The sequence below is a fragment of the Corythoichthys intestinalis genome, chromosome 11 (assembly GCF_030265065.1).
Source record: "Corythoichthys intestinalis isolate RoL2023-P3 chromosome 11, ASM3026506v1, whole genome shotgun sequence".
Taxonomy (NCBI): domain Eukaryota; kingdom Metazoa; phylum Chordata; class Actinopteri; order Syngnathiformes; family Syngnathidae; genus Corythoichthys; species Corythoichthys intestinalis.
The window spans coordinates 35404655-35509808 of record NC_080405.1 but is presented as its reverse complement, the minus strand read 5'-3'; the positions used below and the strand labels follow the sequence as shown (position 1 = coordinate 35509808).

The 105154-nt window shown below is 38.8% G+C and overlaps 5 protein-coding genes and 1 long non-coding RNA gene across 11 annotated transcripts; 3 read left to right on the top strand and 3 right to left on the bottom strand.

The window, feature by feature from the left end:
* The first annotated feature begins 949 nt into the window (after positions 1-949).
* On the top strand, positions 950-3374 carry gpr151 (G protein-coupled receptor 151). The gene has a single exon (XM_057850594.1). The coding sequence runs from the start codon at positions 1301-1303 to the stop codon at positions 2570-2572; it is 1272 nt and encodes a 423-aa protein (XP_057706577.1). The 5' UTR covers positions 950-1300; the 3' UTR covers positions 2573-3374.
* A 5907-nt stretch (positions 3375-9281) lies between these two features.
* Positions 9282-45055, bottom strand: adam19b (ADAM metallopeptidase domain 19b). 2 transcript variants are annotated; one of them, XM_057850592.1, is made up of 23 exons: positions 44824-45055; positions 38241-38326; positions 38085-38155; positions 26283-26361; positions 26012-26088; positions 22923-23109; positions 22772-22837; positions 22301-22372; positions 22047-22213; positions 19909-19993; positions 17461-17600; positions 17171-17348; positions 17011-17100; positions 16734-16929; positions 13970-14078; positions 13643-13859; positions 11393-11470; positions 11111-11219; positions 10775-10901; positions 10582-10684; positions 10163-10417; positions 9986-10077; positions 9282-9874 (listed from the first exon to the last, which is right to left on the bottom strand). In XM_057850592.1, the coding sequence occupies exons 1-23, from the start codon at positions 44927-44929 to the stop codon at positions 9868-9870; spliced, it is 2697 nt and encodes an 898-aa protein (XP_057706575.1). In that variant the 5' UTR covers positions 44930-45055; the 3' UTR covers positions 9282-9867. The 2 variants fall into 2 exon arrangements, with proteins under 2 accessions (XP_057706575.1, XP_057706576.1); XM_057850593.1 differs by lacking the exons at positions 26012-26088; positions 26283-26361 and having other exon boundaries at positions 44824-45054.
* Positions 45056-48393: 3338 nt separating this feature from the next.
* thg1l (tRNA-histidine guanylyltransferase 1-like) lies at positions 48394-53807 on the bottom strand. 4 transcript variants are annotated; one of them, XM_057850607.1, is made up of 7 exons: positions 53694-53807; positions 53174-53377; positions 52758-52934; positions 52520-52689; positions 52348-52436; positions 49418-49525; positions 48394-49245 (listed from the first exon to the last, which is right to left on the bottom strand). In XM_057850607.1, the coding sequence occupies exons 2-7, from the start codon at positions 53365-53367 to the stop codon at positions 49102-49104; spliced, it is 882 nt and encodes a 293-aa protein (XP_057706590.1). In that variant the 5' UTR covers positions 53368-53377; positions 53694-53807; the 3' UTR covers positions 48394-49101. The 4 variants fall into 4 exon arrangements, with proteins under 4 accessions (XP_057706590.1, XP_057706593.1, XP_057706591.1 ...); XM_057850610.1 differs by having other exon boundaries at positions 48394-49242; XM_057850608.1 differs by having other exon boundaries at positions 53724-53779.
* Positions 53808-54184: 377 nt separating this feature from the next.
* Positions 54185-67562, top strand: lsm11 (LSM11, U7 small nuclear RNA associated). Its single transcript, XM_057850315.1, has 4 exons — positions 54185-54680; positions 59377-59516; positions 59581-59664; positions 59729-67562. The coding sequence occupies exons 1-4, from the start codon at positions 54185-54187 to the stop codon at positions 60023-60025; spliced, it is 1017 nt and encodes a 338-aa protein (XP_057706298.1). The 3' UTR covers positions 60026-67562.
* A 1811-nt stretch (positions 67563-69373) lies between these two features.
* On the bottom strand, positions 69374-95428 carry clint1a (clathrin interactor 1a). Of its 2 annotated transcripts, none has more exons than XM_057850313.1 (12): positions 95124-95428; positions 91002-91106; positions 88033-88129; positions 87629-87737; positions 85879-86043; positions 85600-85792; positions 85249-85465; positions 85076-85163; positions 82550-82615; positions 81854-82146; positions 74323-74515; positions 69374-71598 (listed from the first exon to the last, which is right to left on the bottom strand). In XM_057850313.1, exons 1-12 carry the CDS (start codon positions 95162-95164, stop codon positions 71267-71269), a joined length of 1899 nt encoding a protein of 632 aa, XP_057706296.1. In that variant the 5' UTR covers positions 95165-95428; the 3' UTR covers positions 69374-71266. The 2 variants fall into 2 exon arrangements, with proteins under 2 accessions (XP_057706296.1, XP_057706297.1); XM_057850314.1 differs by having other exon boundaries at positions 69508-71598; positions 85609-85792; positions 95124-95425.
* On the top strand, positions 94582-104562 carry LOC130924023 (uncharacterized). Its single transcript, XR_009064818.1, has 4 exons — positions 94582-94660; positions 101969-102055; positions 103300-103402; positions 104436-104562. It is a non-coding gene; the product is annotated as an uncharacterized LOC130924023 (long non-coding RNA).
* The last annotated feature ends 592 nt before the right edge of the window (positions 104563-105154 follow it).

Genomic DNA, 105154 nt, shown 5'->3' with positions numbered 1-105154 from the left:
TTGCGCAGTGTTTGTAAACGGAGATCTCCAGGATAAAATGGACAAATTAAAAGTAGGCCAGGGCATAATGCGCCATGAAACTGCTATGGCAGCATATGGACATATTGTTTATCAAACACAACAGTTCTTTTGGTTTAAAATACAGCAGTTTATTTTAAAGATGGTTGCAAGAGCAGAAACTGCTTTTTCAGCCTTCTGTGTGTTTTCCGCCATATATACTGTATATATAAAACAAACACATATCTTATAAGTACTGTTAGTTTCTTTTTTTTTTTTTTTTTTTTTAATGAAAATGGGGATCTTTTAGTTCAAAAAGTTGATATCATAAAAACTGAATAGTTTATGATTCTACACCCAAATATTAGACTGCTGTTTCTAATTTTTGAAACAGATGTCAGACTAAACTCAACAAAATTTGTGTTCCCCAGTGTAGTGCATGGACATTCATTCCCATTTTTTTATTTATTTATTCATTCATTTATTATTATTATTTTTATCACAATGCCCTTCGAATGCAAATTGGTATATATACTTTTAACCATAGACTATGTTTTACCTTATTATGAACTCAATAATGTGACCATAAAACTTTGTTAGAAGTGCTGAAAGAAAAATAATGTCCTAGAGGTGGTGACAATTTGGGTAATATATAAATCTATATTAAAATATACTGTATATCTATAATACAAAAGTAATTGTGTAGAAAAAAATACTATTTGGCTAAGTAAGCATTAGCTGGAATTTTTCTGGTCACTCCATCTTCAACATTAACCTGCCATTGACAGTGACATCCAATCAGACTTGCAACCTGTGGTTCCAAAGCAGCATGTGGCTCTTTTCATCCTTCTGCTGTGAATTTTAATTTATCATGACACAAATGTCCAATCAATTTGAACTGTTAAGTCAAAAGGAATTGAACGTGTCTTGCCGTCAATGGCACATAATTAGATAAAGAATGAAGGCAACAATATATTGGTTAGGTAAGTCTTGCCTTTAGTGAAATAAGAATTGCGTTAGTGCAAAGGCTAATGATCACAGATGTGATAAAGCACCTCACTGTATGGTCTCCTTAATTGGCCCCACAAGATGGGATTCCACTAGTCAGCTGGGCACCCCGGCTGTCAATCAAACGTCATCTTTATAAGTCGCCACCCAAGCTGCTAAATCTGCAGACAGATAGAGGATCCCCTGTGATCACAGACTGAAGATCGATACAACATTTAATCATTTTCATACCCACCAAAACATCGGTGTGAAAGTTTTTACATTTTTTTTCCTTTTATACATTTTCTCTTTTTAAATGATGAACAATCACTCTGGACACAATTCAACGATTATGACCTGGTCATACGACGACGGCGGCTCCTTCCAGCATTTGGACCCTGGTGAGCTGAGGGTCCTCGTGCCGGCTATCCTAGGCCTAATTTGCGTCCTAGGTTCGGCTTGCAACTTTACCGCCGTGGCTATCTTGTTCTCCAGCGCACACAAGGGCAAACTATCCCTCATCAACTCCCTCATCTTCAACCTGATGTTCGCTGATGGCCTGGTGCTTCTCTTCAGCATTCCTTTACGGGCTGTCGCATACTCCAAAGCCTGCTGGACTCTTGGCTGGCCGGTGTGCAAGACCTCTGACTGGTTCCTCCATTCCTGCATGGCTGCCAAGAGCTTTACGGTGGCCGTAATGTCTCAAGCCTGCTACCGTTACGTGTCCAACCCCACCAAGCAGGTGAGCGTCCACCTGGGTTCCATCCTGGTGGTGCTCTTCTTCATCTGGCTGTCGGCTTGCTCTGCCACCGTCCCTCACTGGCTCTTCTCCACGCTGCGGCGAGGACTCCACGGTCTCGTGTGCATGCTGGAGGTCCCCCCTAAAGCATGGAAATTCATGTCTGTATACACAAAGGTGTACCCGCTGGCTGTCTATTGCGCCCCTTTGAGTTTCTCCCTCATATACTTCTGGAAGGCTTACGGTCAATGCCAGCGCCGCTCCACTAAGTCTCAGAATCTGCGCACACAAATCAAATCCAAGAAGCTTACCTTGATGCTCTTCAATCTCACGGTCGCCGCCGCCGTACTGTGGCTTCCACAGTGGACTGTGTGGGTTTGGCAGCGCCACTCAGCTGACAGAGAATCTCAAGGTTCGGTCTCATCTCCTCCTGCTCTGATCGCCGTCTCGGCTCAGCTGCTCGCCTTGTCTTTGTCGCTCGTCAACCCCCTCATCGTGCTCGCGCTCTCCGAGGAGTTCCGAGAGGGCTACCGCGGGCTGTGGAGGCGCCTCACCCTACGCAAGCAGCCTCCCCCCAAACCCGGACCTCACAACCCTACCTCGCTCCAGTCGCCTCGCCCCAGACCTGAGACATCTGGCCACCGGAGGCATGAGGAGGGCGCCGAGCCGGGAACCAGCAACGATCTTCGGGTGAAGCAAGGCGAGGCGATGGGAGGAGGGAACGTCGACAAAGATGGGCTCGTTTTGCCGGATGTGGAGCAATTCTGGCACGAGAGGGAGTCCGGATCGCACTTGGATGAAAACGACCCAGTGCCGTGGGAGCATCAGGACCACCAAGAGAGAAATTAACATCCTCGAGTCAAGATGATTCATCTATCGGTGAATTGGATTGAACAGTAAAATCAATGGTGTTATTATGTGTCTTTTTAGTGCAAAATACCAGTAAATATAGTGTGAAATGTAAATTGCTTGTTGAATGATTTTAAAGTAGTGGGGACAATTGAAGTAACACGTATAGAGAATATAAACTACATGGAATGTAGAAAGACTTGATTTTTAATAAGTGAATGTTTCCATTTGTGAAGAAAAAATGAATTATAAGTTTACCTTAAAAAAAGTAACATTACATTTACTCATTCAGTATGTGGTGGTTGCACAAAATAATTTTAAAGAAGAAAATTAGCTTTGTTATGTTGAATGAAGAATTTTGAAGGTTGAAGGTTAGAAAAACGTTTAGATTAACATTTATTTCAAACAATTGACATAAAAAGTAAATAATCACACAAATATTCTTCTGTGTTCTAACAATAACCAAAGTGGCAAAAAAACACACACACACACACAAAAAAAATATATAGAAAGAAAATATAGAAAAAAATATACTTTTTCTCCCCCCAGAGTCAAGTGTTGATAATCTGATTTATTTATAGAGAGGAAGAACGTAAGAACATGAAGGTGAAAATAGAATGTGGTTTTTTTTTTTTTAAATCGTGTCATTATCATTTTTAACGAAGTTATGAATTTTCCCAAATTATTCAAGTGCAAGTGTATAAATTGACTGTTGTATCTTATTCTAGAAGTTGCAAAATCTTGAAAACCTTTATAAGCCAAGTATATATGTGTTATTGATTGTGTGTGTGTTTTTTTTTTTTTTTTTTAATTTTCATTTAATTTCAGAGGATTTAACTCATGTCTTGGGATTGAAGACAATAGACATCCTATTCATTTAAACCGGGACGATGCCAACCCTCCCAGTGAAAGTGAATTTGACATGTAGCGCCATCAATGGAAGCCATGGAATTAATTAATTAAAAAAAAAAAAAACTTGTCTTATAAAACCTATGACACTTGCAGGGAATGATGTGGGAAACATGCCCCAGAAAAAAAAAATGTTAGCTTAATCTTTACTAACCTCAAACATCTATTAAATGTCTTTGTTTTGGAGTGTTTCGTAAATGTGGTAATTCTGTCTGTAATTCCTGTTATTTTTGCATTCCTGTATGAGCAAATTAGGAGTATTTACAATAAAGCCGTCTCTATGCGTGCCTAATATGTTCATATTTGTCAAACTAGATGATGCACTAGTAAATCACCGGATTATTCCCTGCTGACATCAGTTCATTAAGAATATATTTTCGTAAAGGCATCCAATCTAATTGGGCTTTTCCACTGAACTCAGATGGAGCCCATTCGATGGACTCCACTCACTGATCTGCACACAGTGGATAGGTCAAGTGCACTCACTTACATGAAAGATATCGGAAATGAAATCGGTCTTCAGTGACAATGATCTATTCTCAAAGGGAGCTGCCAGGAAAATGTTATCTTTTTTGTTTAAAAATGTTGGCTGTCCGAGTCCAACCAGAATTGCTCTTTCTGGCCTCGCCTACCTGTGACATTTTCTCGCTCATTAATGATTAATGTTGACCTTTCTTTGCCTGAAGCAAGCGCCTCAATAAGAGCAACACTTAACTATATAAGCCCAGTTCGGTCCCTTGGGTAGAGACCTGGTAATAAACACTGAGGTTTAGAAGAAATACATTTAATGGTGAATCCCTGAAGTCTAGAAAGCTACAATAAAACCATACATTAGGTCAGATGCATTGTTAGTATGTTAGCAACAATAAATCAACCTGTTTACCTACCGTAAATTTCGGACTATAAGCCGCTACTTTTTTCCTTCATTTTGATACCTGTGGCTTATAGTCCAGTGCGGCTCATATGTTAATTTATTTGAGTTAATAGGTAACACTTTATGTGACAGTGGCATCATAAGACTGGCATAAGACAGTCATACTTATGACATGATACTATCATGAGGATTACTGAATGCTAATGTCATTAAGTGTCATCCGGGAAATTATGTCACTAGCTCCATTTATTTCCAGCTTGAATTTTTACATCCATTCAAAAGTGAAATCTTTTGCCGGATTACACTAAATGACATCTGTTATAAGCATTCATTAATGCTCAGGACAGTGTCATGTCAATAATTATGATTGTCTAATGACAGTTTTATGTTGCCACTGTCAAATAAAGTGTTAGCAAATACCATAACTAACAATTGATGAAACAACTGGAACAGTAACTGAAGAAATAATTAGCACGGAACATGAAGTTTGATTAAAATTTACATCTGTTCAATGCAATGCATGCTAGGAGGCATGTTGGATGACAACAGTATTTACAGCAGGTGGCAGCAGAGGTTGCCTGTCTCCCCCAAGGGAGCAGTGATGGCCAAATGAAGCTTCTTGAAGGAATGAAGCTTTGCAGCCAATTGGTTCAAAGATTCATGGTGGTTCATTTGGTCTTATGACAGTCGTATGATGCCGCTGTCAAATTAAGTGTGACCGGTTACTATCTTTTGGTGTAAATATCCCATAAAACAGTGAGGATAGCTGTGGCTTATAGTCCAGTGCGGCTTATCTATGAACAAATGCGGTTTTTGGGCCAAATTTGGTGGGCTGCGGCTTATAGTCAGGTGCGCCTTATAATGCGAAAATTAGAGTATTTAGTTAGATTGAGAGAGTATATTACAAATCCTCACATATAGAGGTATTTCCGCATTTCTGCTCGCGACTTCCATTTGACACTTTCTCTAACCAAAACAACAGTGGCGCTTGAGTGGCATTACTCATCAAAATCCCTCAAAAAAGACAATTTGGAAATGTTGTATCCATTTGCCATTATCGCGACATACCTGTTGAAGGACAACATGAAGAAATGGCTGAGCGTCGCCACTACCAAAATAATTTCATATTTCATTGATTTAACGGCAGTGGCTGGAAACGCAATCAGGGACTTGAAAAGCTCCAAAGCATCCAGTCGAATGTGTCCTAATACATGAATATGGGAATTCTGTGTTCATGAAGGTAGATGTGGAACTAAGACAGTGCCACCACAAAGCAATAAGAGGTACAAATATCTTCAGTTTGACTAAAATTCTGCGTTGTGTCACAGCTGAGATATCATTAGCTTTGCATTAGCTTCAATGACAAAGAAATGGAAAACAAATACTAATCTACTACAAGTCATACACGGGCTTTTTACCCTAGCATAAATTCAAGTGTTACACGTTTTTGTTCGTGGTGGAAAAAGCTGTGATGGAAGGGAAGACAACTTGATGTGCCTCACAGCAACACTTATGTTGATGGACTATATCGAGACTACGTGCATTCTACCTTGATGATGGAAAGCCATATATATGTATGCTCCACCTTCGTTAATATTTTTCTCATAATTTTATAAATTTATTGACCTGTTTTGCACATGCACCAAATATTTTAAAATTAAACAAGAAATGAAATCATGTAGTCCAAAAGTTGTATTGCGATCAATATCTGCAACAAAAAAGAATGACATACCATTCGATTAGCTCATAATACCATAACTATAAACTACTCATACCTTCTGCATTCGGCAGCTATAGTATTTGTAATATCGCCTCATTTTGGTCACTGAAGCGTATCAATCTACACCTCATGTTAACAGAGACTGCACAGATTGTTAGAATTTTGTCAGCGAACAATAAACTTTTCATTTTTTACATCTTTTAGGTCAGCGAGCAACATCCTGTAGCTGGTCAAAACTTTTCACTTCCAACCATATATAGGCGCTTCCAGGAGTTAAGACAACCACACACAGCACAGAAAGTCGAGGAGCCTCATCTACGTCGTGCTGAATCCATTTTTGGAGATTCCGTGGGTTCCTCTGGTTTAATTTTGGAGTTTAACTACACTGTCTGCACAGCACTTGCTTCAACCGCACTTCATGTTGTTCTGTGTAAACCGGAAGTCCGTAGCAGAAAATGTCAAAAATGGCGCTGCCCATATTCCATTTTCCCCTGGTCCACTTTTACGGCAAGCTGCATAGCCCGTGCTTTCATTGATTCACACGTCTTCAAAACGTAACAAAAACTCACGACACGCAGGCTCGCTTTCGATTTCGCCTTCAACATTTGTGGATTTTGTTTTCCTTGTGACTAAAAAAGACCCATTCAGTTAAAGTAGTTAGGGCTAGGGTTACCCAATATCAATTTGATGACAGTTATATCTGTCCTTACCAATAACGGAAATATCTGTCAATTCCAATGATGGCTATGACCATTAATTCCAAAAACGCATATTCCCATCAATTCTAATGGAAATTGAGGAATAGTTGCCCAACAACAGAACAAATCATCCCCACACAATTTATCCACAAATTGCATTGTCTATAATATAAAATTGTTCATGTGAATCCGGTTGAGAGAGAATGTGTAGAAAACGGGAATATAATCAACACCATAAATGGCAAAAACCTAATTAGTCCTTTCGAGGGGCTGGGTCGTCTTTTCACTGCCTCCTGGCTGTGCACCACGGCGGGGATGTTTCATCCCTCAGCCAATCATTATCATCTTTTATAGATGAATCACTGCAGGAAGTGACATGCTAGTCAGACACTAATTGTGCTCAGCGGGACAGGACACTTGCAATTAAACCCGTCTGCTGATGCAGACAAGTGTCCCTCAAGTGTCACTTCTATTCAGGGTCCTGAATAATACTTGTATTTATGTGTGCTTGGTATTTGAGAGGCTTTTGATTTGAATAATCAGAGAGCAGCTCCGTGAAGAACGCCTAACAGATGCAAATGTATGAAAGCTAAAGGTTTGTACATCAACATCAATATGAAGGAGTTTAAATAACTCTTTCCTTTGTAGGCAACAAATGTGAAACATGAAACATTTTATTGAATTCTGGGTGAAAAATCAATGTTTTGCGTTTGCATAGATCTTTCGAGAGGAAGTATATGGCAGCTGTATTTCCATGTTATTTAGAACAATAATCTTCCCAAAGTCATTAATAGTACCTTATTATGACACTTCCCTGTTGCAATGCCTACAGTTGACCATATGTCATGAAAGACAAGCAATATTTAATTTTCATTTACACAGATTCCATACATTCGATTGAATTAAAATCACAGTACAAATTAAGAAGGCTTAATATGCATGAAAAATGAAATTATAAATATTGGTGTATGTACAGGGGACATAAAAAGACTACAAACCTCTGCTGAAACGTCATACAGTATATATACAGTCCTGTGAAAAAATTAGGACACCCCATGAAATATTCAGTTCTTTATTAAGAAATGTTCACATATCAATGTCTGATCTTGTTTTTCTTTATCTCTGGAAAAGAAGGTGATTTAATTGCAGGTAAACAACAAAAACTAACATAGTGTTACTCATTTAACCAAATATATCAACAAAAATGCATATTCTAACTGAGGAAAAAGTAAGGACACCCAACCACCTAATAGCGAGTGTTACCCCCTTTGGCTGAAATAACTGCAGTGAGATGCTTTTTTTTTTTAGCCATCTACTAGTTTTTGACTAGTCTGAAGAAAGTTTGCCCTACTCCTCAACGCAGAATAACCACTTTATTTTCCAGAGGGGGGAAAAAAAAAACAAACAAAAAAAACAAGATCAGACATTGATATTTGAATATAATATATATATATATATATATATATATATACACATATACTGTATATATTTATATATACTGTACACACAGAGGTACCTCTACATACGAATTTAATTCCTTCCGAGACCAGGTTTGTAAGTTGAAATGGTCTGTGTCAAGTGGGATTTTCCCATAAAAATAAATAATAATTCGATTAATTTGTTCCACAGCCCAAAACGTCGGATGTCATAAGGATTATATGTCGATGTACCACTGCATACATACATATGTGCATACATATACTGTATACATACATACAGTGGTACCTCTATTTAAGAACGTCTCTACATAGAGAATTTTCAAGTTAAGACACGCCTGAACGGGAAAATATTGCCTCTTGTTAAGAAAGAAATCTCAGGATTCAAAAGGCCAAAAATGGCTGGTACTCGCAGCTCCCAGAGTTTACTGAACGTAACATACTTACAGCTGCTCTGTCATTGGCTATTGCATAGCATTCCTGGCATCCAATTAGCTAAGGGGGACCTCTACTGTATGTGTGTATCACAGCGTCCTTTTAATTCGACCCTCATATTCCGACAGCTTTACATGAGTGTATTAAGTTTTATTCAATACTCTTTTCTTGTTTTTATTTCACATATGCACAACTCAGATTGTATGTTTGTTGTGCAATAATCTAATTGTAACATGTATTTGTTACATGTTTTGATGCATTTTGATGCATTATAAAACACTTATGTCTGAATTTTGGGGGGCTTAGAACGGATTAGGACATTTACATGGAAAATGCGTCTCTACTTACAGAATTTTAAAGTTGAGAAAATACTTCCAGAACCAATTCATTTCGTGAGTATATATATATATATATATATATATATATATATATATATATATATATATATATATATATATATATATATATATATATATATATATATATGTGTGTGTGTGTGTGTGTGTGTGTGTGTGTGTGTGTACATATAGTGTATATACAATTATTTATACAAATACATACACATCCCCACACATATATACATATATATATATATATATATATATATACACATTGTATATATGAAACATCTCAAACTTTTTCCGCCCAATGCATATTTATGCATCAAAAACAATTAACCCTACACAACCCTGTGGGGTGTGTATGCTTTTTATAGCCAGTGCATTTGTGCACCAAAAGCTTACTACAAGTAGAGTGAAGAGGTGACGATATTTTATATAATATTTATTGTAAGTACAAATAAAAAACTAGATGAAATAAAGTTATAAAAAATACAGAATGGCCTTTATTTTTTTTTTCAAAGAGATAATTTATGATATTTGCCTCTCATCATAATTACTGTATATGCATTGACTGTAGTCCAGTTAAAATGACCCACATAAGCATTTCAGCACCGGTGTATTTTCTTAATGTAAGATATCATTTACTGCCGATGCTCTTCCAGAGGCACCATGTTTAATTAATACAGTAAACATTCATTTTTTCTTTGCTTTAGGAATAAATATTCCATCAATTTTTACAACACTGCCGACATAAACTCATTCACATTTCTTTCCACACGGCTACCGCATCAGTAGAGAGCAGCCCACAGATCCAGAGTGTCAAGTATTTACCGTATATTCATTTAATCAAATTGGTCCTCAACGACTCCCTGAGCTTTTTGTTCAAGATCTGGAAGGAGAAATGAAAAACGGAGAAAGAATACATTAAAGAAAAAATAGCTACTTTTGTTCCCCTGCATCTTATGTGTCTGAAGCTCGATTGTGACACAAAAGCTTTTACCTGTTTGGCTTTTTCCGGTCAATAGATGTCACCAGAGCAGCCTTTCCCTTAAGCAGCGCGTCAATGGTTACAGGTTGGCCTATCGATTGGTGCTGAAAGTCACAAAAAAAATTGGTTTATAATCTACATAATGTTTTGTGTCAGGATTTCACCAAGTCGCCATAAAATCATATTCACCACTGCCGTTTTGCTGACAGGACAAGGCGGTGGAGGCCTGTTTGGCGGCTCTGGTCGTGGTGCGGCGGGTCCTGAGGGTGGCGGGGGAGCACGCTTTCGTCTCGGCTCAGGCCGAATGGGAGAGTGACTCTGAAGTGAGGATTGTCTCAGGATAGGACTCTGCTGTGCAGCGTGGATTGGGACAGGAGGGGGCTTCACAGCGGGGCGCATGGAAGCAAGTTTAGGCACCGGGCTCGGATGAGCAGGAGACTTTCCCTATGAAAAAAAACAACATTTACATTTGTCTGAAATTGGTGATAGGGTACAATATAACTCTAAAAGTCTCAAAAAATATTTTTGAGAGGTTAGGTCAACCCATTCAGACAAATCGTCATGATCTTCAACCTTGAAATGTAACTTTTGATGATGCCATTCTTCACCTGTTGGTCCAAGTCTTGCTTTTTCAGCAAGAATGTTGGGTTGGTGTGACCATTCACATCGCTGTCCCGCCGCAGAGGCTTGGCTTCCACCGAAACTGAACAACTGGAGGACCAAACACAAGCATGGATGCAAATATGTTTGGACAAGTCAAGCACATAACAAACTTAATACGATGATTTCAGCTCTAGATACCTCGGAACAGGTGCTGGAGAGGATGTTTTAAGTGGTTGGAGTTTATGTTTATAGCGGCACCACAGTCCAACAGCCAATAGAACCAAGAAAAGCAGAGGAAGGACCAGCAGGACTGGAAGGAGGTTGCCTGTGTAAATTGGAATAGCGTTCCAAATAAACAAAACTGATTAGTCGACTAATCGCAAAAATAGTTGGTGATTAACGGACTATTAAAATAATCTTTTATGGCAACCCTTGTGTCTGGTACACACTAACATTGCAGTACAAACCATCCAACAAGTCCAAACAGATTACACGTCTATCACCGTCAGTGGCAGTTAAAAGCCATTTTCTTACTTTGACTCACGACAGGTCCGCTGTCTACGCTCCCACCCAGCCCCCTCTGGTTACACAGAGGTGGAGCCCAACCGCTCTCGCAGTGGCAGTTGTGCTGGTTGTTACACAGCTGGTGGGAGGAGAGGAGACATGTTTTGGCATAACAATTTCCTGTCAGTATCTTTCAGCTGTGTAACATTCTAGGTCAACAGCAGTAAACTGTGCAGACAAAGAATTGAGTCACATGACAGTCACTGCTAGGAAGAATGTACTGTAATCTCACTTCGTTAACACTAAACTCACCCCATGTCCATTACATTTGGCATGACAGTCATCAGCTTTGAGGAAAGATGCATTACGGCATTCGCCATTGAAGCAAATCTATCGAGAGTAGAAAATGAGCATTACATCATGTACTCCAATGCGTGCGTAAAAAGACCCACTATATCGGGATCATTCCAGAATTGGCGGACATTTTATATCCCACTTTTCAAATTGTCAATAATCCACGTGCTAAATACTAAAACATGATGTAAACATGATCCAAAAAGTATGGAGTATACCCTAGGGCCGGGGTCAGCAACCCGTGGCTCTAGAGCCACATGCGGCTCTTTAGCGCTGCGCTAGTGGCTCACTGGAAATATATTTTTTACTTTAATATGGTTTCTGTAGGAAGAAAAACATGTCACAAAAATTCTACTAATTCATTAATATTGTAATGAAGTTAAACTTGAGGCGGCATCGTACAACAGAGTAGTACATGTAGAGTGGTGCGTCATTCTCTCGTATTCACTGCAGAGAAAATAAACATTTACCGTATTTTCCGCACTATAAGGTGCATCGGAGTATAAGGTGCACCTACAATGTGTGTGTTAGGGCCTCTGCTTCTCCCTCCTGAGTTCTCAACTGCCTCCGGCAGGTGTGCATGTTTTTATCCTAATTACAGGTTGGAGGTCAGATGGGTGGAGGGGCCACAGGTGCAGGCTATCACCATCAGCAGCCTTTAAAAGCCAGTGGACGCCTCACCTCGTCGCCAGATCAACTCGTCTAGTTCAGCTGTCAGTTGCATCACGCCTTGCTTATATTTTTGTCTTTGATTCTCGGCTCACGATATTCTGCTTTTCACCCCAGGACCTGTTTCTGTACGCCACTTGTCGGATTCCTACGCCTGCATCTCGCCGGTCTGAACTCCACGAGCTTTGTTCACAAATAAACTAAACATTTGTGGATCACAGTCAGTTGTACCGTTGTCTGCTCCGGGATCCCCTCCTATCCGCGCAACCCTAACAGTGTGCCCTAATTTAATACCGTTTTCATGTATAGAGCGCACTGCATTATAAGGAGCAGCAGTAGTAGTAGTGGTTAGCGTTGCGTTATGCATCCACAAGATGGAGCTGAGCTAAACGGAATGTCATGCCATGATTAACTAATATGGATCCATATATGAGGCACATCGGAATATAAGGTGCACTGTTGGCTTTTGAGAAAATTAAAGGCTTTCAGGTGCGCCTTATAATGCGGAGAATACGGCAATCACGAAGGCTGTATTTGTAGCCAGTTCAGTCATTTTGATAGTAGGCTAATATAGCTCAAATAGATACATACAGCATATGTTGCCCTATACAAGGCTTTAAATTTTTTGCGGCTCCAAACATGTTTTTTTCTGCTTTAATTTGGCTGTTTCAACATTTTGTGTTGCCGACCCCTACTACCCTAAAAAATTTCTGCAGCTATCAATAATTTAAGTAAAACGAAAAATCTATTATTTAGTTCAAGTAATCGTATTAGAGACATTTAATGCATTGTAGAATAAATTTTAGAAGATGCAATACAAAGAAACAAGCATTTATGCCTGCAATAACATTTATTTTGGCTTGCTAGGATTTTACTTTCAAAAGAGCATTAAATGTGAATACAAAATAAAATACCTGAGTGTTTCTTCAAACTATCCAGAATTGCACTTTCCCTTTAAAAGAGCAATAAATGAATTTTAAAGTACCGGTAAATTAAAATACCTGAGCCTAGCCTCAAATGGAGTAACAAAATGATTGAGGATCTAACTTCAACAAAAGAACAATTGGCTGACTTGCACAGCAAAAGTCCGGTAGCTTAAATGCTATAAAATGCTAATGTTTTGTTACAAAGCGCTTACCAAATCGTTCAAATGTATATTCCCAAAGAAAAATTCGAAATATACCTCTAAACTAAATTACCAATGCATAAACAAACATATTAACTCAAACAAAAACTTAAAACCTTATGTCAGCCTTAATAGGGGAGCAGTTGGATTCAGTCATTAGGCGAGTTACCGGTATGTCAAATTCACTGTTGCCACTAGAGGACAGTGTATTCACCCAAATCAATAAAACTCAATTCAAACACTTTCAAAACAAACCATTACAACGTGACTCTAATTAAACGGATCCTCGAAGCAGCAAAATTTCGAAGCTTTTTTCTAATCAAATTCCTCTAGTTAATCGTTGTAGCACTAATTTCTTGATTCGCCAATTCTGGAATAACACATAGAATGATGTTGTAGTAGTACAGACTCACTGAGTTGTCGCCACATTTGGTGCCGGTCATGACGAGGCCTGGGTCCAGAGTGTCCCCCGTTCCCTCTTCATCTCGCTGTCCCGGTTTGTACACATGTGTTCCCATGCACTTCATCCTCTTGTTGCCAACAGTCACAGTTGTCTCTATGCGCACTGCGTTGCTCTCTATTGGCTTGGCCGCCGAAGATAAACACTGGATCTTACCGCATTTAGCATCTCTGGCAAAACAAAACAAAAAAAGGCATCCATAAATCCTTCAGTTTGACTAATACAGAAATCCATTTCAAATGCAATCTTCAAAACGCAATATGTGTAATGTACCTCTCACCTGTCTGTACAGCTCCTGTATTTCCCAAGCAGATCTTTACCGCAGTTGCCATACATGTCACCAGCTTCATTGACTTTCTTGAAACACACGTCATGCGCCGCACGGCCATCTGTGAAGAGACACATGCACATCCATATACACAGTGTTATTCGACCACCTGATGGAGAGCAGATGGCATTCTCACTGTTCCGTGTGGGACTTGTGTGATACACGAAAGACGCCCCGGGGAAGTTGTGTCTCGGTGTGAACTTGGAAATCGGCCAACAACAATAAGTGAAGTTCTGCCAGTGAGGACTGATGCCTGTCCTCTGCTACAACCTTCAACAGCGTTTCATGTACGCTCAAATCATTTGTCTAAGAAAATTCGCATTGCATACATTTTTTGTGTCTTTTGCTAGACTGAGTAAAAAAAAAAAAAGAAAAAATAATAATTAACAGGAATTACCATTTTAAGTCATATGTAGCAGTGGAATTATCAACTTCACAATTTTGAACGATGTTTTAAAACGTAATTGTGTTTGACTCACATGATTTTGTTTTCCGATGCTATGAATGTGAACATTACAGTATTTGTCATTAAATGTGAAAGTTATATAAAATAATAAATATTATTAATATATATATGTGTGTAATTTAAAAAAAAAAAAAAAACTGTAAAACTAAATAAATAATTAAAGATACAGAAAATAAAATAAAATAAAATGAATTAAAGTATAGAACATAATCAGGACAAAAAATGATTTTTCACAAAAATTAACGTTGTGTAAAACAAAACATATCTTCTCCTCTACTATTTTAGATATTTTGTATTTGATTAAAAGGCCATATAAAAAAATTAATATATTATGCTTTTACTCCAACATCAATAATCACAACATTTTGGTTGTAAATGAAGCTTTAGCAAAAAGCCGCAATTCCTGGTCGTAAAGCCTTAAAAGTACGTAATCCTTAAATCAACCACAAGAGAGGGCTAATGTGACATTATCAGCAGTTTACACTGCTGGCCAAAAGCATTGGCACCCCTGAAATTCTCTCAGATAATGCTTAATTTCTTCCAGAAAATGATTACAATTACAAATACTTTGGTAGTTATATCTTCATTCATTTTGCTTGCAATGAAAAAACACAAAAGAGAATAGGGAAAAAAATAAATCATTATCATTACCAGACAAAAGTATTGGCCCCCTTTGAAAAATCACGTGATGCTATACTAATTTGTGTAATTAACAGCACCTGTTACTTACCGGTGGCACATAACACGTGGTGGCAATAACAAAATCACACTTGCAGCCAGTTAAAATGGATCAAAGTTGACTCAACCTCTGTCCTGTGTCCTTGTTTGTACCACATTGAGTATGGACAAAAGAAAGAAGACCAAAGAACTGTCTGAGGACTTAGAGACAAAACTGTGAGGAAGCATGGGCAATCTCAAGGCTACAAGTCCATCTCCAAAGACCTGAATGTTCCTGTGTCTACCGTGTACAGTGTCATCCATGAGTGTAAAGCCCATGGCACAGTGGTTAACCTCCCGAGATGTGGACGGAAAAAAAAAATTGACGAAAGATTTCAACGAAAGATTGGGCGGATGGTGGATAAAGAACCTCGACTAACATTCAAACAAGTTCAAGCTGTCCTGCAGTCCGAGGGTACAACAGTGTCAACCCGTACTATCCGCCAGCGTCTGAATGAAAAGGGGCTCTATGGTAGGATACCCATGAAAACCCCACTTCTAATCCAGAGACATAAAAAAGCCAGGCTGGAGTTTGCTAAAACTTACCTGAGAAAGTCAAAACCGTTTTGGAAGAATATTCTCTGGTCAGATGAGACAAAAGTAGAGCTTTTTGGGAAAAGGCATCAACATAAGAGTTTTTAAAAAATGAGGCTTTTAAAGAAAAGAACACAGTCCCCACAGTCAAACATGGTGGAGGTTCCCTGATGTTTTGGGGTTGCTTCGCTGCCTCTGGTACTGGACTGCTTGACCGTGTGCATGGCATTATGAAGTCTGAAGACTACCAACAAATTTTGCAGCATAAAGTAGGGCCCAGTGTGAGAAAGCTGGGTCTCCCTCAGAGGTCATGGGTCTTCCAGCAGGACAATGACCCAAAACACACTCCAAAAAGCACTGGAAAATGGTTTGAGAGAAAGCACTGGAGACATTAAAGTGGCCAGCAATGAGTCCAGATCTGAATCCCATAGAACACCTGCGGAGAGATCTGAAAATGGCCGTTTGGAGAAGGCACCCTTCAAATCTCAGAGACCTGGAGCAGTTGGCCAAAGAAGAATGATCTAAAATTCCAGCAGCATTGTAAGAATCTCATTGATGGATACCGGAAGCGGTTGTTCGCAGTTATTTTGTCTAAAGGTTGTATTAGGCTGAGGGTGCCAATACTTTTGTCCAGCCTATTTTTTGGAGTTTTGTGTAAATGATAATGATTTCATTTTCTTTTCATTTTCTTTTGTGTTTTTTGATTGCAACCAAAATAAATGAATATATTACTACCAAAGCATTTGTAATTGCAATCATTTTCTGGGAGAAATTCAGCATTATCTGACAGATTGGCAGGGGTGACAATACTTTTGGCCAGCAGTGTATGTGACCCGTTAGAATTGGGGAGTAAATTCTTAACCAAAGTACACTTACAATACATATAAATTAATTACGCAGTCGCTTCCAGTCTGATTCTTGTCTACTTTTCTGCTGTATTTTGTGTGGCGTGTTTGAGTAGATCTGCTTGCCCTTTTATTCTACAAAAAATTTACTCACCTCGTCCCCAGAGTGAGCGGCACTGCTGCTCCAATGTAAGGCACATGCCGGTGTAACAGTAGGCTTTCCCATCCGCGCACGACGTGCCATCCACCAAGTAGAAGTTAGCGGGGCAAGACTCAGCTTTGCCATCACAATACTCCGGCAGGTCGCACTGGCCTGAGGGAGCACGACATATCACCCCTGGGCTCTTCAGCTGCATGTAGCGACGAGAAGGGGAGCTTAGACGTGAAAGAAACCCTGGTCACATGACTCTCATTGTTTATACTATCCGTACCTTGCAGTTATGACAGCAGACACCATGGGCGCACTCGGCTCCAGCTTTTAAAGTACAGTTGTTTGCGTTACAGCAGGGACTGGTACATTCCTTTGAGGAAATTACCCCGTTAGGCCTTTCATCATACACGCAAATACTGCACTGACACCAAGATGCTGACCTCTTCTTCGCCACAGTCACATTCCTCGCCATCCTCCAGGTAGCCATTGCCGCAGCGTTGTCCTCCATACATGGCTCTGGTGTTGGGCTCATTGAAGAGACATTTTCCTCCTCCAGAGTTCAAGTAGCTCTTCAGCTCTCGCATGTTACAAGCATTAAACACACGTGGAAACGGATGCCTGCGAGAGGTACAAATGAAAGCAATTACAGTCTCACCGGTCACATACGGCATTAAAACGCAATGTTGGAGTGTGTAATCAACAATAACAAAAGAAAGTCATGTATAGCTACCCTGTTGCAGCTGCCATGATGCAACCCCCGTCCTCATCTTTGGCCTGGCAGCAGCCAGTGCTGTCATGACTCATGCCAAAGTTATGGCCCATTTCATGCGCCATGGTGGCAGCCACGCCAACAGCTGACTCCGAGTGGTCCTTTGCAATAATCACAGATGCAGACACTTGATCCAAAGTGGATGTTTTCAACATAGATTCACTGAATGCACACTTTTGGTAAAAATGCTTGGCAAGTTTGTTATTACGCAAACAAATTAGAGCAGTGTGTGAGCGAATTAAGGCAAAATGTTACCCGTATTTTATCTCAAGTATAATATGAAAAAATGAAAGACGGACTGTGATTGTTTGGGGAAGGGATAATAACTATGTTGCAAATACTAGTACGTATATAAAAAATTAAATTTGAACTCGTTTCAAAAAGTAATTAACTTGTTGAAGTGTTTATACTAGGAGTGGGAATTTCTTGTTACCTCACAATACGATCTGCGTTACAAAGCTCACGATAACGAAGATCTGACAATATGGCGATACAACGATTATCGATACAATGGTCAGGAAATCATTCTAGGATATTCCGCAAATAACTAATAAACAGAAATACAAGATTCTGCTGTGAATTGGAATGAGTTTATCAATAATAGACATCCAATCTACCTGGGAGGGTGGCAGCGAATGAATATGCGTTCATTCGCTGTCATCCCTCCCACTTCAAACGGGAGTAAGTGGGAGGGATGGCAGCGAATGAACATGCGTTCATTCGCTGCCATCCCTCCCACTTCAAACGGATTGAACGTCTATGGCCGTCATTGGCAGCAATGCCAGGCAAAGAGGTAATTTTGGGCCATTTAAGGTCACATACCTGTTGATTTTCAGTAACTTCCTGTTGATTTGGGGGTATTTTATGGGTGGCTTCCTGTTTATTTTGAGTTACAGAACAGGAAGTGACCTGGGACTCACCCAAATGATTAGGTTGTGACTCAAACTCAACACGAAATGACTTGTAACTTAACAGCAAGTGACCTGTAAATGCCCCGAAAAATCGGACAGAATGACTGCGAATGCTCTGGTGTCGAATTAGTGCTGCAAAGATTAATCGATTAACTCGTGTATTCGATTAGAAAAAAAAGATTCAAATTAAATTTTGCTGCTTCGAGTATTCGTTTAATCAAAGTGGCCTTGTAATGGTGTGTTTTGACTTGCTTTTTTTTTTTTTTTATTGATTTGGGTGAATACACGGCCCTCTTGTCTACCTCATTTCACATGGCTGAATTCATCTGCTCCCTGTTAAGACCAACATTAGCTAAGTTTTTGTTTGAGCTAATGATTTTTGAATGCATTCGTAATTTAGTTTAAAGGTATATTTAGCCATTTTTGTAGGAATATGTGTCTGAGCCATTTGTTAAAGAAATTGTAAAAAGCGTAAGTATTTTATAGCATTTAAGCTAGCGGACTTTTGCTATGTAAGTTAGCCAATTGTTCTTTTGTTGTACATAGATCCTCTTTTTTTATATACCGTGTGAGGTTCAGCTCAGGTATTTTAATTTTTCATGTTCCTTATCCGATTACTCGATTATTCGAAATAAATAGCTCATTGATTAATCGGCTACTAAAATAATCGATAGCTGCAGCCCTATTTTGAATGAACGAACGTTCTCAGTCTAAATGGATTGGGCGTCAAGCACCACCAATGGCAGCCTTAGAGTTACCTGAGACACTATTATGGTGGAAGATTTTGGTAGCAACTTATCGGTCCCCCCCCCCCCCCCCTTTTTTTTTTTTTTAAAACAATGACACCTTTTTAAAACGATATCTCGATTCTTGGCAGGAGCATATCGATAAACTTTTGGGATACAAAGTATCACGATATATCACCATTTCGATATTTTGTCACACCCTGGTTTATACTACTTACGCGATTTTCATTCTTTTCCAGCTTTAGCAACACACTCATAACCGTTAAGAAAATGTCACTAAGAGATTATGATATAAAGCTAAAGTTTTCAAGGGAAAAAATTGCTTCACCATTTATAGGGTACGCTACTATTTTTATTAATCTTTATTAGTTATTTTTTTCACTTATGTTCACTAACTCTCCGAAAAATACTTTGTTTTTCAATGGAGCTGTTCACAGTCAACCTCACATCAGTGGTAAGCCAAGTATGACGATCGGGCCACATATGGCATGCTCAGGTCATTAACTGGGCCCACTGAGTATTCACTTTATTAAGAGTCCAATGTTATTTGTTGCTACAATGTAGCTAATTTTCACATAGAACCTCCAAAATCTCTCCATTCCTCAAAATTTAGACCTGAAGCACAAACTGAAATTTTAAAGGAAATATCAAGACTTTTTAATATCAACTGTACAAACTCAACAATCAGAGAGAGGAAACGCGTACTTTGCATTTAGACTAAATTACCCGGTACGATATCTAGTATTTCTCACCGTGTTCACTCCACCAGACTGGTATTCCGAGCACATGGCTCTCAGAGGTGCCAATCCAATAGTCGTACCCTGGAATGACTTTCCCCTGATGACACAAAGTGTGCATTATTTCAACAACTGGATGTTACGAATTAAGATCAAATTTTCATCTAATGCAGTGATCCCCAACCACCGGACCGTGGCGCATTTGCTACCGGGTCGTAGAGAAACAACAAATCATTTGTAAAACACCGCAATCTGGCCTGTGGCTCTTGACACATCAATATGCCTGTCAACTCTATTGACTAATCAGAGTAGAGATTTGCGCAGAGGTGGGTAGTAAGGCTTTAAATGTACTCCGTTACATTTACTTGAGCAACTTTTTGAGAAAAATGTACTTCTAAGAATACTTTTACCAAGCCATACTTTTTTCCTTTTTTTTTTGAGTAGATTTGGGAAGTAAAAAAAAAAAAAAACACTACACGTACTCCGCTACTTTGGGCTACGCTAAAGTCGTTACATGTTCCCTCTTTATTCTATGTATTAGTTTTATTTATTTATTTTTTTGCTAGCGATGCCAAGAGTAGCTTTAGTAATTTCACCAATGAGACGTCGCAACAATAATCAAATGACTTCATTATGCAGTACCTATCAGACGCAAGTTTGCCGTTCTATGATCACGCCAGCCTGTTCAATCACGTGGCGTCTTTAAACCACCGTAAAAAATTAAGTATCTAAAATACAGGGCTGCTTTTAACATGACTCAAAAGTGCAGATGTAAACCTCCCGCCCAGTATTTATCTGGCACCGATTGACTGCGGAAAACCGGAGATACTATCCTTTTAATTTTATAATAGTAACTAGGGCTGCAGCTAGCGATTATTTTAAGAGTCGATTAATCGGTTAACTAGTTAGTTCAAATAATCGAGTAATCGGATAAGGAACATAGAAAATGAAAATACCTGAGCTAAGCCTCAAAAAGGTATCAAAAAAATAAAAGAGTATCTAAGTACAACAAAAAAACAATTGGCTAACATACATAGCAAAAGTCTTAGCCAAAGTCTGCTAGCTTAATTGCTATAAAACTTTTTTTTTATTTTTATTTTTTTAACAATGCTCTTAACAAATAGTTCAAACACATATTCCCACAAAAAAAAAAAAAAAAAAAAAGGGGCTAAATATACTGATAAACTAAATTACGAACACATTGAAAAATATTAGCTCAATCAAAAACTTAGCTTATGTTGGTCTTAACAGGGAGCAGCTGGATTCAGCCATGTGAAATGAGCTATGTCATATTCACTGTCACCACTAGAGGGCAGTGTAACCACCCAAATCACTAAAACCAAATGCAAACACTTTCAAAACAAACCATTACAACGCCACTTTAACTGAACGAATACTCGAAGCAGCAAAATTTCCGTCTAATTTTTTTCTAATCGAATTACTCGAGTTAAGCGATTAATCGTTGCAGCGCTAATAGTAACTGAAGGAACTATTCACTATTCAAACTAGGAACTATTTTCTCCACTAGGGGGCACTCATGATCTTTGGAGGAACATTGTTAGATTTCTGTCTTTTTTTTTTGTCTTGCCAGAATTCAATTTTTTTTTTTTTTTTTAACTTCTTTAGCTTAATGTAGTTATGTAATGGGTTATTATACAGTATCATTTTATAACAACAGGTCATATAGATATGTTTGTGCTGAGAGAAAAAAAATACCATTGTTTAGAAAAAAAAAAAATTACAATGTTATTCATTACTTCAGTATTCTTTTCACGGGATACTTTTCTACATGTACTTGAGTACATTTTTTGGATGACTACTTTTACTTGAGTAATATTTTTTTGAAATAATGCTACTCTTACTTGAGTAAATGCTTTGGCTACCCTACCCACCTCTGGATTTGTGTATGTCGTTATCTAGTGGTTGGCCGCCATTACTGGAGTGTTTGCACACCTATAGCAGCCCGGCGTCAGTTTTCCCTGCACTTAATGTGCTTTTTTAGCCCCCGTCGTGTTATTTTATATTTACTGTCATTTTCCGCCACAGATTGCCGGTCCGTGAAAAAAAAGGCCCTTATTACACTGGTCCATAGTGTTCTTCCTAAAATAAACAAAAACTGTTGGGGACCACTGATCTAATGGATTCATACTGACGTGATGAGCTGAGCGTTGTCATTGTGTAGCGTGTTAAGTTGTTTGCGTCTCCAGGACAGAAACGCCGCCAAGGTGCTGTGTGGGTTGTCGGACACGTCAATCATGTCCTGGTTGGTCCATACTTCCAAACCGATTAGCGCTATACGGATGCTTAAAGCCTTGTAGTACTGTGTGTGGATATGGTACAGAAGGAGACATGAATATAAAGATACTAACAGTACTTGTGGTGTCTACACTTTAAACAAATAGGTTACCTTGTCAACTAAATTGGCAGCTTCCAGCAATTTCAGTTTGGTCTTCTCGAGACTACTCCCATGTTTGTCAAACTGAAAACCACATGTACCACATACGGTTAAAAGCGGATAGGACACACCCATACACAAATGTTTTGTTCTCTATATTGAACAAGTGTGTGAATCAGTGCTTTTCTTCATTTCAATGATTGAGACCTGTATCTGAAGAAAAAAATCTGCTTTTAAAAGTATAATACTCAGTTTTATTTGACAGTGTAAAAAATATAACAACTTCCACACAATGTTTTACATCCATAACATTTAGTTTGTTTAGCACACTATACTCAACATTTTTTTTTTAATTTTTGAAATTGTGAATTTTGGGTTTATGTTAACTTTAACTCCTTCAATTTTTACTTTAAATATTTATTTAAAAAATATTACGTTCTTGAACAAAATGAAAAAAAAATAATGATATGATAGCATTCTTACCTCAGTCTTATCCGCCACCAACAGCAGTTCCACATATTTCATATTCTGACTTAGGTCTCTTCGTTCCTTTAATTGATGGGTATTTACATAATGAATATTCAAAGTTAGTACACTTTTTTCCCCACTCATGTATAGTCCAGTTTCCACTCACCCGTAACTTGTGTTCTGATGTCATCCCATGCAGGAAGGTGCCAAGCACTTCCTCGTTACTATGGCCCTGCAGACAGCTTGTAGGAGGTAGATGGAGACTCTTGGTTCGGAAAACAGCGTGCTGGAGTGTATCCGTGGAAACGGGCTCAATGAGGTAGCTGACGCTTGCGTTTAGAGAAATGAGTCCCCTAAGGGAAATTAAAAAAAAGAAAAGAAAGCTGCTCATGGTTCCGTTGCGGTGTAGCAAATAAATTTGGATTGGTAATACATTCTTTTACATAAAATATAGAAAACAATATTTGCTTAAGCATAATTTGGACCTGTAATTGGAAAATTGTGGGGACAGGGGGCATTAAATACATTTTTAATGGGTACTACGCTCAAACTAACATAGCAACCATGTTTGAATGTACGCTCTAGATTTATAATTCATCTGCATACAGAATGCCAATTTAATTTATTATCAATGAGACAGTGGGAATAATGCGGGATGGGATTTAATCCTTGATAAAACATTAACGTAATATTTAACCATTATTTACTTTTGTTTTGACTCTGTATCCTGATGCGACCCGAATGGAGTGAGGAGGGAAAAAAAACAGCATTTTAATGAGGTCAAGACATCATCGGCTTAAACAGCTGCATTAAACATCTGGAAAGTTCTGACACCCACCCAGTGGTCACACCATGCCTGAGAAGCTTTATTAGAATTCATCTATTCATCTAAATAGAGAGCAAAGGACACACTCACAAAAATACCCATGTAGTTAAGAGTCATGTGTCTTCTACTGCCTCGAGTATTGGATCCAAACCAAAAGCTGAGACCTCCTAACCTACTACACTGCGCTGGTTTGCTCGGGTGGAACGTGGGCATGTGCTTGGTGTGAGGAAATAACAAGAGGACCTCAAGGGCAGATCATATGAGGTTGGCTAGGGAGATCTGAACAGTCAAATCGGTACTTGGAGACTACGCATGGAGATTGTAACCTCTGTCAAAACCTGATGCTACTGTAGTATTGTAATAATCCACAGTAAAAAAAAAAAAATAACAACAAAAGAAAACCTCTTAAATCAACTGTAAAATCCAGGCAGCTGAGGTTGCTAGAGTACCATGTAACCTGTACGACACCATCAAGACAGGTTCGATTATGGCTAACACCATAAAGAAAGTACGAAATAAATTTTAATAAAGTCAAGATATCTACAAAATTCGACTGTATAATTTACAGTTACTGTAGCACTACATTTTTTACAGGCATGAAAATGGTTCAGGGGTTAAAAAGGTGGGAAGGGTGTGGAGGAAATACAGTATGTTCAGGTACACTGTACAACTAGGGCTGTCCCAAACCACTACTTTTCTCCCGATTACCGTATTTTTCGGACTATAAGTCTCATACTGTACACATATTCAGCATGTTGTTCTCTATTGTATTTTTATCTTAAATTTTCTTTCAAGATGACATACTGTATATGTTCTATGTGTTGGATTTTATCAAGTAAGTTTCCCCCCAAAAATGCGACTTATACTCTGGTGCGACATGTTTTTTTCCTCTTCGTTGACTTATAGTCCGAAAAATACAGTAGTCAGACGACTATTTTTACGATTAGTCGACTAATCTAATAACCCCCCCCCCCTTTTTTTTTTTTACTAATTTAGCAATGACATTTTTGATGACGCTTATTAATTCACGAAAACATTTTGGAACACTTAAATTCTTTATCAAAGTACAAATAAACACGTAAATAACAAAAATAAATCACAAATAAACAATGAGATCAAATGCTTACAGCATTAACTAGTGCGAAAGAATGGAATGTAAACAGATTCAGAACACTGACTTCGCCTTTCCAAGATGATTCAAAACAATTCTTAAAAAAAATATCTAGCATTAATATTATAGTATACTACTATATACAGTAGTAGTATAATAATTATTAATTGCTAATCAGATTTTTCATATAGGGTGTCATTTTACAGCTATTCTTAGTGTAGAGCCTGAATTCTGAAGTACTGTATGTGGGATTACCTCCAGAAATCGTTATTTATGTGACAAACATGATGTGCTTTTATTTTGAAATGTTCAGTTTCAGTTTCAGAAGTACGTTCGCTAAACCGCTAACCATAAGCTTTACACTCTGCAAAAAAAGCTCTTTTTGTCATTGCATGTGGTGTCAGTAATCTTTTTTTTTTTTTCGTTTGCAAATGCTGTTAACCAGTGATTTTTCATATTTGAAGTGTCACCTTTTAACCGCAAATTTGCGTTTTGGAGAAGACCGCCAATGGCTAAAGAAGGATGCCTTTTTTTCCCCATTAGCCGCAATGTAGCAATGCTAACGTTTACAGTGTTTAATCTTATTTTGTATGTCTGAACTTTAATTCTACGGTGTGTTGATGACCAATAAACATCTGTGAAAGGAACTGTTGTCCCATATGCCATCAGCATGCATGCACAAATGTATGCACGCACGCGCACGGCGATTAAACGCAGCCGTGAAAATTACTGCCCTCATTTTTATTTACCGTGCGATAAATGGACTCATTGCATATCGCGACAGGCTTAGCAACGTCAATAAAACATGTCGTTAGTTAGTTAGTTAGATGAATTTACGATCTGCCAGCTTGTAATTGTCTCTTGTCGTCTTCCAAAATTGTAACTCGGTAACGGCACTTTAGGTGTTCATTCACGGCCAACGCGCAGCCTAGCTTGGCATTGAAGAGACATTACACAACAGTGTACCCTCCTTTGTTTCGTTGAAATAAGTCAATTCTTTGGCCACTCTAGTGCGCTTTTTTGGCTTTGTGCCGCTTTCCCCGCTTGCATACCAAACGTCTGACATTAGAAAAAAATCTCCCGACATCTTCCCCTTAAAAATTTTCACCTCGATCTACACTATTCACGTAGGTCACCCTTTTTGACTTCAAAATGGCGAATTTTGCCGAAGGTGCAAGATTTTCATGCCTGTTTTTAAATGTGTATTCTAAGGTTCTCCTGTTTTATTTTTTCAACAGTAATTTTATGGCAAACTTATCTGCCAATATTTTACCATAAATGGATTTTTACTTTTTTATTTTTACAATGTATGTCTTACCTGAGTCCTGAGCATGTGCTGACAACCACACTGGAACCGTCTACACCCGCAACCTCTCCATGGTACAAACAGTGATTCTGGGTGAGAAAAAAATTAAATAATAAAATCCAATGTACAGTATGTACAGTACATGCAATTTATTACTGATATTAGTGCATAGAAAGGTGGATACATTTTACATCCATTACATGATTATTTACATGTTCATGCTTCCATGAAAGCAGTGGAATATGTTGCCTTAAGAGATTCCCAAAGTGTCTCGCACAATTACCATGTTGACAGGGGAGAAGGCCTTGCGACTTCCATCCGGAGTGTACCACATTTCCTGATATCCAGGTGTCAACAGCTGCCTGGAGAAGATAACATTTCACTTTTATTTCATGTATCAGATTAGACACATTTACAGTAATTTGCTTATTGAAGGAAGTTTTCTTATCTGCACTGACCTACATTTGCAACTTATTTTAAATTTCATTAACTGATTCCCAAAATTCCATTATCTTTTATTTAATGCTCCGCTTGGGAGTATAATTCAATTTATTAAAGATAAAAAATAAAACTGTACTTTTATAAGCAACAAGACTGCTGCCACACACCACATCAGCCCCATCCTCCGTCAACTTCACTGGCTTCCCGTCAAACAAAGCATCAATTACAAGATCCTCATCATCACCTTCAAAACACTCCATGGCTTGGCCCCTCCCTACCTTTGCAATCTAGTCTGTTTAAACAATCCACCCCGTCCACTTCGCTCTTTCACTATCCTCCCCCTTTCCGTCCCCCGTGTCCGCCTCTCTACCGTTGGTTCCAGAGCTTTTAGTCAGTAGGGATGGGAATAGATAAGATTTTTACGATTCCGATTCCATTATCGATATTGCTTAACGATTCGATTCTTTATCGATTCCCTTATCGATTCTAATTTGGACTGATGGACTGCATGAGGTTCTGGGTTCAATATGTTTATGGTTCATTCGCCTCGGAGTGTCGGTTAGAACACAAGTAGCGGAGAGTGGAGTTGGTCTTTGGCACTTTTAATCCAACTTGGCAACAGGCACAACTGTATACAGGCAATGGCACTTGATATGACAATCACTCAATGAGCAGATGAGAGCATGCGTGGAAAGATGTTGATGTATTTGTATGTGTGTAGAAGAAGACTGAAATGTGTGGGTATATGTGTGGTTCTGAAAGGGGAAAAAAATACATCATATTAGTGCTGATCAATGCAAATTGACTATAAAGCAGTCGATAACACACATACATGACTCGTAATGTTATAATGACACAAAGGTGGGGGGGCGCGAGCGCGGGCGCACAACTAGGAAGCACGCTGCGTGCACGTGCGGTCATCTTGGCCATAAAAGTGGCTAAAACTAAGCACTTTACACTCATATGGATGTACATCATTTTAAGATGTTAAACTAACACATTCCCGCTTAACACAAATGTGCAATGCGAATATAATGTAAACAACACTCTTCTCGATGCAGGGAGAACGAGCGGGAGCAACCAGCCGACGTAACAGTAAAAATACGAAACGGTCGCGCTGATAACGGGTCTAATTTATCATAGGAACTTTATGGCATGATTAACAGGTGGCCACCCTCTGCTCGAAATGCACGCATTACACCTATTGTCGGTCCAAGAATACGCAGCGCGCATGACATAGAACAATAACAGGAACTAACTGGTTGCTATGGGAACGAACGCATGCCCATGGAATCTTTCTAACAGGAGTAATAAAATTGCTAATAAAATCGTTTAGGATTATTTTAGATGTATATACTAGTATGTTATATTTTTCTTTAGAGTACTCGACGAGGAATACGATAGACCCATTAATAGACTTTTTTTTTGTAAAAAATCACCATTTCTTTAAGTAGTCTCACGCATAATGAGATGGCCAGTAAAAGCCTATGCTAATTTGTTCGGCAACGACTCTCTCCAGGTTACATTTGATGAGAAGTCCTGCCAATGGTAATTATATTGCCGTGCTTGCCGTTTCAAAAGTGTGTAACATGCGTAAATTTTAACACGTAAGTTGTAGTGAGTGGAACCAATTAGATAATCGTTAGATAAATTGCCAAACGATTCCATGGAATCGGACCATTTGGAACCGGTTCTCCTTAAGAACCAGTTATCGATTCCCATCCCTATTAGTCAGTGTGCCCCCCAGCTCTGGAACTCCTTACCCCCTTCGCAGTATATTTACCCTTTCACTTTTCAAATCTACACTCAAAACACACCTGCCCACTCTTTCTTACCCACCATGATCCCTAGCTCTGTTATATCTTTACTTCTCTTTATTTACTTTTAATCTGTTTTTTTAATGATTGTGTTGATCGTACTGTGATTCAATTTCTCTTGTGAAGCGTCATTGTGTGGCCTGAAAAGCGCTCTAGAAATAAAATGTATTATTATTATTATTATTAATGTTATGACCACATACCTAAATGACATAAAATAAAAAGGTTTACTAAACTCATGAATCTAGTCGGACTTTCCACAGAATGCAAACACTTTGCTGTATATGTCCTGTTTATGATGAGTCGTGTGCTTACTAAAACAGACCGTCCCAAAGATTTATACCAAAATCTTACTCGTCCAGATGTTTGTCGTGCAGTCCTCCTCCTTGTATTAATCAAGCCATCCTTCCTGTTTTCATTCATAAGTCTTGCCTGCTCGACAGCTGTTTTGTTATTTACTCCTAAAACTCCAGTTCTTATTCCTTCTGCTATATAATCTCAGTACTATCCAACGAACCATCTGTAGCTCTGACGCAATGAGAACAGACAAAAGAAAGTGATGCTGGATTATAGTGAGAACTCGAGCACATATGGAACACATCCCCATTGCTGCTCTTCCTTTTTATTATATATTTCTCTTCATGCATTTTCCGATGCAGGAAGCTTGGCAGAGCCACTTAAGGGTGATATATCTTTAAATATCATTATCTAACTTTTCCTGCTTTTTTCCAGATGAAATGTAGGTTGATGGGAGCACTCAGGAATTGCAGCTCTCATTCTGCATTCAGCTGGGATGTCAAACTCACTTTGGTCGCAGGCCACGTCGTAGTTATAGTTTTCTTTAGAGGGTTATTGTGTCTTTTGAGAGACTGACCGAAAGAAGTTTACAAATTATCTATTTATGAGCATCTCGATAGCAAAAATGTTGTTTTTATTTTTCTTATTTATAATATTTTAGTATTTACATGCGTTTCTTTAATTAAAAACTAATGCTGCGAAAGCAGGAAATAGTGTTTTCATCATTGTTGTAATCTTAATTTAAAAAAGTAATTAATTACAGTTACAAATTACTTACTGAATGTAAGAGTAATTAGTGACTTGGCAAAGTAACTGGTGGTAACTTTCACGTTTTTTCTTTCAACCCCCCCCCCCCCCCCCCCCCCAAAAAAAAAAAAGAAAAGAAAAAAAAAAACATAGTAACCTTTACTATGTTTGGAAGTCATTTAATGTTGTGAATCGCTCCCGTTATTGCATTAGTTCCCTTCGGTCTACTTTTGACGTGAAAGTTTTAAAACTGTGTCATCCTTTAAAGAAAGATTCAAGTAAAGATTTTTGCCGATTTAGGAGTATTTTAGATAAAAAGTTATTTAGGTTCGCTTGGAAGGTTCTCTACAACAGAGCCTTCCTGAGAAGTCTACTGCTGTAAGATGGCGGCTGTTTACTAACGCCGGCGAGTCTATCGTTCCGCATCTAGTTGTATATACATGTGATATCTACCGTAGCATCATGTGGGCGTAGTTTGAAGGCTATCGGCTACAGTCAGGTATCACGTTTGCAACAGCGTCACTCCCATCAAATCCCTTCCCTCCTCCCCACTCCAGCTCTGCTCGCTCGTCTCCATGAGTCCGTGTCTCTGACTTTTCTTGCGTCATTCAACCAACGTAGTAACGCTTAGTAACGGACGCCTTTACATCCTCAGTAACGGTAACGGCGTTGCCAAGATGAGAAAAGTAATTAATTAGATTACTCACTACTGAAAAAAATAATGCCGTTAGTAACGCCATTATACTTTAACGCCGTTGAATGAATAAATTAATGAATGTTTTATTTGGACATGAGAAAATAAAAATAATAGACAAACAAAACAAAAACACACAAAAAATCAGACAGAACCAATTATATTCTCGAGATAACAGCAACAATAGTTAAGACAATAATAATAATGATGATAATAATAAACAAGATCAGAATTTATTCATTGTGTCCAAAAAGGACGTTATTGACAACACTGGTTTTCATTTATTTATACTTAGTTTATATGTAAAAAAGAAACATCAAAACTAAAGCACATGATTTACTCGTTACTTTTTTGTTTGTATGCATTCATAAAAAAAAAATAAAAATAAAAAATTTACATTTTTTTAAACAAAAAACAAAAATAGAGTACAGTATTCACTCATTCATTTTCCATGCCGCTTTTCCTCACGAGGGCAGTAGGCGGGGTACACCCTGAATTGGTTGCCAGCCATGGTAAAAACAGTATTCTTTTTTAATATTTTGGTTTGTAAATGAAAACAACAAAGGAAAGTAGGAAAATATTCTCTTGATATTTTTTATCCTTTGAAAATGTGTTTTATTTATATTTATTTAAATTTTTTAAAAGGAAAAAAAGTGGTGGGCAACTACAAGTTGTCTGATTTCTTTGGTCCTCAACAGTACATTAAGGTATACAGAAAATATAAGTAAATGCACATGATTTACAAATTGATGTAGCGGGTCCGATCTGGCCCTCCTGAGCCTTGAGTTTCAGTGGTATATAATATATTCGATACTTAAAAGACCGAACATAATTTTTCCCTTTCCTCCCGTCAGAAGCTCCAAAGGCGACATGGCAATTGGAACAATGGCTGTCTGTTGATGTAATCACAAAGCAAGTAATAGACAGAAAGCAGACGTTCATAGATGATTGCCAGAGAACTTAAATGTGATTGTTCAGTGGTAATGAAGCTCAGTGATGTCACTGCCCTAGTGTATTCTCTTGCTCATTAGCGCTTCCTTCAGCTCCCTTCACGATTCCCAACATGCTCTCTGCTCATATTGCTTGTGGTGGCAGAATTACGCACAACATGGCCGATGATTGACTGTGTTCTTCTAGCCCGGTGCTGTTTTCATAATCACACAGGATGAATGATCACATGGTAACTCTTGCTCTTTACATTTATGATCCTATACTACTCCTTTGGGATGTCAGCGTGTGCACCAGAGTGCAGGTTGTTAAAGCTGCCAACGCATGACATATAGACACAACCTGCCTTTATTAAAATATATCTAATCACTGCTTCAGGGGTTAATTTAATTAACATTCTGATTAAAATGAGAATAACACTGAATTATCCCACTATCAACTACTCTCTGTATGTTTAAATAAGGTTTAGTTGCAATTTACATTATTTACTGCTCTAAGTAAAAATGCCAGTAAAAATATGGTAATGCTAGCATCTGTTTTTCCACATGGAGGCAAAAGTGCAAAGGAATATAAAAACAAATACTTCATGTAAATGCAATAAAATCAAACATCTGTGGCTGCTTAACAGATATTGTAATGACAGATTATCTTTGGGAAATTTTTACATCAGTTTTACTTGACTTCTTGCAGGCTGATGTATGTGCGTGCTATTTATACGATGATTTAAAATACTGCTATAATAAATAGGTGTGTTTTAGCTGGAAATAAAAGCTGGAATGGAAAATTTGCATATTTTTTTTTCTCTACATTTTGACATATGGTTCCATGTGCAAGATTATTACTACACTGCCACCGCATGCATTCGCAATGCAGAAATGTTTTAAATGTGCATTGTGTTCATTTGTAATCACTTTTAGAAAGTATGTGTATTAAAGTTTAGCTATTAGACAAGTGTTTATGTGCAGTTGTAATAATAAACTCAAACGTTATAAGAAATTTAACCAAGAATCAGTTGAATTAGGACATTAACAACAAAACTTAAGAAACTACATTTAATGTATAATGGCTGTTGAAATCCTGTTTGCCAACACTAAAAAGTAAGTAAACACCCACTTCTGCATTGGCCCAGAGCTTACAAAACTCCTTGAACTCATGCTCAACTTTTTCTATAAAACAGTACATTACATTACATATTGCAGCAAAGGCACTGCTGATCTTAAATTTGCACCGTATCTAGAAGCCTTTCAACTTAATTCTATGCTTCTACATGACGCAAGCCCTTCTCAATGAGCGCTATTAAAAATGGGTAAATAAATGTGCTGGCCTTAAGGGACTTTGCAGCAGTTGGAGGAGATCCAAGATGAGGACAGATGCTGTAATTGAGGAACGCATTTCTGGCTGAATCAGTGAGACAAAGACTTGCTTCAGCTTCTGTTGGGAGAGGGGCTAGCGATGCAAATGTACTTTGGAGCTAGTGAAGGGGGTGAGGAGAAGAGTCGGGGATGTGGGGTAATGCATTAGGGTCAGTGGGTCGTATTCTCTCATTGTATCAGATGACATCACCTCACGCAAGGAGAGGGAGGCGAGAGGCTGATGCTGGCAGCGGATGATTTACAGGCTTTTACTGCATGGCGAAACGGTGCGGTCTGTTAGCCTGCGTGTTTGTCACGAGCGAGTGCAGACGTCTGCAGGAAGGTGTTTGAGCAGTCTAAACATCATGTGAACCAGGGACAAGCAAAGACATCTCCTACTCTCTGATCTCTAACCCTAAAATCAATCAGGTCATGGTTTTAAGCCTTGTTTGTATATTCTAGGAGCATTATACTAGCATACTATGTGTCTGTGTGTGGCCATAAAGCATGACACCAGTCAAAAAGTGGGAAATGTATGTTTGTCTTCAAGATCTGGAGAATGTCAGACAAGGGGAAAATAATGGTCTGTCGTTTTTATAGGAGAGACTGTGGAGGAGACGTGAGGTGAGGTCACGAGGACACGAAAGGTGATGGCGGGAACATGTGTTTCAAGTTAGCTGCTGGATGCTATGTGCTAATGGAAAATAACTAACCTAACTGATTAAGTAACGAACCAATCACTGATCGACATCTTTTTTTTTTTTTTTTTTTTTTTACTTTGAGTCAGCACAGCAGTCCATACCTGGCCTTTGACCAAATCACAGTCATTTATTAGCTCAGGCAGACGCACAGAGCAAAATATGACATAAATTCAATTTGGATTCTGTACACCCGAAAGAGCTGTAGAAACAATTTAACCGCTCTCACATTAGACTGCAGCTAATGCAACAGCAACAGCTCTTCAAATGATGCAAATGACAGACATAATGAAAACCACAGTGTTAAACAAATACCTGTCAGATGGTGCCATTTTTGTATTGGTTCCTCTATTAAGCAGGAATCAGCTTCTGTTTCTTTGCCCACGTCAAATTTCGGTTTCTATTCCTATCACTGTTTAAAGCAGTACTTCTCAAATAGTGGGGCGGGCCCCCCCAGGGGGGTGCAGAGCTATGCTGGGGGTGGCGCATGTGATCTTTGGGAACATACTTTTTTTTACTGTACTAGAATAAAGTGTAATTGCACATCCATTCAGTGGGTAGCAGTGCCGCTGCTAGCGTGTGCGCAATATTTTTTAACCAAACAAGAGCACACAGCAAAGAGCACTGGAGATATGAAAAGCTAAGACAAGGAAATATGACGAAGCGTTTGTAGCATTTGGCTTATGGCTTTTGGCTTTGACTTTTAGTACAGTGGGAGATGAGGAAAGGCCAGTCTGTTTACTTTGTCTAAAAACGTTTGCAGCAATATGCAATATTTTTGAACCAAACAGGAGCACACAGCAAAGAGCACTGGAGATATGAAAAGCTAAGACAAGGAAATATGACGAAGCGTATGTAGCATTTGGATTTTGGCTTTGACTTTTAGTACAGTGGGAGATGAGGAAAGGCCAGTCTGTTTACTTTGTCTAAAAAAGTTTGCAGCGGACAGCAGGAAATATTTTTTTTTCAGCCAAAACGTGCCGAATATTGCCAACAATCCTCCTGCTTTGTCAGCGTTACGTCACTAAACCAGTGAGCACTGTCACCATCATATAAGGTGGCATAGCAAGTTGCTCAGTGCAAAATAACCTCACACCATTAGAAAGGAGCTGATACTGCCTGCAGCAAAAATAAAAACTGTCCCTCTGTCCAATGACATTGTCGTTTTTGTTTGATTTTTTTTTTTCTTTTTTTTTTTTCTCGGTCTAATTGTTTGGCATATTGTCCTCGTGAGTTAATGTTGCTAATCAATTTGAATTTATTATTATTTATTGATTTTATTAAATTTTATTTTTCAGTTCAGTTTTTTGTTTTTTTTACACTTTTGTAAGTTGATCTATATTACTTTTTTCTTTAATATTAAAAAGACGTTGTTATGCAGAGGTGTACTTATAATAATAAGAATTTTATATACAAATGATACTATAGTATATTTACAGTGGTGGCATAGAGTTGGGGGGGCGCGGAACGTTTACGTCTTCCTGGGGGGGGCATAACAGATAATAATAGAGAAGCACTGGTTTAAAGGAACCGTTACGAGTACTTCAGAAGTTTGGCACGTGTTCTAAAAAAGGAGGTGATCCTGAAAGTGTCAAGTTGAGTGTTTATGGTTTTGTTCAGGTTGATATACAGTGTATCACAAAAGTGAGTACATCCCTCGCATTTTTGCATATATTTAAGTATATCTTTTCATGTGACAACACTGACAAAATGACACTTTGACACAATGAAAAGTAGTCAGTGTGCAGCTTATATAATAGAGTTGATTTATTTTCCCCTCAAAATAATTCAAAATACAGCCATTAATATCTAAACCCCGGCAACAAAAGTGAGTACACCCTTTGAAAAAAAACGCACATCCATAAGTGTCCAAATTGAGTACTGCTTGTCATTTCCCCTCCAAAATGTCATGTGACTCATTACAGGAGTGGTGTCAGCATTGCTGTGGAGATTGAAGAGGTGGGGGGTCATTCCCACAACCATGCTTGACTGTAGGCATGACACACTTATCTTTGTACTCCTCACCTGGTCGCCGCCACACTGCTTGAGATCATCGGAACCAAACAAATTAATCTTCGTCTCATCAGACAATAGGACATGGTTCCATTATTCCATGTGCTTTATTGACATGTCTTCAGCAAACTTTTTGCGGGCTTTCTTGTGTACAGTCTTCAAAAGAGGCTTCCTCCTGAGGTGACAGCTATGCACACCAATTTGATGTAGAGTATTGTCTGAGCACTAATAGGCTGACCCCCCACCTCTTCAATCCCTGCAGCAATGCTGACAGCACTCCTGTAACGAATCACATGACATTTTGGAGGGAAAATGACAAGCAGTACTCAATTTGGACATCTAGTGATGTACGTAGTTTCTATGGGGTGTACTCACTTTTGTTGCCAAGGGTTTAAAAAATGGTTTAAATAATTAATGGCTATATTTTGAGTTATTTTAAGGGGAAAATAAATTAACTCTATTATATAAGCTGCACACAGACTACTTTTCATTGTGTCAACGTGTCATTTTGTCAGTGTTGTCCTATGAAAAGATATACTTAAATATCTGCAGAAATGCAAGGGTGTGCTCACTTTTCTGTAATTGGTAAACACACACAGACGACATTTACTATTATAGTGTTGGCAAAATGATTCATGTCCGGGAAACTGTTAAAGGTTGCTCAAAATGGTTTCAAAATGTCCATGCGGTAAGTGAGTATTGAAACAAATTGAGACACGCTTTTATCGGCGACCAAATTTTCTTTGTTTTTCCGCTCCACATCCAGTACAAGCAAGTGATTGATGAAAAGTCCCTGCCTAGAAGGAAATATAAGAGTGTGACCACCTGCTGGGTATGGCGAAAACAGGGGGGTAAATCCCTCAGGGGCAAGTCAGTCAGACACACTGGAGTCATGACTTCTTAATTGTGTTTGTGTGTGAGAGATGGTGAAGGAATGAGAGACCAAAGGCATACATTAGTGGGGGAAAATGTGCTTCTAACGTTAATAAAAGCCTTCTATTGCACTTGTGTTTTGGTTGTCACCGCAGACATCTCAAGAGCGCTGACTGATAACCCACCAAGCTACCTCACTGTCCATTAAATAAGACACTGTCTTATCAATGGGCATATCATACACACTGAACGAGAAGCACTCAGAACCAGCAGATTGCGGAATGTTAGCCTAACTTCCTGTTTGCCAAAAGGTGCACAGATCGGGTGTCAACACAACCCTCTGTCATCCAAACGAATCACTGGTAATCTCCATTTAAGTATCCACTAGGGGTGCAACGGTTCAGTTAGCCCACGGTTCGGTTTGAACCCCGGTTTTGGGATTACGGTTTCGGTTTGCGTTTTGCTTTTTTTTTTTTTAACTGCCTTTATTTTGCTTTTAAAAAAATGAAATAAAGACTTAAAATGTAAACATTTTCGACGGTTAAAATGCCTCTTAGCTCTTTGGCTAGTGTAGTGACTGACTACTGAAATACACACACAGTAGTAAAAAAGTTACTTGGCAAAGTAACTGGTGATTGCTTTCATGTTTTTTTTTCCAATAAAAAAAAAACAAAAACAAAACAAAAAACATAGTAACCTTTGCTATGTTTGGAGGTCATTTAATGTTGTGAATCACCCGTTAAAGTTGATAAAATTGTTCCCGTTTTTGCATTAGTTCCCTTCTGTCTACTTTCGACATGTGAAATTGTTAAAACTCTTTCATCCTTTAAAGATAGACTCAAGTCAAGATGCCGATTTAGGAGTATTTTAGATAAAAAGTTGCTTAGGTTCGCTCGTAAGGTTTACTACAACAGAGCCTTTCTGAGAAGTTTACTGCTCTAAAATGGCGGCTGTTTACTAAAGCTACCGAGTCTGTCATTTCGCATGTAGTTCTATATGCATGAGACATCTAGGCGTAGATTGTATGTTGTCGGCTAAGTCAGGTAATATTGGAGCCACCTAGCCTAGCATCGCGTCTGCTACAGCGTCTCAACAAACTCTTTCCTCTCCGAGTCTCTGACTTTTCTCGCGTCATTCAAGCAACGCATTGTCTCGTTGCAGAAACGGTGACCAGATCCGAACGGATGAAAAAAAAAAAACGTAATGCACGAAAAACGTGCAGATTTTGAACGTAATGTATGGCGTACACATTCAAAAACGAGTGCTCACTTGTACAAATTATGACGAGACCGTACAATTCGACAGGTATGAATTATAGTGGACCGTCACAGTTAGGTAGTAGCACTCTGTAGCACGGGACGTCCAACTTCCAACTATCAGTGGTCAGGGCGAAACTATGTGCTTTAGCGAAATCATCTTCGATGGCTTTGCGTGCCATTTCATAAATGTCGGGGATTACGGTACGTTGTTGGAGAAATATGTCCGCGAGGGAACAATGTAACACGGGTCAAACGTTGCAAATACATTAACGAAGCCCGCCGTGTGTTTTCACTGGTGTCATCTTCGGGGTTGTCCTACACTGAGAAAGTGATATCTGTGGGTGATGCTGGCTGAGGTGCCGGAGTCATGTTATAAAAGCATTGCCATTAGCATGGGGAACAAGCGCTCAGCAATGCTTGCAATTTTTTCTTCTTCAATATTTTCTCTCCCTCCGCATTGTAATCCACCGGGAAACCAAAATGTTGCCACACCGCAGATTTGAAAGAAGCCGGTGCTTCCTCCTCGGTCTCTCCACTCCTCTGCTCGCCATAATTATTTGTTTGAATTCTTGTTTCACTTTCACTTCGCTCGTAAGCGAGAGAGGGCGTTACTCGGCTTCTATTACACAGGTGCTTGACAGCGATCCGACATTTACTTGCGGGGCGGGAATTTCTCCACACTGGTGCTTCACGTCACACACAGGCACACAGAGCTCGATCAATTCATTCCATAAGCGTTCGGAATACATAAATTGCAAAACCGAAAAGGCGCGGTTCATAAAGGCGTATTGAACCGTGCAGGGAGAACCGAACGGTTCGGCTTTGACCCGCAAACCGTTGCACCGCTAGTATCCACAGCAACCCTGAACTCATCAGCATGCCTCACTTCTCCGTAAACGCCTAAAACTTTACATAACATAATGTCAATGCCAACAAAAAGACTCACTCATTCCTCTCCAGGTGAAGTCGCAGCTCCTGGCCCTCAGCTGAGATGAGAACATGAGCTTCGGCGGGATGCTGGGAAGCAACAGAAGCAATTCTAAGAAATGTGGTATGGTGCCCTTTACGATCCTATCACATTAACATAGTGAGATTGACTCACCTCTCTGTCGGCAGACCTGCTGTGCCTGCGAGGATGCAGCCATATGGGATAGGTGATCTCATTACTCGCCACTGCAACATTTTCTCCTGCAGAAAGCTATATTTTCAGATACTTTGTCTGCATACATGCTGTATATTAGAGCGGTGTTTTTCAACCTTTTCTGAGTCACGGCACATTTTTACATTGAAAAAAAATCTTGCGGCACACCACAAACCTTAAAAGGTTCCTAAATTACTTTCTGTACAGTATATTTGATTATAAAAAATGTCTCCGTATACTTACTCAGTGTGAACTTGAGCCTGTTTAGATTAACACAAAAGCGGTATCCTAACAAGACTCTTCTTCAACAGTTCTTTAATTTAAAAAAAAAAAATTAATAGCAGTTAGGCTTGAAAAACTCAGTATTATCAGACAGGGAGACTTTAGCAATGCCGAATCAGGATCGAGCATCTCGCTCACAATGGCTTTGCAGACAGGTAGTATTAATGTCTCTGCCACAGTGTGGGACTTTTTGGATTTGGCAACAAGTTCTCCAACAAGCTACCTAGCTTTGAAGGCGTCCTCATTTACCTTTGTAGTTTTTCTTAAAAAAGGTTGTTTTAACAAAGTCGAACAAAATAGTCCATAGTTTCAAGCGACGAGTGTTTTATTTGGATATGACGTTTAAACTTGCTTGGCACCATGGCGCTGTTGGATGGGGACTCGTGTCGCGTTCAAGAATTGCTCGGATTTCTAGCCATCAGCCACCTTACTGTCCACCACAATGTGTTGTAATAAACACAGGGGGAGGATTGACGGTCATCACATACAGTATGGATAAAATTAAAAGGACACTTTCGTGTATATCTACAGTTTACGAGTCTAATGATTTACAGTAGACGTGCTGGGGTCCACATTGTCGCGGACAGCAAGGTGGCTGATGGCTAGAAATCCGAGCAGTTTTTGAACGTGACACGAGCAATACCTCGCTCATCTGCACACGACCGAGAACTTACTACCTACTCCTTCCTTCCTACTGCAACTCCGCTTGACGATGTAAAAAGATAAAATACAGTTAAAAAAAAAAAAAAAATCCGGATAATTTCTCGCGGCACACCTGACGATCTCTCACGGCACTAGTGTGCCGTGGCACACCGGTTGAAAAACACTGTATTGGAGCAATGATTCTAAAAGTGTGGCGCCAGTACCTCTCATGGTACGCAAAAAAAAAAAAAAACTTTTTAGGAATATTTAAGTGGCTTCTACTTTTCTGTATATAATAAAATTGAGTACATTTCTTAAATACAGCTCAGTTTAAGTTTGAAATCAAATATGTAATCAGTTTTTACCCCAAACATAATACTGTACATCTAGTGTTTAATTTTATGTGTAATACATTTGGAATTGTTAAGTAAAGTTTTCTTTGCCTGTATTCACATCTACAAGTATTACCGTAAGTACTAAGTATTAAACTAGTGGTGTACACTTGGGTCTAAAAAGGTCGTTCAATGTTGGTCATTCTGGTGGTACTTAGACAGCCAACATATTTTTGGAACTTGGTGTAAAAAGTTTGAGAAAAACTAGATTAATTAGTTCATGTAATAATGGTCTAACTGAGTTTATGCACACAGTACTTAGTTCAAACCGGTCCTCCTGCAATCAACTGATTACACTTGTAAGACACTAGATTGGTGAAAAGGTGTCACCTTGTCTTGTTGGAAAGAAATCCAGCACCCACTGCGGCCCAATGTGGAATAGTTTGGACACCACTGGACTTAGTTGCTTCGACAAGTCTTCAATGAAACTAATATACACAGTCTTGTTCAGAGTATCTCATTGAAATTCAATACACCAATGAAATGTGAGGCAGACGTGCCAACCAATACACTAAACCAGTGGTTCTTAACTCGGGTTCGATCAAACCCCAGGGGTTCGAGCTTAAGTCTAAGGTAAAGGTAAAGAGGTAAAGAAACTCAAAGCCCTATTTTCGTACACTGATTAAATTGTTTTTGTAGTTCCATAGTTGCCAGCAGAGGTTACTACATTTCTCACAGTTTATTTAATGTTAACAGTAGAAAACACAAAGAGAAGGACACTTCTCTCGAAGCAACTTCCCACTTCAGTTTTGCAGGTTAGCAAGTTCACACAGTTTAATATTATGTTAACACTGATGCAGGTTGGACCTACAGCAGCAAAATTAATGGCGTGTTCCCCACTTCCAAAACAGTGATGTCTTTTTACATTTCTAACAGTGGCAGCTGCTGGCTGGAAAAAAACACTTCTCATATCTCTAATATCTAATGTGGGTGTGTGTGAGGGTTAAATCATCAGCCAATCAAATGTGCATTTAGGAGAAAAAAAATGGACCAGCACATTCAGCAAGTGAAAAGATGCACATGTAAATCTAAACATAATAAAAATAATTCACTTATTAATGGTGGTGTCAATTATAACAATTAAAACGTATGGGAAGACAATATAAATAACCTATATAACTGTCATAAAAGTCATTACATAATGCAAATAAGGTTGCTTAAAGTGCTTGTGACACGAGAAAGCATGTTTATTTCATAATACACGCGGTATTTTATGCTCCTGAATGATATGGACCGCTTGGATGTGTGTGGGAGCGATCGCTATATTTATTTAGTTTTTTTTAATCCCGCGCCATGAAAATGAGTGACTTCCGGATTCGGTCTTGCATTGAGGAGGAGGGCGCTGTGACGTGTACGGGTGAAGGCGTCCTCTTCACTAAACAGCCGTACTGTTGTGTATGAGGACTAAGGATTCAACTGATTTTGCGGATTAATACGTTTATTTTTCGCCTAACGCCAGCCAAACGGCTGCAGAAAAATCTTGCTTTATGAGGGAGAGGCGTGTGCGCCTTTTTGGAGTTTCAAAAGGTTCCCATTCACCGTTGATATTGGCCAAAACAAACCCTACTACTGTGGGACCATTGGACTTACGGGGAAGTGAGTAAACATCATGTTTTGTATTATGTCAAATACGAATACAGCGATTACAAAGTAAACACTACAAACTTTCTTTCAATAAAGGACTACTTACGTTTGATCATTGATAAGCATATAAAAAGCTCTCCTTATGAACATTAGCTGCACATTAGCTGCATAACAACTGCAGCCACCCTCCTCCGGGGAACGAACTGTAAATTGCTCTCCGCCGGGCGGTTTGCCGATCCGCAAAGACAATCTACAACCCAGTAGTGACGAGATTTGTCGTTCACTTGAGCAAACGAATCCATTCCGGTTCGTTCAGTAAAAAGATTCGTTCAAACAAATCGTTCAACGAATCGTTCGCCCCCCTCATCTCCCTCCCCGCCCAAACGAATCGTTCGGTTACTGAACGGGAAGTGACGTTGCCGAACGAATCACCAAAGACCGCTTCGCAGTATAACTGAACGGGAAGTGACATTGCTTGGTCCCTCCCTCTCTTCCACATTGACCACTCGTCGTAGTTTCAGAAATGAGTGACAGGCGGTATCATTCTGCTTTCACAGACAGCCTCGTCTCCCTCCTGCTGCTGCAAAAGCGAGGGAGAACTTCCGCGTCGTCTGTCCTAGTTCTATGGGCTCAAAGTCATGGCTCGTGCTTGCATTTCGATTTAGGACACGGTTAAACATTTTCCTTTTGTGAGGGGAGTAGGGGGCGTGGGCGCACGGACTTTCTTTAGCAGGTTCTTGATCACACATACATATACAGCATGTTTGCTGTCACGAAAATAAAAATACATCGAAAGTTTAATTTCTGAATATGGAACGACCAACATATCATATTTACATCTCGCTCTGTTGTATTTTTGTTTTTTAGTATTAAGATGATCGTGTTGAATTTTTGCACTGGTATTAATAAATAAAATAATCCGGTCAGCTCCCCTGTCGTCCCCGCATCTCAGATCGTCAAATGCTGACGAGAAATAATTGTTAGCTCTTTACGATGTCGCCTTTCTACTCTCATTAGTCTGTTAAGAAAAATGTAGACATATTGCGACATCTCCCGTGTCTGCGTGCGTTGTTTTGGGCGCTTGAGTAGCACATGATGGACGGATTGACATAATTTGTCAAACCAACCAACACCCGACACGCTGACACGAAAAAAAAAAATAAAACACTCGGGGGAAAATTGACATGTATATAGTTTCATTGCAAATCAGTATTATGGTGATCCTACTTAATTTTTTTTTCTGTGCACATATGAGGTAAATATCGCTGCCATGAAGCCTCCATATAGTGACAGTTCTCTGCCCGCTTCACTGCCGTCACGCGACCGCAGCTCAGCTTTTGCTTGCCTCGTAGCTACCCGTGTTTTAAATTACTGTAAATTTGATAGTATGTCGTCATAGGCAGTCACGAGTTTGTTGAGAAAAGTACTACTCTAAACAATGCTCGCTAGATTTGTGTGGTGTTTTTGTCTGTTTGAGCAGCATTTGATAGGCTCCACGTTAACAAATATGTGACAAAGTCATTTCCTTTCATTTTCTGATTCATTCACCGCATAGTCATTACTGGAAAATCAAGTTAGCAGCAAGCTAGGTCAGGAACCGGAGGACCGAGTCACTGAACGGGAAGTGACAAAACTCAGTCTTGCCCCCCTGCCTGCACGCTGGCTGCTTATTGGCCACACGTGGACGTGAGTGACAAACGCCCTGATTCTGTTTCCGGTCCCTCCCCTGCCCGCGATGAGGCTGGCGTCTGATTGGTCGTGTGCGATGTCAGAAGACGCTGCCGCTTGCTCAACGCCCTCCCACGCAGCGAACAAGCACCACCTTCATAGAACGAATCAGTGCAGATGATGATTAGTTCGGTCTCGTTCACCAAAACAATTCGTTCAAAAAGAACGACTCGTTCGCGACCGATACAACACTACAACCCAGTCGTCATCTCAAATAATCCGGGCTAGTTATGTGTGATTTTCCGCTTCGAAGACTTTGAAACATCACTCGGTTCGGGTTAGCATGTCGGCTAGCTGTCACCCCTCTTGGTTTGTTTACATTCTCCGAAGCCGGGGAAGGGAAATGACATATGTCCGATTTAGGTGTCATAAAATATCGTTCGGGAGGTGCGACAGTAAAGGCGAAGTCGACAGTTTTGACCATTATGGAGTAATTTTGCCATGTCGTCCTGAATAAGTGCATTTTTATTATTGCATATTCAATTTAGCACAAGACTGTTATTTGTCATGACCATGCCATTTATTTAGCAATTGGGGAAAATACTTGGATAAAAAGAATATCCTGTAAAAATATTGAAGTAAAGAGACAGAAACAATGACATTTTGCAGCTCTCTTCGTCGCGTTTTCCTCGTTGTAAATAGTTCCCCCTCGACGGGCTGACTGGTCCTTCTCAAGCCATTTATTTAGCTATTGGGGAAAAATACTTGGATAAAAAGAATATCCTGTAAAAATATTGGAGTAGAGAGACTGAAACAATGACATTTAGCGGCTCTCTTCGTCGCGTTTTCCTCGTTCTGAATAATTCCCCCTCAATGGGCTGAATAGTAAAACCGATGAGCCCAGTCACCCGCTGATGTCATCCACCTGTTGGGGACGCTAGAGCCCTATAATGGTAGGCGTGGCTAACCGGCAGATTAAAAGACTAATTTCTCGTCATCTGCGCTTTGCTAAATTGTTGGATATAGTCGAATCGTCTCAAAATATGATTCTAATTCACATAATAATGCTATTTAAGACTTTTTTTCTCCTGTTGTATGCTCTTTAAAAGTTGGTGGGGACAATTTAAGCATCCTGAAAAGTTGGTAGTGTTTTGTCCCAACCATCCCTATGCAAACCTACGCCCTTGACTGTAGTATAGTTAAGTTTAAACAAAACATTTATTCTAAGTCATTCATTATGGTATTTGCTTTGAGAATATTTCCAATAAAAATATATTTAGATGTGAAAGATGGCCTTCAGTGCATTTCTTATAGATGATATCAGTCTATTCATTATTGCTCTATTCGCTGCATGTTTACATAAATATATTTTCATCTTAAATTAATGCAGAAAATGCACAAATTAGTGTGTAAAGATTCACCAGAATGCAGGAAATTACGTAGTTGATACTCAAAATGTGTGTGTGTCCCGGCACTTTTGTTGGGGCCCAATATCTTCTCATGGGGCCCAAAATCTCTGGCAGCGCCCCTGTACTTATTTGTCAATAGGTAAAATACAGTCGTATAAACAGAGGCATGTATTAGGGCGAGTCCACGCTTTACAATGTGAGTTATTTTTATTCTTAGTGGATGTTATGACACACCATTTGCATACTATGTACTGTAGCAACTACATTACTGGAGTTATCCCTCGAATTACCATAGGAATTATGCTACATTTAAACAAGGTTTCTCTAGAGTTGGATTAGATTGAAATTGTACATTGGAGGGAAATCTTCCACTTTTGTAGAAAGCATTGCTGGCACAATTCCATATTCATCTGTGAAAGTATATTGCTACAAACAGCATAAAAAAAAACTTTAATGCATAGAATCTATACTTTATCGATGCGCGAATAGTGGGTGCGTCGTCTATAAACAAGAATGAATTACATTACACTATCGCCATTTACATATCGATGTAAACAAGACACTCACCAAGAGCAGCTTGCACAGAAGGCTGAGCCCAATTGAGGAGCGTTAAGAGGGACAACCAAAGAGGAAAGGACGGCGCGCCATGGAGAGGAGGACGCATCCTAAACATGAAAGGCTCCAAGAGATTTCGGACGGGAGAGACATCAATGTGCACCCTCGCCGGGATCCCTCACATCCGACACAAGGACACTCAACGTCGGTGTGACAGGGCGAGGAGCCGCCGCTCTTCCAAGGGATGATCGACATTCTCCTCGAGCCCTCCCCTTTAAGTACGCGTGCGCACACACGCATGCGCGGGCACAGGAGGCAAGAAGAGACGGTACAGTAGTTTACTGGATGATGAAAGCATTGAATAATACTTTCTTCACACTTGTAAAGGCTGTTCAGTTGATTTAACTGCGTTTGACGGGTAACCAACCAAATGTGTCCAGATTTATTTGAAGACGAATCGCACGGACGTCAACTATATTCTGGGAGGGTGCACCTTGGCCAGAGGAAGACGTTTTTTTTTCTTCCTTCTTCTTTTTTAAAGAAATTGGTCGAGAAATGGTCTCAAAATTGGGGGAAAAAATATGATATATGGCAGTGGCGTCGTTAGGCTTATTTTAGGGGGGCTTCAGATCCCCTAAAATATTCTTAACCCCCCCCCCCAAATAATTTTGAGGTTTTATTTTCAGAAAAATAAAATACAAAAATGCTGAAAAATTCACTATGAAGTTGCATGAATATTAGTTTAAATGAATAATCATCCAATCTGGCATTATTAACTTAAATATAATGATAAATCGGTCAGTTTTCCCTTACTTCGAGTAAGGTAGAGCACCCCTGAAGTGCGTCGCTATCCAATCAATTCCACTTGTTCATATAGAGAACGCCCACATCTCTGAAAATCCAGTCCGCGTTTTCATTGTTAGCAGTCGGTACTACTTTTTTTTTTTCGCAGTCGGTCTCTGTGCACGTCTTACCTTTGTTGTTTTGCGGTCAAAAGTTACATCCCAGCTCTAAAATAACGCTGCTACTTAGCTGCTGCTAGCTAGTTAGTCTGAAATGCATTGTGAAGGTCCTTGTACAGTTAAGCGTGCACTCTTTTTACCACTATCTTTTGGGTTCCTTCTGGAGCATCAGCTGTTTCTCACTTTACGCATAGATGAGTACAGGAGCTGAGCTCATTCACGTATGATTATCATCAGTGGATAGTCCTTAACATAGTCATAGTAATAACACTGTCATCTTTTCAGGGTTGATTAGTCAAATTTATTGCTTTATCAATGGGGTCGAGACGTTCATTTGTGTTGCATTGAATGAGGTGTGTCCAAACTTTTGGCATGTACTGCATGTATGTACAGTATGAAAATATGATATGTATAGTGTTTGAATACATGTTTGCGTGCATGTTTTTAAGGCAAATTAGCATGGCCCAGATATTAATTAAATTCAAGTAATTAGAATCATTTTTCACTTTCAAATTACAGGATTTTTTGTTACATACAGTGTGTGCCCAAAGTGTCATCTGTGCAATTTACAAATATTTGGGAACAAACAATTACTTTGTTGTGAGTGAAAGTCATGGCATTATTCTCTAGGATTTTATACGTGTATATATGCATATATATGTATATACACACACTCACCGGCCACTTTGTAAGGTACACCTGTCCAACTGCTCGTTAACACTTAATTTCTAATCAGCCAATTACATGGCGGCAACTCAGTGCATTTAGGCATGTTGACATGGTTTAAGACAATCTCATGCAGTTCAAACTGAGCATCAGTATGGGGAAGAAAGGTGATTTGAGTGACTTTGAACGAGGCATGGTTGTTGGTGCCAGAAGGGTTGGTCTGAGTATTTCAGAAACTGCTGATCTACTGGTATTTTCACGCACAATCATCTCTAGGGTTTACAGAGAATGGTCCAAAAAAGAAATCCAGTGAGCGGCAGTTCTGTGGGCGGAAATGCCTTGTTGATGCCAGAGGTCAGAGGAGAATGGCCAGACTGGTTCGAGCTGATAGAAAGGCAACAGTGACTCAAATAACCACCCGTTACAACCAAGGTAGGCACAAGAGCATATCTGAACGCACAGTACGTTGAACTTGGAGGCAGATAGGCTACAGCAGCAGAAGACCACGCCGGGTGCCACTCCTTTCAGCTAAGAACAGGAAACAGGCTACAATTTGCACAAGCTCATCGAAATTGGACAATAGAAGATTGGAAAAACGTTGCCTGGTCTGATGAGTCGCAATTTCTGCTGCGACATTCGGATGGTAGGGTCAGAATTTGGCGTCAACAACATGAAAGCATGGATCCGTCCTGCCTTGTATCAACGGTTCAGGCTGGTGGTGGTGTAATGCTGTGGGAAATATTTTCTTGGCACTCTTTGGGCCCCTTGGTACCAATTGAGCATCGTTGGAACGCCACAGCCTACCTGAGTATTGTTGCTGACCATGTCCATCCCTTTATGACCACAATGTACCCAACTTCTGATGGTTACTTTCAGCAGGATAATGTGCCATGTCATAAAGCTGGAATAATCTCAGACTGGCTTCTTGAACATGACAATGAGTTCACTGTACTCAAATGGCCTCCACAGTCACCAGATCTCAATCCAATAGAGCATCTTTGGGATGTGGTGGAACAGGAGATTCCCATCATGGATGTGCAGCCGACAAATCTGCACCAACTGTGTGATGCCATCATGTCAATATGGACCAAACTCTCTGAGGAATGCTTCCAGCACCTTGTTGAATCTATGCCACGAGGCAGTTCTGAACGCAAAAGGGGGTCCAACCCGTTACTAGCATGGTGTATCTAATAAAGTGGCCAGTGAGTGTATATATAGAGTATATATATATATATATATATATATAATTTATCAGTTTTTGTTAGCCGTTTGTGAAGTTTTGTGCTTGTACGCTACATTCACTAACATCCTATGTAACTCCTGGGGACTAAGCCCCCCTGTTCTTTAAACCTAGTGACACCCCACAAGTAATTGTTTCCACAGCAGCCAAATGGAGGCCGTTATTACTAAAAAAAAAAAAAAAAAAAAAAAAAAAAACTTTATACGCATTTTAATTAAGTGAATGTTGCAGAAACAAACTGCCTCAAATTATTCAAAATCAGTTGAAAAAAAAAAAAAAAAAAAAAGGAAAATCAAGCGTAACTGTGCAATCAATAGTTAAAGAAATATTTTAAAATAATTGTATTTGTCATTTATCAAACTTGTACTGAATAAACAGTTGTATCCCAAAATAAAGTATGTTAACAATTAATGTAAATGCATATAAGCATTAGTGACCCAAAAACATCGGTTCCCTCCCCTAACTGGACAACTTATTCACTCAGAACTCACCGTTCATGACATGAACATTCCCGGCCACTACATGAGCTCACAATACTCCCAACAAGTTTCAACTAGCAGGCCTTATTGTAAACACATACGGTCTTCAAATAAGATATCCACTTGCCTGCACAAGTTCAGTTAAATGCAATGTGTTCCATGAAGCCACAAGTCGGGTCACCAACTGTGTTGCGTTTGGCAGTGGCCCAAGTGAATCGTCCAGAATGCAGCTGCATTGTTTTTTTTTTAAGCATTCCAGTGCATTAAGCGGTGTGACATTCATTCACAGATCTAAAGCAGTCATGGGGGTATCTAGAGTTGGTCATCTGACCCAAAAATAAAGCAGATACAGTAAGTGAACCTATGACAGGAATGAAATACAGTGAGTCGTTCCATAGCAACCATTCATACTGAGCCTCATTTACAAGTGTGGTGATAAATATGCCATGGAGCACATGTCAGGGGGATAGAGTGTACTCAGGGTGTGTGTAGGTATTCTTAGCACTGATGACAGTGCAGGCACACAAATCCATTCACTTCTCTAAATGGCGTCCTGGCAGCGAGACAAGACTGAGACCTCTTGCCAAGAACTTTAGAGACTACTTCAAACACACTGTGTGAACGCAACATATACTGTAATGTTCTATACATCCATCGATAGAAAATAAGAATGCAACCTTTAAGAAACTTTCATGATTTAATATGAACAGATGTGAGGACATAATTGTTCACATAAAAAAAAAAACAGCCCTCCTAATAACGGAGTGAGAAACTGGAGTTGAGTTCAATGCTCTGCAAAACTATGATGGTTCAATTACCTATATTTTGTATATATACGCCCATGGGCGGTCATAGGCAGCAGAACCTGAGGCTGCTGCTTTCTGCCAGACTGCCGGCCTAATTGATTCCCCACTCGCAGCCATCGTTTTTTTTATCCACAAGACTAGCAGCCGTCCTCTTCCAGAATATTTGAGTTTTGCTCCCAAAAGTCGTGTCCTATGATGTCGGAATGGTAGGCCTGCACTCTCCTCTTGCTTTTGTCTTTCTTCTTACCATTCAGTACATTATTGGTGACAGTTTCATCCTGCTGGAAAAAATTACAATGAAAAATAAAGGCACTTACACTTTAAGTATATCATTACATGGACATATTATTTTCTATTTTTAAATCGACAGTAAATATTTTTTTTTTGTAGTTAGCTTGCAAGTTGGACTTGCCAGAAGAAGACAAAGATGTAATGCTCATAATGTCATCTGACCTTTTCCCAGATGAGCGTGGTGCCTTTCCTATAGACAGCTGGTTCGTTGTTGTAGTTGATATCAAATTCTGAGAACAGTATTTCATTTTTGTCAGCAGCTACCGTCCCCTGACAACAGAAATGTTATACCATGTGTCAAAAAAAGTAGTGTAAATGAAGTGTACAAAATGATCATATTTAATATAAAATACACACCAGTTACACAAATATGATAAGTACTGTACATTTGTAAATTTTCATCAGTAATGAGTTTTTCTGGAATGTGGAAGCCTGTCCCCTTCTTTCAGACTCTTAAGTGTGGTTTCTGTTTTTCTAAGTGATTCATCATGAAGTACGGCAAGTTAGGGTTGCCTTGAACTGTAATTAACTTTTGAGTCCTTGAAACAAGTTTAGCTCCACCTTGTGGCAGAAAAAAGTAAACGCAGACTTATATAGAGCATTAGCAAGGCAGGATGGGCCAATGGCCATCCTTAAAACTAAGAAGCACTATAATGAAATTATTCTTACCATCTGGTTGTTTTCTTACTATATTCATAAAATAAATCTAGAAATTTGACATGTACTTTTCTATATTGAGAAGATGCAGTGGCTCTGACTTTTACATTTGATGTTTAGGAACAGCATACCATTAAGAAGTGTGCAAACCAATTACAGTCAACAAGTATTGTTATTTGTTTGTCTGCCTGCTTAATTTTTGTAACTGCTTTTCCACACATTGCCATATTTTGCCAGATTAAAAAGAACACCACATTAAAAGGCGCACCATCAACGAGTGGGTTTATTTTCATATATAAGGCACACGTGAACTGATAATAAATCACATAGGTGCATCAAGGTACTGCATTTGCCATTTGAACTTTCTCTTTTAACATCGTAATTATTGTGTTATTCATTAAAGTGTTTCTTATTTGTTTTACTTTTTTATGTATGGGTTTGATAAATTTTGAACATGTCTTGAGCACCTTACTGAAGCAGTACAATACAGTTATGCTCTAACAAAGTAGGTTCAAAGTCATTAAGCACAACCAGAATTCATACACATAAGGTACACTGGATTATTTATATAGCTCATTGTCAACTTTTAGGAAAAATAAAGGATTTTAAGTGAGCCTCATAGTCTGAAAAATACGGTACGTATTGTATTACTTACAGTGGGGCAAATAAGTATTTAGTCAACCAATAATTGTGCAAATTCTCCCACTTGAAAATATTAGAGAGGCCTGTAATTGTCAACATGGGTAAACCTCAACCATGAGACACAGAATGTGGAAAATAAACCCAGAAAATCTCATTTTTTAAAATTTTTAAATCATTATTTGCAAATCATCGTGGAAAACAAGTATTTGGTCAAAACCGAAAGTTCATCTCAATACTTTGTTATGTACCCTTTGTTGGCAATAACTGAGGCCAAGCGTTTTCTGTAACTCTTCACAAGCTTTTCACACACTGTTGCTAGTATTTTGGCCCATTCCTCCATGCAGATCTTTTCTAGAGCAGTGATGTTTTAGGGGCTGTCATTGGGCAACACAGACTTTCAACTCCCTCCACAGATTTTCTATGGGCTTGAGATCTGGAGACTGGCTAGGCCACTCCACGACCTTGAAATGCTTCTTACGAAGCCACTCCTTTGTTGCCCTGACTGTGTGTTTTTGGATCATTGTCATGCTGAAGGACCCAGCCACGTCTCATCTTCAATGCCCTTGCTGATGGAAGGAGATTTTCACTCAAAATCTCTCGATACAAGTCCGCATTCATTCTTTCCTTTACACAGATCAGTCGTCAGGGTCCCTTCACTGAAAAACAGCCCCAAAGCAGGATGTTTCCACCCCCATGTTTAACAGTGGGTATGGTGTTCTTCGAATGCAATTGAATATTCTTTCTCCTCCAAACACGAGAACCTGTGTTTCTACCAAAAAGTTCTATTTTGGTTTCATCTGACCATAACACATTTTCCCAGTCCTCTTCTGGATCATCCAAATAATCTCCAGCGAACCGCAGACGGGCTTGGACGTGTACTTTCTTCAGCAGGGGGACACATCTGGCAGTGCAGCATTTGAGTCCCTGGCCGCGCATTGTGTTACTGATAGTAGCCTTTGTTACTGTGGTCCCAGCTCTCTGTAGGTCATTCACTAGGTCCCCCCCGTGTGGTTCTGGGATTTTTGCTCACCGTTCTTGATATCATTTTGACGCCACGTGGTGAGATCTTGCATGGAACCCCAGATCGAGGGAGATTATCAGTGGTCTTGTATGTCTTCCATTTTCTAATAATTGCTCCCACAGTTGATTTCTTTACACCAAGTGTTTTACCTATTGCAGATTCAGTCTTCCCAGCCTGGTGCAGGTCTACAATTTTTTTCTCTGGTGTCCTTCGACAGCTCTTTGCTCTTGGCCATAGTGGAGTTTGGTGTGTGACTGACTGAGGTTGTGGACAGGTGTCCTTTGTACTGATAATGAGTTAAAACAGGTGACATTAATACAGGTAACGAGTGGAGCCTCGTTAGAAGAAGTTAGACCTCTTTGACAGCCATAAATCTTGCTGGTCTGTAGGTGACCAAATACTTATTTTCCACTCTAATTTGGAAATAAATTCTTTAAAAATCAAACAATGTGATTTTCTGTTTTTTCTCTCCACATTATGTCTCTCGTGGTTAAGGTTTACCCACGTTGACAATTACAGGCCTCTCTAATCTTTTCAAGTAGGGGAACTTGCACAATTGGTGGTTGACTAAATACTTATTTGCCCCACTGTAATTCATAGGTATATTTATGACCTAAATATATTTTTCATTCAAATATTTTAATGCTGAGTTAACTATTGAGTAGCATTGTCTAGTAAGACAGAATAACCTTTGTCATGAATCCTATGATTCTGTGTATTCTTCATACTGATTAAAACATATTTGAACTAAACCTCAGGGACTAATAGTCACCTTTAAGCGATCTTCTGCTTGAACCGTCGTTACTCCTCCTTTTTGTACTAGGGTCCAAAATACTGTGTTATACAAATTGTTAATGTGACCTGGAAGAGGCAACAAAAAGAGGCATACAGTTCAGTCATTATTTTCACATTGGTGTAATAAAAGTTATTCAATAAATACTTACAGTCTGCTTGCCTCCAGCTCAGATAATCTTTCAGGTTGCGGTTGGTAGGATAAAGTACAACACGTCCATCAAAACCCGGTGGGTAGAGGAGAGGCTGCTCTCCAAAAAACTCTTTCCAGTAAAAGACATAAGAGGACGAGAATTGTGATGCCACGTGGGTCATCAGTTTGCTGCCAGGAAAAAAAAGTCAGATAGAAAACAACAACGAAATGACGAGTATGATTATATGCACAGGCACCTGGCTCTCCTCTTGAACCAGGTGGAGGACCTCTTGAAAACAAAACTGAACTCATCACTTTGCCCATAGGCAATAATAATATCCTCGAGCTCCTCCATGACCGAGCGGGCGCTACGTGTCATCAGGTTCAGGGCCCTGTTGTCATTGGGCTTGATGAACTTGTGCTGCTCTGCAAATCTAAAAACAATAACACCACCATTACATATGGTTTTTAGCACCATTCAGATGAAAACACTTCATTTTCTCAATCAATTTTCAAAATTTGTGCTATCTTGTAGTTGTAAATCATTTTAAGTGGCCGTTCCAATCGTATATTTTGATAGACAGTAATTTTTGGGAAGTATTGTCCCGCTGCTAATTCAGTGTCTTTTCCACAAAATGATAACAGGAGTTCAGCAACTGAAAAGAAGACTTACTTGTGGAAATTGCGTCCATCCAACCTCACGACAATGTAGCAGTTCTTCAGACAGGTGTCATCTACTTCAAAGTTACGCACATATTCAAACTTGCTCTTGGCCATTGCATTGGTGGAAGTAACCAAACAGGCTAACGGTCTGACAATGCAAGACTTCACTTTTTTGCAAAGTCGGCAAGCATTAACAATCTGCATCAGCGTATTCCTGCAACAAAATTAGTGTAACATGTCGTAACCACGTTAATTCTGATTTAACCAGAGGCAATTTTTTCCAAAGAAAGAAAAGAAACATTGTTTTGTTGCATTTTGTTATTTAAGGTAAATATATAAATGTCATACTGTTATTGTTTTTTAATTCATCCAAAAGCCCGCAGCATGTTGAAAACAAACGTAATGAAAAGAGATAATCATTTGTATTCATTCTAACCAAAGGACAGTGCAAAAAAGATAAGAATTGTAATTTTCTTGAAAAAAAAGAAAAAACAGTATTAGTCTATTTTTTTTTAATCTACCAAATTTACCAGAGCAAAAACGATGAAAATCTTTCTGACCAAGTGAAGGATGAATGATCCGCCCGTGTGTACAGCCCTACTAGAAACACGGACGTAACAATTCGAGGTTCCGGTCTACTTCATTCGCTTCAACCGTTTTTAGCGATATATTAAAAAAATAATAAAACCAAATAATTACTTGATTTTTGGCAATTGATGATACACATGTTTGTTTAAACTAAACTATTATATGTGACAGAGCGTTACTGTAGGAGACCAACATTAGCAAAGATCGTCTATTTGGCAAGCGCTCATAGAAAGGTCAAATTTGTATAAGTGTTATATATTTTTTTTACTCATTTAATTTTTAAGGTATTGCTATAATTTTTTTTTAAAAATTATAATATAAGAATTAAATTTAAGAAAGTTAAAGTACACTCGGCAGTCAGTGGTCTCTAAATGTTCTAAAGTGAACGCCTCGAAAAGTGAGACAGTTCACAAACATCCCATGATGCTTTGCGATGTGTATCACCTCCCTGCGGTTGTTTCAAACAAACATGGAGGAGAAAGAGAGGGATAAGAAACCTGACAACTCAGATAGAAATAAAAACCCAGATAAAAATAAAAAAGGCTCCACTTCCAGCTCAAGTGTTTCGGCAGTATCACAAGATGACGAGGCTTCTAAATTAGACGTATGTTCTGAAAAGTTCGACCCACGTTTGGCACTATACGCGCCCGTGGTTCCGCTCCCTTTTCCAAACATTAAATGTTTTAACAACGTCGCCGAATACGAAGGCTTCATAAAGGGGGGCCGGGGTAGAGCCAAGCCGGAGAATGTGGAGAAAAAGCGTCGGGAAGCCATGAAAGGGGTCGCAGATCCAGAGCGCATCGAAAGGCTCAAGAAGCTGATGGTGAACAAGAAGTTGGCGGATGAAGGAGACGAGGGAGGAAGCAGCAATCCCACACCACAGCGACGGCGACACAAGCCCATAAAAAATGTTCTGACTAGGATGACAGGTAGGTTCACACATATCCAAGGGCGTATGTTTGTTCTCAATATTGGTAGGGCAGTGACGTGCAGTGAGGTTCATGGTTGGTGAGGCAGGCTACTGGTTATTTCATATCTCATCAGCATTCTTCACAAAACACGCACACACGGTACATATTATCGATACGTAAAAGTAAGAAAATAACATGCATTTACTCTACACCCTCAATGTGTTGGTCGTCGCAATTCTATAATTCATGCAACATAAATGAGAGTAAAGAGTGGTGTACAAAACCACAGAATTCAATTCTGACCTTTAGTGAAATATTCAGTTTTTTTTTTTAAACTTTTAATTCTGATACTTTAATCAATTTATTACAGATTGCTAAACAAAAAATGTGAAAAGAAAACAAAGAATATTTTATTTAAGGCCAAAATTTAGTTTTTAAATATTCTATTGTATTTTTCTTGGTCTAAGCTCTTTAAATTTTTTTTTTTTTTTTATAAGATTGAAATGAAAACTGTTTGTGGTCTTGTGCCTGTCCTTCACCACAAAAACCGGCGTTACTTTGGAAGGGCATAGGTTTGGTCTCAACATTCGTAGGGACGATATAACAGCATAAACTGCATGTAGGTACACTTTTTGCTGGAGACGGGACATTAATTAGACCAAACAGATTGGATGAAGGGGACAAAGGGCCACATTTCTCATGTATATGAACCTAATTAATTAATAGGCAAAATGATCAATGCAAAATAAATCCTTATCTTCTGATAATAACTTTTACGTGCATTGGTTCAGATGATACACTGTTCGATTCAAACCTTTGTTTTCAAAAAATACTAAAACATTTTGAAAACTTCCTGAATAAATGTCTGGTTTTTATTAGCAAACAGAAACATAATGAAAATAATTCACTTAATAATGGTAGGGTCAATTCTATCCTTACAACATATGGAACTATTGAAAGATCTAAATTCTCTATATAACTGAACATTATATCATGCAAAAAAGGTAAGGTTGCTTAAAAGTTGGTGGGGACAATTTTAGCATCCTGAAAAGTTGGTAGTGTTATGTCCCTACCGTCCTTATGCAAACCTACGCCCTTTTTGTAAAAGTCCTCCTTATTTTCCTTTACTTTAAAAAATCTCACATATTGGTCTGGTATTTTTGCTGTTCTATCAAAGATCACCGGGATGGATATTGCTCCAAATGCCTTGACTGCTCTGTTCGGTGTGGTTCCAGCAGCACATTTTCTACCTTCTCAGAAAGGGGACTTTATAGCATTTTCAACCTTGCTGGCTAGGAGGCTAATTTTGTTAAGATGGAAGTCTTCAGTCCCACCTACGCAAGCCTACTGGCTCAAGGAGATGTTATATTTTCTCAAATTGGAAAAAATTAGACTGACACTCAGTGGATCGGCTGAGTCCTTTGAGGACGTCTGGAACCCTTTTTTGGTATATGTTAAAAGCGCAGAATGTCATCTTTGTGTGGATGTTTGAACTTTGCCCTAAATATTTTGGGAATATTAGTTTTTCTTGAGCTGTGCCTTTTTCCCCTTTTAATGGGAAAATAATCATAGTTTTTTTTATTTTTATTTTTTTGAGATATGTGCCTTGGGTTTTGGGTGGGTCGAGGTTTTTTTTATTTTTTATTTTTTTATTTTTATTTTTGTTTTTGTTTTTTTTTGTGTTCTTTTGATATGGTGGAAAAGGAAAAAATGCTCACATCTTGTTACTTATGTTATGACTTATGTGACCAATAAACAAAGTTTCCAACAAAAAAAAAAAAAAAAAAAAAAATCTCTCCGCCTCAATGGAGAGGATTGCTTCAATTAGATCGTTCTGTGTTCTATTTGACAAGCCAGAAAACACAGTGGATGTGTCCAAATGTCTAGCTAACCTTTCATCTTTCTCAGCAAAACCATGTAATCGTTCTACATATATGCCACGTTTAGAAGAGCTTACACGCTCATCGTTACCACGAAATGTTAACTCCTGTTTAGCTAGGATGCAGGTTGCATTAATGAGGTCTTTCAAACTCTTTCGGTTGTCCTTTACCTTAGCATTGAGGATGCTACCGTTGAGCTTCCGCTGTTCGTCAAAGCCAAATCGATCCTTGAGCTTCCAAAAGTTTTTAAAGCAATCAGGCTTTGAATGTGAGTGGTCGAGCTCTCATGTTTGCTGAGGCTTCGTGGTAGTTTTTTAATGTCACAATATCTCGTGTTAGTCCAGACATTGGCACAAGTTGAGAAGAAAAGGCAGGGAAAGCAGCAAAGGCGATTTTTCGAAGGACAGCCACATAGCCAGTCTTTTCGGGTGTACCAGTCCATTTGAAAAGTGCGAGTTATCTTCTGTCCCGTAGTTTTAAGCAAACCTTTTAGCTCCGGTGTTGTGTTAACCGCGTCCACTTTTAACTGAAAGTCCAGTTTCACGTATGCCCCCTTGCAGTGCGGCAGAGTACTATTTGCCGCAACGTGTGCCTTTTCACTGCGGTTTTATTTCCCATCAGCAAAACTAAATATGTCGCTAACAAACATTAAACTTTAAGGGATAAAGACATTAGCCAGACTGTGGAAAATCAGGTCAAATAAACGTATCTGGAAACTTTATAATGGCGACATGCAGATGTACGGCAACCAGCACGCTCCAATTCCATGTATCAACCCAGTTTGTTATGGATTGCGCAATCAGAGGTGAGGCTTTACTCGTTGCTGCCGCACCTCTCGTTTCATTTCTTTATTTGAACAGGAAATAGGCGAATTCAGCGATTTTGACTATAAAAAATGTTTGAAATGAGTCATACATAAAGAGCAATGGATGAATATTAATATAAATTTGATGCTATAATTATTTTTTTGTCTTGATGACAGGTGAGGCTCTGCCTCACCTGCCTCCCCTGACCGCACGTCACTGGCTAGGACGATATAACGGCATAACCTGCATGCACACTTTTTGCTGGGGACGGGAAATTTATTAAACCAAACAGAATGGGTGAACGGGGGTCAGGGCTACATTTCTCAGCAATAGAGGCAGTCGGACATCTGGGCATTAATGACGTCACCAGCCACAACAAAGAGTCGCCATATTGAAAACGGGGCAAAAGACGAGTAACAAGCAGTTGCTGTCGTGCAAACGCGTTGAACTTTCGTCTTATTTGCGGTCTTTTTTCCATCGGAATGACTAAAACTTGCTGTGCTGCGTGTTTTCACACAGGGAAGAGTTCGGAGCCGCATTTGTAATCGTTTTTTTTTTGTTGCCCCAATTAGCTGCTAGGATTCAATACTGTAGACTAGGCAGTGGTTATTATTACCGTAACCGGCAACTCGCAAAGCGTTATTTTTCTTTTGCCGTGAACTGCTCTGATTAGTCAATCGGTATATTATTGGCCTGGTGGGAATTGGTTATTTAGCCGTGACGTGTTCACGGCTAAATAACGCTTGGAGGCGAATTACCGGTTACAGCAGAAATAATCACTCTGTATATACTACCAGTTTTCTTAGTTCCACATAGTACATATTCCATGTAATTGATAAAGGTCAACTTACTGGGTGACTTTATGAGGTAGTTGTAGATGTTTCCCAACTCCACAGCAGGCCATTCCTTTGGATTGTTCATCCAGCTATCAACTGCGACTTTGTATGGGCATATTTGCAAGCCAATAAACGGTAATTTTAAATTGTATCGCCTCCTCACGTCTGTCGGCAGTGCCTCGTGATGTTTAGCTGTGCGTGCCCCCTTCGCAAAATGGCGACACGTTGCTAAGCGAGGTGAAGTCATCGTGACATCACGCCGACTTCCTCTTTATGAACCTAATTAATTCATAGGCTAAATGATCAATAAAAAATAAATCTGTGTTGACTTATACTAACTTTCATGTGTATTGGTTCAGGTGATACACTGTTCAATTCAAACCTTGGTTTTCAAAAAGTACTAAAGAAACATTTTGAAAACTTCCAGAATAAATATCTGGATTTTATTAGCAAATTTAAATGGCAATATTTAAACACAAATTATATTAACATACACAAGAAATACAAACTTGTTAATCATCAATTAACTATCTACAAGGGGGTGATCCTTATTTCACTACATTTCTTACAGTTTCATTAACGCTAACAGTAGAAAACACGCAAGTGGATATTTCTCAACACAGTTTCCTCCTCGAGTTCGAGAAATTCTGATGGAGGTCGGACTTTCAAGAGCAAAATTAGTGGTGTGTTCCCCATCTCCACAACATTGACGTCTTTTTACATTACCTACTGTGGTTGCTGCTGGCGGAAAAAAAATATCCCTTGTCTTCGAAGGGGGTGGAGGAGGCGGCATGTTGTATTTCTATCCGGCTGTGAATGCGTGTGTGTGTGGGGTGGGGGGTCAAGTCATCAGCCAATCAAATGTGCGTTTGAGGGGGAAAAATGGACTGGCACATTCAGCAAGTGAAAAGGTGTCAATATAAGTCTGAACATAATGGAAGTACTGTAGTTCACTTAATAATGGTTGGGTCAGTTCTATCCTTAAAACATATGGGAAGACAATCTAAATGACCTATATAACTGAAGCCGTTATAAAATGCAAATAAGTTTGCTTAAAAGTTGGTGGGGACAATTTCAGCATCCTGAAAAGTGTTAGTGTTATGTCCCTACTGTCCCTATGCAAACCTACACTCTTGCACATATCGCTCCAAATGATCTTGCTTAAACTAACCTGAGATGTTTTTCTGCGCAGTATGCCAAGGCAGCCCTTTGGGCGAGCTGCACAGATGTGTTGAGCAGCGAATAAGAGTCAAAGTTCACATCAGGACCTTCAAAGGTCTGCGGGGTGTGTGCTCCGGCTTCGTCGTGGCTTTTGACAAGTTCTGGAATTTGGTGAGCACTCGGACTTGATTTTAATTGAAATTCAAGATGTTTGCTGATTGCTGCTCATTGTCAGGCCATGGTTGACGTCGATGAAACATACCGAGAGCCTCTTCTCGGAAAGGCTTTGTACCATGAGAAAGCGCTCACCATTTCAAGGGTAATTGTTACATTGTCCAAATTTACTCGTCAGTATGGTGTAATGCAACTCAATATTTGTGCAGCTCTTTGAGAAGCTGAAGCTTCAGGACAACTCCTGCAGTGAAGGTGCAGCAACAAAGCATCACGTCCAGGGAGAAAGAAGCCAGCATCCACTTTTGAACCCGAAGGACTCTTCAAAGCACTCGTCTGCTCACTTTGCCAAGTGGAGAGGTAATGACGAGATATCAGAGACGCCCAAGGATCCAAAAGCGAGTCAGGAAAAGGAATGCAAAGTGTACGGCAAGGTTCGTACTCGCCACATCAACCAATTATTTATCCGGGGGGAGAATGTTCTCCTTATAAACCCTGAAAGTTTATGATGCTCGTTTTGTTTCACTTCATCTAAAGTTGTGTGTCGTCATCTGCATTACTACATGTTGAATGCAGTTCAACGGACTGCCAGAGATTTCTGGTTCTATTTGGGAATAGCAACCCAGAGTCGGATCATACGTTATATCATGTTGATATGTGAACTCTTGAATTGTGTTCCACACCTTGTGGTTGAGGAATTTAAGCCTTTTGCCTCATAGGGTAGTTGTTTCCCTGATTTATGTCACGCCGTCTTCCACACCAGAAGTCAGGAATATGCAGGACGCTGCCAAGGATGAACAACCCAGTGTCATCATGTATATGGCGGAAAACACTCAGGTGACTTGAAGTTCTGCTCTGAGACCCCCAATATGACCAAATTTCAAAATAGTCCAATACATCACTGGAAAGCTTAAAATCTCTATTTTCTAAGGGAAGAACATTTTTGAACAGGAGGGTATTTTTAAAAAACAAAACAAATTTTAAACAGCAAAACCCTAACTGGAGGCGAGAGCAGAATTAAAGACGCCACGATTTTAACGAGATATTATCGCGTACTTACCTTGTTTTGATCCAAAAACTCAATTTAGCATGTATCACTGAGTGTCAAGATACAACTGTGAAAGGCCACTGCTGGATTTTTTGGGGGGATTTTATAGGTGAAACAAGGTAATATAACAAGGATCGCGATGCAGAAATTGCAGACATCAAGGAGTGGTCGAGATGTTCTTTTTCATATATTTACACTTTTAAACGTTTTTTTTTTTTTTTTTTTTTTTTCAGTATTTCTTTGTTTGGATTGATTATTTATCATCTAACATATCAGAGAAAATGCGACAGTAACAAAAAAAAATACAATTAAGTGATAATTATGAGGTAGATATCGGTGACCTTTTTTTTATTGTCATATAATTTGTTTAAAAGTTTAAAATATGCAAGTGAATAATTCTCTAAATTAGTTATTTTTTTAAACCAAATATTAGACATCAATTAATGATTCTAAGCTAAAAATGACAGACATTTCGTATAATAAATATAATTGCTGAGCTTTTTATGTCTGGGTTGAAACAAAAGCAGTTGCACGACGTCTAAACGGGGGTTTCCAGGGTAAAATGGACAAATTAAAAATAGTTCGAGGGCTTAATGCGCCATGAATCTGCTATGGCAGCATATAGACATATTCTATCAAACACAACAGTTCTTTTGGCTTAAAATACAACAGTATATTTTAAAGAGGGGTGCAAGAGCAGAAACTGATTTTCCAGTCTTGTCTATGTTTTCCACCATATGCATGTGCCACACAATACCCTGCTAAGAATTCCATCATATGCTGGTTTCTGTACCAGCAAGAATGCAAAGTTCTGCTGGATTTGTTTTCTTTTGGTACTGGGTCACATCGATTAAAGTTCTCCGTCGTAGTGATGGTAATCTGTCAGCACGGGGTGCTTGTGGGTGGTAGTGCATGAGGAAATAAAGGCCTATGATTAGGGGGCTGCTTATATGGTGACACTCTGAGAATACGACACATTTCATGTTTATATTTACATGGTTCCCTCTTATTTCCTTTTCCATTTGAACAATGTCGCAATTCCGCGTGAAAACGATGTAGTCTTCATGCCAGGCCCTAGGGGGCAATGCAGTTTTACAAGGCGACAGCCAATGATGCACTTCCTTGACGACAACATCCTCAGCCCGGAAGACAACATACAGTGGGGCAAATAAGTATTTAGTCAACCACTGATTGTGCAAGTTCTCCCACTTGAAAATATTAGAGAGGCCTGTAATTGTCAACATGGGTAAACCTCAACCATGAGGGACAATGTGGAAAAAAAAATCGCATTGTTTGATTTTTAAAGAATTTATTTGCAAATCATGGTGGAAAACAAGTATTTGGTCAAAACCAAAAGTTCATCTCAATACTTTGTTATGTGCCCTTTGTTGGCAATAACGGTGGCCAAACGTTTTCTGTAACTCTTCACAAGCTTTTCATACACTGTTGCTGGTATTTTGGCCCATTCGTCCATGCAGATCTCCTCCAGCGCAGTGATGTTTTGGGGCTGTCGTTGGGCAACACGGACTTTCAACTCCCTCCACAGATTCTCTATGGGGTTGAGATCTGGAGACTGGCTAGTCCACTCCAGGGCCTTGAAATGCTTCTTACGAAGCCACTCTTTTGTTGCCCTGGCTGTTTGTTTGGGATCATTGTCATGCTGAAAGACCCAGACACGTCTCATCTTCCATACCCTTGCTGATGGAAGGAGATTTTCACTCAAAATCTTTCTCTCTCCTTTAGACAGATCAGTCGTCCTGTTCCCTTTGCAGAAAAACAGCCCCAAAGCACGATGTTTCCACCTCCATGCTTCACAGTGGGTATGGTGTTCTTCGGATGCAATTCAGTATTCTTTCTCCTTCAAACACGAGAACCTGTTTCTCTACCAAAAAGTTCTATTTTGGTTTCATCTGACCATAACACATTCTCCCAGTCCTCTTCTGGATCATCCAAATGCTCTCTAGCGAACCGCAGACGGGCTTGGACGTGTACTTCCTTCAGCAGGGGGACACATCTGGCAGTGCAGCATTTGAGTCCCTGGCGGCGCATTGTGTTACTGATAGTAGCCTTTGTTACTGTGGTCCCAGCTCTCTGTCGGTCATTCACTAGGTCCTCCCCGTGTGGTTCTGGGATTTTTGCTCACCGTTCTTGTTCTCATTTTGACGCCACGGGGTGAGATCTTGCATGGAGCCCCAGATTGAGGGAGATTATCAGTGGTCTTGTATGTCTTCCATTTTCTAATAATTTACACCAAGCGTTTTACCTATAGACCCTACTCACATGACGTCACAACCACGCCTCCGCGCCATATTGTCCGTCAACTCGTCGTGTTGATACATTACCACTACGTAAATTCCTCCTATTATGGCGTGTTTTTCTGCTCGTTAACATTAATAATCAAAATGGTGAAGGCGTGTGTGGCGGTTGGTTGCAATAACAGAGAAGATAGACGGAGAGACTTGAAGTTCTACCGTATTCCGAGAGACCCGGAGAGGAGAGCGAGATGGACTGCTGCAATTTGACGAGAAAACTGGGCTCCAAACGATTACCACAGATTATGTAGTAGTCATTTTATATCTGGTAAGATGCATTTAATATATATTTAGAGGGTTTTGGGCTGACAACCACAATTAAGATCATTGCGAGGCTAATCGCAGACAACATACAGTTTCAAATTCAAGATGCTTATTTCTTCCACCATCATTACATTTTGAATAATATTTAGCTGGTACCAAGTGAAAGAAGCTGGCCTCGTCTACGGATCATCAGTTAAACAGGTGTGTCCAAACCTTTTGCAAAGGGGGCCAGATTTGGTGTGGTAAAAATGCGGGGGGCTACCTTGGCTGATTTACATAGAACAATATATTTAAACAAATTTTAGCAAGCCCTTCTGTGTGTCACATTTGCGTTATTATTTTTTTTAATTCATAATTTCAACAGTCTCATCTTTGTGGCGTCCTCTTTCGACACTCGGGCTCTTGCAAAATACTGCTGCTGTGAAATTAAACTAGCTTCAAGTTGCTATAATTTCTCGCTGCGTATCGAATGAGGCAGACACAGTTGTTGCGTGTTTTATTGAAGAAATAGTCCAATATCCACCTATCCTTGAAGCGTCGGCCATCGCAGTCAACTTTTTTTTTTTATTGATTGTCGCCATTTTAGAAAATTGGAAGTAAAGGGTCACACGGGGTAATGTTGCTTAGAGTGCTGCTCTTAAAGTTTTTCAAACTTTCGTGAGAATAGGCTGATTTTGTGTGGACAAGATAGTTGTAGATATCAGGGTAGCAGATGTCAGGCAGAGAGGGCGAAGACAGCAGGTCGAAAAATACCAATTTAGGCATCAAATATGGATCTGGCGAATGGATACAGTGAAGCTTTTCCATATAACGCCTTTTATGCAACGCATTTAATGAGTTTACAGCGTCTGAAAGAACCGGGGCTTCCATGAATTGCACTTTAAATTGCACGACAAATTGAAACCATTGAGAATACGGATAAACAATGATGGACAATATGGCGACACGTCATTCTGTGACGTTGGTGAGTAGGGTCTATTGCAGATTCAGTCTTCCCAGCCTGGTGCAGGTCTACAATTTTGTCTCTGGCGACCTTCGACAGCTCTTTGCTCTTTGCTCTTGGCCATAGTGGAGTTTGGAGTGTGACTGACTGAGTTGTGGACAGGTGTCTTTTATACCGATAATGAGTTAAAACAGGTGTTATTAATACAGGTAACGAGTGGAGCCTTGTTAGACCTCATTAGAAGTTAGACCTCTTTGGCAGCCAGAAATCTTGCATGTTTGTAGGTGACCAAATACTTATTTTCCACTCTAATTTGGAAATAAATTCTTTAAAAAAATCAAACAATGTGATTTTCTGTTTTTTTTTTTTTTTTTTTTCACATTCTGTCTCTCATGGTTGAGGTTTACCCATGTTGACAATTACTGGCCTCTCTAATCTTTTCAAGTAGAACTTGCACAATTGGTGGTTGACTTAATACGTATTTGCCCCACTGTACCTGCCTGCTCGAAGCAATGGCCTCCACACGTTTTTTTTTTTGTGCTTGAAAAAGTCACAAAAATGCAAATATGAAATATATTTAAATTGAAAATATTATAAAAACAGTAAATGAAAGCTGACGTTCAACCATGTTTGCTGTTTTGAATGTTTAGGGGCAGCAACTGCGCATGCCAAAAGTGATGTGTCGTCATCGCCGCGAGAGCGTTCCATTCACATGGTTGCGGAGCAATCCCCGCAATCACATCGTTCTGCTTTGGCGGTCGGAATCAAAAGTTTGCGTCTTTGCCTTTCGTTTTTGCCGTTTAAAGGCGAGGCCATTCCGCAATACAATCGTTACGTCTTGGTGTCTAAGTACCTCGGTAATATATTGCCCCGCCCAACCCCCCCCCCCCCCCCAAACTCGATAATGCTAAAAGAATTTTTAGTCAAAGGATTTTTTTTCATTTTAATCCATGGGTCACATCATAAAGCTATGTAATTTTATATATGGGGTGCTTTGCGTTGATTTTGTGTCAGCTAATGGTTGAAAAACATTAACAAATAAATGTTGATGATGTGTCATTTCATGGTTGAAACACTATAACTAAACGTTGAATAAACTTCAATATTTGGCTGAAACAAAACTAAACATTGCAAAGCAACCCCAAAATGGAATGTAATAATTTTTTATTTACCTTTTAAACTACAACTACTACTATTTCGTGACTACATGAAGCACTTGGTGACTACATGCATCGGGAATACTATACACGTATGCAAAGCGATTCAAAAGTGTTAGGGAAATTGTACAGTATGTTAACTCATTTTATACTTTATTTACATTGTTCTGATTTTATATTTTTATACATAGTAATGTCACATGAAACTGCTCCAATGATCTTCGTATGCGGCACAGTTCTTGTACGGTACTTTTGAATTGACTGTGTGTGACCACTCTATGATTAGACAGTGGCTGGAAGTCTGAGTTGATGAATTATTATTACAGTCTTACAGTCTTGTAAATGTTAATGAGAGTATGCTGTAGAACTGCCCAATCACATGTGAATGTATTGTATGTTAATTTGCTCCTGCACTTATTGAATAAAGCAGAAGCGGCGAATGGCAGTGTTCAGAGTTAGCTGAGCATTTTGAGCTAAACATCTGCTGACAGCTTCTCTCCAGAAAGACCAATTATGCCTCCCTGTCTGTGTTTCTTGCCAATGTTTGGCTTGATAAACCTAACAAAAAGCTAGAAATTAAAACTTGTATACACTGCTGGCCAAAGGTATTGGCAACCCTGCAAATCTGTCAGATAATGCTCAATTTCTCACAGAAAATGATTGCAATTACAAATGCTTTGGTTGTAATGACTTCATTTATTTTGCTTGCAATGAAAAAAGAATGGGGGGGAAAAAATTATCATTTTACACAAAACTCAAAAAATGGGCAAAAAAGTATTGGCACCCTTTGAAAAATCTTGTGTTGCTTCTCTATGCTTCTAATTTGTGTTATTAACAGCACCTGTTACTTAACTGTGGCACATAACAGGTGGTGGCTATAACTAAATCACACGTGCAGCCAGGTAATATGGATTAAAGTTGACTCAACCTCTGCCCTGTGCCCTTGTTTGTACCAAATTGAATATGGACAAAAGAAAGACGACCAAAGAACTGTCTGAGGACTTGATAAGCAAAATTGTGAGGAATCATGAGCAATCTCAAGGCTACAAGTCCATCTCCAAAGACCTGAATGTTCCTGTGTGTACCGTGCGCAGTGTCATCAATGAATGTAAAACCCACTGCACTGTGGCTAACCTCCCTAGATGTGGACGGAAAAGAAAAATTGACTAAAGATTTAAACGAAAGATTGTGCGGATGGTGGTTAAAGAACCTCAACTAACATCAAAACAAGTTCAAGCTGTCCTGCAGTCCGAGAGGACAACAGTGTCAACCCGTACTATCGGTCGGTGTCTGAATGAAAAGGGACTCTATGGTAGGATACCCAGGAAGACCCCACTACTAACCCAGAGACATCAAAAAGCCAAGCTGGAGTTTGCCAAAACCTACCTGAGAAAGCCAAAAAGGTTTTGGAAGTATGCTCTCCGGTCAGATGAGACAAAAGAAGAGCTTTTTGGGGAAAAAGGCATCAACATAGAGTTTACAGGGAGAAAAAAAGAGACCTTCAAACAAAACACGGTCCCCACAGTCAAACATGGCGAAGGTTCCCTGATGTTTTGGGGTTGCTTTGTGGCATTATGAAGTCTGAAAACTACCAACAAGTTTTGCAGCATAATGTAGGGCCCAGTGTGAGAAAGCTGGGTCTCCGTCAGAGGTCATGGGTTTTACAGCAGGACAATGACCCAAAACACACTTCAAAAAGCACTAGAAAATAGTTTGAGAGAAAGCACTGGAGACTTCTAAAGTGGCCAGCAATGAGCCCAGACCTGAATCCCATAGAACACCTGCGGAGAGATCTGAAATTGGCAGTTTGGAGAAGGCACCGTTCAAATCTGAGACCTGGAGCAGTTGGCCAAAGAAGAATGGTGTAAAATTCCAGCAGAGCCTTGTAAGAATCTCATTGATAGATACGGGAAGTGGTTGTTCGCAATTATTTTGTCTAAAGATTGTGCTACCAAGTATTAGGCTGAGGGTGCCAATACTTTTGTCCGGCCCATTTTTGGAGTTTTCTGTAAAATGATAATGATTTCATTTTTTTCATTCTCTTTTGTGTTTTTTCATTGCAAGCAAAATAAATGAAGATATTACTTCCAAAGCTTTTGTAATGGCAGTCATTTTCTGGGAGAAATTGAGCATTATCTGACAGAATTGCAGGGGTGCCAATACTTTTGGTGCAGGACTGTAGGTATATTTCAACTGCCCCGGGTCATTTGTGTATTGCCCCACAAAGTTTTGTTAAACTTAGTCTTATGGAATTATTGCCTCAAAGAAAAGATGTAACGATGTATTTTTTGTTTCCTTGCATGACAAACAGGCATTAAAAGAATTCGTTTGTGGCGAGGAATCGTTTTTTTTCTCCCTCTGAGTGCGTCCTCCTACATATCCAGCAGGTGTCAGCATACACTCGGTGCTTGAGGCAGGGCCAACGTCTCCAGCTTGTCTCTTGATGTTGCTTTTCCAGTTAGTTTGAACAGGAATGACAGCGCAGTCTCAGCGGACTCCATAAATGCATTATGAATAATTGAGTTTGCGATGCTAGAGATTGCAGATGGCACTCAAAAGCTGTCATTTGTCTTGACGTCTCGGATTGCTTTTACTCTTTAATGGGCACATTACCCATAAAAGCACAATTTACTGCATCTCGTGAAAATTGTAGATTGTTTTATTTTTCTTCATGGCGGAGGTTACTCATCGTTGTAGCCTACCTTTTTCCCCCTTCTTTATTTTTCTCATTTTGAGCGCAATGGAACTAGGTCAATTTTTTTCACTTTGAATTAGAAGTTTCATAAATTGCTCTCAGTCCCAGTTATATTTCCCCCCCCTTCTGGTTATCCATTAATTATCATTTTATTGTCATGTCCCAACAATAAAATAGTTACTGTGCCTTCCAGAGGTACGCGCTCGAGTTAAATAGTAACATATCTCACGCATTTTTTCACCAATATTTCAAAAATGTTCAAAAAACATGTATAGGGCAAGGATCGCTGGGAAACTTTCCAAAAACCCACCAGGATTCGTGGCAAAGCCCAAATATGCAAAAAAAAAAAAAAAAAAAAAAACTATTGGGGATAGTCAAATTTTTTTTGTAAGGTCCGGCATGTACGCATTTTTTCAAAATTTAAAAAACGGTCAAAAAACACTTGGGCCAGGGAGCGCCGGGAAATGTTCCAAAAATCCGTCAGGACTCTTGGCACAGCCCAAATATGCCAAAAAAAGTGTTATTTTGGGGGGAGTCAAATTTTGAATTTTTGTTTTTGTGCTTACGCATTTCTTCAAAATTTCAAAAACGGTCAAAAAATACTATTTGGGCCAGGGAGCGCCGGGAAACGTTTCAAAAACCCGTCAGGACTCTTGGCACAGCCCAAATATGCCAAAAAAAGTGTTATTTTGAGGGGAGTCAAATTTTGACTTTTTGTTTTTGTGTTCTGTTTTTGTGCTTACGCATTTCTTAAAAATTTCAAAAACGGTCTAAAAATACTTTTGGGCCAGGGAGTGCCGGGAAACGTTCCAAAAACCCGTCAGGACTCTTGGTACAGCACAAATATGCCTAAAAAGTGCTCTTTTGGGGGGAGTCAATTTTTGACTTTTTTTGTAAGGGCTGGGGGAGGGGGGTTCCGCATGTTTTCAAAATTTCAAAAACAGTCAAAAAACACTTTTGGGCCAGGGAGTGCCAGGAAACATTCCAAAAACCCTTCAGGACTCGTGGCACAGCCCAAATATGCCAAAAAAGCGTTCTTTTGGGGGAGTCCATTTTTGAATTTTTTGTAAAGAGCTTACGCATTTTTTCAAAATTTCAAAAATAATCAAAAAACACTTTTGGGCCATGTCGCGCTGGGAAACGTTCCAAAAATCTGCCACGACTCTTGTCACAACCCAAATATGCCCAAAAAAGTTTTCCTTTTGTCCAGTTATATTTTCCCCCTTCTGGTTATCCATTAATTAAAATTTTATTGTCATGTCCCAACAATAAAATAGTTACTGTGCCTTTCACAAGTACGCACTCCACTTTAATAGTAACATATTTCACACATTTTTTTTTCAAAATTTCAAAAATGATCAAAAAAACACTTTTAGGCCAGGGAGCGCAGGGTAACTTTCCAAGAAACCGTTTAGGACTCTTAGCACCACCCAAATATGCCAAAAAAGTGTATTTTTGGGGGGGGAGTCAATTTTTGGTTTTTGGTTGGTTCTGGATACTTTTAATCACGTTTCAAAGTCACTAAAAGCAATTTCCAAATTGAATAAACTTTACTTGTGCTGCTTGATGCTCTTATAAATGAAACTAATGACACAAAACAACTACCACACTACATTAAGTCATTTAAATCAAGTTTAATGTTGTAGAGAAACAATATTGCTACGTAAATCAAAATGGGAATAATGCAATATTTCTCAAAGGATTTTCTTTTTGATCTTTGCATATACTAGTGTTTCAGAAACAACCCCATTTTTACTTTGAGATCAAAAGTAGAAAAAAATTGGCATAAAACAAAACTAAAACAATAGATTTTGGTCATTGTAATGCTCCATACTTCAATAAAAGGCTACATTGGATCAGTGTGCAAGACCTCATGGGGGCCCCAAGGCTGCAGTATCCACTTTCTTGTACTCTGGCATATGAATTATTGATTTCATTGGCAAACCAAAAAAATAAAATGTCAGGCACCCAGAATTTATGTTGTATTACAGTTGCAAGGGTCAGGAGGCACTTGGTCCTGCGAGGAGCAGTGCTTTGTATGTCCATCCAACACATGAGCACCACAGTTATTCCTCTTGCTCAGCTTTTAAAACACCTGCTAAGTTGCAAGGGAAATACATGCACTCCCATTCGAATAAGCTAACAAATTCTGCATCTGAGCTGTTGGAAATGTGAAAATAAAGAAGTAAAATGAACGTGATGCAATTGGCAAACAGTCTACGCCAACGAATTACACAACCAAAGAGAGGAAGTATAGGTTTAAGAAACTAACAGCAATAAGTGAACTAATTAAGACAACTGCCTGGTTGGTGTACAGGCAGTTTACTTGGCTTGAGGCACGAGAGCAAACGTGCAGTATTTGTGCACGGTGTGGTTGCTGCCTTCAACACTACATGGCCACATTGTCTCTTTTATGGAGGTGAATAGATGAGAAAAGGCAAAGGTCTTCCAGGCACTCTTGGGCTTTACTAGGGGGATAAAAAAATATATACGTATATGCCCCAGGTACTGATTATCATATTTAAATGCTAAATAATTACTTTTCTTTAGAGAAAATATATGAACATAAAATTGACCCAAAAGATGGATGGTCTAGTTTTTGGAAAAACTGCTTTTTGCATGTGGTATGGCATGTACAAAAAAGGTAACAAAGAGCTCTTTAATCACTTTTGTGGGGATGACGTAAAAGTTAACATTGTAAGGCCAATCCCACTTACTGCCAATTAATGGCAAAAGGCGCCTAATCTTTTTGAACTGAGCTCAGTCCAACGAATTGGTTGTCAACTCCCTTCAATGGCAGAGAATGTGTTAATTTTCTTCATTTCTGACCTTACAGGGTAAAGATGTATATTTCTATTTACAGGCTAAAGGAAGACAAAGGACAAAATGAGAGGTAACTTGATAATATATTAGAAAGTTAAAATGGCTGATCATGTCCTCCAAACTCATCATTCAATAGGAGGCATCTCAAAATGTGATGCATCTACCGATATATATATATATATATATATATATATATGTACGGTATATACATTTTTGCAAATCTGTTGATTTTTTTTTGATTGGAGGTTAAAAAAAGCAAACACGGCTGACATTCATGACCAGCAAGGCACACAATTTACAGTAGCTGTCTGAAGACCGCACTGATCATTGGTCAAACTACACGCACACATTCATTCATTTAGATGATTTCATTACACAGCATTATTTGTTTAAAATGAAGAGATTGCAGGGTGTTGATGTTGTGGGAGTTGATATTATTCAAGTACTCTTTGTTTGAAGCTCAGAACAATCCTTCACCAGTAACCCCTTGGCTCATCTATGCTCCCTGTCACTTTCCAAAGTTCCCAAAGTCAGCGAAGCTGTCATGTTTGGATTGCTGAACCATTGTCGCGTTCATCCCCATTCCCATGGCACCAGGCATTGCCATTGTAACTCCTCCCATGTTCATTCCCATCCCCATCATCCCCTGGTTGGAAGCCATGGACATCCCAATCATTGGCTGATTGAGAGGCAAACCCATTGCCATCATGCCAGGGTTAGGTGCCATTCCCATTCCAGCACTGGGGTGCATCATAGCATTGACCGGCGGTCTGACTGCATTGGGTCCAAGACTGATTGTAGAAAATCCTTGGGACAGCATACTAGCATTGGCCTGGTTTCCTGCAATGTATGCAAAAATGTACAATTAAAAGTCATTACTGTAACAATACACTGCTGGCCAAAAGTATTGGCACCCCGCAATTCTGTCAGATGATGCTCAATTTCTCCCAGAAAATGATTGGAATTGCAAATGCTTTGGTAGTAATATCTTCATTTATTTTGCGTGCAATGAAAAAACACAAAAGAGAATGGGGGGAAAAAAAATAAATCATTATAATTTTACACAAAACTCCAAAAATGGGCCATACAAAAGTATTGGCACCCTCAGCTTAATACTTGGTAACACAACCTTTAGACAAAATAACTGCGAACAACCGCTTCCGGTATCCATTAATGAGTTTCTTACAATACTCTGCTGAATTTTAGACCATTTTCCTTTGGCCAACTGCTCCAGGTCTCTGAGATTTGAAGGGTGCCTTCTCCAAACTGAAATTTTCAGATCTCTCCACAGGTGTTCTATGGGATTCAGGTCTGGAGTCATTGCCGACCACTTTATAAGTCTCCAGTGCTTTCTCTCAAACCATTTTCTCGTGCTTTTTGAAGTGTGTTTTGGGTCATTGTCTTGCTGGAAGACCCATGACCGCTGAGGGAGACCCAGCTTTCTCACACCGGGGCCTATATTATCCTGCAAAATTTGTTAGTAGTCTTCAGACTTCATAATTCCATGCACACGGTCAAGCAGTCCAGTGCCAGAGGAAGCAAAGCAACCCCAAAACATCAGGGAACCTCTGCCATGTTTGACTGTGGGGACCGTGTTCTTTTCTTTGAAGGCCTCGTTTTTTTCCCCTGTAAACTCTATGTTGATCCATTTTCCAAAAAGCTCTACTTTTGTCTCATCAGACCAGAGAACATTCTTCCAAAACGTTTTGGCTTTCTCAGGTAGGTTTTGGCAAACTCCAGCTTGGCTTTTTTATGTCTCTGGGTCAGAAGTGGGGTCTTCATGGGTATCCTACCATAGAGTCCCTTTTCATTCAGACGTCAACGGATAGAATGGTTTGATATTGTTGTACCCTCGGACTACAGGACCGCTTGAACTTGTTTGGATGTTAGTCGAGGTTCTTTATCCACCAAACGCACAATCTTTCGTTGAGATCTCTCGTCAGTTTTCCATCCAATCTCGTCACCATCCACATGGCAATATTTACTTCAAGTAAGTGGAATAATCTTGCACCTTAATCTTTTAACTAGTCTTTAACACTCAAAACAAGATGGGGAAAATTATTTGACTAGATTTAAGAAGAATGATATGATTAAGACGTCATAAATTTACAGAGTACTGAATGCATTACTGACTGGCTGACTTCTTTGAGTGGTTTGGTGCATGTTACAATTATCATCTAACCACTGTGCCGTCATGATAAGCATGCTTACTTGACTTCACTCCAAATGTCCGTGGTGAAACTGATCGGCATGTCTTTCACGAAGAATGGTGGTCGTATAAACTGCATTATCTTTTTATCCGGGGGTTTGGCTCTCGGGTAATTTCGGTAAAAAAAACATCTCTCGTCAGGCATCTCCTCCCGCCTCTGCCCTTCAGTCTGTCCGGCCGCCAAATTAGCACCCGCGCCAGGCCTCTGTCTGTCCGTGGTGCTCAATGAGTTGAACAGTCAGAGAAGCGGGCTCCGTCGGAAGACTGCTAGTTGTCGACTATTGGTCTCGTGTCGGTGTTTAGCCTTATATGGGAGTTTACCACCCGCTATGAGCTGCATTACCAAACAACCCAACTCCGGGAAGGCCGCAGCGTCTCTCTAACATCACAAGCCCCGTAGCGTAGTTTAGTTTATGTGTGTTTAGCTTTAGGATTCGCGCTAGCAGCAGCCTCTTATTCGTTCCAAAAATCTTTGTGATGCAGTTTTAAATGGCTGCTGGGTTAAAGGTGTTGAATGAGGATGCTTTCTTTCCGCCTCGTGGAACTTCTGCAGCACATGTTTTGCAGATGGTGAGAGCGTCGTTTGTTTCACACATGGAAAAATCAACCCGCGCTAGTGACAGCCGCCATATCGCCTCAACCCTGATGTGCAATGCCACCTCCTTTATGACGCCATACTCCTCAACCCCTCCTCCCTCAGGGGATTCAGAAAGGAGGCGGTGGAGAAGTGGGAAAAAACAGCTTCGGTTGCGCACATTTGGACGCTAAATCAAGTATATAATTATCGGATTGCATTATCGGTTGATTTTTTTTTTTTTTTTTTAATCTGGATTAACTGTGTGATGTCATAATTACCATTATCGGCCGATAATTATCAGTAACTGATATTATCGTGCGGCTTTAATTATTATATTTAGAAATCATTGTACTTTTACTAGTAATAGCAGTAGTTACATATTTTTACACTTGTATTACTGTTAAGAATGATAAATGTAATTTATGTTCATGGCTCTTTATATATGGAGCGGATTAGAGATTCCAGTGTAGATGGGATCAAATTAATTGCAAGCTTGGCTCTGTGCTGCCACATTCATTAGGAATACATTGCGAAAAGATTGCCAGATTGACAAAATTCTTAATGATCTTAATGATTGTTTATTCATGAGCGTCTCCCTAGTTAGCCTAGTTGCGAGAGGATCAGCCTTTCATGTTGAGGTTGCACCATGTGGTTACAAAAACAAAGATGCAAATCAAATCCTTGTTGAATGCAATCACATACTGTCCTGTATTATTGAATGGATTCTTTATAAGCAGCGAGGTCACGGACATAATTGATGTGGACGTCTTCCTGTTACCTTGTTGAAGTGTGTTGAGGGTGGGTTGAGTCTGTTTGGGGGCCTGCATGCCGGGTCCCAAGAAGTCGAGGCTGATGTTCACTGAGTGGTCTGACCAGGTGGAAGGGAGCGACGCTTTGGCTGGAGCACCCTGAGAAATGAGTCCCTGCTGAGCAGTCTGCGGTTGTAAAGGTGCTCCAATTTTCTGAAGGGGCTGCGAGAAGCATGAATTAAAATGTGCTTTAAAAGTGGAGGATGTCTGATTATTACATTACTTAGGAAATATTGATCCTATTAATTGTCCAGCCCAGGGCTCTGCAACTCTGGTCCTTGAGAGCCACGTCTCCATGTCTCCCTCCTTTAACACACCTGAATCAAATAATCTGGATCGTTATCAGGCTCCTGCAGAGCATGATCATTTGATTCAGGTGTGTTAAAGGAGGGAGACACGGATAACAAGCTGGATAGCGGCTCTCAAGGAGCAGGGTTGCAGACCCCTGATCTAGCCAATGGTATTAAATCGAAAATCATGAAAAATAGTAGTCATAAATATAGTACAGTAGTACCTTTACTATCTTGAAAAATAGCAGTCATAAATATAGTACAGTGGTACCTTTACTCACGAACGTCTCTATAAAAATAATTTTCAGGTTACGATATGCCTGAACAAGAAAACATTGCCACTTATTAAGAAAGAAATTTCAGGTTACGAGAGGCAAATATACTTTACAATACTCTAAAAGATGCGTATGTACTTCCTGCTTTTAAATGTCGAGCCATAAGATCTTGCTGCCCTATTGGTCACAATCTTTCCGATCATGCTTCCGTAATGGGATTGTTTTCTCCTATAGTGTATCGCACGAAAGCTACTTTTAGACCGTGACGTCGCCATCATAACGCGGAAGTGGAACATTAAACACATGCCATCGCATACAATCTATGTTATATCTGCTATTTTTCTCCGGTAATCTTTTAAAAAAAGAACATGCCGATCAAACACTGCTGCTATGGAACTTGTAGAAACGACTCTAGACATTACGACATATGAAGGATGTTTCCTTCATACGTTTCCCGAAACCAAAAACTGAGGAAAAATGTGATGCATGGATCAACTTGCGGGGACGTCCAAAAGACCAGTTTAACATCAGCAAGGTGAAGCCATTCATATTTCATATGCAGTAAACATTTTGTTGGGGGCTAGGGTCCTACAGAGGATGAAGAGGTAAGCCATTTTGATATTTTTACTTATTTTTCTAGCGTGGCGTTTTGCCGTGCTGCTTCTGCCTGACTGAATGACCTGAAAAAAATTAAAATGGTATCTGACTGCCACGTTACCTTTTCTGTTGTAAAAAAACACTTTAGTAAAGGGGAAGTGTAAATAAATTATAAAATTAAGATTTGTTATTAATGAAAAAAAAAGTTCATTGGCTGTCACTGAGTAGCATTTGCGATCGCTACACAGAAATAGCTATGTAAATTGCCCCTGAGAACGGTCAGAGACGTAAGGCAACCATAGGATATATATATAAGAAAGACAGGGCATATGGTGGTCAAGAATAGATTGTTGACACAGGAGATTGTCATCGTCAGTGGTGTATGGCAATACACAAAAGAAAAAGGTGTCGATAAAAAAGCTAAATCTGGATCAGGTTGGCTCTTTTTCCAGTCTTTTTCAGCCCTCAACACTTAAGCCATCTCTTTAACTGAACATTTGTATGTTCTTCCACATCTTTACCAGTGAATTTGACACCAGGGACATCATTTTCGGATAGAATTGGTAGGTTTAGCTCAGTAAACATCTCGTTCGTACAGTATTTCCATTCATTTACTATAAGAGACAAACGGGAGGTTGACCCGCTTATCAACAATTGGTAACGTCATGTATATTAATGAGCAAAAGTGACATGTTGCTTGCGGTACGCCACTTGCCTAATGTTGATGACGTTTCAAGTTGAGTGTCGTAGTATGATGATGTGTACCGGCGCGATCGTGTTATTGTTGTCTTGCGGGTCAACGTCTGAGCCGAAAGAGCTCAATTCCCTTCGCGTTTTTGTCTCACAAAGTTTTTTTAAGCCCACCGACTCTTCACTACATTAGAGCACAGATCTCCTCACATTTTTATGTCACGTAGAGTGAGATAGGTGAAAGGCACCATTGCCTCACTGGAAAGGTGAGCTATATGTTTTTCTTGTTTCCTTTGCCTTATGTTCTGTTATCTACTTCATTACAGGTGTTAAGTTAGTTTTGGCATGTGGAATGATTCAAATGTGTTTGGCCGTTTTCTTTCGGTTTTACCCCAATTCTAAAATTTAATGTGGCGTTTCAGTAGTGGTTGGAACGGAATAGAGCATTTCCATAGGAACTAAAGTTATGTAACATAAAATAAGATAAATGAATACTACATCACATTTGTAAAATATAAACACATAATAAAATAAATAATAGCCCATTTAAATTAAATAAATTGAAATGAGCTAAAATACCTGTAATTAAATAATAAGAATTATACACAGATTCTGCTTATACAATTTATTAATTTCTGTGTGGCGCTTTAACTTGAGAAAATCCACCAATAAAGCTTTTGAAAACCTTTAAAAGAAAAAATTCATTGAGGCATTTAATTTGTAAAATACATGTTAAAATCTTTGTCATTGGGATTGTTTGTCTCTTTAGCACAGGAATTCTTCTTCCTTTCAGTAAGAAAGCTGACCAATATGCGGGGTCAAATTGTTGTTATCTTTAAATACCCGCTACTTTTTGAGCAGAATTCTAGCTTTGTATAGGCTACTGTTCCTATTGTTGAAAGCACAAACGTGTGTAATAAACAACTAGCACATTTATATTTTGCATTATGTTTTCTTACTGTAAAGAAAATGAACAGAACCGAACCATGACCTCAAAACCGAGGTACGTACCGAAACGAGATTTTTGTGTACCGTTACACCCCTATCTAAGATAGAAAGAGGGCATTGCATTTATTTAAATAAGTAACACTTTGGATACTATAATTTGATTTTAAATGTTAACATTTTTTTTTCAAAATTCAATTGATTTCCCTTAGAGTCATGAATAAATTTTCTTGCGTCTTATTTAGGTCTTTGTCAGCAGACTTCTCAACACAATAATCACCTTTGATCATATGACTATGTTGAAGTAATTATGTCTTTTGTTTCTACACTGTCATGTTCTCTTGATCATGTTCTATCTTTTGTCTTGAATTAAGAAAAAAAAAAAAACAAATGGCAAAGTGATCTGTCTACAGAAGCTGTTGTTCTCGCAATTCCAACAGCAGACATCACAAAAGGTCATGTGACATCTCCTTTGGTCTCTTGTGCCAGTACATAATGCAGAATGAGTGTTTCCATTGCTTAGATTTAGAAATAACTAAAAAGTAAGTTATTTTTTGCATCAGAATGTGCCTTTGAAATCAATAGGTTGTATTTCATGTTTCATTATATCAGACAAACTGAGTATCTAATGGCTATACTTTTGATCATTTACTTTTTCTTAAGGTTGAACATTCACTGTGTAACTTTTATGTGGTTAGAATTTTAGTTAAAAGTATAATATAGCATACATTTGAAGTTATAGAAAAGTGAAATTTCTCAATATATATGGCGGAAAACACAGACAAGACTGAAAATGCAGTTTCTGCTCTTGCACTCCTCTTTAAAATAAACTACTGTATTTTAAGCCAAAACAACTGTTGTGTATGATAGAAGAATATGTCTATATGCGCCCATAGCAGATTCATGGCGCATTAAGCCCCCAAACTATTTTTGTCTGTTTTACCCTGGAAACCCGCGTTTACAGACGTCACACAACTGCTTTTGTTTCAACCTAGCCATAAAACGAAGGTAATTAATTACATTTATTATTCAAAATGTCAGTCAATTTTAGCTTAGAATCATTAATTGATGTCTAATATTTCGTTTTAAAAAAAAAAACTTAAAAATTATTCACTCGCATATTTTTAAACTTTTAAACAAATGACTTCACAATGGAAAAAATAAGGTCTGTAAAATTAATTGTAATTGTATTTTTTTGTTCCTGTCGCATTTTCTCCGATATGTTAAATAATCGATCCAAACAAAGAAATACTGAAAAAAAAAAAAACGTTTAAAATTGTAAATATATGAAAAAGAACATCTCGACCACTCCTTGATATCTGCGATTTCTGCATTACGACCCGTGTTATATTACCATGTTTCACCCATAAAATCCACAAAAAATCCAGCTGTGGCCATTCACAGCTGTGTCTTGACACTCGGCGATACATGCTACATGGAGTTTTTGGATCGAAACAAGGTAAGTACGTGATAATATCTCGTTAAAGTCATGGCGTCTGTATTTCTGCTCTCGCGTGTTCTCATCTCCAGATAGGGTTTTGCTGTTTAAAAAATAGATATATATTTTTTAAATGCCCTCCAATTCAAAAATTTTCTTCCCCCAGAATATTTAGATTTTAAGCTTTCCAATTTTGAAATTTGGCCAAATTAGGGGTCTCAGAGCGGAATTCAAGTGACCTGAGTGTTTTTTCTGCCATATTATATATATATATCTATATATATATATATAGATATATATAGATATATATATATATTTTTTTTTAACCGTGTCCTCTACTTGTTTTTGTTTGTTTCAAATCTTTTTTAATGGTTTTTCCATAACAAAGCAACATATAATAAACAATATAGAACAACATAGAATAAACAAAAACAGACTATTAATGCTATCCAAAAACTGACACTGAAGCAGCAATCAGTGCACACACTCAAACAACATAGAGTAATCATACACAAATACATAGTCTGGGATATCAGATACGGCTACTTAATTTGATGATTCCACTCCAAAGATTCAGGGGGAGCACAGGCTCTATGGGTAGGTAGGAAGAACTGGGCAGCACCCAAGAGTATTTCATGAGGGGCACATAAGTTCAGCATTATTTTCAAAACAATATATGGGAATCTGAATACCTTGGAATATAAAGCAGAGAACTCATTGTAGAATGAGTAAATAAATAAATAAAGGGGAAGCAAGGTTGTTACACATTGGATGGTCGCTAAAGCTAGGTTTTAAATTCAGTCTGAAAAAAGGTTATAAATGGATGCCATGTTTTTTCATAGGTCTGGAGAGAGCCATTAGAAACATGTCTCAAGTGTTCCAATTTTAGGTTGGCCATGACGTCTTCAATCAAACTCTTAAAATATGGAGGCTCAGTTTTTTTCCAATTAAATAAAATCATGCGCCTAGCGAGTAAAGTAATAAAAGCTATTGCACTGGCCTGGTGAAATGAAACTAACATATTTGATGGGACAATCCCAAACAACGCTGTTGTGCAGTTTGGCGCAATATCCTTGTTGCATAAGGAGGACAGTGCATTGAAAATCTCTCTCCAGAATGCATAAAGCTTGGGACACAACCAAAACATATGGCTCAAATTAGCTGGGGTAAGGCCACATCTTGGACATGCTGGATCGGCACCTGTATGCAGTTTTGAAATTTTACTTGGTGGCCAGTGTAACCTATGAAGAATCTTGAACTGGATTAAACCATGTCTTATACATATAGATGATGAATGGATTGAACTAATAGCAGCTTGCCAGGTGTTATCAGTAAGCTGCTCGCCCAACTCTTCCTCCCATTTGAGTTTCAAATGATTTAATGATGGAGATGCCGCACTCTGAATCCTGTCGTAAAGAGCTGAGACGACACCTTTAATGGAGGGGTCCAATTCTAAACAGTCGTCAAGCCAGGTTTTCGGTGGTAAAGTAAGTGAGAATGTTTCTTTCACATAACTACGAACTTGTACATATCTAAAAAAATCTGATTGTGACAGGCCGAAATCTTCTCTTAGTTGGTTAAAAGCAACAAATTTGTCATTTCTAAAGAGATCTTTTATGCACGATAGACCTCCCTTTTTCCATCGCTGAAAAGATGGATCAATAAGTGATGGTGCGAAGTGGACATTGGAAATAATGGGTGTTGCAGTTAAAGCGCACCTGAATTGAAAATGTCTTCTAAACTGAAACCAGATTTTTAAGGAGCCACGTACAATTTCATTGTTTGTCCAATTATTTTTACTCAGTGGCAAAGAGCTACATATTAGGGAACCAAGAGAGACTGGCTCGCTGGAATGTTTTTCCATCACGACCCATGGTGGGGAATCAGGCAAGGAGCCATCTTCAAGCCAGAATAATAGCATTTGAATGTTTGCAGCCCAGTAGTAGTAGAGGAAATTTGGTAACGCAAGGCCACCATGTTCTTTTTTTCTTTCCAGGAACTCTCTCCTAATTCGAGGTGTAGTTTTATTCCAAATGAACATTGACAGGTGTTTATCCAATTTTTTAAAATAGGCTTTAGGGATGAAAACTGGAATCATTTTAAACAGATAAAGAAATTTGGGCAATATATACATTTTTACCGAATTAATCCTTCCCACCAGGGACAGAGGCAGATTTGACCATCTCTTTAAATCTTGTTTGACCTTATTAAGTGCTTTAGTGAAGTTATTCTCGAATAATCTTTTATAGTTATAAGTAACCTCCACACCTAGGTAAGTAAAGTGGTCTTTATTTACCTTAAATGGGAAGCCTTGGAAATTCAATTGTTGGGCTTTTTCGTTAATTGGAAATAGTACGCTTTTGGACAGATTTAACTTATACACTAGTCCATATTTAGTAATAACAGCAAGAGCTAAAGGGATAGTGTTGAGTGGATTAGAAAGAAAGAGAAGAAGATCATCTGCATATAAAGATAATTTGTTGATTTGTCCTCCTCTTTGTATTCCAGTCAACTGGGCAGTTTCTCTAAGCATAATTGCCAAAGGTTCAATAGCGATATTAAAAAGCAAGGGACTTAATGGGCAGCCCTGCCTTGTCCCACGGAAAAGAGGGAAGAAATCTGACGCGGTTTTGTTTGTTCGTATTGAAGCCTGCGGTGTCGCATATAAAATCCAAATCCAAGACCGAAATACTGGGCCAAATCCAAATTCCTTAAGTGCAGCAAATAGGAAATTGTATTCAATTCTGTCAAATGCTTTATATATATATATATATATATATATATATATATATATATATATAATTTTTTTTTTTTTTAACCGTGTCCTCTACTTGTTTTTGTTCAGGAATATCAGATGCATTTCAAAGAAAAAACAAAATAACTGAATATTTTCTAAATTCAAGTACTGTATACTTGTAACTATCTGCATCTACGGAGGGAAGCATTTAGAATTGTCCATATTAATACTTATTAATACTAATACTTATATTTATTCATTTAATATAGCGGTCCATTCCACTTTAGCTAAAATTTGAGCAAATGTGGCCCTTGAACTGAAATCAGTTTGACAACACGCCTGTTTCGATGCTTTTTAATCCATTTTGAATTGTAGACCTCAGAAACATTCACTAATCAAGTCCAAACCTGTCAGGTATTTTATAATTCCCCCCAAAATGTCATCATACAACTGATATCATGTAACGCTAAGCATATTGAGAAATAATTTAAAAAGGATGGCTTGGTATATAAGTGCAACCATGCATACCTGTGACATTGACTGAGGCAGGCCTGTGGTAGTTAGGCTCTGTGAACTGTTCATGTTGAAGTTGACGCTCTGAGAGGAATTGAACATCTGAGTCGGCCCCATCAAGTCAAATAGATCTGCTGAGGATGAACTGGAGCCCACACTGGTGACTGGGGCAGGTATGAGAGCAGGACCTGCTCTATTAGCTCCAAAAGGAGCACTGGTGTCTACTGGCTGAGCAGATGCTGGCAACTGGCCACCAGGGAATGCATTCCACTCACCAAAGTCTCCGTTGTTACTGGAGACTGTTGTAGCTACAGGATAAAACAGTATAAAAACAAGTCATTTCTGAGAAGGTTGTTTTGCTATAACTGGAATATAAACAACACTTGCAAACAAGTCAGACCTGTCCAGTCAATAAATTCTATGGAAGGTATTCTCGGTGATAACTGATGCCACATTTCAAAATTTAATTGAATTGATTCTAGTTGTTGTCTCTCCATCTCAACTTCCTCCACACCCCACCCACCCCTGCCCCAGTCTTCCTCTGTCCCTGTCTCCTTGTCATCCATAACTGGAGCTGATGTGTGTCTGTTCTTGTTATGCAGAGCAGGTAGCATGCGCCATATGGCCAGCTTTCCTTCTGAATATTCTAGCAGTACGCTGGAGTAGCTACAATGGCACAACGCACACTTAAAAGAAAGTCTTGAATCTTACCGGATCCTGCGGAAAGGCCAGCAGAAGCAGCGGGTGACGAGAAGTCTGCAAATCCACTCATCAAGTCTGCAATGAGAAAGAGTCATAAAGATGTCCATTTTAGAGAAGAGTTCCAGGTGCTCGGCTGACAGATAGCATTCCTTCAGTGTGTTCAGGAGCGTTCGTCAGAAAGGAGGGGTGGTGGCATCTGTTCACTCCTTCCGCCCTCTTTGCTCACCGGGGACTACTCCAAAAAACATCTGGTGCACTTAGTTCCTATACATTAGCTCCCTCCTCCGACTGTCCCCAAAATGTGACGCTGGCACCAGCAGCTGCGCATTGCAAGTTCACAACTGTCAGTTTGAAGCAACATAGCTTGACAGCTAGCTTGTTAGGCCATCAGATTGGTGTTTCCCATTGCCTTGAAAAGCCAGGTGCACAGACTCAACAAATCAAATCAACATCCCTGTATGGACATGGATTTTGTGTGTGCGTTTGTAAGAGACTAAGTGAGAGCGTGAGAAAGCCCAAAACCGGTAAGACATAGGAATTGTTACATATTGAAACTTACACTTTTAACAGAGATGACAGCACTAAGGAATTTAAACAGTGTTTTTTTCCTCAATGATGACTACAACGAAAATATTTAGTCAACGAACAATTTTTTCATGGCAATGACGAGACTATAACGAGCTAAGAACGTATTGCGGCAGACTAAAACATGACGAAACGAATGCCAGTTTTCGTCTGGCGAGACGCAATACGCAAGTTTCTGTCACATGTTCATCATGTGGGACATTTTATTTGTGGTTAGCCTTCATCGTAGCGGTGTCTACTTGTGTAACTCATGTGACGCGCTGCACCCTCCTTACTTGTTTTGTAACATAAGCGGTAAGATTTATTTTCTTATCTTGGCAAGAGAAAATATGCAATGTTGCTTTAGCCTTTAAAGGTCTATACTGAGTGATCATCACACACTAAATGTAACTTGCAGCGTTAGCATAGCATTTGGGTTAGCATTAGTTGAATAATAATGGCGAGCTTCCTCTTAAACTCTCTCACATTTTTTTTTTTTTTTTTACACATATGTTTCGTGGCGTCCAGGTGAGTATAAGTAATTTAATATAATGTTATGTTTTCCTGCTAAGTGTATTATAACGAAGTTGGCATTATATGCAATATGTGCTGGTCTGTAAAAACTTTTATTTAATTTTGGTGTAAATTTTTTAATTTTACAGACGAAAACTTATTTAGTCGACTAAAACTAGACAAAATTAGTCTTTAGTTTTCGTCAACAAAAACTAGACAAAGACAAACGCCTTTTGAGATAATGAAAATATGACTAAGACTAAGAAGTGTTAGCGTCCCTAAGACTAAGACGAAAATTAAAAGGGCTGCCAAAAACAACACTGTATTTAACAAAAGTAAAATACTTTTGTTTTTAACAAAAGGGAAAACAACACTGTATACATGACCTTCATTTTAAAGACAGTTGTTTTAAGCATTTAAGCCCCCCCAAAAATGACACTGCTTACAGGCACAGTCATTTTGTGATATTAGTTATCCCCACGAACAAACACGCTGATTGACCTTTATTGGGAAAGTGACTTTTTTTGGTAATAAAGAAAAAAAAAAACAAAGACCAGGTTTCCATATTCACGACATCACGTTTAGGGTCATAAACAATAGTTCACAATGTTAACATTTGGTACACTATGGCTACCAAATGACCCAAAAGGTGATGTCATTGCATGTGGACGCCAGTTCTCAATAATTTATATTACTATAATATTTTTATTCTTAATCATTATTGTATTACATATATAATTTATGAATTAAAAAATAATAATAATTAAAAACTAAGAAATTTAAAAATAAAAATATTTACTCTGAACATTGGCCGGAATACTAATCAAGGGTTATAAAGTTCTGTGTTTTTAAATTTAACTCATTGCCTGCCATTGAAAAAGTCCCATAATTCAAACTGGGAGGATTTGCTGTGAATGCTAATGTTTCAGTGCCATTGACAGCGCTAGACATCGAACATCCAGTGCTGTCAATGGCAGCCATTGAGGTAAATGAATGCCTTTTAAAGGGTTAATGATATAATGAAGAAGGTGGGCAATTTGGGATATTCACATTTGATTGGCTAAAATAGTACTGGCATTGATGAAAATGTCTGCTCCCATGTCAGGCAGCCCCTTCCTGGAAAAACTGGCTTTTACTTATATTTTTCTCCTAAAATTACAGTTCAGAAAAAGTGTTTTTTTCTCCAATTTATTAAACATGACTCTTTCCATTGAGATGTACATGATAAAGGTGTTGTCTTTCCCTTTAATATGCTGTGAATCATAGATTTATGATTTTAACAGCCACATTGGGGGTGCATTTCTATTATCTCATTTGGTTCCATTGAATTTGACAACTGCACCTCAATAAACTTGTAAAGCTCATGAAATCACATGATCTAAAAGATGGTTGGGAAAAAAAAAAAAAAAAAAACAAGGTTTAAAAAAAAAAAAAAAATCTGAAAATGAGTTATGATACCTGTGGAAACAGGCTGTGAAGGTGTGGAATCTACCATTAGTAGGTCAACGAGTCCACTACTCGAAGGCTGTGTTGCTGCTGATTGAGGCTACGACAGAGGATGCAGATGAATCAGAAGAGTATATTATAGGTAAAACCACATAAAGCTTATCTGAAATTTATCCATACGCAACTTGTTTGGTTGTGGTGTTTGGGCTCTTTTCTCCTGTGTACTGGGCGGCTGCCCCCAGGTCCACTTTCTTAGATGGGACGCCTCCTCTCTTGCGAGTGGCTGTAGTCTCTGTTGCTTGAACGATTTGTACACTTTTGGTGGTAACTGTCTCTTCATCTTTAAATTCTTTGCCAGATTTACCATTTTGAGACGAGCGACCTCGCTCCTCCTCATTGTCACTGGTCAAGAAAGGACATGGACAAATTTTAACCAAAATTAACTACCAAAACTTTCAAGTTGGTGCACAGAGCGACTGAATAGCTAAATGTAACCTACTGATATGATTGAAGACATTTGCGAAATTGACACTTACTGCCCATACCTAAATCGATCTGGTGAGTCGTCTCTGTCCTTCTTCCTAAACTTGCTGATGGTATCATCAATGGTGCTTCCAATCTTATCACTGATCTCCCCCAACTTATCGCTGAAAGGAAACTGTCCTTTGTTACTCTCCCAGTCATCGTCCCACCGGTTACGGCTTTCACTGGAGTCATATCGGTCCCCCGCTTGAGCAAATCAAAGGATTATGTCAGAAACTTCAAAACGACTGAGATTAGTTTAGACGCAGTACATTTGGTAAGAATGGACTTACAGTAACCTCTGTATCCTCTACTTTCAGAAGACACACCAACATATTTATCTTTATTTTTCTTGGCCTTTTTCCTCTCTTCCCTCAGCCTTTCATCATCTTGGACGAACTCCACCATCTCCTTCACCTTCTGGCGCACATTCACCCCTTGGTCCTTCCCATGCTCATCTAGAAATAACACCGTAATGTAACAAACACAGGGAAGAGTAAAATAAATAAAAACTTGACTTTTTACTGACTTGCATAGACAGACCACTAAATAAAAACTGAACCGAAAATGAATGCTCTTACATCTTAAATGCACAGATGGTTAAAAATGAAAGCAGCTTCAGGGAACGCTGTATGTGTATGTGTTTGGCATGCGTGTGCGTAAGAAATGTTTATATAAGCAAACCTTTCATCATACGCTAACACTAAAACGTTTGTTAATGAACATTCTGTTCGGAGAAAGTCTCATGATCAAATTAGAAATTTAGAACTAACGTGACAATGACCTATGATGGGTTGATAACTTTATATGCTGGCGGATACGCTCCTCTTTCAAAATGTGGATGAAACTAGAGGAGAACTCAAAGAGCAGAATGCCGCCTATAAGCAGCCAAATTCAAAGAATCATATTTGGTAGAGTGGGCACTCGCTTCCCTCATGCTCCAAAATGTCATCGCTCTTAAGCATCACCAACCCCGCAAATTTGAGGAAATTAGCCTCATCCATGCTCACGTTATCACATAATTCCTTTTCTGACCTCTGTAACCTCATTACCCCGAATTTTAAAAGCATCTAGGTGTTTCACATCACAAACATACCCTCAAACTTTAATGATACAGGTAATCCCAGTGTTACGAATGAGTTCTGTTCCTATGCTGGCGACGTAAGACGAATTTCCGCGTAAATCAGAATCAACTCTTTAAGTAAATCTAAAAATAACTACTCCAAAAGTCCAAATGTATAGTATTTTGTTTAATGATGGAGGATACACTATCCTCCGGTGGCAGCATTGGGTCTGGCTGGACTGTTGTCTTGTATGACTGAGAAGCAGACTCAGATGTCTGACATGGATAAAGGACAGCTGCGCTCTGGTTTGGCTGTAATTTGTTTCAGCTAATATATGTGTGTATGCGTTTGTAATTAGGTTTACAGCTACAGTTTGTGGAGTTACGTGTGAGTAATTTGCTATACGAATTGTAAATACGTTAGCATTCATAGCATTAAAGATAGCGGACTTTTGTTAGGCAAATTAGGCTAAGATAATGTACTAAATTTACATATTGATCAGACTAAATGGATATTTAAACACCAATGATTTTGTGTCAAGTGTTTGGTCGTTAAAATGTGTGTCTTTCTGAACATAAGTGTACATATGTGTGTTACAGCTAATACAAATAGTCAAAAGTGAGGGAAGTAAAAAGTTTCAAAAAGCAAATTGCCTTGTTTGCCGTCTGTAAAGCTGAACAACTTCATGTTTACTTAATAAAGCAAAAAAGATATTGTGGGGTACAATAAGGTACTGTTCATGTGACTACAAAAAACAACAAAATAAATGACTTGAGACAAAATGGCAGACGAGACTCTGGCGTCGTAAAGTCGAAATCGCCTAAGTCGAGTGTGTCATAACACGGACACTATCTGTAATGCCTTTATTCATTCTTGAGTTATCAACGCACCACAAAAATAGACAAACAGAAACAAATAAACTTCGCCTTCTTCAGGTTTCACCTACTGACAGAGGCAATTAAGAGAACAAAAAACTTACCAATAAAGTGATAGCTTTCTAAAGATCTCAGGTCATAAAGATGTTCTCTGGCACTAGTGACAACCCGCTCTGAGCCATTTCTGATTAAATGGGCAAGCAGCAGTAGAGACTGCAAGGCAAGACAGACCAGACAAGACTAGTCACACGAGGTGCTTAAGTATTCATTTTAAACATGCATATCAACAAATACAACCCAAGTAGGGTTTTGTTTTCCTGAGCTGGTTCACACAATTTGTTGAAACTACCAAATATCTTGTTATTCACTTTATAAACTCAAGCTTAGCTGCGCTAATGAGTAATAAAATACATTTTCTTACGTCAATAAAAGAGTCTATAAATGTGACCATACTGTATGTCAACACCCTTTTTTTAAATTCTGTATTTTTGTGGCATGGCCACCAGACCTTGTAAACTCTCCTCCAGTTCTTCTTGTTGTCACGCAGCATACGGGTCCACAGCATGTTCATCACATCTGGGAACTGCTCGAACATAAAGGTGGCTCTGTGACAATGACACATTTACAAAGGCACAAAATAAGTAACATTAAAAGTTTGACTTAACATGAATCATACCCAATATTTTATCCGGCTTCTCTTGCATTAACATTAGTATGTAAAATGCTGATTTCACTCAACCTTTAAGTTTGCTGCCTGCTGCAGGAGCTCCACTAATTTGTTGTTATTGGGTTTTTTTGGGTCTTATTTTAAAATCTTATCAATCATGGGTCATGATATATATATTTTTTTTTTGTCATTTGGTATGTCGCGTACGGCCCCATTGTGGACCGTTTTTGGTGTTTGAGCCATGCGTTTCATTGATGAAAATATCTAATTGAGGATAAGGCAGGGGTGGGCAAACCGGTCTTTGAGGGTCGCAGTGGGTCTTGGTCTTTGTTCCAACGGATTCAGCACAGACAGTTTAACCAATGATGTTTCAGCGAAAACAAGAAGCACCTGACTGCAATAAACTCATTGCAATTGCACCAGAAAAAGTGTCCACATGATGGGTTGGAACAAAAATCCGTACCCACTGCAGCCCTTTATGGAATACTTTGCCCACCCCTGGGATAAGGTCCCCTCTATTTGACTGTCACCAGTGTCAGTTAGGATGCCCTGATGCACATTCACAGCAAAAATCTCCATTACTGAATGATGCAAAAATCTTTAATTCAGTTTTAATGGGGCGCAGCCATTAAAAAAATTGCTCTGATGACCATTCTTTATCTGAATTGACTTGTCCGATATTTCCAGGCAGTCGATAAAAGCATTTTGAAATATCAAATAACATCGACATCGGTTTTTCATTATCGGTTAGGGCCAAAATGAATGTTGCCTTCAAAGTGAATGTAGAAGTCCTCTACCTTTGTACTTGTACAAGGGCTGGTCACAGCTTAGCACAGCAGTTATGCTTCTTGACCATTAGATGTCTCCACACTATGATGATTGGGATTTGTTATGTGAGCATACCAATTGCATTCATGGAGCAAAGATTAAATGAGCAATAAATGATTCAAAATAATGAACATGTCTAAGACTGCATATATTGGCATCGGTTTGACATCGGTATCTGATTGATATTGGTATCAGATTTTTTAAGTTGGACACTATCGGCAAAAAAGTCGTTATCGGACAACTGCAGAATTAACAGTCTGGGACTACACACATACTCCTCCCTTTTTGTGACCGACTCCAAATGAGAGGGACAAAATGGTGACACTCACCCGCAGGCTGAAAGTTAAGGAATTTTACACTAAATCATAGAATTCATGTGTATAATATTTAGAGTGAATATTTTGGTACTTTGAGGATTTTTATGTGTTTGACAGAGATATCGCGTAGTACAGTGAAGTCCATGGCTTGAGAATTGGGGATTACAATCACCACTTACTGACATGATATCAGGTGAGTTATGTCAATTAAAACACGTGAATATGGCTAAATACATGCTTTTTAGCAGACAAAATATCAACAACACACCATGTTGCTGTACTGCGTTTCTGTTCCTAACAAATTTACTGTTTGACCCATTTTATTTATTTACATAGCTGCAGTTTTGCTTTCTATTTCATTGTGTTTCTTGTCAAATGATCAGAACAGAATTCCGATTCTATATAGATTGAAACTACTGTTCAGACATTAGAAGTTTCATCCCAGCGCCCCAAAAAGAAACATCTGAGTAATTGTTCTTCTTGCTATGTTAAGGATAACAAAAAGCCGATTATCTCAGTTGTTGTCGAGAAGCCCCAAAATTTGCAAAACTTTGCTCTGGTGTATAGGCAAGGCAAGGCAAGGCAAATTTATTTATATAGCACAATTCAACACAAGGCAATTCAAAGTGCTTTACATCACATGAAAACCATAAAAATCACATTTAAATCAACACAACGTAAAAACCAAGACAAAAGATCACATTTAATCACAGAATAAAAATAAATAAATAAAAATAAAACAAAAATAGAAATAAAGCAAAAACTACTACTAATAATAATCATTGAAATCAGCAATGGAGATAAGCACAAGAGGAATAGAAGGCAGGTAGATTGAAATATATAGACAGTTATGGATATGCAGTGCTAAACAAAAGCGTTTTTAGCCCTGATTTAAATGAGCTAACGGTTTGAGCATACTTCAGACCTTCGGGTAACTTGTTCCAGATGTGAGGAGCATAATAACTAAATGCTGCCTCACCCTGCTTGGTTCTTGTTCTTGGAACATGCAGAAGACCCGTTCCAGACGACCTTAAGGGTCTAGATGTCTCATAGGAATCTAACAAGTCAAGCATGTATTTTGGTCCAAGGCCATTAAGTGTTAAGTGTATACACATAATCATAGAGTACTGACGATATGGGGGTGGCAGAGAAGGGGACTTCAACTACTATTGCATTGTAGAATGGGCAAGGAGATTTTTTGTTTGTTTTGTTTTTGTTGTGTGTTCTGAACAGCCATTTTGTACACAGTTGTGGTTGTTGAAGAGCTACACAAACTTCAGTTCATAAATGACCTTATGTTAGAGATAGCCTCAGATCAATAATACAGATCTGATTTACAGTGTTTTTTTTTTTAATTATTATAATTCCCAATGGTTTGGTAGTTTTGATTCAAGCAAGAAAACAGATGAATTAATTCTCTCTACTTTAAGATGGAGCCACTGTGGTACAATTGTAGACTTTATAACATCCATGCTCATGCCTTCAGATGCAACAGGGAAATATGTTTGGAGTAGAGACATTGGTTGTGTGACCTTTGTCTCTGTCAATATATTGGAGGTGCGAGAAACAGCATGCACCAGCAAATGAAATTAGTGTTATGCTTTTCTAAAACAGAATCAACCAAACAAACAAGCACAGCAAACACCAAAAGATTTGTGTGCTAACCTTGAAATTTCACTCATTAGTTGTCCTGATGGTCCCCAAGGGTCGTCATTGGTGGCCTCTCTTACTTTAGACTCAATCTCTGAGTAATTCATAACCACATTGGTTCTGTGGAGAAAAAAAAGAAAACATTCACAACTTACATGTGAAACGTTAAGTAAAGACCATGTTCTGTATTTAATAACCATGTAAACACGACTCCCAAAAAAAGTCATTATTGGCACACCCATGTACTTGTTCTTTCAGCCTCTGGACAATAGCACAAGGGGGAGTACTTGGGTGAGCGCTGGATGAACGAAGCATTGAAAAAGAAAAGAAAATAGTAACGCAGATCTGAAACAGCAAATGTGAATTGGTGTCCAGTGTAAAACATAAAATGGTCAATAAGACTAAACGACACAAACAGGAACCGCTACTGCACCCGTTGTGAAAGCAAGAGAGTGTGAATGTTTGGTGACATTTTAAATAAAGCTACAAGTGAAAAGTGGGTCAGCAAAATAGTCATGAGTGGGTTTGTCTAAATGTGGAAATAAAACAAAAAAATCTATATTGTACTTTAGGTTGCACTATTTAGTAATTAATGAGGGCATCTTAGTAGCCTGTGAAAATGCTCAGAATTGTGATAATAGTACAAACTAAAGCCATGTTGTTAATTATCCATTCAATCCCTATACAAAACATGACGCAACTTCTGTTTGTGGGTTAGAATATGACCTCTTTTAACAGTCACAAAATAGCACAAAATGCTGACAACTTGGCAATATTGTACTATGGGGTAAACCACAAAAGAATAAATGGCTTTCTTATACAAATTCACACAGCCATATAGTACGGTCATCCACTTCGGAAACTTTGACAAATACATTTAGACAGACTTGCTTGAAAAAGTCTTAGTTGAAACGTCTGATTTCACAATGCAAGATTACAGCAGACAGTAAATATTTCTTGGCGTGTCTATTGAAGCGAGCAAATATGGCAGGTGCCGAGATTCTTGGAGCGAAACTGCACGCAAGTTGAGTGTGTGGATTTGCAGCAGTATGGCGACGACTACCTAGGAAGAATTAAGATGGCTATAGAATACTCCGTGAAATTTATGTGCAGTACAGGGGATTTAGACCCATCCCAGGAGTATGTGGGTTTCTTGCTTCCTGCCTCTCACTCTGCTTATGCAACTGGTCAAGCGAGTTCAATCCACAAAGGACCATTTCCGCTCTGCAAAACCTCTACCCTGAGTATCGCACGTCCAATATCAATGCAGGAAAAGTTAAGAATATCTTAAATAGCTAACTGGTCTTCCTGGTTCCTTTGTCCAAACTTAAGTAGTGCGACATTAACACTCCAAGAACAGCCGATCCTTTTGAGAAAGTATTCCAAACATGATTACAGTACTGCATAAAAAATGTTTTTATTAGGAGCATTACAGAGAAAGAGCTCAATTCGCAGTTTATGGTTTGTAGCAAAGTGCTTACAATTAATGCATGAACCCTTGCACCTTAAATGCCAGGCTGTAGCAAAACACATGGCACTTATGGCAAATCAGCAGATTTTCTTTTACGAAAAGGTGTTGGATTGAAAGTCCAACATTGAGTACTGTTGTTGTAAAAATAAAGCCAAAACAAAGGAAGCTTCAATTCAAAAGCATGTCTGATTTTCATTATTTCATTATCTATTGCTATTTTTTTAAGTTCTGTGATGGCTGTGGGTTTTTCTTTCATTAAAAGTTAGCTTTGTTTACGCATGATTCTGTAGGGAAAAGATTGTACGGTATTCATTTTTAGTGTTACGTCTAGTCTATGGTTCTAGCATTTCTTACAATACTATTGAATGATACGAGGGTCATTCAATAAATAAAGTGGGTTTTTCGGTAAAGGACTTCTGATACAGATAGAAGCTTATTTTTTTATTCTTAACATTTTTGGGATAGGCACCAGCACCTCCGCGACCCTCGTGAGGAAAAGCGGCATGGAAAATGAATTAATGTTTTACTTCCTTTTTCACATGAATTCAATTTATTTTGCAGGTTAAAAAAACAAGAGGTTTGGCAATGAACAAAGATGGCCGACCAAGATGCATGCTCCAGGATTGAACAGCGGTCAATTATCAAGTTTTTGATATTTCTTTAAAACGACAATTGACTTCGATAATAAGAATGTGAAGAAATTCTTACGAGATAGGTTCTTAGGAAGAAGTTCTTTTCTTGTGTTCATTTCTTAGAGGCAGTTAAGCAACAGTGATATTTTGATTACTTTTAAAAATTTAATTCACTCTTAACTAATGAACAACTTATATCAGACCTTCTGCCAAAATAAGGTGGTGGGAAAATTTGGATCCTGCATATGATCATTCAACCAATTGTTATGTCAATCAATGTCTCTTCAGCACAAGGCCTGAAAGAGCGGAGTTGATTTGGTGTGATTTAGTGAAACCGGTATACACCCTTTTCTGTGGTCGAGGAGGCAGGCTATGTCACTATGTCCAGCAACACAAAATGGTGAGGACCACAGCAATAAAAATGTTTCATTGTTACTACGCCAGTTTTTTTTTTTTTTTTTTTTTTTTTTTAGATTTTATTCTGAAATGGAAAGGTGGACTCTTTTAACTATGGTTTGCCAAATAAAACTTGAAGACAAATAATCTATTTCAAGTTGTTCCAAATAACTTTCTGTATTTTCTAAATTCCAGATGCATCCCCAGGCTCTGCCTCTGTAATGTGTAAGGAAGAAAGATGGCACAACACCTTGTCACCACATAGTGTGGCTCTCGGGGGATGTAGTGATGTAATTCTTATCTATTAAATGGCTACCATATATCGGAGCTAAAGCAGAAGTTGCGTTACTCCAAGTTCTGACAGTGATGCACTATCGCATATATTTCCGTTATGAGTCAAAGACTGTTAATTCTCATGCACCGAAGTGTTTTAGTATTTACACACTTCGTCATCTTCTTGACGTGCAACATTAACAAAACAAATAAAAGCTAACATGGAGTCAGAAACTTGAAGCACTAATTATATTATATCCCTGTGAATGACGTATAACATGTACTTCATTGTTTGGGTGCATTCATACTGGAAACAAAGATAAAGTTACAGCTCTAAAAATATTTCTATGACCTAAGATCCATTGTTTAAGGGATTTACTTTTAATACTACGATTCCTCATTTATCATGTCTGTACAAAAGCAATATGTATTAGGATGAAATTTGACTGAGACCATTAAAAGGAAGGACTACTGTGTCTGTCACGGGCAAATTGTCTTTCATCTAAAAAATAAACAAATAAATACAGGAAATTAGAATCTTAAACAGAAACATTTAGAAATTAGGGGGCAAGTTTAAACTCCTGGTTTGAGCTCTGTCTGCTATCAAACTAACAATGAACTAACAAAATAAAATAATGTAAAAAAAACAAAAAAAAAAACAATTTTGATACTTTTTGTCGAATCATTTAGCTGATTATAGCTTTAATTTCTACCTTCTTGATTTAGGTGATAATGAGAACATAAACATCTTGTTAACTCAGTTACTTTTGAAAGTCGGAAATGGGCACACCGACAACTTTTACCGTATTAAACATAATAGGACATTGGATGTAGATCCAATGTTTAGACTTGTTCGGCATAATAGACAGGCTGTCACATATCATCTGTACAGTGTGGCTAAAGTGAGTAAAACTTGATGACATATGGTATGATGTCGTTTGATGAGTTCATATAATCAAATAGTGTTATTCAAGTTGCGGGTGTCGAGCAACGCTTGTCCCGCGGCACCATTTCCACTCCATTGTCCGAAGCTGTCAAACTAGCTTAGCTGCCTAGCCTGCCCACTTAGCCAACCTAGCATGAAATTAGCTTGATTGCTAAGTAAGTTAGCTCGAGGTCTCAAGAAGAAACACCAACAAAACACTTCAGTGCCGTAACGTAGCAAACGAGCTCATATTAAGAGACACCACCGTTAAACCAACATTTAAATGGTACATGTTAAAATGAAGGGTGTTATGCGGCGTTAATGATTAGCAGCCTAGCTAACTTGTTCGAGTGACGTGACGTCAAAGTTTTAGATACGTGTCTCTTTCAAACAGGTAAACTCCATAAACAAACAACGCCAAACAACTGTGAGATACTCACGCTTTGTCAACCAGCTCCCGAACCTTCCACATGTTTAGCATCTTGGCTCTGTAAAGAAACTCTCCGCCCGCTTTAAACGCTTTAGTCGTGCCCAACACCGATACCAAACCTTGAAATGGGAAAAGTAAAGTGTCGTTACACCTCTCGTTCTAGACAGGAGGCGCAAACGCACAGCCCGTCAGGAGTACGGGAATTCGCTTTCCGCGTCATTAGAGATAAATATTACAAATAATACGCCTTCTCCGACTACATTGTTGTACCTACATCGAGTTTATGCACAAAAGACCGCTATACTATTGGAATTACAGTAGGTGACAACTAGCCCAATTGCGCAAAAATAACTGCACAGGCAGTGGCGCCTCCAGAAATTTTTCATAGGGGTGGCCAGATGGGGCAACTTAAAATCTTGGGGTGGCCAAAACTAAAAGCCATAATTTCAGGTTTTCATTATATTATTGCAGGAAAAAGGTCAGGGGAAAACTGTCAGAAAGACATGGCTACTGATATACTTTGGTGTATTGTATAATATTTGATGTTACTAATGATTTGATGTGCATAGTCCATAACTGTCCAGTCAACATTTTGAGTTCCACAACAATTCTGTTTTATTGTGTTATGTATATATTAGGCATAAGCAAGGGTGAAAGGGGCTAGAATTCCTTGCCGGAACTCCCCGACGTGAAGGTCGCCACGGAGCCAGAAATGTTGTTTATTTATTTATTTATTTTGGGGGGGGGGGGGGGGGTCCAAACCTCCTAAAACTATTGAAATGCAAAGAAAACTGTTTTGGCACAGTTATTTCTATAACACATACAGAAACTGATTTTCATTCAAAATTGTATTTTTTTCAATGATTTGCAAAATAAAAGTTAACAAAAACAGCAATAACCCCAACCTCCATCTCCTAATTTTTATTTTCCCTCATTTCCTCAAATACTAAATGCCAAATCTCAATTTGAACTACTTAAGAACATAGGATGTATATTAAAATTGAAGTTAATGTAAACATTTACTTTTGCTTTCTTTTTTTTTTTATAATAATAAAGATACTATAAGTAACATTCATTCAGAAAAATAAGTACAAATGACTTATATTATGCAGAGTGAAATAGAATATATTTTGAAGATTGCGCGAACATTGAAATTTTTAAATCATAAGGAAATGAATAAGTAGCCTAACATAAATGAGCAAAATAAGTCCAAAGTGCACATTGACAGCTAAGATCTTCTGAACCTCCCCATCAGAGCAAATAAAACTAAATATGATAAATAAGCCTCCTCAACTCTGTCACTGCTGTGAAAGATTTGATCCATTTTCTGTTGCATTGCCCTTTTTTGTCGCATCAATTCAACTTTTTTTTTTTTTTTTTTTTTTTTTTTTGCTGTTCCAGAAAACATGCACATTTGAACCAATCAGAGCTAACCAGCTCTGCTGATCACATGTATGTCAGCCAATTGAACGGATAAATGGGTTTTGCTTTACTGCGTGCATTCGCACATTGACGTGACTCATCATCGTCAGATAACTGCAGCAGCTGGGGAAACCTCCATACCGTCCGTGGAATAAAATAAATAATAAATATGGGTGAAAAACGGACTACGCTGCACAAGCACTTTATGATGCTTGGTGTTAACACTTGTGTATGTAAATCTGATGTTGGTAGATTGTTTTCTTCTTGGAGATTAAATGCATGTGTGGCAGCTTAGCGTTTTTTTTTTATTTTATTTTTTTATGTTTACATAGTGTTTTGACAGTTGCCGTCATATTTTCGGAATCAAAGCCCCGTGTACCGGAGGAGCATTCCGGCCTAGAATCTTATACCGGAACTGCGTTCCTGCCTTGAATCTTATACCGGAACTGCGTTCCTGACCGTTCTGGCCCACTTTCACCCCTGGGCATAAGGTGTACATTTAATAACTAGGGCTGTCAAACGATTAAAATTTTTAATCGAGTTAATCACAGCTTAAAAATTAATCACAGTTTAAAAATTAATTCTAATAAATCTTAATTAATCGCAATTCAAACCATGTCTAAAATATGCCATATTTTTCTGTAAATTATTGTTGGAATGGAAAGATAAGACAAGACGGATATATACATTCAACATACGGTACATAAGTACTGTATTTGTTTATTATAACAATAAATCCACAAGATGGCATTATTTTATTTATTTATTTATTAGGGACAGTGCACATTGATGAACACCTAAAAAGATGTAAATATGCCAGATTGTAGCAAGAATATGCTAATTTACATCTGTAGTCCCTAAACAGGTGACTTTGGTCAGGTGGCAGGTGGCATTACCTTTATTAACATTCTTTCAGTGAAAGGGATTCACGGATACAGAGACTTGTAATCCTTAAAGGATAAATGTGAGTTTGTATATTGTGACTAAATATTGCCATCTCGTGTATTTGTTGAATTTTCAGTAAATGATACTGTAGCGACCTAACTGTTCTGCCCAAATGAATGATGGGAAGTGGTGCAACCATGACTGTGTGTGGTGGCTGCAAATGCTATATCTTCTCTGTGTTGGGTACACTACAGGGTGTTAACAACTCCTGTCATTCTTCCCCATCTCGCTTCCCACAATATTTATGGGTGCTGTGGGAGAGATGACAAAGCTTTTGCCACTTAAAAGCACATTCATTGAATGCTTGTATCTACTCCACTCGCCTCTTATCTCTGTATATAAGTAAAACGGCGCCATTGTAGGCTGTTTGCGGCAATGCGTGAATAAGTCGTACAGTGAATGTGTTAATTGCGATAAATATTTTCACGTGATTAATTTAAAAAAAATAATTACTGCCCGTTAACGTGATAAATTTGACAGCCCTACATTTAACAAAACAAAATAAATGCATTCAATTGGGATGAAATGCATAACTGATGTTGCAACAATCTAACGATATACTGGCAAGCGGGGTGGCCAACCAATTTCCCCCTGGTGGCGCCACTGTGCACAGGTAATCCGTGCTCTTCTACTTGTTGTTGTTCAGTATTATTATTCCGTTTTTTACAGTGATGGTGAAAAGTATTGGCACCAGTGACGTGCGGTGAGGTTCATGGTTGGTGAGGCACTGACTCCTTTAGTGTCAGATTTCCAAATATACAAATCAAAAAAGGGTAGCTTATTCAATTGGCTACTGGTTATTTCATATCTCATCAGCATTCTTCACAAAACACGCACACACGGTACATATTATCGATACGTAAAAGTAAGAAAATAACATGCATTTGCTCTACACCCTCAATGTGTTGGCCGTCGCAATTCTATAATTCATGCAACATAAATGAGAGTAAAGAGTGGTGTACAAAACCACAGAATTCAATTCTGACCTTTAGTGAAATATTCAGTTGTTTTTAAAACGTTTAATTCTGATACTTTAATCAATTTATTACAGATTGCTAAACAAAAAGTGTGAAAAGAAAACAAAGAATATTTTATTTAAGGCCAAAATTTAGTTTTTAAATATTCTATTGTATTTTTCTTGGTCTAAGCTCTTTTTTTTTTTTTTTTTATAAGATTGAAATGAAAACTGTTTGTGGTCTTGCGCCTGTCCTTCACCACAAAAACCGGCGTTACTTTGGAAGGGCATAGGTTTGGTCTCAACATTCGTAGGGACGATATAACAGCATAACCTGCCTATAGGTACACTTTTTGCTGGGGACGGGACATTAATAAGACCAAGCAGATTGGATGAAGGGGGCAAAGGGCCATATTTCTCATGTATATGAACTTAATTAATTAATAGGCAAAATGATCAATGCAAAATAAATCCTTATCTACTAATAATAACTTTTACGTGCATTGGTTCAGATGATACACTGTTCGATTCAAACCTTTGTTTTCAAAAAATACTAAAGAAACAATTTGAAACTTCCTGAATAAATGTCTGGTTTTTATTAGCAAACAGAAACATAATGAAAATAATTCACTTAATAATGGTAGGGTCAATTCTATCCTTACAACATATGGAACTATTGAAAGATCTAAATTCTCTATATAACTGAACATTATATCATGTAAAAAAGGTAAGGTTGCTTAAAAGTTGGTGGGGACAATTTTAGCATCCTGAAAAGTTGGTAGTGTTATGTCCCTACCTATGCAAACCTACGCCCTTTTTGTAAAAGTCCTCCTTATTTTCCTTTACTTTAAAAAATCTCTCCGCCTCAATGGAGAGGATTGCTTCAATTAGATCGTTCTGTGTTCTATTTGACAAGCCAGAAAACACAGTGGATGTGTCCAAATGTCTAGCTAACCTTTCATCTTTCTCAGCAAAACCATGTAATTGTTCTACATTAATGCCACGTTTAGAAGAGCTTACACGCTCATCGTTACCACGAAATGTTAACTCCTGTTTAGCTAGGATACAGGTTGCATTAATGAGGTCTTTGAAACTCTTTCGGTTTTCTTTTACCTTAGCATTGTGGCTGCTACCATTGAGCTTCCGCTTTTCGTCAAAGCCAAATCGATCCTTGAGCTTCCAAAAGTTTTTAAAGCAATCAGGCTTTGAATGTGAGTGGTCGAGCTCTCATGTTTGCTGAGGCTTCGTGGTAGTTTTTTAATTTCACAATATCTCGTGTTAGTCCAGACATTGGCACAAGTTGAGAAGAAAAGGCAGGGAGAGCAGCAAAGGCGATTTTTCGAATGACAGCCACATAGCCAGTCTTTTCGGGTGTACCAGTCCGTTTGAAAAGCGCGAGTTATCTTCTGTCCCGCAGTGTGAAGCGAACCTTTTAGTTCCGGTGTGGTGTTAATCGTGTCCACTTTTGACGGAAAGTCCAGTTTCACGTACGCCCCCTTTCAGTTAAACTTTAAGGGTTAAAGACATTAGCCAGACTGTGGAAAATCAGGTCAAATAAACGTATCTGGAAACATTATAATGGCGACATGCAGATGTACGGCAACCAGCACGCTCCAATTCCATGTATCAACCCAGTTTGTTATGGATTGCGCAATGAGAGGTGAGGCTTTACTCGTTGCTGCTGCACCTCTCATCTCATTTCTTTATTTGAACAGGAAATTGGCAAATTCAGCGATTTTGACTATAAAAAATGTTTGAAATGAGTCATACATAAAGAGCAATGGACAAATATTAATATAAATTTGATGCTATAATTATTTTTTTATCATGATGACAGGTGAGGCTCTGCCTCACCTGCCTCCCCTGACCGCACGTCACTGATTGGCACCCTGCAATTCTGTCAGATAATGCTCAATTTCTCCCAGAAAATGATTGCAATTACAAATGCTTTGGTAGTAATATCTTCATTGATTTTGCTTGCAATGAAAAAACACAAAAGAGAATGGAAAAAACATTAAATAATTATCATTTACACAAAACTCCCAAAATGGGCTGGACAAAAGTATTGGCACCCTTTGAAAAATCATGTGATGCTTCTCGAATTTGTGTAATAAAACAACACCTGTTACTTACCTGTGACACATAACAGGTGGTGGCTATAACTAAATCACACTTCCAGCCAGGTAAAATGGATTAAAGTTGACTCAACCCCTGTCCTGTGTCCTTGTGTGTAGCACATTGAGCATAGAGAAAAGAAGACCAAAGAACTATCTGAGTACTTGAGAAGCAAAATTGTGAGGAAGCATGGGCAATCTTAAGGCTAGAAGTCCATCTCCAAAGACCTGAACGTTCCTGTTTCTACCGTGCGCAGTGTAAAGCCCATGGCAGTTTGGCTAACCTCCCTAGATGTGGGCGGAAAAGAAAAATTGACGAGAGATTTCAACGAAAGATTGTGCGGATGACGGATAAAGAACCTCGACTAACATCCAAACAAGTTCAATCTGTCCTGCAGTCCAAGGGTACAACAGTGTCAACACGTACTATCCGTAGGCATCTGAATAAAAAGGGACTCTATGATGGATACCCAGGAAGACCCCACTTCTGACCCAGAGACGTAAAAAAGCCAAGCAGGAGTTTGCCAGAACCTACCTGAGAAAGCCAAAAACGTTTTGGAAGAATGTTCTCTTGTCTGATGAGACAAAAGAAGAGCTTATGGGGAAAATGCATCAACATAGAGTTTACAGGAAAAAAGCGAGGCCTTCAAAGAAAAGAACACGCTCCCCACAGTCAAACATGGCAGAGGTTCCCTGATGTTTTGGGGTTGCTTTGCTACCTCTGGCACTGGACTGCTTGAGCGTGTGCATGGCATTTTGAAGTCTGAACACTACCAACAAGTTTTGCAGCATAATATAGGGCCCAGTGTGAGATAGGTGGGTCTCCCTCAGAGGTCATGGGTCTTCCAATGACCCAAAAAACACTTCAAAAATCACTAGAAAACGGTATGAGAGAAAGCACTGGAGGTTTCTAAAGTGGCCAGCAATAAGTCCAGACCTGAATCCCATAGAACACCTGTGGAGAGATCTGAAAATTTCAGTTTGGAGAAGGCACTCTTCAAATCTCAGAGACCTGGAGCAGTTGGCCAAAGAAGAATAGTCTAAAATTCCAGCAGACCATTGTAAGAAACTCATTGATGTATACTGGAAGTGGTTGTTCGCAGTTATTTTGTCTAAAGGTTGTGCTACCAAGTATTAGGCTGAGGGTGCCAATACTTTTGTCTGGCCCATTTATAGAGTTTTGTGTAAAATGATAATGATTTCCTTTTTTTTTTCATTCTCTTTTGTGTTTTTTCATTGCAAGCAAAATAAATGAAGATATTACTACCAAAGCATTTGTAATTGCAATCATTTTCTGGGAGAAATTGAGCATTATCTGACACAAATGCAGGAGTGCCAATACTTTTGGCCAGCACTGTATAATTTTTTGTGGGGAAAATCTCACACTGTGTTTTGTGTTGCACACATTTATTGATGCAGAGTCAAATGGGCTAGCAGTGCTCAAGGGAACCCCGTCAGCAGTCAGGAAGCAGACGAGCATCTCTATGGATTACCTTGAAAGAAAAGGTAAACTGACATGGAAACCCCACATCAAACGTATAAAAACAAAAATTTCCAAGAGTCTCTCAATTATAAATAAAGCTAAACAATTTCTTGACGAGAACGCACTCCGCACTTTATACTACTCTTTGGTTCTCCCATACTTCTCATATTGTGTTGAAGTCTGGGGAAACACCTATCAGAGCAAATCCTTTAGTCACCTTACAGAAACGGGCCGTGCGAATCATCCATAAGGTCGGGTTTCTGGAGCACACACATAATTTCTATATTTACTCAAAGCTGCTGAAATTTAACGATCTTGTAAAGTATAATACCTCAATAATCCTCTATAAAGCATTCAATAAATTATAACCAATTAAATTGCAAAACTTTTTTTACAATGAAAGAGAGAACTCATAACTTAAGAGGATATGAAGACTTCAGAATACCAAAAATTCGAACAACTCGTAAAAGTTTTTGTGTGTCTGTGTGTGGAGTGAAACTTTGGAATAATCTGGGAATGCAACACAAGCAATGCCAAACTATCTACAGATTTAAACAGTTATACAAATTTATGGTCCGGTCACAGTATACTGATATAAGGTCTTAATTACATCAATAAGTTGTCTTGGTATGAGTGCTGTTTTTTTCTTACCATTGCTGGTATATTGCCCGTTACCATTAGTGGTATAGTTATTGTTGCCATTTGTTATTTGTTTGTCCTGTGTGTGTGGCCTTTACCATAGTTGGTATGGTTTTACTTTCATTACCATGCTGGTATGAAATTGTTTTTTGGTTTGGGTCTTACCTGTGGTAACTTCACGTCAAGGGACAACATTTGTTACAAAAATGTAATTGTACAAAACTATTTGAACTGATTTTTGGTTGACTACATTTTTGGAAGGAAGTAGCAAGAATTTTTTTTGTTATTAATTAGATGAGAATAGGGTTGGTATTAAATAAGTTTTCTTCTTCCCACTCCTTTTCAGGCATGTAGTTGATGTTGCTATGTTACTTAGTTTTGCTGCTCTTTTTTGTTATATGTTTATATGAGCTGTATATATATTTGCTGTCTTGACAAGGAAAATCATGGCCTGATGAATGAATGAATGAAAACAAATGAGCGAATGAATGAATGAAATGAAAATTAATGCATAGACTTAATCAATGTTGCATTGGCAGATACGTATATCTTTATTTAAATATTTGAAGATTTTTGTTTTGCTCTCTGTCCTCATTTATTTTCCTTTTTGTTTGTGATAATTTTCCAGTAATTTCCTGAAGTGGCAGTTAAAAGTTCACTTCAAACCCTCCTACTTCAAATGGATTGGACGCCTACTCACGTCAACGGTAGCCAATGATTCAAGTGTATAGGTAAAGAAAGTTTTTCCTCAATATTCTCATTGTTTAAGATGCTGAATTCTGGGGTTACATGATTTTAGTAAAACAAAATGCAATAATCAGAATTACAAAAAAAGGCTTGAAATATTTTCATATATGTTAAGTGATTTGACCAAAAATATTGAGCTATTTCACAATATTCTTATTAGTCTATAGATACTCTTAAGCCTTCTGTCCGGAGTCTGCATTCATGTTGTGTGTACAGTATTTCTCTTCAGTCTACACATACAGACCATGACAGTACAAATAGAAAACATGAATAAATTCTACCTAGTTTACTCTGACCACCTCTATTCGGTATATACTTGGATCTTTAATTAGCTTCTGTCCTACTGGTACATCATTTACGCTAAGCCACCATTCTATAACAGTCATGCTGGAACCTCGAACTATATCTTGATACAGAGTACCAAAACTGAACTTTAGCACTGGCTGGAAACTTAGTCCAAATTAAGGTGCTACTGCTTCTTTGTGTCACGCCTGTTATACTTTATACACAATGTAATCCATAAAGTTTTAAATGTTGCAGTCTTGATTTATTCTTATGCATTGGTAATTACATTTAGCCATGTGCAATGATTACATTATGGTCTCATTAGTCAGGCTGAATTAATTCATGCGCTACATTTGGTTGCTGCTGCAGTATAAAAGATAAGACACATCTTTTCACACTTCATGAGTAACAGTGGATTTTATGTGAAGGTGAAAAGGAGGTTTAAGGTGAGGATTATTTATTGGGTTATTGGAGTCATTTGTTGAAGTGGACTCACTGAAGCAGGGTGTCTGTGAGCGGATGCCACAACTTGCAGGTTGAGGTGTCTTGCTATTTTGGAGATCTGCAGTGAATTGAGTAGTTTTCCATGTATTTTGTAGCATCTCGACAAACTTCTCACGCTCCTCAGTCAAACCAAAATCTTTCATTTGTGTCGAAATGTGCTCCAGCCACATGAAAGTGAGCAGGTCATTCGCTCTGTGTTCTCTCACTCCTTTCTCATCTGGCATTCAGGCATGCAATGACCCAGTGATGCTGTGTGACAGGCCAGCTAGGGCAATGGCTGTTTGTGTCAATCCAGATCAATCACTCCCTCTTCTGGACGGACGACGTCATCAACGCACACAAAGGTCACAGGGGCGCACTGAAGCTGAGCCTGATGTGGCGAGCAGTGAGGTCAGTGTGGCATGTGAACACTTGACTGATTTCAGTGTCAGCTAAGATGCAGGAGAGGTTCATGAGGCAGAAAAAGAATTAAATGACTAGCAGTACATGTTTGGTCATGTTTTTAAATACACATCCAATTCTCATGTGACTTGCGTGCGTATTCAAAAAACATCTAAAGGCTTTTTGTCTTATTGATTAATACAGCACTGGGATAGAAGGCCCACATTCAACAGGATGTTCTAATGATACGTTCAGATTGGCCCATGAGTTAGACTTCTATAGGAGAGCAGGAGGAAACAACACAATAGCCAAAATACAAGCCTTTGGAGAGAAGAAGAACAACAAGAAACAGCACTTAACGGCCCAGAATGCACTGCACCCAAGGGAGCAACCTCAATTACTGTTACACGTCCGAAGAGCAGAACTCTAGGAGAAGTGATTGCTGAGATGGAAATGGCCGTGTGTGATTGTGCATGTGTGAATGTGTATTAGACGATGGATAGAAAGGCACTCAGTAAAAAGATCTTTCAGGAACACTTTGCCTCTGTGACGTTGACGCGAGCTGT

What these genes read in the sequence shown, in the direction of transcription:
- gpr151 (XM_057850594.1), top strand. Translation starts at nt 1,301, where the DNA reads ATGATGAACAATCACTCTGGACACAATTCAACGATTATGACCTGGTCA.
- adam19b (XM_057850592.1), bottom strand. Translation starts at nt 44,929, where the DNA reads ATGTTTAGGATGCGTCCTCCTCTCCATGGCGCGCCGTCCTTTCCTCTT. An exon ending in CCAAATGTGGCGACAACTCA is followed by an intron (nt 11,471 to 13,642) that starts GTGAGTCTGTAC and finishes TACTCTCGATAG; the next exon opens with ATTTGCTTCAATGGCGAATG. An exon ending in CGGACCTGTCGTGAGTCAAA is followed by an intron (nt 10,902 to 11,110) that starts GTAAGAAAATGG and finishes CAATTTACACAG; the next exon opens with GCAACCTCCTTCCAGTCCTG.
- thg1l (XM_057850607.1), bottom strand. Translation starts at nt 53,367, where the DNA reads ATGCAGATTGTTAATGCTTGCCGACTTTGCAAAAAAGTGAAGTCTTGC. An exon ending in TGGTTCAAGAGGAGAGCCAG is followed by an intron (nt 52,690 to 52,757) that starts GTGCCTGTGCAT and finishes TTTTCCTGGCAG; the next exon opens with CAAACTGATGACCCACGTGG. An exon ending in CCACGCTCATCTGGGAAAAG is followed by an intron (nt 49,246 to 49,417) that starts GTCAGATGACAT and finishes AATTTTTTCCAG; the next exon opens with CAGGATGAAACTGTCACCAA.
- lsm11 (XM_057850315.1), top strand. Translation starts at nt 54,185, where the DNA reads ATGTGTATCACCTCCCTGCGGTTGTTTCAAACAAACATGGAGGAGAAA. An exon ending in TGTTCTGACTAGGATGACAG is followed by an intron (nt 54,681 to 59,376) that starts GTAGGTTCACAC and finishes TTTTCTGCGCAG; the next exon opens with TATGCCAAGGCAGCCCTTTG. An exon ending in TTGACAAGTTCTGGAATTTG is followed by an intron (nt 59,517 to 59,580) that starts GTGAGCACTCGG and finishes GCTCATTGTCAG; the next exon opens with GCCATGGTTGACGTCGATGA.
- clint1a (XM_057850313.1), bottom strand. Translation starts at nt 95,164, where the DNA reads ATGCTAAACATGTGGAAGGTTCGGGAGCTGGTTGACAAAGC. An exon ending in CGGGAGCTGGTTGACAAAGC is followed by an intron (nt 91,107 to 95,123) that starts GTGAGTATCTCA and finishes TTTTCTCCACAG; the next exon opens with AACCAATGTGGTTATGAATT. An exon ending in CAAACACCACAACCAAACAA is followed by an intron (nt 85,164 to 85,248) that starts GTTGCGTATGGA and finishes CCTCTGTCGTAG; the next exon opens with CCTCAATCAGCAGCAACACA.